General features: G+C 33.0%; 13 protein-coding genes and 1 pseudogene across 13 annotated transcripts; 8 read left to right on the top strand and 6 right to left on the bottom strand.

Annotated features, from left to right (window-relative positions):
* Positions 1–7,550: 7,550 nt before the first annotated feature.
* LOC129893940 (uncharacterized mitochondrial protein AtMg00810-like) lies at positions 7,551–8,655 on the top strand. The gene is made up of 3 exons (XM_055969383.1): positions 7,551–7,734; positions 7,877–7,993; positions 8,069–8,655. The coding sequence occupies exons 1-3, from the start codon at positions 7,551–7,553 to the stop codon at positions 8,653–8,655; spliced, it is 888 nt and encodes a 295-aa protein (XP_055825358.1).
* A 7,763-nt stretch (positions 8,656–16,418) lies between these two features.
* On the top strand, positions 16,419–17,284 carry LOC129896062 (ethylene-responsive transcription factor ERF003-like). The gene is made up of 2 exons (XM_055971879.1): positions 16,419–16,615; positions 16,798–17,284. Exons 1-2 carry the CDS (start codon positions 16,533–16,535, stop codon positions 17,198–17,200), a joined length of 486 nt encoding a protein of 161 aa, XP_055827854.1. The 5' UTR covers positions 16,419–16,532; the 3' UTR covers positions 17,201–17,284.
* A 5,350-nt stretch (positions 17,285–22,634) lies between these two features.
* LOC129894366 (plasma membrane ATPase 4) lies at positions 22,635–27,151 on the top strand. The gene is made up of 12 exons (XM_055970031.1): positions 22,635–22,808; positions 23,132–23,803; positions 23,919–24,245; positions 24,340–24,459; positions 24,570–24,692; positions 24,772–24,876; positions 24,970–25,279; positions 25,390–25,904; positions 25,988–26,161; positions 26,241–26,423; positions 26,513–26,691; positions 26,788–27,151. Exons 1-12 carry the CDS (start codon positions 22,749–22,751, stop codon positions 26,882–26,884), a joined length of 2,865 nt encoding a protein of 954 aa, XP_055826006.1. The 5' UTR covers positions 22,635–22,748; the 3' UTR covers positions 26,885–27,151.
* A 331-nt stretch (positions 27,152–27,482) lies between these two features.
* Positions 27,483–28,793, bottom strand: LOC129894368 (ribonuclease 3-like protein 1). Its single transcript, XM_055970033.1, has 3 exons — positions 28,100–28,793; positions 27,867–27,981; positions 27,483–27,729 (listed from the first exon to the last, which is right to left on the bottom strand). The coding sequence occupies exons 1-3, from the start codon at positions 28,209–28,211 to the stop codon at positions 27,573–27,575; spliced, it is 384 nt and encodes a 127-aa protein (XP_055826008.1). The 5' UTR covers positions 28,212–28,793; the 3' UTR covers positions 27,483–27,572.
* Positions 28,794–30,859: 2,066 nt separating this feature from the next.
* On the bottom strand, positions 30,860–34,853 carry LOC129894367 (probable receptor-like protein kinase At1g80640). The gene is made up of 10 exons (XM_055970032.1): positions 34,272–34,853; positions 33,770–33,940; positions 33,395–33,645; positions 33,181–33,313; positions 33,007–33,070; positions 32,808–32,904; positions 32,598–32,700; positions 31,580–31,698; positions 31,390–31,479; positions 30,860–31,306 (listed from the first exon to the last, which is right to left on the bottom strand). Exons 1-10 carry the CDS (start codon positions 34,432–34,434, stop codon positions 31,157–31,159), a joined length of 1,341 nt encoding a protein of 446 aa, XP_055826007.1. The 5' UTR covers positions 34,435–34,853; the 3' UTR covers positions 30,860–31,156.
* An 11,936-nt stretch (positions 34,854–46,789) lies between these two features.
* Positions 46,790–47,966, top strand: LOC129893937 (leucine-rich repeat extensin-like protein 3). The gene has a single exon (XM_055969380.1). The coding sequence runs from the start codon at positions 46,790–46,792 to the stop codon at positions 47,930–47,932; it is 1,143 nt and encodes a 380-aa protein (XP_055825355.1). The 3' UTR covers positions 47,933–47,966.
* A 1,763-nt stretch (positions 47,967–49,729) lies between these two features.
* Positions 49,730–51,868, top strand: LOC129896483 (uncharacterized). Its single transcript, XM_055972404.1, has one exon. It carries the CDS (start codon positions 49,937–49,939, stop codon positions 51,683–51,685), a length of 1,749 nt encoding a protein of 582 aa, XP_055828379.1. The 5' UTR covers positions 49,730–49,936; the 3' UTR covers positions 51,686–51,868.
* Positions 51,869–54,841: 2,973 nt separating this feature from the next.
* Positions 54,842–58,832, bottom strand: LOC129896147 (uncharacterized). Its single transcript, XM_055971980.1, has 5 exons — positions 58,325–58,832; positions 56,336–56,404; positions 56,027–56,089; positions 55,874–55,942; positions 54,842–55,501 (listed from the first exon to the last, which is right to left on the bottom strand). Exons 1-5 carry the CDS (start codon positions 58,670–58,672, stop codon positions 55,241–55,243), a joined length of 810 nt encoding a protein of 269 aa, XP_055827955.1. The 5' UTR covers positions 58,673–58,832; the 3' UTR covers positions 54,842–55,240.
* Positions 58,833–75,612: 16,780 nt separating this feature from the next.
* On the bottom strand, positions 75,613–76,635 carry LOC129896113 (ethylene-responsive transcription factor ERF084). Its single transcript, XM_055971939.1, has one exon. It carries the CDS (start codon positions 76,591–76,593, stop codon positions 75,805–75,807), a length of 789 nt encoding a protein of 262 aa, XP_055827914.1. The 5' UTR covers positions 76,594–76,635; the 3' UTR covers positions 75,613–75,804.
* Positions 76,636–83,270: 6,635 nt separating this feature from the next.
* LOC129893933 (flotillin-like protein 3) lies at positions 83,271–86,701 on the bottom strand (annotated as a pseudogene).
* A 3,491-nt stretch (positions 86,702–90,192) lies between these two features.
* LOC129896019 (flotillin-like protein 3) lies at positions 90,193–92,542 on the bottom strand. The gene is made up of 3 exons (XM_055971837.1): positions 91,862–92,542; positions 91,213–91,608; positions 90,193–90,905 (listed from the first exon to the last, which is right to left on the bottom strand). Exons 1-3 carry the CDS (start codon positions 92,411–92,413, stop codon positions 90,405–90,407), a joined length of 1,449 nt encoding a protein of 482 aa, XP_055827812.1. The 5' UTR covers positions 92,414–92,542; the 3' UTR covers positions 90,193–90,404.
* A 6,041-nt stretch (positions 92,543–98,583) lies between these two features.
* Positions 98,584–100,887, top strand: LOC129895496 (putative UPF0481 protein At3g02645). Its single transcript, XM_055971219.1, has 2 exons — positions 98,584–98,874; positions 99,096–100,887. The coding sequence occupies exons 1-2, from the start codon at positions 98,645–98,647 to the stop codon at positions 100,540–100,542; spliced, it is 1,677 nt and encodes a 558-aa protein (XP_055827194.1). The 5' UTR covers positions 98,584–98,644; the 3' UTR covers positions 100,543–100,887.
* A 3,394-nt stretch (positions 100,888–104,281) lies between these two features.
* Positions 104,282–105,942, top strand: LOC129895058 (F-box protein At5g07610-like). Its single transcript, XM_055970692.1, has one exon. It carries the CDS (start codon positions 104,545–104,547, stop codon positions 105,814–105,816), a length of 1,272 nt encoding a protein of 423 aa, XP_055826667.1. The 5' UTR covers positions 104,282–104,544; the 3' UTR covers positions 105,817–105,942.
* Positions 105,943–115,345: 9,403 nt separating this feature from the next.
* Positions 115,346–119,966, top strand: LOC129896172 (uncharacterized). Its single transcript, XM_055972010.1, has 9 exons — positions 115,346–115,710; positions 116,308–116,492; positions 117,142–117,323; positions 117,416–117,700; positions 117,782–117,840; positions 117,920–117,956; positions 118,047–118,118; positions 118,553–118,868; positions 119,186–119,966. Exons 1-9 carry the CDS (start codon positions 115,605–115,607, stop codon positions 119,564–119,566), a joined length of 1,623 nt encoding a protein of 540 aa, XP_055827985.1. The 5' UTR covers positions 115,346–115,604; the 3' UTR covers positions 119,567–119,966.
* Positions 119,967–124,110: the final 4,144 nt, after the last annotated feature.

Here is a 124,110-nt window from a genome sequence, read left to right as displayed (position 1 = left end):
AGTTCATCCTCGGAGTGTCTACAGATCGTGTCTAGTAGAGTCTTGTTTATCGGTGTGTTGTGCACCACATCTATAAACAGGAGGCTACAGGACATTTAGGACGTTGCCTTTCTTTCATATCTAAGATCGTGCAATAGAGCCCAGCCATAGGACATGAAATTCTTTTTTTCTATCTTTTGATTTCAGCTGAAGAACGACATCGATAGAAGAAAACGATTGATGTTATTGGAAGCTACACAATATACGGGTAAGTAATGATGCGAAAGAGGTATGGTGGATAAGGTAAGCATATTGAAGTATGATTGAAATGTAAAGTTGAAAATTGAAAGAAAAAGTAGACATGAAAGTGTAACAGGTGCAGTTCGAGTCGGACATAAGAGGTAAGTCCATCATTTTCATACTGTTATTGATATTGGGTGCCCTGTGTGGCTGCGATATGATATGAATATATATATGTTGAACCTGTGAGGCATTATTGGTATTTCTACGTGCAGATTTTGGGATAGTAAGAAATACAGAGGAAACTCTGCCCAATTTTTTATTTTTTTTCAGAAAAAAAAAATAGAAAAAAAAAGAAAGTGGGACATAAGTTCATAATATATTTTGAAGGTTGATACCCATGAGGTAAATTTATTGTGTTGTAGTAAAGAGTTAAGAAATACCCCCATGTCATCATTAAGGGACACCATTCTTATTTGGGGAAATTTTATTTCGGAAAAAGACTATTTAGAATTGATTTGAATGAACCAATATAACTTCCAATCGCATGTTTGCCTTAAAAGAAGCTTATGTTGAAGGAAAAAAAAACATCTCATAATTAAGTTTTACTTCCATTGAGAAGTACAAGGCACTCAACAATTAGTTTGTGAATTAAATAATTCATTCAAAATTTAAGAATAAGTGTAGAGGTAAACCAGGTGCATCAAGCACTAAGAGGTCCGGTGGTGCTCGTTGGATTCTAGCTTCCTTTTGGTGGTGGTTGAAGAATGCCTTATGATAACATTTTAGTAGTCCTTAACCAATTAATTGGAGATGGAACTGGTGAATGGAAAACATAAACTTATGGAATATTCAGGATCATGTATTTCATGTGTTGTTCATGAAATGCTAGGATGATTCGAAAGGGGTTGTGATACTAAGGGATAATTTACAAAAAGGTTAAGTACGCTTACTCCACCGAGTATAATTGACCCTTAGTAAGAATCGTGAATAAGGTTAAAAAGTGTTACACTATGGGATTGAGTAAGAACAGAATATAATGTGAGTATAATGAGAATCGTTATGAAAATAAGTAAAGTCTAGCGGAAAAGTGACTAAAGGATATGATTTTGAGTAAGATTAAAAGTTAGTAATGGGTACACGATAATGGTGAAAGCGTATAAGGCATAAAGGAGTATTGTGTATATGTGACTTCACCTCGAAAAATAATGAGATCCTTAGATGATAGGAAATATAGATTTGCAAAAAAAAACGAATGTATTGTGAGATTACTAGAGGAACATGTGATATCTATTGAGATAAAGATAGCGTTATAAGAAAGCTTGGAACACTGATCACTAGAATATAAGTGCTACCGAATAGAGAATTTGAAACGATTATAAACACTAGCTAATTACTGATTAGAATGAATGGAATATGGCTTTGAATGAATGGCTACATTAGTTATATCATTTGAGTACCATTTATCAGACGAGATTTTGTACTATATATCGGGAATTCTCATCACCTTCTGATTGTGTTGAGGTTTCGTACATGGGTAATCTAAGTTATTGATGATATAAAGAAAGACAGAGATAATGTATTGGAAAAGAATCGCATGAATTTGAAAATTTGAAATGGGGACATAGAGTAGAATATAAATAGATAATGATATGGGTACACCCTAAAGGGGGGAAGTGGATGAGAAAAATATAACTGTAAGATGAAATTAACTGACACTGCAACACGTTAAGGTGAACACCTAAACTTCATATGAGATCCCATGCTGGAACAAGTTAGAAAAATTTGAAAGTCAGCAATAAATGGAAAAATAAAACCAAGATGATATTTGAGATGGTGCTCAGAATTATTGGTAAAGATCTTGGATAGTGTGACATCAAAAGATGGATGCTTATAAAAAGGACGAATACAACATGAGAATAGTAACAAGTAGCTCGAAGATATTATAAATGATAGCAAGGTTATACTGGATTAGAGGTTGAGATGTTGGCAACGTAATTATCGGCTAATAAGATTGGGATATACAAGTAGCAAAGGAGAGAAATCTCTCATATGGTAGAATATGAGAAAACTTAATAGTAAGTAAAGGAAGGAATGCAAGTATGACAAAATAGACAGCAAGTGAGTGTTAGTACAATAAGAAATTTATAGCAGAATAAGCCAAGAGAAGGAAAGACTATGATTAGAATTGAATACACGTTGTACAAATTCTACAAGATTGGTTATGCAGCCTATGAATATTGGTATGCTAAGGGTGATATCAAGTGATTACTTGATAAGTAGAATAAGAATTTAGTAACCACAATGCGATTGCAATATTCCGAATACATCAAAGAAAAGTATAAGATGGTTTGAGGAAAAAACTATAGAGATATAATTAGTATTGGGGGCAAAAGCCATAGGTGAGTCCTGATATCAACTGAAAGAGGTAAGAGAAAATATAGGGACTGCATAAAGACTAACGTGGAGACATTTAGGTATTTTCTGGGCTGATTTAAGCACCTACACATATTCGTATAAAGATTGCAATAGTATGTGTGGTAAGAGAAGTAAGAGAAAATTAGAGTAAAGGGGCAATAGAAAAGTTTGAGTCAAAAATAGAGAAATGACTCAAGATATTATGCCTAAAATATTGCCAGTTAGGGTAAAGGAAATTATGAAATGACTTAACCGAGACAATCAGAATAGGCGGGTTACTGGTTACTGGATGACGGTAAGGTTATAAGATGAAGGAACCTTAACACTAATTGATAACCAACCCAAAAGATCAAGATCAAGAGGTAAAAACAAATGATAGTTAAAGACCTTCAAGTCAAAGTCAGAAAGTTACACATGATGCCGAGGATTCCAGAATACGGATTGTCATAGTAGGGTAAAGAAAGAATATTGGAGTACCAAAATATTACCCTGGTGAAATTTCGATTTACTAGTAGAACTTGGAGTGCGTTATAATGAACTAAAGCGAGTCGACAAACGGAGGAGGTCTATGAACGGCATAATTAACTAAGAGAACACTTGAGAAAATATTGGGAAGCAATTAATATGAATTTTTTTTTACAGGCTTACCTAGCACTCCACAGAAGTATGATTCCATATGGGTGATTGTAGATAGGCTGACAAAATCAACCCACTTTCTTTCAGTTAGAACTACATATTCAATAGAGGACTATGCGAGGTTATTTATCAAAGAGATAGTAAGACTTCATGGGATTCCCATATCTATTATCTTAGACAGAGGGGCTTAATTTATAGCTAGCTTCTGGAGATCATTTCAGAAGGGATTGGGAACACAAATAAATCTTAGTACAACATTTCACCCTCAGACTAATGGGCAAGCTGAACGCATTATTCAGACGCTAGAAAATATGTTACGGGCCTGTATTATTGACTTTAGAGGTACTTGGGATGACCATTTGCCACTTATTGAGTTTGCCTATAATAACAGCTACCATTCTAGCATTCAGATGGCACCGTATGAGGCTTTATATGGCAGGAAGTGTAGGTCACCTATTGGCTGGTTTGATGTTGGTGAGGCTAAGTTAATCGGACCCGATATGATTCAACAAGCTGTTGATAAAGTGAAGCTTATTCGGGAAAGGTTATTAGCAGCCCAGAGTCGACAGAAATCATATGCAGACAATCGACGTCGACCCTTAGAGTTTCAGGTTAGTGATTGGGTGTTTTTGAAGGTGTCACCCATGGAGGGGGTAATGAGATTCGGTAAGAAAGGAAAGCTTAGCCCGTGCTACATTGGCCCTTATCAGGTTACTCGTAGAATAGGCAAGGTTGCATATGAGTTGGACCTACCATCTGATTTGGAAGCAGTGCACCCTTTTTTTCATGTGTCGATGCTTCGCAAATGCATTGGTGATCCTTCTAAAGTATTCTCCATGGATGATATCCAGGTGACGGAGGAGCTTTCTTACGAGGAAAACCCTATAGCTATACTTGATCGCCAAGTCAGAAGGTTACGTACTAAGGATGTGGCTTCCGTCAAAGTATTGTGGCGAAATAACAATAGAGAAGAGATGACCTGGGAAGCCGAGGAAGAGATGAAGGATAAGTATCCTCACTTGTTTTCTACGCCTACAGGTAATCTAAACCTCTCGATTAATTATATTGATTGACATATGAAACTATTTGTTGTTGCAAAAAAAAGACTATTCCCCCAAATTTCTTATAAGACTTTATGAGGCGGGTTTAACATTCGAGGACGAATGTTCTAAAGGGGGGAAGAATGTTACATTCCGTATTTTTGCATTTTGGATTATTCGTACGCTAACGATTATAAATTCAAGGACTTTTAATTTTGAATTTTAAAAGGACATGATTTGTTGTAGATGCCAAGTTATATGAATAATTTATGTGTAGTAAAATACATCTCAAGAAGGACCCTTAAGCCAAATCAAAATAGAAGCCATCAAATATGTTTTTCTTAAAGTTACGTTTCGGGTAAGCTGACTTCGGGAGGCCATAACCTCTTTATAATTTGAGAATTTGGGAAAACTCTCAACATGAAAGTTGTAGATAATTGAAATATCTTTCCAACCATAGGTCGTGGGACGAAATGTGATATCGGAGTAATAAGATATAGACGTTTTAAGTCTGACAGGCCAAACTAAATAGTGAATTCGGCCCAACCCAATTTTAATTCGGGTCAGGCCCAATACCCACGAAATTAATCAAAATTCTATGTCTTCCTTCATAGTTTAGACCAAGAAATATCTGGAAATTTCCAGAGAGAGTAAGATAAGGGAAAGCTAGAGAGAAACACCAACATCCACCACAATTAAAGCCCCGAATCTCAAAGCTCTTGAAGAGAAAATTGTTGTACGTCGCGTTGGCTTCAATTTGAGCTAGAAATCAGCCAATAAGGAGAAGATTTTATGTGGTGCTGCAAATTTAAGGTAATATTAAAGTCTCCTTTTCATTGTTAATAAGTTTAGTTAGAGTTTTAACGGATTAGAACGGAGAAAATAGTGTTATAAACTAGTTTGGTGATTTGTTGAGAGTTATGGGTTAAAGGGTTGATTTAGGTAGATTAAATAGATGGAATTATCTTAGTGATGATGTATAATAATGTTTGATATTGTTTTGATGTTGTTGATGAGTTGTTGTTCTTGAATTTGGAGGAAAAAGGTGTATGAAGATTGTGAATGTTCAAACCCGTTTTTGGAATTGAGTAGCTGGTAGTAATTTTGGAATATCTAATTGTGTAGACCTTCGATTTTAGATATTAAACATGTTTTGGAAAGCTAATACACGTACCTACAACTCTTATGTTTATGTCTTAGTCTATATCTGCTGTTATGATGTCGAAAACTGAGCATGAATCTTAAGACAAATCCTGTCCAGATTCTGGATTGAAAATTCCTTCATGTATAGCTGTTCGTATTTTGATGATATCTCTTTGTATAAAATGAATTTTGAGTTGATTTCTTTTGCATTGGAAACTTAAGACATAGATCTAAATGTTTCATGAAGGTTATAAAGTCCAGTTTTGCCGTTTTCATTTTCAAATTTTAGATACAACGTGAGGTACTTGACTTTCCGAATTTACTGCTTTGGTAACATGAATAATAAATCTTATTTTGTGTCAATATTTTGGATTGTTGATGTTGGTTGATGATTATATGGCTGGTTTGAAAGTGGGAAAAGTGAGTGGTATAGGGGAGGTGCTGTCCAATTTTTTTTAGAAATAACCTACTAACGATAGACTACGTTTTATTCTTGTCCATAGCTTAATCATAGTGCTTAACGTTTTAATATAGGTTGAGACAATATTGGACAACATATACGTATAAACGCTAAAGGTATGTAAAGTTAACATCTTCTTCTTTTGGCATGATCCATATGAAACGAACGAATGACGTATGCTTAAATTCCAAAGAAACTCGTATTCGTAGATATACTCGGATGGCTACCGTTCTTGATTTTCAAAATTTATATTGTTATGTCTTGACTCATGTGTATGATTCCAGCCATCCTAGTTGGTATAACTCATGTTGTGGTATAATTCATATTTTAGTATAATCCATAATTGATGTGATTCATAATGACTATTGTCTTGGTTTTCAAATGATGGACTATTTTGCTTATTCTATTAAGTCTCCGATAATGATCAAATTTCGCAAGGTTGCTAATGATACCTTATTCGTGCATATTGTTATGGTATTATTCACCGAGTCCTACGATAGGCCGGGTATGTTATCATGTATGGATTCCACTACATTATTCACCGAGTCCCTTACTAGAGGGCCGGGTACGTGATATGATAATATGATATTATGATGATATGACGATATGATTATGGCACCGAGTCCCATAATGGGCCGGGTACGGTATCAGTGTACACTACTCTATTCACCGAGTCCCTTGCTAGAGGGCCGGGTATGGTATATATATACATATGACGATATATTGATATAATTGTGACACCGAGTCCCATAACGGGCTAGGTACGATATATGATGATATGCATGTCTTCATTTTATAAGACACAGGTACAGTGATTTATTGATTATGATACTTAACTCCTGAATCTTTATTTCAGATGTGATCTCCTTTACGGTATTTTATGCTTTATATACTCAGTACATAGTTCGTACTGACCCCCTTTTGTTCGGGGGGCTGCATTTCATGCCTGCAGGTACAAATACTCATTTTGGAGAGCCGCCAACTTAGGATTCTACTCAATGAGTTTGAAGTGCTCCATTGTCTCGGAGCCCAAACTTTGGGTACTAATCCTTATAATGTATATATTTGTGTATTTAGGGGTACGACGGGGCCCTGTCCCGTCATATGCTATTGTTAATTCTCTTAGAGGTCTGTAGACATATGAGTGGGTTGTATATAGATGTTGTCCGGTGTACTAGTATGACTTATGTTTTTGGACGTTTACATTCAGAATGGAAGCCTTGTCGGCTTACATATTATGTTATCTTATTTTTGACAATTAAGACTCCCCAAGAAATAGCTGATTTTGGTATATATATAAGTGACCGTTTGAGATAACGTGCTACCCATATAAATTCTATATCGTGTTTAATTGTCGATTGATAATAGATAATATGTGTGTATACGAGTGTCCAATTCGGACACTAGTCACGGCCTACGGGGCTAGGTCGTGACATAGATGCCTTGATGAACAACAAAATTTGGAGTCTAGTAGATCTTTCTCTTGGTAAAAAGCCTATTGGCTGCAGATGGATTTACAAAGTAAAATACAAATCTACAAGTGAAATGGAGAGGTACAAGGCCAGGCTAGTTACTAAGGGTTATAGCCAATAAGAGGGGCTCGATTATGGGGAAACTTTTAGCCCTATGACAAAATGGTTACTGTGAGATCCATCATAGCACTTGATGCTTCAAAGGGTTGGCTCATCCATCATATGAATGTTCACAATGCCTTCCTTAATGGTGATCTATTAGAGGATGTCTACATGACCATTCCTCTTGGGTTTGCTAGACAGGGGGAGAACACTAAAGTCTGCAAACTTCACAAGTCTCTATATGGTCTCAAGCAAGAACCAAGGCAGTGGAACTTCAAGCTAACACAATCTTTGCTTCAGTTGGGATTTCATCAAAAGTCACTATGACTACTCACTCTTCACTAGACATGATAAACATGATATACTCATTATGCTGGTATATGTAGATGATCTTTTGATCACTGGTAGTAACCAAGATATCATCAATGACACCAGAAAAGATTTACAGAAGGAGTTCAAGATGATGGATCTAGGAGATCTCAAATTCTTCCTAGGGATTGAATGTGCCAAATCAAGCAAAGGGATCCACATGTCTTAAAGGAAATATGCTCTTAAACTGATAGCTGAGTGTGGTCTAGGGGGAGCTAAACCTGAAGCAACTCCCCTAGAACAGAATCAGAAGCTCACATCTGCACAATATGATGAGTGTATTAGAGGTACAAGTAACGAGGGACATGAAGATCACAAACTGCAGGATCCCAGCAGATACCAAAGACTAGTAGGAAGACTTCTATATCTGACCATGACTAGACCTGACTTAGCCTTCTCAGTTCAAGTTCTGAATCAGTTCATGCACTGCCCCAAAGAGTCTCACATGGAAGCTGCATTGAGAGTAGTTAGGTACATAAAAGAAGCCTCTGGTCTTGGACTACTAATGCCAGCAGAAGACACCAACAAGCTTCTAGCCTACTGTGACTCAGATTGGGGAAGCTGCCTGGAAATAAGAAGGTCTGTAATTGGCTACTTGGTCAAGCTTGGTGAAGCCTTGATATCCTGGAAATCTAAGAAAGGTGAGACTATATCCAGAAGCTCAGCTGAAGCTGAGTTTAGGAGTATGGCTCATTGTGCTGCTGAAGTTACATGGCTTATAGGGCTGTTTGAAGAACTTGGCATACACATTGAGCTTCCTATAACCATGGTGTGTGACAGCAAAACAGCTATTTAGATTGCTGCTAATCCTATCTTCCATGAAAGAACCAAACACATAGACATCGATTGTCACTTTGTAAGAGAAAAGACCAACCAATGAATGCTGAAAACAGAATTCACACACACCAAGGATCAACTAGCTGACTTGCTCACAAAGAGTCTTGGCAAGGCACAACATCAGCTGCTGGTGAATGAGCTTGGAGTCATGAACTTGTTCAAACCATGAGCTTGAAGGGGAGTGTTAACCATAGGCAAGCTACCATGGTTAATAATTTGTTAGAGTTAGTTGAAGTTTGTTAGAATTAGTTGTAGGTTGATAGTGACTTGTAACTAACTACTCAAACTCTATAAATACAACTCACTCACACCACATGAATGATGAGTGTGTGTATGTACAATGTGACTTAGAGAGCAATGTAATCTTCTCTCCTTTTCTCCTTTTCTCTGCAACTTCTCCTGTGCTTCTTCATTTGCTGCACTGCAGCTTCTCATCTTCTTCTTCCATCTTTCTTCTCGACTAACTCGTCTTGATTCATATAGTCGTCTAACAAGACTCCATCAATGAAGTTATCAAGAATTAAGCAAGGGGAAGAATCTCAGTTTTCGTAACTATTTTACCAAAGTGAAACCACAATTTCTGAGGCATAAGAGCTTGTATTAATATCTAATGATAAATATTACTATATCTTGGGCAAAGCAATTAGCGAGATTTTTTAGCTATACATCATAAGTAAGATTTCATTATGCAGAAATCTCCTTCTACAACAATGAGAAGTAAACTTCCTAATGGCCCTCGATTGTTGATAATTTTCCTTTTCTCTGGAATGGAGTGAATATCAGTATTAATTTAAAAGATTTAAATCAAATTTGGTTGAACCATTTTGAATCTTTGTCGCGTCGTACATGTGAAACTCACTTCTAAATAGAAGTTAACCATAGTTGTGAGGGATTTGAAGATATATAAAAGAACTAAATCTCTTAATGAGTGTGAAACATTCGGTAAGACAATATTTTTGATACAAAAGTTAATGAGAATATTGAGCCTTACCAGCAGGAGCAACATAACGAACTTGAAATTGAAAATAAACAATAAAAATAACTAAGGAAGTGATGAAGAAAAGAATTTCTCATGCCTATAGAAACTCCAAAAGAGGACAAAGATTGAAAAATTAGGAGTATGTTACATATGAGTCACATTGATTTTGCTAACACAAAAGGTTAAGCTATGGTAAGGGATGTAGTTTAAAATTTTGAACCAAGAAAAATATGACAAATGAGGCAGAAAGCTCTTTATTTTTTTCTTTATATTTTAATGTCTTAGTGGCTTAGAAAATTATGTTTTATAGAGAAAGTGTATTTATTATCTACAAAGTTGAGTAGGTAAAACTCATCTTTCTTTTGTATCCCTCCCTGATCTTTTATCTGTTGTTGTTGTTGATTGTTACATTTTTATTTGCAAATATCATAATAGATGGTGGAGTACAAATACGAAATGAGGATGGTGTCATCTCTATCATATACTTCTTTTAACTTAAGATAAACACTCGATATATCAGATGATTCTGTCATTCAAATAATTATTACACTTTTAAACAATTTAGAAATATATTCGGAATACTTCACGAGGATGTGTAAGATGGTAAAATACTTTGAGTCCCTTTCTTATGTCTTATGAATACACTAGACAATTTGATGCTATGCATTGTACTATTGCCATCATAAGACACTCTTCCAGCACTCAGTTTGATAATCAAGTTAGTGTTAATTCTCTGCAACAACCAAGAAAATAAAGACATATTTGTTTTCAATGTCTTACAATGTTTCCTTTGAAAGCTTTCAAGAGTTGGTCGATGAAGCATATCCACAAGAAAGTCGAGAATTGGTGCGATTTGTTTTTGCATAAAAATATCGATTGGAGGTAGAACATTGCGCTTGTCTTTGTTGGTTATTGGTTAATTTCTCAAGGAATTGGTAGTGCCCTGTTTTGGACTTTAGTCAACTGCCAGGGACTTGAGGATTTGCATGCACCAATTGCTGATACCATAAATGAGTACACAAGAACTTTTTAAGTAAAATTTAGAGTGCTGAAATGTGAAGTTTAAAGTATTTAAATATGCTGAGTTGTGCAGATTTTTTGGTGAAGTTTATAGAGTCCTAAAATGTGCAGAATTTGTGCTAAAATATGATATTGCCAAGCAGAAATGTTCTGAAAATGTGCTTGTAAATTTTTAAACCAAATTAACACTAGCAAATTTCATTGAAACTTTGTAACGTTAGACATACATGATGGAAGTACTTTTCATAAAGTCTCAAGTTTGCTGGAATAATAAAAATACTTCAAGATCAATACAAATAGGTTAGGAAGAACATTATTAACTTCTTCACATATATATTCTATATTTGGTCTGGTAAGAGAGTTGGAGACATTAGGAGGTGTATTGATGTCAAGGCTACTGGAACCAATTTTTCCTTAGCAATTTTAATTATTTTGACATTACTTGATAGGATCATATTTTGTAAAATCAACTTAGAGTTGAGATACTCTAAGTTGATTGCAACTTTTTTACTTTCTTGCAAACCATAGTTACTTTTATTATGTAATGAATTTAGTTATTTTCATTATTAATAAAATTTGCCCCTAAGTTCGCTGCTTAGTTATATATATATTTGTTAAAACATAGTATAGGAGAATTGTTTTATCCAATTCAAAAAATATTCATTTAATAAGGGGGTTAGGTCTGCGTACACTCTACCCTCCCCAGACCCCACATTATGGGATTATACTGGGTTTGTTGTTGTTGTATTCATTTAATAAGGGGATGATATTGATTTACTTTGGTTGGTACTACATATGACATACATCACTAACAATAGTTTACTGACAAGCGATAGTATAATAACGTATAATTATCAATTGCGCAGAAAGTAATTAGATAATTACAATTTTATAGCCAAACTGATCACTTTAAACTCAATATTTTTGATGCATTTAAAGCACTTTAAAAGTTTGAACTATTAGCCTCCTTAATTCTAAATAGAATACTAATTTGTAAAGGTCTTGGGAGTATCTCAAACTAATAAATGAATGTATTTAGAATAACTTATAAAAACACGAATGACTCACCCTTTAATAGTAACTAGCATCAATAGAAAAACATTATTGTCTTGCCATTAAGTTAGCATTTAAAGGCAATAGTAAAGTGCCAAAGATCAGAATGGTTGTGAACATTAGATAAGGAAATTTCATGCGAAAATTCTGAAACAAATCGTAACATTTGTGACTATTCATGAAATAACAGGAGTTATTTTATTTTTAGAAAAATATTACAAGAAATTTATTTGGAAGGAAATTAATATAATTAAACTTTTTAATTAAAATATTTGTGATGATCTTTAATTTTTTCGATTTCACTGAGATTTGAACATGCTATGTGTCAACGGGCCGATCACTTTCAACAGGATGTGGTCTGAGCATGCAATAACATAGATATTGTATTATGGGATGTTGTTCCTCTTTCTTGTGGCCATCACAACAATTTTTGTGCAGATTAATGCATTTAATAGACCAGAAGCTAAATTAACTGGCAAATCTCTTACGTCTCTACATAGAGAAACAATGTTAAGACAAACTGATAGTTGTATAACTTTGTCTACATGTTCTTTTAATTTGTTTATGTTACAAGTTAAAATAAAGAATAAGTTATTCAATATATTCTCTTTTCAGAGCTGTCAAATCAAATAGATTAAGAATATGGATATATGTTGGCAATTTTTTTGTAAATTACAGATGTCTCAACCGGTGTGTATTGTAAAAATTTTAATTATGATATTCTCTTATGCGTATATTCTGAAACACCATTTAATGAAAATGATCATACGTTATTTCATCAAACTAAAAAAAATGTGCTTTTGTATTTTTATTAACTTAATCAACTACACAACAAATTCAATAAAATATAAGTTTATTGGGATAATTCACGCGAATACTTTACCTAATACTTTATCTAATTGAGAAAGAAAGCAGTGGCTGCAGTCCAATAATGAAATTTTGTGCATGAGTGTCATCATTTTGCCTACGTAAAACCTTCCTTCATCATTAACTACTTTTTTCTTCACACATCATGTTTTGTAAGTATTTATTACTTAGCCACAACATAAGAAAGGACCTACAATGAAGTAGTATTGCAGCATGCAGATTCGATTGAGAATAAATACATATTCTCGTGATTTGTATTCAAAAGTCACTTAAATATTGAAAAAAATTGAATATAATTATGAATCAATACTTCCCATTGAATATATATAATTATGAATCAAACTTCCAAATTGAATATAATTATGGAAAATTTATAGAAATTCCACTAGCTTAGGAGTTAATTTCTTAGATATACTTTAGTTTGCAATATTAAGAATCTTAATTACCAGATTTTGGTGTGTCCAGATACATGTATCTCAAGATACATGGGATCAAAATTATGCGTAATTTGTTATAAATACATTATATTCGAATGAATTCGCATGTAGTTGAGATACATAGACAAATCTCGCTCGCCTCCATCCAATCTCGCTCTCCACTCTTCTATGTATTTGGTATCTCAGATGTATGCGAATCACACCAAATACATACACATACATGTACCTAGTGTGATAATTAGCATGTATCTGAGATACATAACTATCTCGTTCGCCTCCATCTCCATCTCGCTTGCCTCTCTCCCTATTTTTAGTGTATCTGGTAGCAAAATACATATATCTAAGTGTATTTTTTTCAGTATATGATAGAAAACTCTTAATTAATTGTAAGATACGTAATTATTTGAAAGTATAGATAGAGTTAGTATTTATGATATGGATGTATGTATGTCTAATACGGTAGTTTCTCCTATAATTAAGTACTCCATCCGTCTCATATTAGTTGATAACTTTTTATTTTGCATGCTGCTTAAGAAATCATAAATAAGAAGATCTACATAATTTTACTAATTCACCCTTTCAAAAACTTTTTGGGAACTTTACAAACAAATGTGAACACTTTCAAAAAGAATTAATTGCAAGGGTAATATAAAAAAATTTAATTAATATTTTCTTGATTTAGTAAGATAGATAATTAATATGAAATAATTATTTTTAGTATAATAATCAATTAATATGAAACGCGGGAGTATAAATTAAAGATCCGAGAATAATAAGTTGCTATCTCTAGTAAACTGTCATTATTTAATAGCTATTTTGCATCATCCCTTTCTTCTTTTACAAATAAGCATGATTACAAGTGAAAAATTAACAGCCCCTTTTGTTGCATATGAAGTTGCTCATGATGGTCTAATCATAGGGGGAAATAATAGTAGTAAGTTCGTTAATAATGATATTATTGAGTGCTACTTCATTTTAAAATGAAACTAGTATTCATAATTATTGCATTTGGTAGTTTTTAAATTTTAGTTTTAATTAGCGAGACAAGAATCACTGAACCCAATATTTAATTTAAGCCCTTCAATTATTAATTGGAAAACATGCATTAAGCATTTAATTAGATGTCGTTTGGTACATGGGACAAGAATGATAGGATAAAATTTGAAATTAATTTTATTTCATATTTGATTTAAGAATTTAGCTAATTCTGGCATTTTTATGCCATTATTTGTACTAAAATAAAGAGATTAATATCCCATATAAAATATAAGATAAAATAATCTCATGAAATATAAAAAATCTTTGCTTATTTGATAAGTTAGATATAATTACAGTGAACAAAAAGTTATGAAATGAATTATAAAAAACAAACAAACAAATTAAACTTGATAAAAATTAGATGAATTGATCTATGATTATTATTTAACATGTTTTGATATCGCTCATCTTAATCCAAATAAATTCAAATTTTACAAAATTCATTTATTAATTTAATTTTTTTTGATCGATCCATCTAGTTGTTTGTCGCCCCTAAAGTTTTACTTGAGACAGCTTGCAGAAATTTGGCACTATTAACATCAAAATCACCCGTTGGCATCAATCTGCAATGAAACATGCATCAATCACAAATAAATGTCATCTCATACGTATGGTATGTCTAATTAGAGGTAAAAGTCAAATATTTCAGCTACAAAACTAAGGCACCATGCAGAGACGCGGGAGCTATTATTAGATGCTCCTTCGGCTTCAAACTTAATGGGGTTCTCATTTTTACGATGATGAGCCTCCTTTATGTAGTATTATTTTGATTTAAAATAAAAAAAATTGGCTCTCCGTCTCGTGGCATTATTGGGTTCGCTTGCAAACAGGAACAGAGAAAGAAATTTATGATCTATAGACATTTTTGTTGCTTTCGATCATCACATTAAGGATCAAATAAAAAAAAATATTTTTAGCTATAAAAAGTGTTTTTTTTAGAATAGAACTAAAAATAAATTAAGTGTATCAAATCAATTGAAAGAGAGAAAATATATCATACTTGTTAATTACCATTAGTATATAATATGGTCTAGTACAGGAAACTCGTGTCCTTATAACTACGAGGATAATGTCACATTTTCTCGTGTAATCTTGACCTCATCAGTCAAATATGTACAATGCATATACATGGTAGTAAGGTCCGTGTAGTTCCTCTCCTATTAGGAACCTACATTAAATCTTAAGAAAGGTAGATTCACGAATTCACCTATTCTTTGCAAATATGTATGAGACGAGTCCAAAATTTAAACGCTATAAATGTCGGATTGCTTTGAACAAAAAAGTATGCAACATTTTTGTAAAAATAGGAAAATCACAATTTTAGGCGAATTGTATAAATATTAATTGTGACACCCAATACTAGACAGATCAAAGATTTACGCAGGCTTTGTATGCTTGCTTTGTGCACCGACACAACAGAATTCGAAGTCAAAGGTGTAAGCGGTTAAAGTTCATGCTGTTCTCTCTGACTTGCGGAATGTCATATTGCGCGCCAATCATGCATTCACCACACAACCATGCACAATATTAGCCTTGAAAGGCTAAATTGATCGGGCCTGTTAAAGAGTAATAGGAGAATTCTCTATTTCTAATTAACTTCGCATTCTGATCTGTCCTCACTATAAAACAAGAACAGTACAAACAACTTTTACTTATCCATATTCTTGTACCCAAACAAACTTCACTTCTTTCCTGTTCTACTTTTCTTTTATAAAAAAAATAGAATAATTTGTATTTTTACTAATATTCTTTCATTCGTTCGGGCTTAAGTTACATTTTTTTTTCTTTTAGTTTGTTTAGAAAAAATGACAAAACTTCTATATCTGAAGACAATTAAATTTATACTATCGTTTTTACTTTTAATGAATTTTTTTTATATAATCACACAAATATTATAATATATTTAAAGCTAGAAATTTAAAGAACTCTATAACTACACAAATATCATATATTTTAACCCAAAACTTTGATTTCTTTTTACTTTTTTCTTAAATTACATGTAGATTCAAATTATATTGCATAAAGTAGTAGAAAGAAAATAAAGAAAGCTATATATAAAAAACATCACCTCTGAATATGATTCTATAAACGTGCTTAATCTTTCTTTAATCGGAGATTTTAATTTCGAATCGTAAGTATGAAAAAGTCTTTGATCGGGCTCCTTGGTCCTTCTTACTCAATCGTAAATACAAATTAATCGAACTCCAATTCACATTTTTAATATCCGATGAAAAATAAAATAAAAAAAGTGAAAGAAAAAAAAAAGAAAAGTTATAGAAATCCCTATGGGCCCAACCCCATATTAGAAATTTCGAGGTGACGGCCAAAAAGAATCGCTTACTAAACCCCTGAAAACCTTCAACCTCTTTCCCCTGCATCTCTCATGGTATAGGAGTATCATATAGAGTTGTTTTATCACTTTTATAGACTCTAATTTTCTCCATGTCACGACCACAACAAAGATATCGAGGAGTTCGCCAGCGGCATTGGGGATCTTGGGTTTCCGAAATTCGACATCCTTCCTTGTAATTCCTCTTCATATTTCTCTGTTAAATACAATTTGTTTGATCGGACCGGGGGCAGAGCTAGAGTTTTACTGGTTTAGTCGAATTTTGTAGCTTTAGTATCAACTTTATAATTGTTCTCTATGCTATTTTTGAATGAATTTAATTACTATAGTTGTTTGTTTTTTTTATAACAAAAACAGGAAGACAAGAATATGGCTAGGAACATTTGAGACAGCAGAGGATGCAGCCAGGGCATATGATGAAGCAGCAAGACTCATGTGTGGTCCAACAGCACGCACTAATTTCCCTTACAATGCCACAGATTCGACAAGGTTTCTGTCTTCTGCTTTGATAGCTAAACTTCAAAGATGCCACATGACATCTCTCACTGCTATGTCAAAAAGACCTGGAACGACAAAATTGGAAGATAAAAAAGAGAATAAGCCATCCCCAATTATTAGGAACAGGGGAGATGGAGAAGAAGACCAGAGTGAAAGTGCATCACAGCAATTCAAGGAACTGGAAGATGAACATATAGAACAGATGATTGAGGAATTGCTTGATTATGGATCTATTGAGATGTGTTCTGTTCTCAAAGAATAAGACATGAATGCAATAAATTAGCTTCAAATGGAAATCATTCCGTCTCTATAACTCACTTTGTCACTCACTACTAGTTGACTTCGTCTATTTTTACTTGTTCACTATATTAAAAATAATAGATATCTACTTTTTTTTGTTTAGTTTGAAAAATCATTTGCTTTCGACTAGAATTATTTAAATATAATGGGGGAAATTGTACATTCATTCTGATTAACATATTAACTCTAGATCCTTGGTCATTGTTCCCATGGTGATGGTCGTTGGTCTCTTCTTCAATTTGCCAGAAAGTTAAATCGCGCCAGTAAGGTAAGAACATATTACGTATATTTTTTTTAAATTCCTTTACTATAAGAGAAGTTCATATTCAACTCTTACACAAAAAGCATTTCGTTTTAATAGAGTTCGGAAAAAAAAAGGCAATAATTATTCTAAAATCCTTATTAGAATTTCTGATTCCGTAATGGCAAGGAAGTGTGAATTGGAAAGGGTTGAACAAATTTTTCAGGCTAGAGACGACATACACATAAAGTCTAACTTGACAGTGCGATAATTATAGGGATATGATCCTTTTTCTACAAAATTCTGAAACTTAGCAGACACGGATTCATTGGGAAAGCAGTAAACTTTTTGACTATTAATTTCACGCTCGTTTTAATCAACTCCAACGTTACTTCTTTCTTCTTGGACTAGATCTGGTGAATCCATAACCAAAGATTCCATTGTAGAAGCTTCTTACTTTTTTGGAAATTGCGAAATCTTGCATTCAAGGTCACAATTAGCAACCATATATTCAATTTAATTTTCTTACTACTTCCCCGATAAATTTGTCTCGATATTGGATAATTTTCATCTTTTAAATTAGGCGAGTTACTTATAAAGCTCATTTATTTAGCATCAACCCAAGTCTTGTTTCATCATATGTCATGTTGGGTCTAGAGGGTTGCCAAGATGTTTACCCGAAAACCCCTTGGGTGTCATAAGGTTATTGTTCAGTTTTTTCTTAACAAACTAGATTGAGTAATTGCTGATATTATTTTGAAAACAAAAAACATTGCTCTATTAGCGTATTATAAAGAAAAATCGAGACCATTAATAAATTTACACACATTGGAGTCATGTTAATTCTCTGTATAGTTTAATTTTATCGAATGTCCAGTGGAGAATGCACCCTATGCATTGTGCGATAGGCATACATATTACCAAAAGACAGAGGAAAATTGTAACTGCACTAAATTAAAAGAAGTTTAAAACGCAAAATCAAAATGACTTTAATCAAATAGGTCTTTTCTTTCACATCGATAACAGTACATTAAATAGGAAATGCCTAATTGAATTTGACAAATACTGCGATTAGAATTATGACATCTTAACCATTGAACAATGTATCAGTTGAAACAGTATCAAAATAGTTGGAATTTGAAATATAAAGGTGAATACACAACATTATTATGATCTAAAAGACAGAGACCTTTGTTTGGTGAGAAATTAAAATATGTAGCAAAAATGCAAATGGAAGGGAAATTTAGTAGTACAAGACAAGAGTGATAACTAATGAACAGTGCCTTTGGGGCAAATTTTGTTTGGCTCTCAAGTCTCATCCCGATACATGCACATCTATGACATGACATGATTCAAAAATATTTTAATTTATTTGACTCGATATAAAAAATTTAATAAATAAATAAATTTTATTATATTTTGTGCGAATATGAAAATTTTAAAATTCATGATTTTAAATATGTTATAAATTTATATATACTAACTAAATTTTCAACAGGGTCACTTGCACCTATCTCCGTATTTTGTGCCGGTCATTAGTTTATGTTCCTCGGGACATATTTTTTTTCAGATCATAAATTTATATTTTTATATGATCTTATCTTATAAATTATGTTCGGACATGACTTTATTTTCTAAACAATTTATGTACCACTAGGTATAAGTTTGATTGGTAAAGAAAAAAATAATTGAAAATCAACTCAAACAAAAATTAAAGACCAATTATTTGAAAGAGAAAACATGCAATTTTATGAATCAATTGTCATTTTTTATCAAAGAATTAATCTAAATAATAGCTCAAACAATTGCTTAAATTAAAGATAGCCGTCAGATATATAACATATGTATAATCCATGTATAATATAGATATAATTATTATGATTAATGTATAATTTGTGTATACCAACTAAAAATAAATAAATAGTAAATTCATCGAGCTATTTGTCCCCAATGCTAAAGTACCGGGCATTTTCGGGGACTAGCCCGCTTCCAAGTCATTTTTTTTCTTTCCAATTGATGAGCTTATGTCGGCCATAGTCCCTTCCCTGCTCTTAGTTTGCTTTAAAGGCACCATTTTCGAGAATAAAAAGAGCAAGTAGTTAACCGAATGGATCACAGGTTGCTGCTCTACAGTCTAAGTTTCTTGGTTCGCCCTTCCACGCTTGGCTCCAGTCTCTACGGACTTAGCAGTAACATCTTGGGCTGGACACCAGCTTGAGGCAGGGCAAAAAGCATGGCATATGCTTCTGCCCAGTCGTTGGTTCCAGCACCCAAGGGAATGGAGTAAGTTATAATAAGAGCACCCATACTATCTCTGACAATACCACCACTTTCACAAACTATTTGTTGCAATTGAAAGTTCTCTAGTTACTTCTGCACAAGCAACAACAATTATGGATTTGATTGAGGAGCGCTCGGAAGAATGGAATGGGGACATGCCCTTGAAGATCACTTACCCAGCTCTAAAAGGACATGAGTGGAGAATTGTCACCAGATTTGCTCCAAAAAACACAGGGTGGGAAATGTTTTATCTACCTAAAATCGTGTAAATCAGAAATGAATTAACAATTATGAAGCAAGACCTACTCCCTCCCACTGACATATCCTTTTTTGTATTTATTTGACACCAAGAATGGATTGGATCGAAACGACTTTCTTGTTGAAGCCCTTTGTATTAATTTCTGACCGCACGAGTAAGGTGGAGAACTGTTGTTCAATAGAGCATCGGAGTGCGTAGGTTTTTCCCATCATTGAAGTCAAGGCGTGGGACTGAACCTTTTGACTCCCGAAGGATCGACCACTATTCTAAATATAGTAAGGCGAAGAATTGTTATTCAGTGGAGCTCCGTAGTGCGGAGGTTGTTCCCATCATTGAAGTCAGGGTGTGGGACTAAAGGGGAAACAGTGAATGGAGATTCCCCTGCAGAGAGTCGAATGAGAGAAAACCCTCACGTCCGATTCGGAGGGCGGGTATACTGGGGGGTTTCAGGAAAAACCTGTGTGGGGCACATTTTCAGTCGATGTGCCTATGAATGAACGGATTTCATCTCTTTATGGGCTTTATACCCTGCTTGTCCTACATACCCCTTTTAGCAAAGGGTGTCGTGGTCTCCAAGAATCTTCTTCCGACATTGAACTAAGAGTGGTCGAAGTCCTGTCTCAGGAAATGGGCTTAAAGGCTAGTGGTCATATCAGTCGTCTAAGGGGAAATGTCTTTTCCGGGCCTATCCCAAAGGGCCTTCCAGAACCCCTAGCTCTCTTCATTGTATGAAATGTCGAGACTCGTGAAGATATGATTTTCTATTTTTGACAAGCTTTCAAAATGTAAAACTGACTTCTATTTAGGGAAATTTACATAAATGTACTACATTAAGAAAATATTTACCATTTATAACAATAATATTTTTTTTCACTGAACACTTGTAATACATTTATAATACAATTTTAATACATATTAGCGAGAATAATTATAATACATGTTTTATTCATGGATAATATATTTATCACATACTTTAATACACTTATAATACATTGTGTCAATTTCTTACCAAACAAGTATAATATATTTTAAAACACTTATAATACATTTATATTGGATGCATAATTCGCTTTTAATACATAGTAGATATATCATAATATTGCTATATATTGCTATAAATGATAATAAATAAAAAGTATCGCTAAAATCAGTAATTATTTATTAAAAAGTGTTTTTCCTAGTAATTTTTCCTTCTATTTATTTCTCAACCTTTTAATTTCTTGTTGGACCTTATATATCCTAAGATGCTGGGCTGACTATTACTCCAACCTTGGGCCAAATTACATTCAGCCCATATTTTCCGCAATCTCCGATAGTTATCATTACTTATCTAGTCCAATTAAAAAAAGGAAATTCATTCCGTTCAATTTTACTTATTCATTATTAAAAAATAATGAAGGAATACCGTGGGGAAAAGTAAATGATCTGCGTCAGCCAATTATGAATATTCTATCGAAACATGCAAAGTCAAGATTGTAAATACTTACATATCTAACCTAGAAAGGTTCTATTAATTAATATTCCACTAATTAGGTAGAATTGAAGTTGCAGTCACTACGTAGTTGTGCAAGTCCACCCTACACAATCAATAATACATTCTTGTTAGGATGATAACTTTTTAATACTATATATTATCTGCCAGAATATTCAGTCAGATACTATCATATATAAAAAAAACTAAAATAGAACATACAAATGCTAGAATAAGAATCCTAAGTTGTTAGGATTTGATATTTGATTTTCATTAACTTCATGTCTAGTTAGGATTTGTTTGTGTTCATATTGAAATAAATTTTCTAATCCTAGTTTAATTTAGTTTCTTAATATTATAAATAGGGATGCTCTTGTCACATATTTTCTTGAGATTCAATAGTTTTTGACTTATTAAGTCTCTTACCTCTTCTCCCTATCCTAATACATTTTTCTATATATCCATTGTTTGGTTTTTCATTTGTGCATATATTAGGTACTTTTATTTCTTTCAAACACTCGTATAACATGTTTATGTAACTTATCCAAAACAAATCGGCAAAAAAAGTTATCATTTAGAACTCATAAACTAAAAGTCCCGCTCAACCTCTATTTATAAATAATATCATTTTTTTTCTTCAAATTATGAATAAAGTAGATGATGTAGATATAGAGAAGGTTAGTATATATATGTTCTAATTCTAACATACTTTCACAAAAAAAAAAAGAAAAAAAGAAGTAATAGGCGATAACTTAAAAAAATAATAAGAAAAGATATACTCCCTCTGTCTCAATTTTAATGACCTACTTTTTCTTTTTAATCTATCTAAAAAGAATAATACATTTTTATATTTAGTAACAACTTAACTTTAAAATATCAATTTTAATATTTACGACTTATTTTAAACTACAAGTCTCAATTTTTTTTCCGAGAGAAACCAAAAGGGATAGACATTAGTAATTACCGCTAGTTTTAGTTGGTTTAGAATACTTGGCTGGGAGTAAGTAACTCTCACTCAATCCGTAACCTAGTATAACTTAATTAGTTGCATTATGGGAGTCCTCGTACTATAATAATACTACCTATTTACTTCAATCTAATATACAAATCAGACCTAGTCAAATTGTGTTTCATATATTGTCATAATATGTTTCATATATTGTCTCAACAATGTTCATGAACAATAATTTCTGATTAATTTCTTGTGTGTGTGTGTGTGTTATATTAGTTGTAGCTGACAGAAAGAGAGTAAATTAAACATGGCGGATCAGAAGGGAACCGTCAGCTTGGATGATATCAAGAAGGAGAACGTCGATCTCGTACGTTTTTTTCTTCTAATTTTATTTGAACATATATGGTTAATTTCGATTTTTATACGATAGCATGATCTTCATTTGCAATAGAAAATGTGATTTCTTTTATCTCTTTCATAATGTATGATGCAATCCTAGTAGATTTTGTATCTCGATTGGCATCACTTAGTGAAAATCCTAACTCTAGTCCGCTATATATATGTTTTATGTTGGTGTATGTACTAATTAAGAATGGATCTTGTTGTCCGGGAAAAAATTCTAACATTACGTATCGATGAAATCTAGAGCTTTTTAAGCACTTAAAATTTTTGTGTGTGTGTGTTATACAGGAAACAATACCAGTGGATGATGTATTTAGGATATTGGTAAGTTCTAAGGAGGGATTGGCATCTCAGGATGCAGATAAAAGGCTTGAAGTCTTTGGGCCAAACAAACTTGAGGAGAAAAAGGAGAACAAGATCTTAAAGTTCTTGGGTTTCATGTGGAACCCCTTGTCATGGGTCATGGAAATTGCTGCTATCATTGCCATTGTATTGGCAAATGGACAGAATAGGCCACCAGATTGGCAAGATTTCCTTGGAATTGTCATCTTGCTTGTCATCAACTCTACGGTCAGTTTCATCGAAGAAAACAATGCAGGCAATGCTGCAGCAGCCCTGATGGCTGGCCTTGCTCCCAAGACTAAGGTATTAAGAGATGGTAGCTGGAAGGAAATGGATGCAGCACTGTTAGTACCAGGGGATGTGATAAGTATCAAGTTAGGGGATATCATACCGGCTGATGCTCGTCTCCTTGATGGAGATCCCCTCAAGATTGATCAATCTGCTCTTACGGGTGAGTCATTACCCGTGACAAAGAACCCAGGCGAGGGAGTTTTCTCCGGTTCCACATGTAAACAAGGTGAAATTGAGGCTGTCGTCATTGCAACTGGAATCAGCACCTTTTTTGGGAAAGCTGCTCATCTTGTTGATAGTACCAATAATGTTGGCCACTTCCAAAAGGTAAAAACTGACATTTTCTCTACTCTGAATCCTGATTGAAAAGTTGGAATAAAGCTGTATAAGATTTTAAATTTTGTTTCTTTCATCATCCCGCTGACTTAGATGATTTTGACAGGTGTTGACAGCAATCGGAAACTTCTGCATATGCTCCATTCTAGTTGGAATCATCATAGAAATATTGGTGATGTACCCAATTCAGCACAGAAAGTACAGAGATGGAATTGATAATCTGCTTGTTCTTCTCATTGGAGGAATTCCAATAGCAATGCCAACTGTATTATCAGTCACTATGGCAATTGGATCCCACAAATTGTCGGAACAAGGTGCCATTACCAAGAGGATGACTGCTATAGAAGAGATGGCGGGAATGGATGTCCTTTGTAGTGACAAGACAGGAACTCTTACATTAAACAAGCTTGAAGTAGACAAAAACTTAGTCGAGGTTTGTGAATTAACACGACGTTTCTAGTATTTGAAGCGATAAGCCAAAGTGTAAGCTAACTAGATTGTCTTCTTCTTTGGGAGTGGTGATACAGGTCTTTGCGAAGGACATGGATCAAGATACCGTTATTCTTCTTGGGGCCAGAGCATCAAGGGTTGAAAACCAGGATGCTATTGATGCTTGCATCGTGGGAATGCTAGCAGATGCCAAGGAGGTAGAAAATTTATCCCTTCATTTATGATAGGCATCGTTAGCAACTTTCATAGATAGGAAATGCATCAACTTACTTGTACCTGAATTTTTTTATTTATGTTTGCTCTCTAGGCTAGAGCTGGGATTCAAGAAGTGCACTTCCTGCCTTTTAACCCTGTCGACAAGCGCACAGCCATTACTTACATAGACTCCGATGGCAACTGGCATAGGATTAGCAAAGGTGCACCTGAACAGGTAAGCAATTACACTTGATACTTGTTTCTCTCTATAACTGAGTTGATTACATACTTAATCATTTGAATTCTTTTACCAGATTGTTGATCTTTGTGGCCTTAGTGAGGGTGTAAAGAAGAAAGTTCACTCCATCATAGACAAGTTCGCTGATCGTGGCCTTCGCTCTCTTGCAGTGGCTCAACAGGTGAAAATTTTAATAAAGCAAAGTCTGTAGTATTGTTTTTTCTTTTTTTCTGCATCAAACTGAAGCCAGTGGATGTATTCTTTGTGAATACAGACAGTACCAGAGAAGACAAAGGAAAGTCCAGGAGCGCCTTGGGTCTTTGTAGGGCTCTTGCCTCTTTTTGACCCTCCAAGGCATGATAGTGCAGAGACAATTAGGCGTGCCCTTGTCCTTGGTGTCAATGTAAAAATGATAACTGGTGATCAACTTTCCATAGCCAAGGAGACTGGTCGTAGGCTTGGAATGGGAACAAACATGTATCCTTCTTCCTCCCTCCTGGGGCAGCACAAGGATGAAAATACTGCTAACCTCCCTGTGGATGAACTCATTGAGATGGCTGATGGCTTTGCCGGAGTTTTTCCAGGTAACTATCTCCCATATATTTTTTACTGTTAGTAAGCCATCCTCCTGAATTTTATTATTAACAATCTTTATACTTATTTGTATTTGCGCGATACTTTTGCAACTGTGTAGAGCACAAATATGAGATCGTGAAGAGGCTCCAAGAAAGAAACCACATTTGTGGTATGACAGGAGATGGTGTGAATGACGCCCCTGCTTTGAAGAAAGCAGATATAGGCATAGCTGTGGCTGATGCAACTGATGCTGCCCGTAGTGCATCAGACATAGTTCTCACGGAGCCAGGATTAAGTGTGATAGTGAGTGCTGTTTTGACCAGCCGAGCCATATTCCAGAGGATGAAGAATTATACCATTTATGCTGTTTCTATAACCATCCGAATCGTGCTAGGCTTCATGCTCATTGCACTAATCTGGAAGTTTGATTTCTCACCTTTCATGGTTCTTATCATCGCCATTCTCAATGATGGAACCATCATGACCATATCTAAAGACAAGGTGAAGCCGTCACCCATGCCTGACTCGTGGAAACTGAGAGAAATATTTGCCACTGGCATAGTTCTTGGCACTTACCTAGCCGTGATGACTGTTATCTTCTTTTGGCTTGCTCACCAATCAAATTTCTTCACTGTAAGTAAATTGTGCACTACTAAATTAACAAACAATATAATTGAACTGTTGCTTATCGATCCAACTTGGCACTGTATTTGCAGGACAAGTTTGGCGTAAGATCAATTAGAGACAATGTACACGAGCTCAATGCTGCACTGTATCTTCAAGTGAGCATCGTTAGTCAGGCACTCATTTTCGTAACTAGGTCAAGGAGCTGGTCTTACGTAGAACGACCTGGTCTCCTTCTGCTAGCTGCTTTTTTTGTAGCACAGCTGGTAAGTTGGTTAGATTCCAGTACCAGATTAGCCGTTAGCACCATAGAACCTTACCTCTAATGATTTGTTTATCTTTCAGGTTGCCACCATAATTGCAGTATATGCAAACTGGGGTTTTGCTAGGATACATGGTATTGGTTGGGGTTGGGCTGGCATTATTTGGCTTTACAGTATTATTTTCTATATACCTTTGGATTTTCTAAAATTCGCAATCAGATACATTTTGAGTGGCAGAGCCTGGAATAATATGATTCAAAACAAGGTACTTGACAGCAACATATTCATATCAACAAAAAATTCACTAACGTGTTATGACTATATGACACTCTCCTCCTTTTTCACACCATGCAGGTTGCTTTTACAAACAAGAAGGATTATGGTAGGGGAGAAAGAGAGGCACAATGGGCATTGGCTCAACGCACATTGCACGGACTTCACCGTCCTGATTCTTCACAGATGTATGACAACAAAAGCTATAATGAATTGTCTGAAATAGCTGAGCAGGCCAAACGTCGTGCTGAAGTTGCCAGGTACTTCTGATTGATATTTTCATATTGCAGCCTGCAGGGGTCGTTTTTCAATTGCTTAACGATTTTCTAATTCGATTCTTTTGCATTTGTTAATAGGCTAAGAGAGCTTCATACACTCAAGGGGCATGTGGAATCAGTGGTGAAGCTCAAGGGACTTGACATTGAGACAATTCAGCAACATTACACGGTTTAGTACAGCCACCATAGTACAAAAGTCAGTTGGCAATTTCCACTAGTTCAAATAATGAGTTAGAAATAAGAAATAGAAAACGGTTTCTAGGTTCCCTCTTTCCTTTCCTTTCGTAGTTGATTAGTAGATGATACATGCTCTGGGAATAATGTAGCAACGAAAGTCGGAAAGCAGAGGTCTCATAAGAGAACTAGACAGTTTCCTTTTTAGCTTGTACTAGTATTCTACCAGTTCTTAAGTACTTTAATGGTATTTAGCGAGATTTACAAATTGCTGCTTTTCAGTTTTATGCAAATGAGATTCACTTTGCTGAAACTTGTTCTCCTTATGACAAACATGTGGAGACTCGTGAGATTTGAACCAAATTTTAACAAGGATTTCAGTTGTACCTCACTGGTTGCAACTCAATCCTGCATTACTTCAAGTTCAAAAATATCATTTCCCGCACTCCAAAAAGAAAAAAAGACAATGACGAAATCAAGATAGTTCCTTATCTTATCTAAGATGGCTCATAACTGATCAATAGAACGACAATGAAAGAGATTATCACAACGCAACAAGCCAACAAGCAGTGTAAGCTCATATATAATGGACATCTTAATTGAAAAAAACACCTTCATAAACTTAAGTCACATAGTATTAAGATTATATTCTTTCTGTTTCTGTTAATAAAATTAAGTAACAAGTTAATTCAGTGCTTTAATTTATAACCAGCTTGGTTTAGAAACCACAATGCTCCTTCAGCTGCATTCTCTGCTGCAGCTTTCTTCTTTGAATGTGGATTGCCCATACACTCTATAATTACTTTTCGAGATCCTCTTATTTCCACAATTACCTTGAAGGTGAACCTGCATTTTACCTTCTCGATCATTCTCACTATTCATTATACGTTAAAAATCTATTCGTAGCTGAGTCCTAATATACTTTGAACTAGTGTTTTAAAAGGCAAGGGCGTACTTTTAAATTGGAAAAGGAATGAACTTACAACTTATGGTGATCTGGACCTTCCTCATTGCAACATTCAAATAATGGTGCTTTCCAATGATTGACTGCACAAATCTCGTACAATTGTGATTTGGTGGAGCCCTGATTTGGAGTACCTTAAATAGTTAACCAGCAAAAACATAGTCCCTATTAGAAAAATCATACTTTTTCCACTTGAAATATGTGGCCAAACACCTACTTAAAAGTTCGTGTATTTGGCAGCTTTAAATTTACCTTTGACTTTGGAGTTTCCATCATTGACCGTGCAAAGCGGCTGAAACGTATTCGGGTCGGGTACTGTTTCACTTCTATATTCTCCTCGAAGCCGCTGAAGAACTCTTTCCATATTCCATTATGTTCCAGAAACATCCAAATTAATCTTGTGATTAACTCCAATTATTCATCAAATTACAAAAATAGAGAGATGCTATAATTGTGTTCGAGTGCCGCTGACGAATTAGTATTAGTAGAGAGAGATATTGGTGAAGATCTTTTTTATTCTTATTTTTGGATTTGTTTCGGAATACAAGTAAAATCCCACAAGTGAGGTATGAGGAGGGTAAAATGTATGCAGATTTTATCACCACCTCATGTAGATAGAGTGGTTGTTTCCGAACCCTCGGCTTCTCACCAAGCCTCTTGCTCCAAATTTTTCAGTCAATTTGAAATAGACTCATTTCTAGGCTTCGCATTTTCCTGAGGAAGACCCATGCCTCCTGGCATCACCACAGTAAAATTTAACCACCAAGTTTGACGGATCACTTGACTCAGGTTCTTCTTGTTGATGACTCAAAATCTTCTTGGTTGGGTCATGAAAATCGAGTTGATGTTCCAGAATAATCGTAACTATTAGGATCTTATTAATTTTGTACATAATCATAGTGTTAGGTAAACTGAATGGAAGATAGAAACTTGATCAAGTACTCCAATTAATTAAAGTTAGGCCACTGCTGAACTTATGACAGCACATTAATTTATAGCCGCAGCTTTGTTGATGAGTGCGTGTACGAAAGTAGTTTTTTGAGGATTCGACAGACACGAGTGCAATAATTTATTTATTTTTGATGAATCTGAGTAACATTGCATCCACACCACACATGTGCAGACACAATAGCAACATTTAAAAAAAAATCACGCTTGATAATTTTTTGCATTTGCAGAAAACTTGTCATTCTTCTGAGATGCTTTCTAGACTGGGATGCCATTGATCGAAAGACGAAAGCCTTGTGGGAGAAACTCCTGTTGATGTGTCATTGAGATCTACAGTTGTCTGTTTTTTATTGAGAAAATTTGTTTCTGTGGATCCCAAGCTGTTGCTTGATGATCTTGTTTCAGTACTCATAACATTATTTCTACTAGCTGATTTATTAATTTTGATGCCTGTTAAAAAGCACGTAAAGCAATTTTCATTCTGCAATTGCGAATCTCTGTTTTCTTGTCTTAGAGAAGAATAAGGAACCTCAGAATTTTTGGTTGAATTTCTATGGAACAGCCAGCAGTTAGAGAAACTGCCTTCCTGAGTTTCTGCTGTGTTCTCTTTAAGACTTGATTGTTTCTGAAGTTTATGAAGGAGAGCAGGAGAGGATTTCAAGGCGAGGGATTGAAGTCTTTCGATGGTACTTATAGGCACAATATAGAATTTTTGTCCAGGCATGAGAGTGGTTTCCGGTGGCAGAATGACCCATGGCTGCTGGAAAACGGTCGGATGACAAACCCAACTTTTCGGGTTTCTGTTGATTATCTCTGATGCAAGAACAGGCCTGTCGTGAAGTTCAACATGTCCTCCTGGATGAACAATTTTTACAAACATGTTTTTGGTATTACGACTACGTATCCAGTTCGAAAAGGCCATGATTTGTTACGTTTTCTGGGTGCCAAGGGTAGAGCAGATGTGCTGAATTAATAGTTATGAGCTGGGATGGTTAATGAAAAAGAGAGCATATTTTTTTAATACTAGTGTTTGATGTAAACATACTTAGATATTGCCGTGAGGTTACTAAGAACGGAATCTTACATGTAAACAATAAATTCCTTGGTGTGTCATCCAGCAATCAGGATTTTGTTTTAATCGTTCTTTGAAAGAAAATTGTATTTGGAGGTATAGATATTGACGGAAATAATTGCAGCTGGGTAGTCCATATAATGGAGTACAAAGGAAATTTGTCCGTATAGTATAACAGAGAGTAAATGTAGATATTATCCGGAAGTAAAGAGGTAAATTTGACCCCTCCCCCCTTCTTTTTTTCATGTTTGTGAATGAAAAACATCTGATATACGGAAGATCGATGGTAGCCAAGTTGCTGTGACTGAAAACTTCAGGGAAACCAGATATTGACACTGGATTTCCAGAGGGACAATCTTCAAACTAGCAAGAAACAACACTCTCCTTTTATCTTAATGTGAATGCTGTTTCATCACTAAAAGATACGTTCAAATTGTACCATGTGACTAAGACAATGAACTTGATATTCTTTTTCCCCTCTATGGATAAAGAGTTATAAACTCTTAATAAATATGGCTCCAGTTGTTATTCAAGTTCAAATTCAACCGGAGCAAGTGGGAACAATATTGATCCTCTCAGGCGATAGGGTGGGAAAAATGAAAAATCAATCCAGCCAGCGGCTGATGAGTAAGGACCCTTCCTTAAAAGAGGATGGCATTTATCATTTTTTTATGGTCCCAGATCCACAAAAAATGTAGGCCATGCTACACATGGTTGACATTCATGACAACCATGTATCTTCTTTATTGAAGATGTAGAAAAAGGCCAAAAAAAGGTGCTTGAACGAGAGAACATTTTTATCCTATCAGCCAAGGTATATATAAAAATCAGCACGTGAAGCTCAATTAGGTGGGGGGAAAGGCGGTCTATAATCGTTTGCCAGCAATAGGTAGTAGAAGTTGGGAGTCTGGCCAAGCTAATCACAATAGCTATTGATGGACACGAAATAACGAGAACAGATTATTTTTTTTGTATGCACAAAAATACTGGAATATTTCGTAAGTCATTCTTTACAGTAGAAGCATATTAATTCCTCTAATACATAAAACAACCATAAAAGGCCAAAAACTTGAAGTGAAATCAGAGCTTTTGCTACCTCAAATTTACAATTATATATACACACAGCATAAATTTTCTTTCGGTGAGTGGTCCTACTCTAAATTCGTAGCAAAAATTGCATTCAACAAATACAAACCAAAGATGCAAAAAAAGAAGAGGAAAGGTCAAGTTGCTCATTCAAGTACCAGCTTTAGTGTCCATGGTAAACTTTGAACGAAGCAACTCATCTGTTATGCGCTAATAGATAGTGCAGAATCCACAATTCTCAGGGACCCACCAAGATCAATTGGTACAAGGGGAATGAAGGAGTGCAGGACATCTGTTATCAGTGGTCGGTAACTTGGTTCTGGTTGTACACATAGCACGGCTACAGCAGCAACCTATCAAATCATCCGTTTTGATTCAGTAAGTTAAAATAGTAAAATAAAAGTAATAATTTGACAAAAGAGCCGGGTGCTCTCACTTGATACAAGTGCTTGAGGTCCATTCCGTTTCTGATGACAGGATCAACAATATTTGGGAGCTTTGACCTATCAGTAAGTTGTGGCATCGCCTGTTTGTCATGGAATTACTTAAATATCAGCATCCCATGAGCTCAGAGAGATTTAGAGCAAACATTCAAGAATGATTAGACTATCTCTTGCATAACATACCCATGTGACTATAGATTGGCATTGAGCTCCCTCTAGTCTCTCCACTGGCCTTCTCCCCAGCAAAAGCTCCAGAAGTATAATGCCGAAAGCATAGACGTCACTCTTCTCAGTTAATTTCCCTGAAGCGCAGCAAAAATATGGGGAAGAATATTTCAATTTCAGATTTCTGGTTAGGATGTTATTTCATTTGAGGAGAGTGTGAGAAACAAGATTTAACATTTACATTTTAATTTGAGAAAAAGAAAAAAGAAATATAGCATTCAATTCTTTTTCTTTAGCATACAAAGTACTGTGGACTAGGTAAAAGCTTTTGCAACTTCATTGGAGTATCCTTAATCTGTATCTGCAATTTCCTCCCACTTCACTGGGCTATTTTGCAACCTAAATGGAGAACGACCAATAATAGTACAGAACTGAACTCTGCCTTTTGAAATAAACTAATCAGGGAATATATTTTTGGACATTAACATTTAAATATCGATCTCAAGATATTAGTTAGCATTTTTCCTTTCCCATTTTGTTCATCATGACAAAGAAACAACATTGAAGATAAAATGATCATCACAAGGGAGTCAAACATTAACGCGAAGTTCAGACATATCTTGGAGAATCAAAGTCATCATACTAGAGAAGAAATGACAATCTCATAAGCAAAAGAAGAGAAGTCTATCCTCTTCATATAATCTAATTGTTGATAAATCAAATATGTAGCGATAGCAATTACATCAGGAGCTCAGTGATGATGGTGCTTCTTTGTATGTGCTATTGCAGATGAGTATATATATTCTAGGAGGGACCAGTCTTTTCTAGTCTTAGAGGAACAAAGTGAGGATAATTGGACTGTCTACTAGATGAGGCACCTTCAACCAAATTTCTAATCTTGGGAGACTTCTATGACACGAAACAGAAGACAAGATAAGTAAATTGGACTGTCTACTTGATGAGGCACCTACAACCAAATAAGTATCAACATCATCTTCAGTTAGCAAATTATGATAAAATGGGGAGTCTCACATACCATCTAAGAGGTACTCTGGAGCCACATAACCCAGAGTTCCTGAAAGCTTTACGTTGCTCTTGCTCAAGTTCCATCCAGCTATAGCAAGGCCAAAATCAGAAAGCTGATCACAGTAAAAGCTGACCGACTCAGACAAGACAAACAATACCATAATGTTTACAAAGGAGAAGCAATTGAGTGAGATCTATGTTGTTTATTTTTCCAGTTTACCTTTGCAGTGAAGTTGGAATCCAGTAGAACATTGGATGACTTGAGATCTCTATGGATTACAGGGGGGTTACAGCGCTCATGGAGGTATTCTAGTCCCCTGGTCAATTCCAACAGCATAACTATACCATTAACTTCGAAAAACACAGAACTAAGGGAGAAAAAGAAAGAGTTAGCACTAATAAATCATAACATTACATACCTAGCCACATCCAATGCAATTTTCATGCGAAGATGCCAACTCAAAGCTGATCCACGAGGAGCTCCTGATCAAGCAGGTCAACTCAATTATGGAAAACGGAGAATAATTTAGATAGCATATATACACTTGTTCTCTTTTGAACTTTATATCAGGATGTAGTGATATGGCTATTACCATGCAATTGGAATTCCAAAGATCCATTCTGCATCATTTCATACACCAGGAATTGTGCATTGCTATGAATGCAGTACCCAAGAAGCGAAATAATATTTTGGTGTTGAAATTTACTCAACAAGTCCAGCTCATTCTGAAATTCAATCATATATCTATTTTAGCACAAAACAATTACCATTATGGGTACATTTTGGGTCAAAATCTATCAAACTACCTCAAATTCTTTCTCAGCATCCTGTTCCTCGCCATGAGTTCTTTTAACAGCTGCTTGGATGCCGTCGCTGAATTGAGCTTTATAAACACATCCTAATCTACCTTCTCCTATAGCATTCTTTTCATTGAAATTATCAGTTGCAGCTGCTAACGACTGGTACTCGATCACAGCAACTAGTCCTTTCTTACCGACAGCTTTTAAAGAAGGGAACTTGGCCATTATAGGACCCCATGAAAGCCCTTTCACAGGCTCTACATCATAAAATTGGAAACAATAAACAATGTGCAAACTTGATACAGAAAATGAACAATTTAAACAAGTAACAGAAACTCCAACAATCCTTTAAACAATGACTTCTTATGATAACTAAGTTACCTCCTTTCTGGTGGCCTTGTTCCGCGGATTTCTTCCGCGTTTTCAGTCTATATATCCAAAAGCAAGATGAAAACAGCAAAATTCCAGCAAGGAGGGTTGAAGCAACAATAAGTGAAATCAAAATTTTCTTATTTAGATCCTGATGGTGAACCACTTTGAACTCTGCAACCCCTGATTTGAAAATAAAAGGAGATTCAATGAGATTGAGCTTTGATTGGAAACTAAAACTACAAAAAGAGAAATGCCCCTTTTCCAATTTTTAGAATTTTCTTGAGAGCATCATTATGTCTGCCATCAAAGGGGTAATGAAAATTTCAAAAAGCAAAAGTACTCTGCAAATCAGTTCAAAAAAGTGAAGAGGGAAGAAACAAATCTAAGTATCAAATTGCAATTTCCTTCTAACTTCAGCATAATTTAACACATTTAATGTATACCCATCAAGAAGGAGAAGAAGATCCATAAAAAAAAAAGATGGGTTTTTTTTTTTTGCATTGTTAATTACCAGGAGAAGGAGCATCCTTATCAGAAGAAATTTGAAAAATGGGTCCTTTCTCAGTAGGAAGAACTGGATCGGCACTAGGAGGCTGTGGATTTACATCAACAGGAGCCGACAACAAAGGAGTCACAAAAACCCAAATGGGTATAAGCAAGATGAATAGCTTCATCTCTTTTCTTGCTTCAAAATGACGTACAAAACTAACAATCTGCGATATTTCTTCAGAAAGACTCAATTTTTTTGAAAATTGAAATGTGGATATCAGATGTGGTTTAATGGGGGTATCTCAGTTATGCTTTTTACCAGAAAAAATGGAAAGAAAGGACAAATGAGTGTGGCAGATAGTAGTCAGGAAAAAGGAAAAGCAAGTTTGTTTTTGTAACCTGAAAAAGCTAAAAGGGGAAGAGAGACACAACAATCTCGTGGCAGTTGTCAAAAGTTGTAAAATCCTTTCATCAGAGAGTTAAGAAATTCACGTATTCTATATAGTGTATGGCCTGCTGTGGCTGGCTGGTTGGCTGTATTGGAGATTGTGCTGGTGGGGTTTTGACACTATTTTGTCAAGTATTGGGGATTTGGGAAAAGAGAGTTGAGTGTGAAATTAGTACTCACTCTATCTTAATTTATGTTAGTTAATGATTTTTCAGAGTCAAATGTTTTCCACTCTTGAGCAGAGTATTTTTCGAAAATAGTGTTCTATCTTTTAAGATAAAGGTTAGGTTTGTGTATATTCTATCTTCTTCAAACTCCACATAGTGTGATTATACTAGGTTTTTTGTTGTTGTATCTTTGTCCAATTTATATAGTATATTGTCTTTCTTTTTTTTAGTTCATCTTAATAAGAATACCATATTTCTATAATTAAAAAGAATTAATTTTTAAAATTCCTTTTTTAGTGAGTATTTGAATTTTACTTATTTTAGGTGGTTTTTGATTTTAAGCTTCTTTTTTATTTTGAACGTGTTTGGATAACATTTAGGTTGAAAAAGTGGAATAAAAGAAGTTAAAATATAACTTTTAATTTATAAGTCATTTTTAAAAAAGTTTATCCAAACACTACACTTGATGAAGTAATTTATAGTCATATAACTGATTAATGAGTGTTTTAGAGTACACATTTTAAAAATCTTTATTCTTAAAATTTTTTAAGTAAAACAATTTTACATAAATTTTGACTAAATCATACTCTCTCGATCAAAAGTTTTATTTTTATATAAATAAATTTTGTATTTAATTAAATTATGACACATAAAATAAAATATAGGAAGCTTTGAGGTTACCATGCATGTGGCCCTTGTGATTAATGACTTTAATGTACACCGACTCCTAGCTTGGAATAACAATGAAAAAGAAAAATCAAACCCCTTCTAGACTTATACATATAATAATAAGATAAAAAACAATCCTATTTGACAATGATAGTTCATAATTGAGTACCATTCAAGATCTAAAATGCTTAATCTCCTCCTTTTTTGGATGGATCCCACTAATTATATTAATACTAAGCTCCTCCTTTTTTGGATGGATCCCACTAATTATATTAATACTAAGCTATAACGCACTATATAGCGTAAATCTACTTTTAGTCCCTTTTCGTTCATTACATTATTTTAACCCCCCCCCCCCCCCAAAAAAAAGGAGATTCTCTAATGAAAAATCATTTATACACAAATTATGCCAGTATGAATTAGGTGGACTACCTTTTGAGTTTTGAGTGTTTTATAACTTATGTTATCACTATATATAATTGTTACAATTATTCATAATAAAATAAGTAGATGTCCATTAGTCTCTAACAATTATTCCTTTATTATGATATAATATAATAAATAGATATTCATTAGTCTCTTTTTTCTTTTTTTGTTATAAAATGTCATATTTTGGCAATGAAAAATATATATGAATTCTGATCTTTCTTTCTCATCTGCTTCTTTCTATTTTCTCTTACTCTCTCATTTTTATTTTGCTAAGTTAGTTTATTTTATAACACGTTATCAGCACGAGCCTACATCACTTTGAGCAATTTTAACAAGGTAACAAAAGGGTAAGAATTTTATTTTCTTAAAATGTCGAATATCTCTAAACTTGGATTTGTTGCTCTTGATATATCTGGAAAAAGGCTACTCATCATGGGCACTAGATGCCGAAATACACCTAGAATCAATCGGTCTGGCAGACCATCAAAGATGATAGTACCGCATCTAGTCAAGATCGTGCCAAAGCCATGATATTTCTCCGCCATGATTTTAACGAGAGGCTAAAATTATAATACCTCACTCCCTAAAGTGAATCAGGCAAACTATAATCAACGAGAAAGAGGTCATGGCCAGAGTCGTGATCGTGGATAAGGTCAAAGAATAAATTATAATCATGATGTTCGGGTGGCACCGAGAAATGATCATCAATATAAAATAAGAGTGAAAAGCAAGAACCTATACCAAAGGAAAATTCAGAAAGTATATGTCATAAATGTGGAGGTATGGGGCACTGGTCACGGACCTGCCGGTCATCAAAACGTCTGGTTCAACTATATCAGGCATCATTGAAGAGGGCGAAAAATAATTCAGAGATAAACTTTATCTCTGAAGATAATATTGAGCCTATGCACCTGGATGTAGCTGATTTCTTTAATATTTCAGAAGAAAATATGAATATTGATAAGCCTAATAATATTTAAATAATTTCCTTTTTATTTGTCTGTACTAAATGATATGTTTATATTTTTCTAATCCAGGTAAATAAATAAAATTTGTATAATGAGTCATGTTTTAATTATAATATTTACTTTATTTCTTTTTGAAGAAAAATATGGATATGCCTTAAATTTTGTTTGGATCAATGATCAATTATGAGAATATCTGTGTAATTGATAGTGGAACAACTCATGTCATTTTAAAGACGAGAAATATTTTTTCAACTTGCTTAGAAGAAAAGCAAATGTTACTATAATTTTTGCTAATTCGTAAATAATTGAAGACACCGAAAGAGCTACTATATTTCTGCCTAAGGGAACAAAGATTGTTACAGAAGATGCATTATTCTCTTCTAAATCCCTAAGAAACTTATTAAGTTTTAAAGATATCCGCACAAATAGATATCATGTTGAGACACTAAATGAAATGAATATCGAATACCTTGGTATAATCAAGAGTGTCTCAGGCCAGAAATATATTTTGAAAAAATTACCAACTTTGTCGTCTGCCTATATTATGCAAAAATTAGTGCAATTGAAGCACGTTTGATCGTAAATCAGAAGTTTACTGATCTAAATACATTTGCGCTATAGCATGATCGAATAGGTCATCCTGTATCAATAATGATGAGACGAATTCTTGAAAATTCAATTGGACATCCGTTAAAGAACCTGAAGATTCTTACAAATGATGAATTTTCATGTGTTGCTTGTTATCAAAGCAAATTAATTGTCAGACCATCAATCCTGAAAGATGGCATCAAATCTCTTATTTTTTAGAGCGTATACATGGAGATATATGTTGACTTATTCATTCACCTAGTGAATTGTTTAGATATTTTATAGTCCTAATAGATGCATCATCAAGATGGTCTCATGTGTGCCTGTTATCATCTCACAACCTGGAGTTTACAAAGTTGTTGGCACAAATAATAAGATTAAGGGAGCAATTCTCAAATTATCCAATTAAGACTATTCGCCTTGATAATGCTAGAGAATTTACATCCTAAGCTTTTGATAATTATTGCTTATCAATTGGAATAAAAATTGAACATCTTGTTGCTTCATACTCAAAATGGCTTTGCAGAGTCATTTATTAAGAGCCTACAATTGATAGCAAGACCTCTCCTAATGAAAAAAAAATTGTCGATTAATGTTTGGGGTCATACTATCTTACATGCAGCAGCACTTGTACGTCTTAGACCAAAAAATTATAATAATTACTTTCTGTCACAATTAGTATTTAGTCATGAGCCAAATATAGCCTATCTTTGAATTTTTTGTTATACGGTATACGTGCTTGTAGCACCATCACAACGTACAAAAATGGGTCCTCAATGAAGGTTGGGCATATATGTTAGGTTTGATTCACCCTCCAAAATACGCTACCTTGAACCGCTGACAGGAGACTTATTTACTGCTTAATTTATAAATTGTCAGTTTGATGAAATAATTTTTTCGCAATTAAGGGGAGAGAAAAAGGAACCCGAAAGAGAAATTGTATGAAAAGTTTCATCACTATCTCATTTTGATCCATGTACCCGCACATATGAGCAGGAGGTCCAGAAGATCATCCACTTGCAGAAAATAGCAAATCAAATGCCAGATGTATTTACTGATTTGCAACAGATAACTAAGTCACATATCCCTGCAGTGAATATGTCTGTCCGAATTGATGTCCCAAAAAGGCCATCTACTAGTATCATAGCTTCTGAATCCCAAACACGTCTGAAGCGTGGTAGACCATTGGGTTCAAAGGATAAAAATACTAGAAAGAGAACGTGAGGAATAACAAAAATGATACTATAAAAGATCCTTCCGAAAAGGTCAAGATTTGAGTAATCCTATTATTCCTGAAGAAATTAATGAACACGAGACTCAAGTGAATGAAGAACTTTCAATAAATTCTACCGGTGAAGAGATAAATTTAGATCGATCGAAAATTACGGTGGAAATATTTTTGCATATAATGTTGCAATTAACCTTATGCAAGATAGTGAAAGTGTTGATCCTAAATTCGTCAAAAATATCGACGTAGATTTGATTGGCCAGAATGGCAAAAGGCAATTCAAACAGAATTAGACTTACTTTCTAAACGTGAGGTTTTTGGACCTGTAGTCCAAACCCCTGAAGGTGTAAAATCAGTTGGCTATAAATGGATTTTTGTACGAAAATGAAATAAGAGAAATGAAATTGTAAGATACAAGGCATGCCTTATTGCACAAGGATTCTCTCAAAAACCCGGGGTCAACTATGAAGAAACATATTCACTTGTTATGGATGTAATAACTTTTCGATATCTCGTCAGTTTAGTTGTACATGAAAATCTTGAAATATATCTAATGGATGTAGTTGCAGCTTACTTTTATGGTTCACTTGATAATGAAATTTACATGAAAATCCAAAATGATTAAAATTGCCTGAAGTATGTACTAAGTCTTAGGAGATGTACTTAATGAAACTACAAAGATCATTATATGACCTAAAACAATCAGGGTGTATGTGGTATAATCGCCTTAGTGAGTATTTGATAAATGAAGGTTATATAAATGATATCATTTGTCCATGTGTTTTTATTAAGAAAACGAAATCATAGTTTGTTATACTCGCCGTTTATGTTGATGACATAAATCTCATTAGAACCCCAAAAGGTGAATGAATATCTAAAGAAAGAATTTGAGATGAAAGAATTTGGAAAGATAAAACTTTGTCTAGGTCTGTAAATTGAACATTTAGCAGACAGGGTCTTTGTCCACCAATCTACCTACACTAAGAAAATCTTAAAACTATTTTACATGGACAAAGCACATCAATTAAGTACTTCAATGGTTGTTCATTCACTTGAAGTGGATAAAGATCCATTTTAACCTCCAGAAGAGAATGAAGAACTTCTTGGTCCTGAAGTACCATATCTCAATGTTATTGGTGCACTTATGTAACTTGCTAACGTAACCAGACCTAATATAATATTTTTTATTAATTTGCTGACAAGTTATAGTTCATCCCCAACGCGAAGGCATTGGAATGGTATCAAACATATTGTGATACCTAAAGGGTACTATTGATATGGGTTTGTTCTATACTAACAAAGATTGTGCAGACCTTATTGGTTATGTAGATGCAGATTATTTATTAGACACACATAAAGTTCGATCGCAAACATGCTATCTATTTACACACGGAGGAACTGCTATATCAAGGCTGTCACGACCTAACCCCGTAGGCCGCAACTAGGGTCCGACCTGGACCCTATTATGCGTATTTATCAACTACACTTAAGTTGAACCGTGTGTGATGTGATACTATATACAGAACCCCCAATAGTTTAAAACTTTTTCATGTAAATGTAGCCTCTTTCATTTGTATCATATCATGAAAGGGCACGCGAGCCGACAAGGCTGCTATAACAAAAACATTCACAACATATCGAATAGGCAACATCGAAACTAACTCACAAACAACCCACATATACATATGTATACAGACCTCTAAGAATAGTAACAGCAACATATGGCAGGACAAGGCTCCCGTCGTGCCCCTGACTGTATAAATATATACATTAAGTGACCAGCATCAAAATTTAGGCTCCAGAACAGTGAAGCACTTCCGACACAGCTGAGAGGAACTCCTATGCTGATGGATCTCCAGAATAAACATCTGTACCTACGGGCATGAAACGCAGCCCCCCAATAAAATGGGGGTCAGTATGATATATGTACTGAGTATGTAAAGCATAACACATCGTAACTGAGATCATAACTGAAATAGGGATACAGGGGGAAAGTATAACAATTAACAAATAACTGTACCTGCACTTTAGGACACGTAATCCTATACATCATCATATACTATGCTCGGCCCTCTAGTGAACTCGGTGTCATAATCATTACTTCATAATCACATATCATCATGTCATAATGCATTTCATTTCATCATATCATCGTATACGGTATCATACCATCGTATACAGTATCATCTTATCATGTATATCATCGTATCACACCCGGTTCACTGCGGGGCTCAGGGTCACAATGTATTGCTTTAATCTCATATGCATGCCTACATAAAGTATCCGGCCCTTTAGTGAGGGACTCGGTGAATGAAGTGGTGTACGTCTATAGCATACCATCATAATATACATATGTACCCGGCCCTCTAAGGGGGGACTCGGTGTTCCTTCCTTATTTCCCCACACATACAATCATATTACAGCCGGCCCAAGACTCAGTGAATAATCGTATCGTCATAACATATAACATATATCACACCTCACGTACGGCATCGTCTCCTCGTGCGTGGAACTATACACATCCGGTCCGCGATGGTGAAAGAAGTAGTAACACTGTGCACGATAACATATCCCGGCCCATCGTGGGACTCGAGGAAGGATGGGTTACAGTATGTACGAGTAGAGTAGTGAGAAACCATATGCAACTAAGTCATTATATAAGACTCGATGAAACAGTCAAGTGAACCGTCACCTGAAGACTAGGGGAGTAATTATCCGAGGTATCCCTTTAGATGTCATTAGGGCTTACATCAGTTGGGGCCTCAAGAATCACAGACATGCATCCAGACAATGCCATATAGCTTATGCAATCAGAAACATGGTTTATGCAATCAAAGGCACGATTATGCAATCAGAGACACAGTTATGCAATCAGAGACACAGTTATCTAGCCAAAGACTCAACATATGCAATCAGACGCATTTACCATTTTAGAGCCTTTTAAAAAGAGAGGAGCTGGTACCTCCACTTACTATTCGTTATATAGAAGGCTCGAGAATAGTAGTTTGACTACTTTCAGACTCTTAATGTTCAGGAGTGACTACAAGTCACGAGTTACAATCAGAGCTCATAAATGGAATTACCTCTAATCCTATATCATATACCATTTCACTTAAAGTTAAGCCATTCCAAAGGAAAGAAGAAATAGGCTTTACATGTACTAGTTTTCATCACATAGAAGACTAAAAGGCAATGACTCAACTATTACAGAAGTTCTAATATCAAGAAGTAAACAAGAGTCTCGACTCATACTCAGGGCTTTACGAATGGATTAAATCCCAAATATCGTATACATATCATTCATAACTTATATCTAAGACATGCCAAAAGAAAAGAAGAATAGTTCTACATATCTATTCCAAAAACACGCCAAAGGAAAGCTTCACATACCTTGTATGGACTTCTCTTAATCACGTCCACATCGTTGTCCTCGAAACCTATTTAACATGGAATTAATGTAAGTATTAACAACCTTGGACTTTTCAGCAACTTAGACTACCCACGAGTATTCATAACATTCATCCCTTCGCTCGCCTTCTCGGCTAGTTCCTTAACTAGTTAGGATGTTAACGAAAATCGGACAGCACCTCCCCTATAAGGTGCCCTATCCGAATTCCCAACCATGTCCTTAGCACCTGCAGCCAACCAACAATGTAACCAGCAGCCCATACATATACATATTATGACCAAAATTACACAATATAAACCCCCAACAATTCACTCGAAACTAAGATACAAAAACTAGAGTTTTTAATCTTTCTTTCGCGAATTCTTTAATTGCAAAGCGGAGGGTCATGTGGCTGCAAACAGCAGCTCCCACACCTCATTTAGAGAACTTTTAGACCCTGCAACACGCCACAACACAACCAGCATCAGCCCCTACGCGTACAACACCTTATTTCGACAACAACTTAACTATAGCGATTCTAAATTCGTTTATTTCGAACGCCGAACTTTTGAAACCTTTTTCCCAAATTCCAGCAGGTCCTAAGGTGTGTAATACACCATAATTTAACATTATAAACTTCAACTTAGAGGGTAAGAACTTACCTTTCCCAAAATTGGCTAGAACTCGCCAAAATCGCGCCTCGGAAATATTTTCAGCATGTTGTAACGTCGTGGCAGCTTGCTGTCCGTTTTTTGCTGCACCAAATCCTAATTTTATACTACTAATACTTCCATATCATCGTAGTATACGCTATATAATTAATTTACGGAACGAAATCGGGACTTACCTTATTTTTCTCCCAAGCCGTCGCAATTTTCTCTCCTTAGCTTTAAGGTTTTGTTTGTTCACGTTGCTGCTGGAAATGTTGGTGAACAAGCTGAAGTTTCAGATATATATCATTTATATGGGTGGTACCAAGGGGTGACACGTGTCAGCCCCTAAGGATGACACGTGTCAAGCCATGATTGGCCACCGTGTCATGCTGCCAATTAGGGGCTGCCACGTGGCAGCGGGGTCCACCTCCCCCAAGCAGCTGCATCACCTACTTAACCCTAAGTAGGTGCATCACCTGCTTGCTTGAGGTCCTGCCACGTTTCGCTTCTCCATTGGCTGCCACGCGTTGTCTTTTTCCCTTCCTCGCTGGTTCGTAAATTCGTCTCACTTTAAGAGCCTATGTAATCCGTACTACGTAAGCTTGATATATCCTTAAGCAACTTAAGTGTATAAGAATCTTAAATTAGTGTCTTACGTAAGTAAATCGAGTCCTATGACTCATTTCTTAGCCTCCAACTCTTTCCGAATTCTTATGACTCTATCTCCAACCTTCCTTCTCACGAGGTATCACAATCTTCTTTCCTTAGAGTTGTTTGATAGTGTCGTAGCTTATCCGGCTCACATGATAGGGTCTAAGGAACTTAAGAAGACGTTCTGAGCTCAAGAGTGCGGGGTGTAACAAAGGCGATCTACAAAACAGTCTATTGTTGATATTTTTTCAAATCATGCTGAAATAATAGCAATTCATAAGGCAAGTAGAGAATGTGTGTGGTTGATATCGATGATACAGTTCATCAAAGAAAGATGCGGCCTGGAAAATAATGTCAAAGTACCCACAGTTCTATTCGAAGACAATACCGCGTGCATAGCTCAATTAAAATGTGGATTCATAAAAAGAGTCAGAACGAAACATATTTCACAAAAATTATTCTTCACACATGATCTGCAGAAGAATGGTGATATTGATGTACAACAAGTTCGTTCAAGTGATAATAGTGCAGATTTATTCACAAAGGCATTACCAACATCAACTTTTGAGAAGCTAAGATATAAGTTTGGAATGCGTCGTTTCCAAAATATCAAATAAAGTTTTCATTAGGAGAGTAAAATACGCGTTGTACTCTTTTTCCCTTAACCAAGGTTTTGTCTCACTGAATTTTCCTGGTAAGGTTTTTAATTAGGAAACACTCAAGACGTATTACCAGATATGTGTACTCTTTTTTCTTCACTAGGCTTTTTTTCATTGAATTTTTCCTAGTATGATTTTAACGAGGGACAACATCTATAGATATTGAAAATAACTATATATAATTTATTCTTTCACTAGATTTTTCTTTTATATGAACATCTAAAGGGGATGTCATTTTTACGTGGGGCCCACTCAAAGTGGGCAAGTTGCCCACTAGTCTTTCTCTTCTTTTTTTTGGCAATAAAATGTCATACTTTGGCAATGAAAAATATATATGAATTCTGATTTCCCTTTTTCATCTCCTTCTTTCTATTTTCTCTTACTCTCTCTTTATTTTGCTAAGTTAATTTATTTTATAATATTCTTATTTTTTTTTCTATTCAAATTGTAACCCTCATATTTTTATACTATTTCCTCATTTTTTATTGGATTAATTTATATTCCCAACGTCAAACAAATTCATTTTAATTCTTTTTTAAGTCTGGACTTGGGAAAATGTTTCAAATGAATATTTTCTCCATGAACGAAAGGGAGAAAAAAAAATCCTGACCCCAAAATTAGGAAGATAAAATTGAATTTCAAAAGGTGTAGAATTTAGTTCACACATACTAATCTACTCCATATATTACTACAACTATGTATTTATTGTTTACTATACTAGTATTAAGTAAGTTTAATTCGAAGAAAGACGACAAGCAGCCCCTACATAATCCCCACGAGAGTAACAAGCTAACAGCTGCTCACTGCTGGCAACTGAAATTTGCGCTGTGTTAATACTTAACCAAACTAAATAAAAAAACTCTCCACTTTCATGTTTGGTTTGGCACATTCTAATAAACAAAATATTAAATGTTTTATATTATCCTTGATTATTATAAGTCATCTTAGTCATTGAAAATAATTAGAACTTAATATTAAGAATAAGATAGGTTTATTTTTAATATAATAGACAAGTAAAGTAAAAGGAGGAAGTAAATACTCATTGTGAAATTATCACAGGACAAAAATGCAATAGTAATAACTGACGATGGAGTAATCAAGATTGACAACAGGAAACCTAGACCTTCTTTTGAGACGAGAATAAGAAAGTTCAATAGTATAAAACAAAACAAAAACAAACAGGGTACGCATGCTCGTCCTGTATGGTGCGCGTATCAGTTATTTTGTCAGCTTACTACATTGGTTTTGTGAAATTTTGCATAATGCTTTAGTAAGTCAATGCATTTCTTATTATTTTAAGCTTCGATTCTAGAAATTTCATAGATAAACTAAAGAAGAAAAAGAAATTCAGACCCACTCACATGCATTTCTGAACTACAAATATCTGTTCCAATTTTTGCTTGGTCACCAACACCCATGGGCCATGAATATGGGTGTGTTGGGCTTCTTTTGTGCATTTGGCCTGTCTAATGTCTCCTACAATAGTAGTACCCATAAAGATTTTCCTTACAATGCTTGCTAGCTCAAGTGTTTGTATAGACAAGTTTTTATCACAAACAGTAGTGTGTATAAATCCTGTTCATACGATATTTGACAATGTGCATGTGCGTTTTCTTTTAGCAATTGGTAATAGCATTTGATAGTTGACTAGTTCAATTAAGCCATTAATTAATGTCTTGTTAGACAACAAAGACCCACTATATTTTATCTTGTTTTCTGCTGCACATTAATGTTTATAATTTAATCCTAGCAAAATATTAACGTGAAAGTACCTACACATCACTTAACAATGGGTGTATGAAAGAGACATATCTTGCATTGATTGATTTGGTAGACGCGAGTAAGTTTTTACGGATATTGTTATGAACATTCTAAAAGAAAGCAAAGGCAAATAAAAAGGCTAAGATCTTATGAGCTACATGAGTTAGAAGCTTCTCTTGATGACAAGCAGCCCATCAAGGAGTTTGAAGTTGCCATTTTTTGGTTTTTGGTAATCCAATTGATTGGGCCTAACACGAGCACATGCCTGGGCCTCTCAACACAGAATAGAGAAAACAACCCAGACCAACAATAACACTTGTATGATTCCTTATCGAATTGTAGTAAGGCATGCTTTAATTATCCTTCTACTCTGCACATCGTCTGCATGAGAATTAAATGCTAAACGTTTCTAGTAAGTTATCTCTTTAACATTCAATCTTGTTTTTGGTTAGCTCTTTGCTCAAAGGATGGCACATACAACAAGGCATTTCTAACATTCAATTGCCGCCTTTTCTGCCAACTCTTTTACAGCAAACTGTTTGCATGATCATTGAGCAATCATCCCTCCAACTTATCCCACATTTGCAGTACGTTCAACAACTAAATGACACTAAACTCTACTCAATCATCCTGCAAAATACACAAGCTTAACCTTAATTAATATGCCAACCTTATAAGCAGATAAGACTCCGGCCAAGTTCACATTCCATCGATATTTGTGATGCATTAATTTTACTGTTGCCCAGTTGTTGCATGGGGCGCATTTAACGTATGATCAGTCCATGTGGGACTAAACAGATTTCATTTTCCTCAATAAGTCTATAAATCTGTGTATATATACATATATACGAACATGCATGATATGAATATGGAAACATTGTACAGAAAATGAAGGACACGTATTGAATAATTTGAGCTAAAATTGGTCGATATGAAAATTAACCTTGTTATTCTGAGTTTGATAGTCCTGCTCTTGATTTCTTCAACGTTATTAGTGGAAGGTAGAAGTAGGAATAATGAAGAAGAGAAGAGAAGAAGGCAAAGGAGAATCGTAGGAAGAAGTAGAAGCAGCAGTGGGGGGAGAAGATCAAGAGGAAGGTCAAATTGTGATCCTTTATTTTCATACCTCTTTGGAAGTTGTGGTCAATGGCCTTTCCCTCGTAATTCACCAAACAATCCATTTATGCAACCAATTTCCCCTTCTCCCCGCCCGGCTCCGCCGTTCCGTCCTCCGATAGTGCCGTCTCCTCCGCCAGCGGTTATACCTCCACCAATTATTCCGTCTCCACCACCGCTCGTTCCTTCCCCTCCAATAGTAACCCCATCACCTCCACCGGTTGTATCATCTCCTCCGCCGGTCGTAACGCCATCACCACCACCCGTAGTCCCTTCTCCACCACCGGTCTTCCCACCTCCTCCGTTAGTTCCATCACCGCCGCCGCCATCTTCTCCACCACCACCTATAGTTCCTTCTCCACCTCCACCATTCTTTGTCTTCCCACCACCAGAATCTCCTCCATTCTTTGTCTTCCCACCACCACTAGTTGCTTCACCACCTCCACCGGCGGTACCTGTCTTCCCTTGGTTGTCCCCTCCTGACCCAGACAACACTCCCAATTTTCCGCTATTTTCTCCTCCGCCGTTAGTACCCGATTTTCCCCTCCCAACTCCTCAACCACCAGATTTTCCACCGGAAACTCCACTTGTGCCCATATTTTCTCCACCACAACAAGACTTTCCTCCAGCTGAACCAATTGTCCCTATATTTTCTCCACCTCCAATTTTCACTCTTCCACCACCGGAACAAAATTCCCCACCAGCTACACCACTTGTCCCTATTTTTCCGCCAGCAGATGACCAACCAGTGATTCCCGATCAACCACCAAACAGTTTTCAGCCGTCTCCACTGATTCCTGATCAACCACCAATCAACTTTCTGCCGTCACCGATGGTTCCTGATCAACCTCCAGTCAATTATCTCCCTTCACCGGTAATTCTTGATCAATCGCCGCCAGTTGCAGTAATTCCGCCATTTGAGCTTCCGCCTCAGCCGGACTCGCCACCATTCACCTAATAGTTAATGGCTCATGATCTCCATTTCAATGGTGATAGAGCTGCTCCACAATTGAAACCGCATGTTTTAATTTTCTGTTATTGCATATCTTTTTACTTTTTCTCAAATGTAGTTAAGACCCCAAATGCTACTCTAAACGAATGTTTTTCTTTTTATTATTACTACTATATAATTAGCATGATCTTTTAAGTTATCAGCTGCACTTTATCTTAAGATCAATTTACATTAGCTCGTTTCACTTTGCAAATTCTCATATAATTTAGACAATTAATTTAATTTTATTGAACTTATAACAGCCTTCATTGAACTCATCTTTTTATCCTTAGCTTGCTACTTGGAAGGAGTCCCTCTTTCGTTAATTAAAAAAGGGAAAAGCTCAAATATAAAAATTCATCTATGCCTCTCTTATTTTATAAAATTATTTTTACGTGTGGTCAATTATAATTTGATCATGTTATTATTATTATTATTTAAAAAAAATAATTGGCCAATTAATGACTTAGCCAAATTATAATTGGACACGTAAAAAAAATGATTTTATAAAGTCGGAATTAAAAAGTAATGACATGACCTTTTTCTCAAAAAACAATGATATAAATAAGTCAAACTTTTTTAACGGATGTCATTTTATCAAAACTTATTATATTTAAGTTTTTTCCCATTAAAAAACTTGCAGATGGAAAAAATACATTTGAATAGAATAAAAATCTGAGCTCACTAGAGATCTAATATGTGGAGGAATCGAAAATCATCGAGTGAACTTACAATTAGAGGCATAGTTTGTGGTAGCTTTTTTGAAATTCAATCAATGATTGAGAATCTCATTATCTGTTAAACAGATCAACTAATCGGTTGAGTTGCATTGGACATCAATGTAACAAAACTTTTCATTAGTTAGGAATCTCATTATTGATGAAATCAGAGTCCAATCTAATTTATATTAGCAAATGAAAATTACATGGCAAAAGTTTAAAGATTGATTGAGAAATACAATTTAACTCATCGACAAAGAGCACATGCAAGACTTGTTTGCGGCCTGATATGGAATGTTATGATAATAATAACTTCAATTTGGTAATTTCAATTTTTTGTTTTTTCAAAATATTATATTTTTATCATAAATACTAAATTAAATTAATATAATTTGATATTTTAAAATTTGATTTTGATGATTTTGGTACAGTAAATTATAATTGTAGTTTGTTTGACTTCAATAGACATATCCGTATATAATGAATAAGCTTCGAATTTTTTAAAAAACGTTTCAATTATATATATATCATACTAACATTGTACACATATATAAATATCCAAAAGAAATGCAATAGTCTGACCGCCTAAGAAACCCTTATACTTAGTTTGGATCTCGCGACTTTGTCAATTGAACACTTTTTAAATTTAATATTTTAAACATATTTTTCACCATTGATCAAACTTCTATGACATTTATTTGTTGATTGTGTAGTATAACCATTTTAAAGTGAGTGAATGCAATAAATTTGATTGAAAAATATCAAATTCAAACAAATTAAATAAAAAAATTCAACCCTCTTCTTCTACTGCATCTCCGCTTCTTCTTCATCCCTCCTACCACTTTCTTAGGACTTTTCATTACATTATTAAAGGATCATATGAGAATTGGAGAAGTTTGAATAGTATTTATAAATTGTAAATTTTTCATGTTTATAAGAAAAAATATAAATTAAAAAAAAACACACAAATTACGTACCCAACTAAAATTCAATATGAAAACAGGCCTTTAAGATAAGAAGGGAGCTATTTCTTCCCGAATCTCAAATTTAAATTTTGAAATGGACTAAATTAAACACAATCTGATAGTTCGTGGCTGGTCCATCAAAAACGAAAAATGGTAGACCCACTTCAACAATTTGTTAAAAGTAGTCTCAATCCGAGATTTTTCACTTAACACTGAATTCCAAAATTCGCAAGAACAGAATTCGTAACTGAAGTATTTTTTTTTTTAGCCCTAATTATCTGAAATCAATGGCGAATCGGTGCAAGGATTTGCCTGTAGAATGCTGGGAACTGATATTCAATCGTCTACATCACAAATCCGACTTTGAATCGTTTTCTCTGGTGTCCAAACAATTTCTTGCTCTCACTAATCGTCTAAGAATAGGTTTGTCGGTGATCGATTCCACTCTGCTCATGCACGGTACCATATCTAAACTCATTCACCGATTTCCGAATCTTAATTCCATTGATCTTAGTAAGTTCAGCGGTGATCTTGATCCCGTTCTGGTTGATCTTGCCAATTCCGTATCATATACATCCAATCTTGAACAACTTGATATCTCCAATCATAAGAAATTACCCTTTAAAGGGTTGCAGGAATTGGGGCGGAAATTAAAGGGTTTGAGGGTTTTGACGTGTAGCAATCTAACTCTTTTGCGTGACTCTGATTTGTATGTTATTGCTCAGTTGTTTCCGTTTCTGGAAGAGTTAGATATTAGCTATCCGAGTACGGATTATGTGTTGGATTCTGTATATATTGCTTCAGAGGCTAGTAATTTGGGTGTGACTGATTCTGGGATTGAGGTTTTGTCGGTGAATTTGAGTAGCTTGCGTAAGATCAATGTTTCTGGGAATCATTTGATTACTGATAGGTCTCTTGTTGCACTTTCTATAAATTGTTTGAATTTAGAAGGCGTTGAGATTGACGATTGCCCTTTTATTACTCTAAAAGGGATCCTTTCTGTACTGCGTACTTGTGCTGCTTTGAGTTGGATTTCAGTGTCTGAGATTCACATTGCTCAATCGAGCTCCGGTTTTGAATGTTTGTCTACTTCTAGACGAACTTTACAGAAACTCGAGGTTTCCAACTCGATTATCACAGATGAATTCCTCATCATGGTGGCCAATGCTTCTCTCCCTCTATATACGCTTTCACTTTGTTGGTGTACAGGTTTCACATTTTCTGGCATCTCTAAGCTGTTGTGTGCATACCAGTCTTTGAAGTTCTTATCTTTGGTTCAAGTAGATTTTTTGATTGATGAGTGTATGAATGATTTATCCCAATATCTACAATGTATTGTTACCATTGATCTCAGCGGTTGTGGGAGATTGACCAATTTGACGTTCTACACACTTGCAAGAAACTGTCCTTCACTACAGGAAGTTTTCATGGAAAATACTGGTTTTGGGACAAAGGATTGTTTTCATAATGGTGTAAGGAACCCGAGAATCAGGGCTGTTAATTTGGCAAGTAACCGGTACCTAGATGATGACTCTCTCATGAACGTTGCTTTGATGTGCCCCAACATGGAGTTTCTTGATGTGATATCGTGTACTAGCCTTACAGAGGCAGGGATTATTGCTGCTCTTGAGGTGTGCAATCAGATAAGGGATTTGCAACTTGATAACTGTGCAGGGATTAAACATATTGGAAAAGGCACGGAATTGCCTAATCTTGAGGTCATTAGTGCAGCTGGTTCAGCATTAAATGATGAAGGCCTGGCCATGATCGGAAATAGATGTTCTCGCCTGCTGAAACTAAACTTGGAGAACTGCAAAGGAGTGACAGCAGAGGGCTTACATACAATGATGAAAAATTGTAGATCATTGAGAGAGATAAACTTGAAGAAGTGTCCTCAAGTTAGTATCAATTCTCTAAATAGTTTGGTGTTTTCGTCTTCATCACTAAGGAGAGTAATTCCGCCCTGTTGCTCTGCTTTTACTGATAGCTTGAGGGGACTTTACTTGCACCATGGATGTCGAGTATACTCAGGCTAGTTTCTTCTTGGTATATAGCACATATGATACATTGTGTCCCTTTGATCTTAAACATTTTCCATTTTCTTCATTCTTGTGTCAATCATGTCATAGAAGTAATCCATTTTTTTTTCTGTTGTAAATTTTGATGAAAATTGACATAGACTGTGCAGTCTGCCAGTATCTTTTTTCACATTTGTTTTACAGCTGCACGTTGCAATCAAACCCCCTCCCCTCCTCAGCTCTGTGTACCAATGGTTAAAGATGAAAGTCATAAGAAAAAGGAAGGAAAATTGTAAAATTCGCATCCAATTCATCCTGCATTTACCAGTTTTTCTCTGTTCTTGTTAACCAGATGTTGAGTTCTGCTGTATTAGTTGAAAGTGGAACCACTGTAAGTGGAAATAGAGGAGCAACCTGCTATCATGTTGGATGTTCTTTTTTATAGATTACGATTTTATGATTAAGTTTTGATTCTTCAGAATATTTCTGGGATTAGATATGGTTTTGAAATATTCTTGTATATACTTAGATTAGATATGATTTGATACAAGCATTTATAAATAGGTGCTTTATAATTGCAAATAACACTAACCATTCAAATCATTTCCTCTAGATCAATCTTTCACGTGGTATAACGAGGTTTTGGGTTCGAGTCTCATTGTCACCTACCCATGTACTTAGCTCATGAAATAGAATTAGGCCTGCAAGTGAGCAGCATGTGAAAGACATAAGCAAAAATGTGTACTCTCTTTAGAAACTAGCTTAAAATTAGATGTTGACATACCATCCAATTCTTTCTAAACTCTAGCTCTCTTCCTCATTTCCAATTGACTTCGCCATTTTACAGTAAACTGACTACAAACCATAACCTTATCCATTCTGCCAAGTTTTTCCTTTCTCTTCAAAAATCCAATGTTTCTAGCTTCTGCCATTTTTGATTCGTTGGTGGTGTAGTTCTTTTTCTTTGCGATATTACTTACACCAAAGAAATCCATCTTGATCAATTCAATTCTTTCTCCATCTTCTTCTTCCTCCCAACTCCTTACCTCTACCAGTGTTTGTACTAATATTAAACATCAGACCCAATCCGCTAGTTCTTGGCTTGCCACTGATGTGGAACATATGCATCATTTTAATCACCAGATAAGTACATCAAAATAGTCACTACTCTTTTCTTATTTTCCTTATTCTTTCTTCTTCTTTGATGGCCTGAATTGGAACCATAATATTGAACTTCAGACATAAGCATGGAGTTTTGTCTGAGACAGTTGGCTTATTGTTATAAAGGCCTGCAAGTTGTTGTTGTTTGAGATCTTGGGGTTGTTACAATGTTTCCTGTAATGATTTCCCAAAATGAAGTTTTAAGCGTTTGAAATAGACCAGTGTTAACAATAGTTCTGTATAACTTTATTCCAAGGGGAAAATGTCTAAAAATTTCCTTCTACTATATGAAAGATCATAATGTTACCTCCCGTTATACTTTGAATCACTTATATCTTTATGGTTAGTAAGATCGTTTTGGATTTGCCCTCGACTTTAAGGGACGTGGATAAGGAAGTATTCCAATTTCCCCGTGTCAAAATGTTTCAGGAAAAAGTTCCTAATTTATTCAACTACTTTTGGTTGTGGTTTAACATTACCATCTGTTACACTTCAGGTTGGAATTCGATTAAGGTTAAGGACAAATAAATGACGATTTGCTAACGATACGAGTATAAATGCTACCAATATAACATAGTATAAAATTAAGATATTCCGTATAGTAAAGGAACATTTTTGACCCTATTCCCTATTCTATACTTCCTCGTTCCACCTTGTTTGACTCTTTACATAATTTAAGAAAGAAATAAAGACTTTTAAAACTTTTTATCTTAAACATGTTATAGCATTTGTGTTCTATAAAAGCTTCTCATTAAGGAAATATTGAAATGTGAGATTGTTTTTTCTACGAACTAATAAGGAAATAGTGTCAAAGAAGGTGGAAGGTGGAAAAATAATGTATTTTAAGTTTGAAACTTACTTTGTGAAAAAGAGAAAAACAGTGACAGAGAACCAAAGCAGCTGGTTCAGCTTTAAGTGATGAAGCCTTGGCCATGATTGGGAGCCGATGTCCTCGCTTATTGAAGTTGAACTTGGACTAGTGTGACAGCAGAGAGAATACAGGCAATGGTAAAAAATTGTACACCATTAAGAGAGATAAACTTGAAGTCAGTGCCTTCTCTAAATCGTATAGTGTTTTCGTCTTCATCACTAAGGGGAGTTTTTCTACCCAGTTGTAATGACTCTTATAACGGCTTAAGGGGATTTTCCTTGCACAATGGATGTCTAGTTTCATCAAGCTAGTTTTGCACATTCTTTCTTTGTTCCTTTGATTTCAACCATTTTCCATCTTCTTTTTTGTCTGTCATGTAATTTAAGAAATCAACATTTATTTTTGTAATATTTGCTCAAGATTGAAATTCCAATACAATTACATAGAGTATGTAGTACACATTTTTTAGACATGACCTTATGCAATTTCAACTTACTAAGGACATGATATTAGATAATAGGTTATGGAGGACACTGACCAGTGTAAGAAGTCTAACAAGATGGTTATGTATTGTCTCACTTATCCTTATATGCTATGAGCCGTACTATTAGTCATAATGTTATTCTTGTAGTTTCTTGTTATTCTTTGGTCTATTAGGGGTAAAGTCGGTGACACTTTACACTCCCTAAAAATCCTACATTTTCAGATTACATAGGGTATATTATTATTTTTGAAGCATACTACGATCAACCCCTCCAATCTTCATCTGGGCGATGTGTGTCCGTATGTGAGTAGTTGTGTAGCTATTACAAAACAGAATATGGAGATAAAGTCGCTACCATTTTTGAAAAAGTTCCACCAAGCTTTAAGACCACACTTGGAGAGACTCGATTTAACAAGCCTAATACATGGAACGCAAAGAGTATAAACAATGAGCTTCCCTAGCTACAATACTAATGAATTGCACAAATTTTAGGACATTGCGTTGGGGAGCTGCTATACATATCATATTCACCTTCATGCTATGACATCATTTCAAAAGTAAGCCTCAGTTGGCGTGATATAAAGATGTCTGCATGGTCTGAAAATATATGTAGTCAAAAAATGTAATGCAACTGTATGCATCAATAGAGAAAAGAAAGTTATGGTATCAAGTAATATGATAGACTAATATATAAAATAGTTACATTTTATCTGTATATATTTCCAGAGAGAAACTAAGAAGGAATGAGGGCTGGCCCCAAAGAATCGGACACTGAAGAAACCTGTCAGAGAAAGAATGTTTACTGCAACTAGTCAGTTAGGATCTCTAACCTATGGTTCACATCTTCTCAAAGAAAAATCACAGATCCTAACTACCCTCAGTACCTTCATAACTAAAAATCCACTTGGGCAAGTTCTGTGTGTCAAGTGGTGAAGGGAAGTCCTTACTTACTACTGACTCCATAATTCATCCTATAACAGGGTTAGCCCTTACTAGTATCTCATTATACTTGTCTTTCTTTGTTGGAGGATGCCCTGTTATGCAGAAGTATTTCAGTTCACCCCACAAAGAATTTCAGTGCTGAATCCTCGCCAAATGGAAGATTGAGGTCTGGGAGTACAAATTTAGACTCCAGAGCTGAGACATCTTTCTGCTCCTCCAGAGATGATGGCAATACTGCAACCTTGTTAGCAACTTTTTCCAGTAAGATGGGAATGACTGGATAACTTGGTAGGACCTCTTGCTGATACTGACCCGAACTCCCATCATATACAACAGTTGCTGCTCTTTCATTTGCCTGCTGAGGGTGCAAATCAAGCTGGAGAAAAGGACATCAAGTTAGTATACAGTTTCTATACCTCCATTCTTTCTGGATCAGTAGCGGAGAAAAAGTAGGCAATGTTTTGCTTATTCTCAGTCTCAAGTGGCAAACTTATGTTCTTTTATTTCTGAAAAAGGGTGAGGTTTGAAAAACTACTTAGGGAATTCATCAAGAAAATCCATCCACATGTTAATAATTCGTACTAACTATTAAGTGCCCTAGATTCACTAGCAAGGATAAAATCAATCTATAAGACAGTTGTGCAGGAAATTTATGGTTGCCTAAGATTATTTTTTAAAAAAAAAAAAAAAAAAGCAACAGGTATACGGTATAAAATAGACCAGCCAGCCAAATAGATTATCATATTACCTTCATTCTTTTCAGGTTTTGATTTGTTTTCCTCTCATTCTCCAAATTGGAGTGTGCTAAAGTCAATTCCTGCATAGAGAGTGGTGTTAATTCAGGAACTAAAAACACAATTCAACAATAAGTATAACTAATCACAATAGTCAGGAAGAATACCTTCTTCAATTGATTTCTTTCCCTAATTAGCAACATCTCCTCCATTTTTAGCTCAGTCAATGTCTACTCATCACAGAAGGGATAAAAAGAAAAATGAATAAGTTATTTAGTAGTCCTGGAATGATGGAAATAGAACATTCTACGTCCCAGGCTCATGCACTAAATAAAAATCAAAGTAAAAGTGATGAAACAATGGGTCTTCCTTCAAACGACAAACTTTTTTGCACTCACACTTGTGATGCACTATTCTATCTCAATACCTTAAAGTAAAATGTCCTATATATAACTTAGTGGAGGGAAAAAACTAACCTTTTTCTTTCTTGACCTCTTGCTGGTGGTAGCATCACTAGTACCATTAACCTGAGAGTCCAGCAAAATCTGCAGATAAATGATATGTCCAATTAAAAGCACGCTCGCTTTCAATAAAAGTGTATAATAATTTGTTAAAAACAGAGAATATATATGAAAGAGCATGTCGAGTGGTTTTACATGGGAGAGGAACAAATATATCTGCATACATATTTAACACACTATATAATGCGTTCAACACATTAATCACAATGTAAGCCAAAAACTGTTTTGGGACCATCTGCGACCATCATGTCCTCCAACTATACACCTATTTTTACATAGATAATAACCCCCTAGGACGACTTTCTACACATGCAAATTCTGATGAACCTCTGCATTAAAAAAACCCTTCTTTGACTATCACTTACACTTATACAGCTGCCACTTCTTGATTCGCTCGCCCCAGGAGTATTAACAACAAGAAGCTGCCAAGCAATAGGTATTACACTCTTTAATCTTTTAATTAGATAAAAAGTTTGGTAGTCCCAACTTTTTTGACAGAAATTTTGTTACTCGAGTACAAAAAAGAAAAAGGTTGTGTGTGGAAGCTGCACATATTCTAAATTTCTAACAATCACTGATATTTGTTTAAACAATTGACTACGTACGGTTGTGGGGTGCCCCAAAATATTCCTTCCCATTTGCTGTCAACCAAATGTCGTTTAGATTGTGGGTGTGAATAAAACGACAAAGCTATTATACAGTTTAAGCTATCTCTACATCCTATCGCACTCTGTCGTTACCCTTCAAATTTCCACGTTTACAAAAAAGGAAAAAAAAAAAATTACTCCACCAAACTCCTAACCACTAACAAACACTACCACCAAACTGAGCGCAGACCTATTTGCCACGAACACACGCCATCCACTTTAATCTTTACTCATCAATATAAATTTCAAACCAAATCTTCAAATTGACGTAAATGCCCCCACTAATTACAATTAGGACACAAAAAAGTAAGTAGGGATAATGAAAAGTGAGGACAAAAAGGGGTTTGACTAATGGAAGAGGTGGCTTATAGTGGGGCTAATGCTTCTTTAGCAATTCAGTACCAAATCCAATGGTTTAAAAGTGAACCGACCCCGACAAAGACTGGAGACATTTTATTAGTCACTTCATTAGGTCGGCCAAATTGACTCAATTGCCCTTGAGATAGGGTTAGACCATAACCTTCCAATTAGATTTTAAAAATTTATCTATCAGTTCAAAAGAAGATTGGCACGGGACTAATTTTGGAGAAATTTCACTTCGGAATAAAAGGGTGTTTCGGTCATTTTAGCAGTAGAAAGTGTGACACGAAGACGCTACACAATAATGGGGGGATTCGGCTGGTGAGAGAAAAACGTGAAGAGTCATTCAATCTTGTGCGTCTGACAACATACATTTGAAAGTAAAGCTCACCACTTTTCTCCTCATGGTAAATATTCATTTAATAGTAACTTTAATAAAGATAAGTTAACAGTAATTGGAATATCAGGAAATTGGAAAGTCCGGAGATTTATTCATGGCAGGGTACTTTGGTCAACACGCGAAGAATTGAACGGAGCCACCAACGACGACCACCGCCGTCTACTCACCGGAGACCTTCGAAACTGAAGCTAATCCGATTGTGAGTTTGTTTTATTTATTAACTGAAAAACAGCGACAGGTGATGAAACCAATGAAAACCACTGCTATAACTATTTGCTTCCAATGGACGCTTTGAAACTTTAAAAAAAAAAATATCCTAATATTTGGAAGAGTCACGAGGAACGAATCGAATGACACACACGACTCAAATGAAGACGCTCACGTCAACGAATTAACAACTCGCCATAACCACAACACACCAGATAATTAACACAGAATCTGCCGTTCACCGTAAACTATACACACGATGGAGAAACTAGTAACCGTACACGAAAAGCACGCAAATCGAGTGAGAGAGAGAATAACAAACATCCAAACCTTAGATCTCGTGCTGCTGGGAGTTTTGGATGGAGGAGATCCGCTAGACTCTTCACAGCCACCATCAACGGCACCTCCACTACCTCCGCCACCTCCACAACTAACAGATGTAGCACCACTCCAGGACAAGGGAGTAGTCGGACTAGCACGTGGAGCCGACTTCTTAGCATTCACAGAAACTGGTTTAGACCGGCGTTGACGCACAGTCCACTCAAGCGGTGAACCAGTCTTCTTTGACTTGGACGGAAACGGAGACGGAGACAGATTGCCCTGGTTGAGACCCAACAGTAATTCTGCAACCAGAGAGTCATCCATGATTGCCGCTTTAACCCACTCTTCTTCTGCCATGACGGCGATTTTTCTTCAATAGAAAGGGTAGGAAGAGGTTGAAAAAGGAAAAAGTGTAAGGAAGATGAGAGAGGAATGAAATGAGATTGTGGGGATAGTGGTGGCAAAGGCAAATAAAAATCGGAAAGGAGAGGTATAGCTACATTAATTAAATAAAATAAATGGCTAGGATGACATGAAGTGGCTATATATATACACACATTATCGAAGTGCGTGGATGTGTCCTTTATACTAATGTGTGTAAAAAAGATTTTTAAGCCAGGTATATACATACATCTAGACGAAATTAGAATTTTAACTTTGTAAATTTTAAATTTTAGAATAGTGATATACCAAGTTAATAGCTTGGTTTGAAATTATTAAATGTATTTGTATAATAAAAATATAAGGTTTGAACTTAAAATATTGAGTTCAATTAAATTTGTATATTGACTTTTAGCTCAACTACTGCAAAAGTAGAGTGAAGATTTGAAATTTTATCGATTTGAGATTTCAATCTTATTGAGATGGTAAGATCTCCCTAATCATTTATTGAATTGAAACAAATATAAAGTTTCAGCTGACCCTATTCAATTTATTCAAATTAATCTGTGTAAAAAAGGCCTGAGGACTTGTTAAGGATGAAAGTAAGTACTAAGGAAGGGTGAAAAATGTATGGCACGCAAGAGGGACTCGTGCAGTAACAACAGAATTTTGAAAATGAAACTAATTGTAAAGTTAAACACGCTTTTTCCCGCCTCGTCTTGAGCCATTACACAAAATACTCTAACCAATTATTTTTTTCCTGCATTAACTTAGAACCACGTGCAAAATTAGTTTTAACATGATATGAAAAAAGATATCTCAATCTTATTAGTATTTTTTTGAAGTTTAGCAATCATTAATTCCTTTAAAATTAGTTATAGGTATTTTTAAGTGATCTTATAATGTAAAATTATGTTTATCATTAGTAACTATGCTTTTCGTTTCAAAATAGATATTATTTTAATTTATTTTGCGTTCGTTAATTTACTAAGTTGTCATTATTCTTACTCCCTTCGGTTTGTTTTACTTCTCATCTTTGTCAAAAATAGATGGTCAAAAATAACTATCATTATTTGTTTGTTTTCATCTTTATCCTCCTTAATTATAAATATAGAAAAATATTAATGACATAAAGGAGAAAAATATTAAATAAAAAATAGTAATAAATAAGGATATTAGTCAAATTATTCTTTAATTAATATTTTTCTTAAAAAGTATATAAAACAAAATATGACAAATTCAGTGAATCGAAGAGTGTAAATATTTCCTTAAAATTGACCACTTTAGAAAATTAACTATTAACATAATGGAAAATATGTAATTCCAAATATTACTTTATATATTTTTTTAATTTTAAAATGATACATATTCTGAATCTAATTGGTAAAGTTGTTGCTATGTGATCATGAGGTCACAGATTCAAGCCTTGATAACATACTCTGACAGAAATACAAGTTAAGATTGTCTTCCCCAAATCCTACGCATAGCAAAAATTTAAATACATCGAGCTGCTCTTTTTACTTATTCTGGATCTAAATATGGAATTAATGTAAATGTCGAGATGCCAAATTGACACACACTTTTGTGTTGGTGTTGAATGGAAGGCAACAATTAGAAATGGGATTACATTTCTTTTTTCTTTCTCTTTTCTTTACAGGACCGTATGATGGGACCCACAAATTGAAACGTGGCACTGAGCGGCTGCTTTCGTTTGATGATGTAGATTTTGTGACTTTGTGGGAACACGCGCTAAGGAGATGAGAGTGGTTTAAATAATTAAGAGGAGGAGATGGGAGAATGGTGATGTTGTCTGTTTGAGAGTTGTGTGTGGGGACCTAATTGGCTGGTTTTATGCTTACATGATGCCGCATATGACACTCTTCTTATGGATTCAATCTTCCATCCAATCAAAACTTATATTATCATGAATTTTAACTTATTTTAAACTATTATCAATGTGACAAATTTCACCTTCAAGCTTTAGAGAGATTACAAGCGTTCCCTTCAATGTGATTTGAAATTATATTAATTCATTTTTTTATTATATATATAATATAATTTTTAAATACAACTTAACATAAATTGTGAGGGACAAAGTCAAAACTCAATATTCTTTGCCCTAATAATCTTACAACCACATGGAAAAAGCATTCAACAGAGTTATTTTTCTTTCTCATTGAGAGATAAACTCAATTCAATTCAGTAGCTTCGTCTATATTCACATCTCAGAGTTCCTAAGAAACTAGGAAAATGCTTACTAATAGCTAAAAGTTACATCTCTCCGCGCGTCCTTATTAACAATAGTGAATATTAGGTAATTTTATGTTGTAAAATGACATATTGGTAATGAAAGAAAATTTGCTAAGAAAGTGCAATTATATTATAGCTTTGATTTTTTTTTTTTGGATGTGCAATTAGATTTCATAGACATAACAAGGCCATCTTAACCCCTAGACCACTAAAGTGATTGCTTGGGTCCCATTTTAAAAAATAAAGTATTTATATATATATATATATATATATATATTTTTAAAATCATATGTACTTCTAATTATTATTATTTTTTAAAAAAAAATATGAAGTAAAAAAACTTAACATTTAAAGTGCCTATTAATTTCCACTTTTCTAGGAAAATATAACAATTTTTCTAAACAATTTCCTTAAGTGGAAATTGTACTTCCTTATTTATTTCCTAATAATTTGAGTCTATATTATTATTTATTTTATATTCATCTTTTTTATTAACTATTTTATTATTTTTATTTTTAATATTTAACTTTCTCCTACAAAAGTTATTGAATTACTGTTGCTTACAAGTTACAAAAGAATAAAATTTACTTTTTGTTATCTTTTAAAAAATTCAAGGGTGCAACAAGCCAACAAATAATCATTATATTGAAGAAGTGCAACACTATTTTGATATTTTTATATCAACTTATCAAAATTTTGAGTCAGGTAATTATTCTAACTTTATTTTATAGTTTTTCTTGAAAAATTATTATTGTTGATATTCTTCTTGTTTTAGTTATTATTAAAAATTTATTTAACTTAAATATATCAATTAGAAAGTATGATCCGATTTTACAAAAAGAGAGAAAACTTGAAGAATTAAATAAATCCCAAAAGGAGCCCTTGAATTGAAATATATGGAAGGATAATATTCAAATGAACAAGTCAGCAATAAAGTTGAGTTAGATGTTAATAACATCCAAGAAGAGTATCTAGAAGAAGTCGGTGAAACATGTGACATAGTCACGATAGTCAAAAACCCCTAAATAATTTAAATAGTTGCATCCCTAAAAATAAATGTGACAATCTTTCTTTTTTTAAAAAAAATAATTAACTAAATAAATAAATATTAGGGCCCCTCTTTAAAGTTTGGCTTTAGGCCACAATCTTGTTGAGTCGACCCTGACACATAAAAGTCCCATAATTTGTGAAGAATATCAAAATTCCAATATGTTAAACAATCTTGTCAAATAAAAAAATCATATTTCATAATTAAGTTATAAGTATATTCTAAGATACTGCATTAATAAATTTCATATTCCTATACGTTTCTTTTTATATATAAATATTTGTTATTACAAAATTTTAAATACAAATATTCACAAAAATTTATTAGTCAACAATAATAATAACTATTTATTTTTTAATATAATCCTTTCACATGTTATTAGGTCCAAATCTTGTGCCCAAACTCCTGCTGAATATTAGTGTTAGTTACTATGATCAACAATTGGTTTCAATTTTCAAATTCCGAGGAATATGTTGAAATAGAAAGGCAGATATGGGTTTCAAAGTGTAATCTGAAGATAAAAAGAAATGTAAGGGGTGACGCGCGAGGGAGAAGCATGGTACCTACTTTTTTGTGTGCGCTTATTCGATGTCTGTTATTCAGGTTAGAATCTGATTAAATTTAAATTTACTTTGAAAAGATTCATATTAAAAATAAAAGCGTTCCGAAATAATGCTGACTCAGTATTTAGAGAGATTCAAATTTAAAGCCTTTAATTAAAAATAAATAAATACTTACCACTCTATCATAACCTGATATCAACTTTACTTGTTTACTCTACTTTTAAATATAGCAGTAGTATACTTTGGAGTTAATTGTCACCCAAAGCATCATGTCCTTTCACGTGATAGCTTGTCTTTTTTAAACTAGTAATAGGGACTAGCATAGTCCCCTCACAATACAACAAAACTTTTAAGCCAAAAGAATTGTAAGAGCGCTCCAATAATGTTTTACTCTCTTACCATAAGACTTTGATGTCACGATTCCAACCTTTTAACTCTCGAATCATTCTGTTATCGAAAATCAAAATTAAGAATTATTCCATTTGTTCACTTTTATTGGTTATTTAAAATAATTTTTATTTTAACTTATTCATTTTAACATACTAAATGAAAACAATTTTTTATTTACTATCATATTTTAACATTAATAGCTCACTTGATTATTTTTCAAATGTATTTATATTTTACATAAATTAATCTATTCATAAAAAATCCTGCTAGTGAGTAGTTAGTGGTTGGAAATGAATATGATTTGAAGTGTGCTACTCACAGACTTTTGATGCCTCTCCACATTTTTTTTTTCTATTTTTTTTCCGATTATTAATTTTAGTACTTGCTATATTTCCCAAAGATATTATTAGTCAATATGGTTTCCTCTTCATGAACTACCGCGTGAATCATTGTCTTCCTCCGCCGCCGTGTTTCCTTCGGTCTAAATTTATTTTTGCTAGTTACTAATCCAACTAATAAATACTATGTGTCTTTTATTTATATACTTATGATATGATTATAATTAAATAATATATGACTTTACTTTTACAATGATAAATTGGATATAATATTAGATGCTTCTTCCTAATACTAGATATGGAGTCCGTTAATACAGGCCTTACTCATTTTGTTTTAATTTATGAGACGTGGGGAATTTGAAGTCAATTAAAATTTTAATATATTTTAAAAATATTTTAAGTTGTTAATTATTATTAATTATACTATTATTTTTTTATATAATTTTTACATAATATATGTTACTTCTTGTTGTTCCAATTTATGTGGCACAAATGATATTTCGAGAGTCAATCAATTTTTTAATTTTTTTAAAAAGATATTTTAAGTTGTTGATTATTGTGTTTATAGTATTTTTTCAAACTTAATTTTCACATGATATGTGTTTCTCCCATTGTCTAAATTTTGAGAGTCAACCAAAATTGTTATAAGGTTTTTAAATATTTAAGTTGTTAATTATTATGATTTATAATTTTTTTATGTAATTTTCAAATAGTATATGTTACTTTCTTTGTCCCAACTTATCTGGCTGATAATTTTTTTTGAAAATCAACCAATCTTTTTTATATGTTTTTTTATATCTAAAGTTATAAATTATTGTGATTTATAATACTTTATGTGTAAACCAATCTTTTTTATATATTTTTTTATATCTGAAGTTATAAATTATTGTGATTTATATAATTTTATGTGTAATTTTTAGATATATAATAAACTAAACTGAAAAAAGAAGACATAATCAAGTAGAGATGAAGGTGGGGTGAATCTATTAGGAAGAATAAAATAGAGATGTAGTACCCTTTCTGTCCATAAAGAAAAAGGTATACACAATGTAACATTGAGTACAAGATAATTGAAGCATTCAATTGATAGAATGAAAAGGCTAAAATAACAAAATTACCCTTTAATTTAACGTTAATTTCAAAAAACACACACGTTATCCAACAACACGTGTGTGCTTCTAGCCTCTTATTCTAAGTAGAGTTTTCTCCTTTTAGTGAAAGTAATGTGAAACTTTAGTTAAGAGGACACAGCATTGGGCCAGTGGCCGCCGTATGTACGTAGAGATGGAGTTTGAATTTTTTTCAGTTTACCTGTCAAAATGGAACAATGTGAATGTTACTATCAAAATAATGGAATCAGAAATTTTATTAAGACGATGTTATAAAATCAAAAAAACAGACACATAAAAATAGCATAAAATTAAAATTTTGACCTAGTTAAAAAAAAAACTATTAGTATTTTTCAGCAAGGAAATTATTGTCCATGTATTCAACATAATAAAATAAAAATACATTTAAGATGAAAAGAAAAGATAGTATTTGAGTCTATAGAATTTGCTGAATATTATTAAGAAATTTAATCCCTTTACTGTATCTGAGGTTATGAATTATTACCTCTCAAGATAAAACAGATTAATTAAAACTTCAATGATTTTAGCAAACTCAAAAACCAACGACGAAATATAGTGCCACTTTTAGATTTTTTTTTTTTTTTTGAATTGGAATATGCTACTCTTTAAATTTTTATTTTCTAGTCAATGATTACTCGTGACTATCGTGGACTCAATCGTAACTACTGTTTTCTCAATTTGGCAAATTAACTCAGCACGTTCTAATTTCTAAAAATTTCTACTTTCTACTTTATTTCACCTTCTAGATATTTTCGACTCATATAACGTATATTTTGAGCCATTATTGGCACAACATATCCATTTCCACGTCATTTTGATGGATCTATATTAAGCATGGACACCCTTAATTAAAATTTTATGATACTATCACTATATCATAAATGATCTTTCGATAATTAATTAACGATAATAATTTAATTGTTATTAAATATATTTTTTTAAAGACAATTAACATTTTTTATAAATGTCCTTAAAATTTATAACGATATTGTATCCAATGACAATTAACTAATGTCAATAAAGACTTTGCCGCAAATAACTATTTTTGTTATAGGATATTTAAGTTCTTTATTATAATCATTAATTGGTAATCAGTGAAATGATAACTTATTACAAGTAAAAATTCACTAATTGTAAAAATAAAATCTTTCAATTGTTAATATATTTAACTTGTAATATACTTGTTTTATTTAAGTTTGGAGTTTAAATAATACTACTTGAGAATATAATGCAATACCAATTTGAGAGGAGGTGATATAACAATGTAATAATTAATGGTTGAGTTTTTTTTAATTATATAAGCGGCAAGTGGATTTTGTTCTTTCCAGCTAATTAAACCATTTATAAATTGTACTTTGCAGCCATAAAAACCTTAATTTGGAGACGATCTTCAAGAAAGAATACCATGAGAAAAATGTCAACAGGGGGTAATTTTTTTTAACTGCCGGCCACGACTTTTCCATGCAAAATTGTAAAACGTATAGTAAAAAAGTGCACTATAAATGAAGATTACGTCTATATTTACACACCATCGAGGGGTATGATAAGACGAAAAAGGTTCTTAATTTGAACTCTGAAATTAAAAAAATTTCTCAATTGAAAATACTTCTTCTTTAATACTAAGACAAATACCGTGCAATTTAAAAATCAGATTAGTAAATTTCGAATATCATGTAACTATAAAATAAAATAGCAAAGTAAGGTCCATTACATCTTAGGGTTGGTAGGTGATAAGGCAATTGCGCAGAAAATATATTTTTTTAATTAACGACGTATTTGTCAACTGCTCCACATACCATAGTCAAGGGGGGAAAATGTCAATGGCATTACGAGTAATATGGCAATAGCCTTATTGCATTTTTGTGTTGCAATAGCAAAGATTAGGGCTAAATCCACGAATACGTTGACTAGCATTCTTTATATTTCACAAACCTTAAATTACTATTATAGTAAGCATATAAATGCGAGCCGAGGGAATCACGGCTTAGTTGAGAGAGTTTAATTAACACAATGCTTGATGCGATCCTTCTTTAAAATCGAACCGTAATCGATAAGTCAACTGTAAAATTGACTTATTAATTTATTGATATTGCATTATTGAACAAACGATTGGGGAATGGATTAAAATTTTATAATTAACGATTTATTGGTGTGAGAGCGGATTATTAAATTTTCTTATCGGATAAACCGTTAATCCGTTAAGAATTATCATATATTATACATTTTTTTCAGTCTTTAGCCAATTGACACGAGTCTTTACTCTGGTTGTGTGCAATTCTGTAAAAATATGAGTCACCAAGTTGAAGCCAGTATATCCTTGACTTTTTCTTGTATGGTGTATCATCTCTTCAATCAGCTCCACCCTTTCAATGTCAACTTAAGTTCTTTCTCGTTGTCAAATAATCTACGAACTTCGTATAGGATATTCGATACATCGCTCAATAACCGTTCGATAATTGGTTATCCGATACACCGTCCAATAACCGTCCGATAATTGGTAATCTGTTACCGAACCAACCGATATCTTATAGATTGGCTAGCGGATTAATAAATTTAAAAATTGATATCCGATAGGCCAAATCGTTAAGTAAAATTATCCACTCGATAAGCAGTGTTGCTTCCCTGTCCAATGAACAGATCAGCACTACCACACTTGAATTTCCTGTTTGTTACAAAAAAAAAAGTATGTAAGGGTGGAAATTAAACAGTAATTATACGTAATACATGACGAAGTCTGAATTTTTTTTGGTTATTCTAGAGTTATTAGTAGCGTGTATTAGGCGATGGATTTGACAAAGATAATATTTTGTAAATAAATGAATTTCGAGCCTAATTCTAGCCTCAAAAGCTAACTCATAAATAGAGATTTGTTCAAGTCCATATAAGGAGTTCAAATTTATTATGGGGGGCCTAACAACGATAAATTATAAATTGGGATAGGGTTAACAATGATACAATGTAAAATGCTGATTCACACATAAATTTTTTACTAATGTTTATTATTATAATTGAACATTTTTTTACAAATGTAATTTCGTACTTCAATTTCTCACAACTAATATGTAATTTAGGAAATAAAAACTAGCAAAATAATTGAATATTAATTAAGTAAAGGGATTTTCATAAGGTGGATTTTCGTATATATCCAAAAAAAATTATTGGGCCAATTTTTTTTGTCAAATATGAATGTGTTAGATGAGCTTGGGCTTATTAAACATGTAACTAAATGCCATTTACTAGAGAGTAATTCAATGCTATGGATTGGGGTATTGTGACCGATATACTATCCTTGGAATTTATTGGCATATTTTAGCCAATTATTAGGTTTAGCAAATATAAGCACAAAAAGATTGGCATCCTATAGCAAATTCCTTGTATTTACTAACACATATAAAAATTCCCTTACTTATTTCATGTTTCATAAATATCTTTCCGTTAATAACATTCCTATTTCCTAACAAAAATACAACACAAAACAACAACTAAACAACGAATTAAAGACTTTCATTACTATCCTTGTGACATTTTTGTTTGTCCATTATACTAAAAATATTTTTTTTTTTTATTCAGTGAAAAATCAAGACAAAATTTATCAGATAGCTCATAAATTAACCCTTATTATTAACTATAATTATTTTCAAATTTATTTTTCAATGTATTGAATTTATTATACACAAAGAATGATATAAATTCTATTTAAATCTTCTTAAAGAATGTGCCACATTAATACTTGATAAGCAAAAAGGACGGAGGGAGTAATTTATTGGGCTTGTTCGTAAGATTTGAGTTTAGGATTTTAACCCGATATTTGTAAAAAGTAAAACTATGCCCATGTCCCATAAAAAAAATAATTAAGACAAATATTCATTTACAATTTATACCCCCAAAGCATGCTATTCGCGACTTTCTTTCCTTCCCCTCAAAGTAGGAGACCTTCATGATACCATCGCAGTATCAATATACAGACAAAGTATCATTAAAGTTTGTTTTAGTCCGTAATGATACCACCACAGTATATCTACATACTGTCATGGTATCATTGATGTCTATTTCAATTCTTCAACGACATCTCAATGATACCATCATATACTGACATGATATCATTAAGGATTGTATCATATAATTAGTAACACTCCTCAAATCATATATGATACCGTCAAAGTATGTGAATATACTGTTCTGGTAGCACTAAGGTTTCCTTTATTCATTCATTCATAAAACTACTTATTCATTAATGATACCATAACAATATACTCATATACTGCTATGGTATTATTAAGAATTCCTACATTCATTCATGTACAACTAAGTCAATCCTCAATAATACCAACACATTATATATATAATAGCATGGTATCATCGACTAATGAGCAATTTTTCAAGTGAGGAATTCATAGTTTCTCAATGATGCCATCACATAATAGCATGGTATCATTTACCAATGAGCAGTCCTTCTAGTATATATCATATACTGACATAATACCATCACAAGTGTTGAATGATATATACTATAATGGTATCATAAATGTTTTCCTAAGTCATTCGATATTAAATGAATGATACCACCGCAATATATTCGTGTATTGTCATAATATTGAAAATCCTTAATGAGACACTTTTAAAATCCTCAATGATTCTGTAACAATATATTGCATATGTTATGATATCATTAAGAAATCAAACATTTAGGAAAAATTGCACAAATATTGAATGATACTATTATTATATATTTGGAACAAAAGGATTATTTCCTAAAATTACTTTAAAATAAGACAATTTCAGATAATTACTTTCAGTTTGGGTCTATTTTAAAAGTGGAAGTGAGCTGGCCCAGTTGTTTGATCGATTTACAGTAGCCAGCGTTTTAAATGGTAGGAAAAACAACCAGTTCTCAATGGAAAGATATTTTTATTTGTTATTAGTGTTTACTGTATATATGCATTTTAATATTAAAATATTATAAAAGCAAGATATAATATTGGATAATAAAATGGGGGTAAGTGGTGTTATTATTATTTGTAACTCATGTAATCACTATCGCATGTTCAGAAGATTAGGGCTGTACAGGACAAACCGATAAACCGCACCAAACCGACAAACCGAACCAAACCGGAAAAAAAACCCGACTAGTGGTTTGGTTTGACTTGGTTTGGTGTTTGAAAAAAAAACCCGACCATTATAGGGTTGGTTTGGTTTTAACTAAAAAAAGTCAAACCGAACCCAAACCGACCCGATTATAGATATACTACTTTTAAATTATGTTATACATAAAAATATTTATTAAAATATAATTTATAAATATTTTTTAAAATTTTTTCATAATTTTTTTTCTTTCTTACATTTAGATTTGGACTTGAGTAGCCCATCTAAATAATATACAAAAAAACTTATCTTATAAAGTTATATTATAAAGTTAAAACTTTAAACAGTGTTGTGCCTCCATCTTATATGTTGATATTTTGTACTAGAACTCTTTTTAAGAAGCACTACTCTGTGCTTTTTATTAGATACTATGAGAAACCCAAAAAAATCCGAAAAAACCCAAAAAACCCGAGAAACCCGAAAAATCCGAAAAAACCCGAAAAACCCGAGAAAAATTGATATCGAAAAACCCGACTTTTATTGGTTTGATTTGGTTTATAGATTTAATAACCCGACACAAATGGTTTGGTTTGGTTTGTAAAAAATCCGAACCAACCCGGTCCATATACACCCCTACAGAAGATGATGATTTGTGTTATTATTATTTGTAACTCATGTAATCACTATCGCATGTTCAGAAGATGATGATTTTCACATTATACTCTATTAATTACCCTACTACATCTTACATTTGATATCCATTTTCTTGACATTTATTTATTGAAGAAATCATATTAGGCACCACAGTAATAAATTACATGTCTCAATATTTTTTATTAAATAAATATTTATGATTACATGTTATTATAATTAAATATACATAATTCACAAAAATTTACTAGTCAATAATAATAACAACTAACAATTGTTTAATATAATCCTTTCACATAAAAGAACAATCTCTTCACGTCAAGCATGAATATTTTTTTTTTGATAAAATTTAAAATAATAATATTTTTTTTTTACAAAATATAAACTAATTTATTAAGTTTTACATTAAATAAAATCAAATCCCATATATAAACGCCTACTTAAACTTCAAATTTTACGCCTAAGTGATCTAAAAACGACATACAAGAAATCTTTGAATGATCCCTTCCCAACTCCCAATTGTAAATGGCTGTTTTCACCATTTTCCTTAGGAAAATACTCAAATAATCATTGCTGGGAACAAATTTAAAGTGATGAAACACTAACGGCAATCACAAATAAAATATGCTAAAATAAAAATTTATTGATAAATTTGTGAGTACAACTCTATTTGTTCCTTAATCTTCTCTCCTACACATTTTATGGGATTCGAGGATCGTTATTTAGTAGCTTATCTGTCAAACGTAGAATATGGATCTTTTTGTGATATATTTGATTGATATGGACATCAGATAACACATTCTGCTTTCTATATTTGATGCTTTCATTTCTTTTTGAATATCTAATATTTTATGGAATATTCGTGATACCACTTCAAGGGAATATGTGACCCTTTTTATAAGTGTGCGCTACTGTTTAGGGTAAAGTAACCTCCAAAAATCCTTAGAATTTAAAAATGAATTGGAGTCATCTTGTAGAATCGTTTTCCAAATCCTATAAAATTTGGATCTATCGATTGTATACCAAACAATTTTTGTTAAAGAAAAAACACTTGTTGTTTCAGAATTACAAAACTTTTGTATGCAAAAATAGATTTTTGTGAAGAAGAATAGAAAGGAAGGTGTATATACATGTATATATCAATCAATTGTGAAGCATGCATATATCAGAAAATACCTCAATCAGTATATTATGATGATCGAATCCATCCGGGATATCATGCTTGGATTCTGCTGCCTCTTCTGTTTATCACTGTTTACTGATAACTATTGCCTAAGAAAACTATTTTAAGTCATTTCATCATATATATATATATATATATGCTAATAAAAAAATCTTTAGATTCTTTACACATTAAATTTTGATGTGGTGAGATCAACAAAAGTCATTTTGGGTAGAAAGAACCCTTGAAAAATTGATAGTTAAAAGTGATTTGATAATTAATGTCACTTTTTCTTTAAGGGGTTGTTTATTTCATAGATAAGTTAATACAAGAACTAATAATTCTTTATAGTGTGAATATGCATTTCTTGGTGGAGTTTAGGTTATTAGTATTAAAAAATGCAAAGTGTTTTGATAGATGGAACATCAAACCTCTAACATATGTTTTGTTTTAAATTTGGATAAAGAAATATTGTTATTCAATTATATAACCTTTAATTAGAAACACCAACGGTATATGGAAAAGGATTTGGTAAGGGAGCAATTTTGTCATTTGGATCGTTTTGTTTCGTTTATCTTAGTATAGCTAATCATTTATATTGCTATCTCACATAGAATAGATATTAGTTAACTAACAAACTGATCTTGGTATACAAGATAACTAGTGGAAAAAACCTTTTGCTTTGCATGAGCCAAATATTTATTTACGAAGTTATTTTTTAAACCATATTGATTAAATAAATTTAAATTTATCTAAAATAAGTTTTGTATGATAGTAAATCATCACATTAAGCACAAAATGAATACTTACAACTTTTAATAATATGATTTTGTGCTTATTAAAATATCATTGCATGTTTAATATTTCATCCGTCTCAATTGATGCGACAATAACTAAAGTTAAGTAAGAAAGCAAGATCTTTGAAATTTATGATTAAAAAATAAAACATAAATCTTTGAATGCTATAAATTATTTAATTAAAAGGTTTAAAAAAAGAAGTTAAAATTACATTATTTTTTAAATAAGAAAAATATAACATTCAATCTGAAGATAGTAAAAAGAAAAATACGTTACTTTCATGTTTCAATTTATTTTTTTCTTAGTCCATTTAAAAATGAATGGTTCTTCTGTTTTATTTAACTTTTTCATTATAATTTTCCACATTAAAAAGTATATTGATACATTTTAAATTTAAAACCACAAAAAATTATAAATCTTCTTCATTTTAATTTTTTTTATGTCAAGTTAAAAACAACTAAACAAAGAAAATAGCATAAATAAGAAAAGTTTGTAGTCAAGCAAAGTAAGGTCATCTCCAATCCATGTCAAATGTTACGCCAAATGATATATTTGGTGTAAAATTTGGTGCAAAGTTACTTTAACCAATGCCAAATTTTGTACCAAATTTGGTGTGTGAATAGTGCAACACTATTCATCACACCAATTGTCTTTTTTTATTTTTTTTATTATATAATACTTTTAATTAAACATTATATAAATTGTATGTTTTAATTAAAACATTTTTTAGTTTTACGTAATATTTTTATAATATTAATTTTAGATTAAAATTTTAATTTTTTTTATAAATTATCTTCCTTTACTTGAATTTTTTTGAAGTTAATTTTATGTTAATTCTACTTTAAGTTTGAATTGGATATAAGTACAATTAACCTTCACAAAAATTAAATATACAAAAATACAAATTGGTGGACAAATAATACAATGTAATTTAAAATTATCGAAAATAAAAAGCATTCAACAAACTAGCAATTGACATACATCAAAATTGAAATATAAAATATATAAAAAATTATCGATTTCAATAATTTCTTGCTCGACATAAATAAATTAAGGACAAAGAAGCTCATTTTGAACAACGTAATGCATTAATAGAGCATTTATGAGAGTACTGTAGTGATCTTGAAAGTTGAATATTCATGTAGAATTTAAAATTTTATATTAAACGACTATAGTTTGAAACAATATGAAAATTATATATAGTGAATATTTTTTAAAAAGAATTTTGTTTTATGAAATAATAAAATATAAAATAAAAAACGAAATAAAAAATAATAATATAATAATAATAATAAAATTTGGTACAATAGTAAAACTAAATTGAATGTAAAATTTAGTGTTAGAATTAGAGAGATGCCCTAAATTAGAGGTTGGACAAATTTTGAATGAAATCGAAAAGGTGGTATTAGCATGACAGACTGAACTTACAGTTGTCTACTGTTATAAATGTACTTTGCCCCATTTGTTCAGTCTCTGAATAGAGAGTATCTAACCATCGGATCAACCAGAATTTCCTGACTCCTAAAGGACACTAAACAGGGCTCCACCACATAACACAATGTCTCACTTGGGTTTGGCTACATAATGGGCATTTTTCTCCCACTTACCATTAAAATATGTCAGTGTTTGCTTTTGAACAAGGTGTAATTTTTATCAACTCACGTGGATGATTGTTTTAGTTTTTCATCTTATTTTTAAGTGATTTTTTAATGTTAAATCCTAATGGTTAAACTGATAACCGAAACGTAATGATCAATAACTGATAAATCGATATCAATAAGTCAATATTTTAATAGTTTTATAATTATTTAGCATGTTTACAAATTAAAAATTGATAAATCAAACTGATAAATTTCAAAACTTAATTGAGACGATGAATACACAACCCTACTTCCTATATGTGAAAATATACACAAATAATAAGCAGCCAAATACATTTTACTAGAAAAGAAACCTCACACAATGAAACTGTACAATTTGGTTGGAGGGTTGTTACATGTAATTTCATAATCAAACTTGGTGCATTACGAAAGAATAAATGAAAGAAAAAAAATGATATGATTTGAAACCCAAATTTCATTTATAATTGTGCACCCAATAAATAAGGTAAATATCACAAAATTCTTAAACTTGGGTGTGCAATATAGATATATATAAGATGAGTTCAAATGAACCCATCTCCCAACCTATAGATACACCTTTTGTTCGTAACATATCGTATTATATTGAACTTTATTATTTTAATAAATATAAAATTCGTATAAATTGCCTTAATATTATATAAAAAAGGTAAGTTATCTGGTTAATATATTTTCAAAAGTATAGAATAAATAATAAGCAAAAATAAAAGTTAAGTAAAAACCCAATAACAACGTATCAATAGTTAAACAATGTTTTTTCCATAACATAATACTGAATGTAACAACACAAGGTAGTAAAATATATGTAACAAATAAAACGATTCTTAAGGTAACAATAGGATACAATAGGTACGCACGTAGTTAAATTGATTCTCCACGTTTAATTCTTTTCCCCGTTTGTCTTTTCCCTCTCCCCTATAAATAATATACTTAATGAAATATAATTTAGAAAAAACTTCACAAAGGTCATACTCATACAGGTAACAATCGTCCTCAACTTACAGTGGATCAGAAACCCCGTCTTTCGTGGGAGCCTTTTTAGGCGTTACAGGTTACAACGTCATTATTATCACAGCAAAAATTAAAGTCACTCTCCCTACATCGATTTGCACCTGTTATTCTTTTCATCTCAATTTATACGATATATTTTTTATTTTAATTCGTTTAAAAAAAAATTATATTTAATAAATATTTGTTGATACTCTCAATAATTCACTTTCACTTATTTGTAAAAATTTCACGAAAGTTGTAATTTTCTCGTGTGATTCATTCCATTCATCAGAGAATATAAGATAGAATAGAAGAAGAAAAAATTGCAAACCATCGTCCCAGCCGGACAAGAAACAAGCTAAGTTCTTACATGCATGCTTGATCAGAAAATGTAATATCTCGTATTAGATAAAAACTTCCAACTTTATAAATTGATTAAAACATCATTAATATATTAAAAGACTTAATCATTTTACCCTTTATTTATATTAATACAATATACTAATTGTAGCGGTAAAATAATAAAAAAATAATTAATTTTATCTTGATTTAATAAGTAATCAAATAAATATGAGATGAGATAAATATTTTGAATAAGATACCCATCTACACAAACGTTTTTAGTAAAATAGCAGTAACACTATCAGCCATTAGATACGCATAACATACACATTAATTGATGATTAGAAAGTCCAAAGAACGGGCCATTATTAGTGACACATATAATCATCAGAATGAATGCCTTATTAAAACTAGAATATAGTAACCGAAGTAAACAAAATGATAACAAGTCATTCAACAAGTGATCGATCGAACCTAGAATACAAAAAGATTAACCACATTTTAGCATAACATTTTCTTGTTTTTTTCTTCCTAATTAAACCCTACAACAAAATCATAACATACAGTACCTCTTCTCCCAGAAACACATAGTAGTTTCATTTACATACTAATAGTTAAACACTAGGGTAGTTTTACGCTTAAGACACATTCGATTCCAAACAAGCACCAAAAGGAACAGGTTCTTTTGTTGTAACAGTTAAAGACTCGTAGAATATTCGTACTACTACTTCCTCCCAAATCCAAGCTTGAGATCAAGCTCCACAGTAACACTAACCCCTTTATTTAATTCATTTGAGCTGAACAGATGTGCAGCTGAAGTTACCACTGAACACTTCCTTTGATTATTAGCAAAAACACTACCATTTTTCTTCTTCTTTTTCTTTTTCATTTCAGCAGATGAATTTGAAGATGATGACGTGGATGTTTGTACATTACCCTCTAAAGGCAGAGGAACAACTGGAGGAATTTGAAAGTTCGTTCGCGCTTTTGACCCTCTCAACCACCTCGCCGCCGCGTCGTATGCACGCGCTGCCTCCTCCGGCGTGTCGAATGTACCCAGCCAGTGTCTGCACCGCCCTATACGGTCGCGAATCTCCGCTGACCACCTCCCCCATGGCCTCTTCCTCACTCCTCTGTAACTCCTCTCCACTGATGAACCATTATTATTATTATTATTCCTCGTTTCTGCAGAGCACGTGCGCTTCAGAATCGAAACTGCAGAATTTGGATCATCATCATTCTTGTTTTCGTTGTTATTGTTATTGTTATTACCGAAAAGGACATGTTCTCCAACAACAGCAGCAATTCCTTCAAGAACGGGGGATTTTTCATTTTCTTTTGAAGAATAAAAGTAATTATCCCAAAATGGGTCGTCGAGGGAATTAGTGTTGTCAATGTAGAAATTATGGGGAAATTGGTGGATGAGATGATGATCATTTGGTTCATCTGGGTAAAGGGGTTTTTGTGTAGAGAAGAAGAAAGGGTCAGCTTTTTGAGTATGGGAATTATACATTGTATTGTACTAAAGATGGAAGGTGCAGAAGAGAAAGACAAAAAGATTTTTCATGGATTGTGATGATGAGAACTCAGAGTTCAACTATTTATAATCTCAACGGAAATTGGTTTTTTATTTGGAAGTCTAAGAATTATTATCTCCATTTTAATTTATGTGACGTTATTTAGTTTATTAATATTATTTTAAAAATGGCTTTTAAAATTTATGGCTTATCAAAAATCATAAATATTTATGTGGTTAATAAAATTGAATCATTAATAATTATATTATTATGTTCATATTTTATAAATATTTTATCACTCTTTTGATACTTTTGAAAATAATATATATATATAAATATATAAATAATGGTTTTCATATTTATATAAAATTAAAAATTGCAAACAAATCACATAAATTAAAATTATTAGGGGGGGGTCTAGGATTTTATAGATATGGCTGTCAAATACGATAAGACAAGAATCCGTCATGTTTATTAATTACCACTGTTATAACCCTGCCCTTACTTGCAAGGGAGGGATATACCTCTATGTTAAAAGACAAAACTACCCACTAAACCTCTCCTCGGGTGACTCCTTAAATTCTCATCTTTAGCATTCCTAAATCCTTTTTAATGAAATTTTACCGGATACGAATAAAACAGCCTTTTAAAAATTAAATTCGAACAAAGTAAATAATTTTTCTCATTAAAATTTTTAAAATAGAATTATTTTTAAATACAAATCTGATTCTTTCTTGAACAGATTAAACCAAAAATGCCATATAACATGTGACTTGAGTCAGTAGGAAATCTGATGCAGGGACTAAAATGTCATTGTGAAAAAAGTGACTGGTACGAAATAATCAAATACAGAAAAAATAACAAAATTGGGTGAATATTACTCTCTCTCCGTTGTGATGACATCATTTTACTTGATATAATATTAAAACAAAAAAATAATTAAAAGTATTAATTTAAAAAAATCTTAAACAACCCTTTAAGGTGGTCCAGTAATTTGAACTTTCGATTTTTATATTGAAGGTTTCAAGTTCAAAATACTTTTATCAGTAAATGCAAGAAGTTTGCCATTTAGATCTAGCTCATCGTACCGGACTTATCTAATACGGATTAATTTTCCTGTGTGATTTACAAACTTTTGAATAAAAACAATAGTTTTTTCTTTTGCACACCAAAAAAATAATACTCCGTAATTAATAGAATAAAGGCAAAAGGGTCAAAAGTGCCTATTTGAAATGAACAAAAATGTCTTTCATTTATAGTTTGGTTCAAAAATGTTCATTTCGTCAATATTTTGATTTTAAAATGTATTTATTGTTATTTAATGAGTCAAAAATATCCTTTTTCGAATAAATATATATAACTTTTTTAAAAATAAATAAATCTTGTTCCTTATAAAAATATTAATTTTAAGGAATTCTATTCTTATTTTCTTTCTTTTAAAACCACTTTAACTAATAAAAATGTAGAATTTTTTATTCTTCGTAATCTCATTTTATCAATTAAAAAATAATAATTTTATGTACTTTAAGTTTTAACGAATAACATATGTTATATATATAAGATCATATTATACTCATCATTAATTTTTATTCAAAAAAAAATTAAAAAATAATTGTAATATTTATTTACAAAAATAAAATAAATTATATATTTATTTAAAAAAGAATATTTTTGACTAATTAAATAATAATAATAATAAGGACTTTTCTATATAAAAATATTTTTAAATCGAACTCATTTGACATTTTTGATCCTTTTTCTGGCAATAAATGATGTGAAGAATATAAGGGTAAGAGGGAGCGTAATATAAGGGTAAGAGGGAGCGTAATAAGAGGCGTACGATTACTGTAATATAAGGCGTCAGAATTGCGTCTATGAGAAAAGATAGTTTGACTGCATGTGCATGGGTTTGGCATGATTGCACCTTTTTAACCAGAGGAAGATTTGGGTGTATTACTGCTGCATTATTGTAACCGTGTGGTGACTATAAATAAACCATCATATACAAACATGTACAGTATATATAAAAACAAGTTTTGGGTTAATCAGATATTATAAAGATTTGATCATGGATAGATGAGTAAGTTACGTGCATGTGATCATCATCACAATTCACATCAATCAACAGAGTTGTGGGGGGGTACTATCTTAGATAAATTCTACGACAAAGTGGGAAACCATTAAAGTTTTGGAAGTGTATCAAATGACAATATATAGCGTTATATTTTTGGACGTGTATCAATTGACAATATATAATACTTCCGTCGTTTTAATTTATGTAATATTATTTGAAAGTTGTGGATTAAAAACTTTTCTCATCATTTATGTTATTAAAAATTATTTTATTAAGAACATGAATAAGGTGATTAATTCTTATGACTGGATATTAATCTACGTGATTATGTTCAACTTATGAAATAAGAGAAGTATTAATTAGGATAAAAAACGTGCCAAAAGCTGTAATTGATAGAGTAAGAGACGTTAATTTTAGCTTTTGTAACAAAGTTCATCAAACAAGCGTTATATTCAATCATGATTTTGATCAAATTATCCTGATTCATCACATGGATCTAGCCATAGATAGGATCTCAAGATGTATCCTTAATTTTTTTTATGACATACTTTTTGTTACGTACCTAGAAGCATTGACAATGATATAATCATTTTACTTTTGAAGTTTAACCATAATCATGTAGTAAAATATTTTATCAAGTAGCTCTCAATATTTTCTCGGATCAGTTAAAAGGATTTTAGCGTTGACGATGATGTTATCTTATTTCTTTGGACATAATCACCATATATTTAAGAAGTAATTTTTGTTTATTAAGTAAACTCTCACTCGAATCGTTTTAAAGGAATAGATTTAAGTTATCATATAAATTAAAAAAATTCTTATATGATGCACAAAATTTACGAAAGAAATGAACATTTTAATATTTTATGATGTAAAACTAATCTTAGACATTTATTTTGATATAACGGTAATAGTAGATTTTTAAATTTAAATTGTATCTTATTATGAAAATATGACATGTCTATGTCGGATTGACTAAAAAATTAATATGTGCCACATAAATTGATACGGATGTATTCATAATAATGTTTTTAAGGAAGTTATATGTGACTACTAATCCCTGGTTGCTATCAGAGGTGGAGCTAAGATTAAGTGTTTGAGAGTTTTAAAGAAGAGAAAAATATTGCAAGCGAAACTTTGATTATAGCAGTGTTTGAATCCTCAACTCTAGTGTAAGAAAGCGTTTTCACAAAACCTTCCTTACTATAAAGCCGTGATCTTGTTAGGGGTTCACAAGTTAATAAATACATATATTTATTTAATTTTTTTAATAAAAATATAGAGTATACGAAAAAACTATTGAATTTATTCGAACCCCTACTTAATTTCGCCCTTGGCCACTATAACCTTTGTAATAACTTATGTTCTTTAAATAAGCACTCTGTATTGAGCATCTTTTATATACACACTAAATAAAATTCATATAATTGTATAATAACTTACATATCATACATAAAATATAAACTGCATTGAACAAATCCTTGACTCAACTCAAGAAAGTGAATGGAATATGGCCAATTTGGGACATACTTCGAGGAAGTGGTGGGTAGAGTTTGCTTGTTACGTGATAATTTAGGATATATTGGACAGGAACAAAAGAGAATGTCGGTCTATAACTCTCTAAACAATATAAAAGTTTAGACATACATCATATGTATAGACTTTTTGTTTCTTTATCTTTTAGAAATTAAATAACCAAATAAATGTATTGATTCCCAAGGAATTGAATTGGATATGAGTCAACATGGTGTTTCTTGTAATTGAAGTACAATCACTCTTTTTACCAAGAGACACAGTGTTGTTTTATCTTTTGGAAAACACAAGGTAAAAACAGTAAAGGAAATCCCCAAAAGAAAGAGGACAAACACTATAAAAGCATGCTATTAATATTGTAATCGCTTTCGTCTCAAAATACTTGTTATATTATAGAGAAAAATTAATTATTTTCTTTAATTTATATTAAGTAAATTTTCAATAATTATTTATTCTAAATTTTAATATATATTTTTCAATAATTCACATAATAAGATTAAAAAAATATATTTTTTAATCATATAAAAATATGATAAATATTTTGAGATGAAAAAAAGTAATTTATTACTCATATTACTATGATCGATGTCTCTGTGAATTCTGCTTGTATCGATGTGTCAGTACTCCACTATTGATTCACTCTTATTTCGCAAGTTTGATGCATTGGAAAAGTAAAATTGCCCTATCTTGTAATGCACTCTCTTTTTGTATCTTCATTTATTTTTGTCTCTTTTGAATATCCTTAAGTTGGGTTCGTTCCTCTTCTACAATCTACCATTTTTTATCCTACATTGGTTTGCGTATTTTAAACTACTATACTTTTACTAGTCAAACCAATAGATGAAATAACATAATTTGTACAAAAAGGATTGTGATCGAATGAATTTAGTACACACACCATAACGAGAGTCACATAAAAAAAATATATTTTTCAAACTAATAAGTAATAGTTTTGATATGAGAAACACATTTCTTTTTTTATGTGACTCTCATTATGGTGTGTGTACTACATTCTCTCTTTCATTTAAATTTTTTTGTCACATTACATTTTACGTGGACAAAATATTTCACCTTGAAAAAAATTAAATAAATTATTAAAAGCAAAAATTAAAGATTAAAGTACAATCCCCCCAAACCCTCAAAAAAAAAAATTATAAAATATTTTCCTATCTTACTCCACCACTTTCTCTCACCATACCCCCTCCCCCCAATTTTTTAATTTAAATTTTAACTTTTAACTTTTTCTATAAAAGTTTTTAAAAAGAATTCTTATTTAATCCCCCCTCAAATAATAATTTAGATATTAGTTTAATTTTTAAAAAAAGAAAATTCCATCCGCCCCACCTAATTCTCCGCTTCCAGTTTTTTTTCCTTCATTTTATGTTAGATATATACATATGATTTTAGGAAAGTATTTTTTACTTCTCGCAAGAATTTTATTACAATATAATTTTTATTTTTTATTATATTTGGTACGCAAGAAGAAAAAAATATTTTCTTAAAAATATATGTACATATCTAATACAAAACAAGAAAAATATATAAAAAATAATTAAGAGCAGAGAATTCGATGGGTGAGTATAATTTTATATATTTTTAAAAATAAATAAAAATAATAAGAACTTTTTAGGAAGGAGTGGTGGAGGAGGAAAGTATGAATTTTTTTTAAAAATATTTTTGTTATATTTGGTACGTAAGTAGAAAAAATATTTTCTTAAAAATATATGTACATATCTAATACAAAATGAGAAAAATATATAAAAAAAATCAAGAGAAAAGGATTAGATGGGTAGGTATAATTTTATATATTTTTTAAAATAAATAAAAATAATAACATCTTTTTAGGAAGCAGAGGTGGAGGGAGTGAAGTATGAATTTTTTTAAAAAATATTTTATATAAGAATTTTTTAAAAATAAAAGTATGGGGATTGTTTGAGGTGTGGGCGTGGAGGGGGGGGGGGAGGGGTTGGAATTTTTTTTTAAAATTTTATTTTATTTTATTTTTCTTAAATTTTTTTTTTGGGGGATAAATATACTTTAGTCTTTAACTTTTAATTAATATTTATAGTTTATTTAATTTTTGTTAATGTGAAATATTTTATCCATGTGACAACGTTTTTGCAAAAAATAGAGAGAGTGTATTATATACACCAGTAGGGTGTGTTTCTCAAATTTATAAGTGATAGTTTAGGTATGAAACTCACGTTTTCAATAATTTAGGTATGAAACTAAAAAAAGAGCTAATTTACATGTGTTTTTGGCACTATCTCTAAAAGTTTGATACAAATTCAAATTTAATTAAATCAAATGCTGATATCATACTTTCGAATCAAAATATAAAAAATAGTAAAAAATAAACCCATTAAAACTAAATATTAGTGACGAATTATAAATTAGCTAAATTATAACTATTTAATTAATATGTGTTTGCTTATTCGTCTAATTTTTAGAGTTAATTATAAAAGGGTTACACTTTAATCTACCATAACGTTGAACTTATTTTGTTCGATTTGATTTAAGTTTAAATTTTCCATGAGGGTCTCCTAGTGCATTAACTTTAGAGATATATTTTGGACTCCTTGTATCTTTGACTAAACATAAATAACTACTACTTTCATAAATTATTTATCGTAATTTTTTAGAGTTTGAAACATAAAAGAACAATAAATACTAAGTATAAAGTAGAAAAAAATAATTAATTTTATTTTAAATTTTTAAAATGATAATATTTGGGGAAAACTAATATTTATAAAAATCAATTACGTGAGATGGAGGGGAATGAGAGTAGCAAGTAGAGTTGCAAATTCGCAAAAATGCGTATTGGTAAACACAGAACAGTCCATCCTTATAATGAAGTGAACTGTTGGCTCTCTCTTTCTTGAATACAAGTTTTAAATGCTAAAGCAATTCAAAAGGCAAATATTATTTTGATGCACTGAGACAACAATTCCTCAATAAAAGACATTAATTCCAACATTCAAACAACTTCAATCCAAGCAGAACAATAGTAATGTAGCACATTGCAAAAGACTAGAAACTTAAAGCATAAAGCAATTCATATGCACTTCATGTAGATTCATCAGGTAAGGTCGCAAGCCAAGCAGTAGGTTGCATCCCAGTTTGGTCGTGCACAGTTTGAAGCAGAGGAGGCAGCATTTGGTACAAACCCGCAACATCCTTCAATCCAGTCCCACCTTCACCGCCATTGCTTTCACCTCCATTAGCGCCTGACCAAATGCTAATCTTTGGTTGCATACAGTTCACTGCTTGAACGTTGAGTTGGGCTATTTCCGTATAGATACCGTTGTTGATCATCAAGTAGTCTCGGAGGGCAGAGTAATTGTGATTCAATTCCTTGAGAATGGATCCTAAGTACATGGCTTCTGCTTTCCCAATCTCTGCTATTCCTTCCGCTTCCTTCTGCTTTGCGTTCAGCTCACTGTTTGCAGCCTGCTGGCGAGCATAGAATTCAGTATCTGCGATTGCTCTTTGTGCCTCTGCTTTCTTCTGGCTCTCGAATAGTGTGGCTTCCGCTTCTTTCTGTTGCTTGTATAATTGTGAGTTTGCCTCTTGCACCTGTTTGAATTAAGAGAGTAGGCAGTTTAATTACAACAAATATTAAAAGATCATTGAGATTTAAGGGGTTATATATCTATATGAACTAGAATACTACTACTCATCTGAACTATCGTAACACCCAATCTCAAATCTTTCAGCTACCAAAACAATGTTACGTACTATACTACATAAGGTACAATAATTAGTATTGCAGGCATTCTCTGCAAAAAAAGATGTACATAATGTACTACAAAATAAATAAGGTACAATAATATACTCCTATATAGTATTTTCTTCCTTAATGCAGCTAAACAACAAGTAGACATAAATTGAGATAGAGGAAATAGTAAGGAAATACCTTAATATCGTATTCAACATTAGACTTGCTGAGAAGATCAGCCTTGAGCTTAGCAGTCTGAGCAAGAACCTTTCTTCTTCTCCACTTCCATTTGCAGCTCTGCCTCTCTTATTGCCACTGCCTTCTCGGCTTCCACCTCCGCCAGCCTGGCAGTCTGAGACCACCCTGCTTTCTTCCTTGCCAGCTCAGCACTCGCCTCAACAACCTCTGCTTCTCTTTGGTTTTCAAATACTCTTAACTTCAATCTTGACTCTAACTTCTTCTTTTTTGCCTTCTCCTTGCCTTCTGGTCGATATGATCATTGTCTCAGCATCAATCTGAGCAGCATTCTGCTTTGTCTCTCCATCTCTTTGCTTTGAACCTATCTCTCCTTTCATCCTCGCCTCCGCTACATCTATCTATACTCACATCGAGATAACGAAAAGAAAGCAGAAACAATTAAGAGTCGTTGAGTTAATGTACTACCTAGTTATGCATAAATTTACAAGAGTGAATAGGTTAAAACCCTCATAAACTATCACAATTTTGCGAGTTTCACACCTAAAGTACTATTGGGTCTACTAAGACAAAATGTTGGGATAACTTGATGAAAGACAAGTTGAAGCTGAGAAAAGTTTATAAAACGAGTCTACATGGAAGTTCATGGTAGTACTTTAGACGTGAAACTTGCGAGTAACTTGATTGTTACGTAGAAATTACTTACTTTAAAGACTTTTTTCTTGTCTCTATAGTAACTATATTGTACATGTATGAGTAATATATATATATATGTATTATTTTTCCACCATTCAATATTTATTATGAAAGTATATACAAGACAATGTAGAGTTTTTTTTAATAAGATTAACTTGTTATAGCAGGTAATTTATTTTATTTTTAAATTACCAAATTAGATTTACTGATAATATATAAAGCAGTTTTACATACCTTGGCTTGGATGGCAGCTTCCATTTGAGTCTTCTGGCCAAGGTAAGAGAAGTACTCATGGCCAGGGACATCTACAAGTTGTTTAACATTAGCATTATAGATATAAATCCCAAATTGATTCAATTCAAGTTGCACTTTCTCAAATACTTCTTTCTTGAACTCTTTGGTTCCCTTGAAGATTTGTTCCATAGTTATTGAAGCAGCAAGAACACGAGTTTCTCCCTCGATAATTCCCTTTACCAGTTCTTTAACATGATTTGAATTCTTGTCATGATTAGATACATGCTGCGCATACTTAATCAGGCTCTCATAGTTTTCGTCCAATTGTGAAAACTGCAGGGAGAACAAAAGGGAGTTTTTCGGCACTCATAGCTTGGACTTCGAACGAATAGTTTACTGGGGATATGTCTAGCCTGGTGCATTTTTGAAGGGGCCATAAAAAGTGCTTCTTCTTCAGTCTAATTTCTTTTATGCCACTTCCGGTGATGGCAAGGATCTCCGATGGACCAGCTACTATATATATAAGAGCGATCGATAAATTATTGATTTTTGATAGTTTGTAGAGCAGTCCTAACCAAAATCGAATTATATATATAAGAGATTCCCAGTCCTAAACCTTGTGGAATAATAATAATTAGTATGACGAAAGAAGTGGGAAATATGGTTCTAGTAATCCTTGTGGTGCGCTGATTACAGAGGCAGAAGGCCGTTACGTATGTACGGAAAAGGCGGACGAAATGAAAACCACTTTGTTAGTCCTACTCAATTTTGAAGTAGTATAGGTAGGTTTCATGAGATTCTATATTATCTTCTTCTTTTTTTCCGATTAAATTTTGGTATTTTATTGATGAAGTAATGAGTATAAAACACCACCTTATACCACCTCGGACAAAGCTCATTCCCTACATGGCTCAATCGACTAGGAAAGAAAACAAACAATCAAAAACAAACACCTAACACTTTGAACCTCCATGTCCCCTCTATCCCTTTGCTGGAGTTACTCTCAAATATGGACATTTTAGTTTATCATTTACATGCTTCTAGAATCGCTTTTGCCTCTGCTACAGAGTTAGTGGTGTTTTCAATAACAGTTCCCTCTACATACAGTAAATCCCCTATTTCATTCCTCAAACAAAAGGCATAGTAGTTTATACCTGGATTTCCCCTAGAAGCCCCATCTGTATTGTATTTTAGCCAATCTACTGGTGGGAAATCCCACAATACTCTTGTTACCTTCATCTTGGGACTGTAACCTTCCAATTCTTTAATCATATCTGGCAAATTACTAGGACATTTCCTATTAGGCTTCCTCATTTGTAGCATCATGAAAATGTTCCTAGTAATATTATGAATGACTCTTTGAATTGATGTCTTTTTTCCCTCATGCTTCATTCTATTCTTCCTTCTCCAATGTTCCCATATTATAAAGCTATGAATCGCTCGATAGTATGGTCTCATTGCTTTTTTAACATCTCTCTCCCACCATAACATTATCACTTCCCTCAGGTGCAGTCCTTCAATGTTAAAACCTGTAAAAGAACAAAAATAAGACCAAGTTCTGTTAGCTAAAAAAGATCCTAGGAAGACATGCGCACGTGTCTCCTGAGTAGGTCTTTCACAACACCAACACCTAGATGGACCTACCAATCCCCATCTTCTCAATCTGTCATCTACAGGTAATTTGAATTTTCATAATCTCCACATTGTAGATGCCACTTTAAAAGGGATGCCTTTCGTCCAGATCCACTTGTAAATTTTATGTTCTCCTTTTTTATGCCTTATATACTGCCAAGCTGATTTCACAGAAAAGGTTTTTTTATTGTCCATCATCCATACTGACTTATCTAACTCAATCATTTGTCTGGGAGATTGAATATTATAACTGATATGCTCTACTAGCTCCTGTGGCAGTATATCATTCAAAACTTCTACCCATTTCCCTCTCTTTACTAATTTATCAACTCTTTTGTAGTTGTCTTCCCATTGATAGTCTTCTCCTGTAATGGTGTACAAGTTTCCTATTCCCATCCAGTTATCATGCCACACTGATGCTGATCCCTTTCTTAGTAGCCAAAAGATTTGATGCTCAATAAGGTCTCTTGTCTGTAACATTTTCTTCCACACCTGTGATCCTCCATTTCCTATTCTCCACACCACTTCATTTGCATGCTCTTTTTGACAGTACTTATTCCTCATATACTCACTCCATAGTGATGGCTTTGTTCGAAAATTTTACCATAATTTGTAAAATAGGGCCATTGATACATCTTCTATTAGTCCGAATCCTAGTTCCCCCTCCTTCTCCGACAAGCATAAATTGTTCCAATTTCTCCAATGTCTTACTCTCCCTCCAACATAACTGCTCCAAAAAAATTGTGGCATCATTTTTTGAGCTTGATTAAGTACATTCATGGGAGGATTCATGAATGATAGGCAATGAATTAGACTGTTTTGGAGCACATGTGTTATTAGACTAGTTCTTCCTCCATAAGATAGCAATTTCCTTTCCATGCCTGAATTTTTGAATCAATCCTTTGTAAAATCTGCTGATAATATGCTTTTTGATTTCTTTTATAGAATATAGGACATCCCAAGTAAATGAAATGAAATTTCTTTCTTAGGATTCCTGTTCCTACCTCAGCTATCACTGTTTTTCCTTCTACAGAATGATGCATATAAATAATACTCTTTTCCTTGTTTATTTTCTATCCAGAAGCATCTTCATATCTCTTCAAAGTATCTGTAATCATATGCATTGTTCTCACTTCTGCCTTGCATATTATAATCATATCATCTGCAAATGCCAAATGATTAACATTTAGACTACCTCTTGGCATTCCAAACCTCTTAAAATCTTTCTTCTCCATAAGAGCGTTTAGGGATCTAGACATAACTTCAGCTGCCAATATAAATGGGGTAGGTAAGAGAGGATCACCCTGTTTTAAGTCCTCTAGAAGATTTAAAGAATCCCCTTGGTTGTCCATTTAGTATAATCGAGTACCAGTTGTTACTGATTAGTCTGAACACCATATGAATAATCCTTTTCCCCAAAATCTATTCTTCTTAATACCTTAGTCATGAATATCCATTCTACCCTGTCATATAAGCTTTCATCATATCCAATTTTATAACTAGATTTGGTAGCTTTCCTCGCTTTCTAATTTCAATAATGATTTCTTGCACTAATAGCACATTATCTACTATACTCCTTCCTTGCACAAATCCTGCTTGTTCCAGAGAAATAATCTTAGGTAACACTGCCTTAAGTCGTTAATGAATAATTTCTGAAAAGATTTTTTATTCACGAAATTACTTAAAGAGATAGATCTAAGATTGGAGAAAATATTTACATTAACTTTCTTAGGAATGAGCACTAAATTCGTATGGATTATAAACCTCGACAGCTCTGCCCCTCCAAATAAAGGCCTGATCATACTGTAAATGTCCTCTCCAGTGATGTTCCATGTTTGATGATAGAAAGCTTCTGTCATTCCATCCGATCCTCCTGCACTATCCTTATTTCTTCTCATGACTACTTCTTTGACTTCATCTACTGAAGACATTCCCTGAAGTTGCTCTTTTTATTCCTCACTAATCACGGCTGGTAGTTCATTTAACATTTCAAATTCATTCCTATGTACTTGTTTTGTAAACTGCTTTATGTACAACTCTTCAGCTGCCTTTGCAATGTCTTCTTGATCCTCTAACCATTCCCCATCATCATTTTGGATTTTGTTCACTCTAAGTCTGTTCCTTCTCCCCTTGATTATTGTATGGAAGAACTTTGTGTTTCTCTCCCCATCCTTGAACCATTCCATCCCTGCTTTCTATTTTCAGAATTCCTCCTCTCTAGAAAGTTGGTTTTTAAGCTCCGCTTCAGTTTTATGAAGCTATTCCTTGTTGGCTTCTGATGGATCTATCTCAAATTGAGTTTTCTGAACTTTAATGAATTCCTTCAAAGTGGTTATCTCCTGAAATATATTCCCAAAAGTATCTTTACTCTATTTGGCCAAAGCTTTCTTTAATCCTTTTAGCTTATGATGGAATAAGATAAAAGGATCCCCTTCAAAATCTGCTTTCCAGTGTTGCTTTGCCACGTCCTTAAAATAACTTTCTCTTAACCCAAAATTAAGAAATTTAAACGGTTTCACAATTATCTCCTTAGTGGTTTTGAATATTATTAGAAGAGGTTTATGATCAGATCTGCTGCTCACTAAATGCTCCACCTCCAGTACAGGGAAGAGATCTTGTAATTTATCATTGTCCATCACCCTATCTAGCCTTTTAAAAATGCTCTCTACATCTGTTCTATCATTCCACCAAGTGTATTTACCTCATTTCAATCCTTTATACTCCAGATTACACACATTAATATAATGATTTAAGTCCCTGACTTTCCTTTCGAATACTGGTAGACCCCCTACCTTCTCTTCTTCATTGCTTATTACATTGGAATCTCTCCCTATTAGCCAAGGGGCATTGATACTATCTGCCAACTCCTCCATGGATTTCCATAGCCTTTGTCTTTCACCTTGCGTACATTTAACATATACAATTGATACCACCACTTCTGTTCCCAACCCTTGGTTCTGAAGTTTGAGAGTTAGCAGCTGCTATTCATCTCTTTCTATAGAGCATTCCAGTGTTTCATCAATAAATGCCCAAATTTTGCCATTCACATTTGCCAATGTATGTTTCATCTCTAGCTTACTTCTGAAAACCACTAGTTCTTGCTTTTCCTCAAACGATTTTGAAAGACCCACAAAGTAAAATTGGTTTCTTTTATGAAGATTAATAAGTCTAGTAAACGTCTTTTGAGTGTTTACTGATCTAATATTTCAGATTAAATGGAACTTTTTATTACCAAATAGCTAAAGCTGTACAATGTCAAAACAGTGCTGCGATTTAACAGCCAAGCAGTGATAAAAAAACAACCACTACTGCATCGAAAACAACTTATAATCTATGATTTAGAAGTAGGGGATTAAGGGTAGAAATTCACAGGAAAGTTTAAAGTTCTCATCATTTGTTCCACAAATATCCATTCAAGGGAATCATATGGTTTTTTCATGTCCTCCTCTAATATGCACCTAGGTGAAATCCCTTTTCTACCATAGCCGTTTGCTAATTCATGACACAGTTAAATATTATAACTAATTATTCACTGAATAAAAGTAACCTAATAGTGTGTGGACATGCCAAAAATTTATTCGCACGTCTTCATATACATTATTTCAAAATCCATGAAAAACATCTTCAATCCAAGCAGCACTAGTAATGTAGCACATTGCAAAATAGTACTCATATATAGTTCAAGACCAGAAAATTAAAGCATAAATAAGTAACTAATGTGGAGTTCATTTAGATTCAGGTAATGTCCCAAGCCAAGCAGGAGGCTGCATCCCAGTTTGTTCGTGCACAGTTTGAAGCAGAGGAGGCAGCATGCGGTACAAACCTGCAACATCCTTCAATCCACTTCCACCTTCGCCATTGTCACCGCTATTAGAGCCTGACCAAATGCTAATCTTTGGCTGCATACCGCTCACTGCTTGAGCGTTGGTACTTGCAATTTCCTGATAGATACGGTTGTTGATCATCAAGTAGTCTCGTAGGGCAGGGTAATTGTGATTCAATTCCTTAAGAATGGATCCTAAGTACGTGGCTTCTGCTTTCCCAGTCATTTCTACTCCTTCCGCCTCCCTCTGCTTTGCATAAAGCTCACTGTTTGCAGCCTGCTGACGAGTATAGAGTTCAGCATCTGCGCTTGCTTTTTGTGCCTCTGCTTTCTTCTGGCTCTCGAATAGTGCGGCTTCTGCTTCTTTCTGTCTCTTGTATAATTCCGAGTTCGCCTCTTGTACCTGTTCAAAAGTTAAGATGTATATATATTTAATTAGAACCTAAAGGTTGAAATGTAGTTCTGAAATACTAATGTTTATTTCTATATACCTGTCTATATGAACTAGATTAATAATCTTGATATTGAAAAAGCTAATTGGTTATTGAAATACTAATGGAATGTAATATACCAAAAGAACAGAGAAAGTAACATCACTTGATATTAGAGAGAGTTTTACCCCATTATTGGAATTTGTTGTAAAGAAATGAATTTTGGGAGTAACAAGCATGCGGTGTACAATAATTGGAAGAAAAAAAAGTACTAGTTACCTTAACATCGTATTCAACAGTAGCCTTGCTGAGAAGCTCAGCCTTGAGCTTAGCAGTCTCAGCAAAAGCTTTCTTCTTCTCCACTTCCATTTGCAGCTCTGCTTCTCTTATAGCCACCGCCTTTTCGGCTTCCACCTCCGCCAGCCTGGCAGTCTGTGACCACCCTGCTTTCTTCTTTGCCAGCTCAGCAGTTGCCTGTACAACCTCTGCTTCTCTTTGGTTCTCAAAGATTTTGATTTCAGTCTTTACTCTAATTTCTTCTTTTTTGCCTTCTCCTTGCCTTATGGTTGATATAATAAATGTCTCGGCATCAATCTTAGCAGCATTTTGCTTTGTTTCTCCATCTCTTAGCTTTGAACCTATCTCTCCTTTCATCCTTGCCTCCGCTACATCAATCTATCACATCATAAACCAAAAGAAAAAATTGAAAAAAGGAAAGCCGAAACAACATAGAAGATTCGGCCAAACTCAATAGTTTTTGCTCACACTTGTTATTTAACTAAGAATGACTTATTTAAAGGTGGTAATATTAATCACTGAAACATTGGGAGAGTTCGATGGGTCATGTTTTCATGAATTAACTGACTCACTCATTTATTAACTCAATACATTTTGACCATTTAATTAATTAGTAAGTAATGCTACGAACCTTGGCTTGATTAGCGGCCTCCATCTGAGTCTTTTGGCCAAGATAAGAGAAATACTCATGGCCAGGGACATCTACAAGTTGTTTAACATTAGCATTATAAATATAAAGCCCAAATTGATTCAATTCAAGTTGGACTTTATCAAATACTTGTTGCTTGAATTCCTTTGTTCCCTTGAAAATCTGCTCCATTGTCATGCAAGCCGCAAGTACACGAGTTTCCCCTTCGATAACCCCCTTCACAAGATCTTTTATATGAGTTGATTCCTTTTCACTATTGGACATAAGTTTTGCATACTTAATCAAGCTCTCGTAATTGGTCTCGTCCAACACTTTTGGCCCAATTGTGAAAACCGCAGGGAGGTAGAAAGGGAGTTTTTCCGCGCTCATAGCTTGTACCTGGAACGAGTAGTTCACCGGGGATATGTCGAGCCTAGTGCATTTTTGGAGGGGCCATAAAAAATGCTTCTTCTTCAGTAGTATTTCAGGTATGCCTTTTCCCGTGATAGCGAGCATTTCCGATGGGCCAGCGACTATATACTTTGGAATCCCCATGTCGAACTATAGATGATGATCGTTATAGAGAGCAACAAATTAAGACTATTGATATGATGATCATGCAATTAATGTTACGGTATAATATATATAGAGTGGGGAAATACCGTAGGAAGGTGCTAGCTAGTAGTGATTATTAGGGCTGAGGCAGTTATGTGAGTACGAAAATAGTGGAAATGAGAGTACTTCTGTTAAAGAGTTTCAAGGCCAAGGAATTGTCCTTCACTGGAAATTTCATCATGTTCCCTTTAATTAGACCCCTGCATCTATAGTGCAACTTAATTTCAATTATATGTAGTTAGCTGCGCCAATCATTAAAAAAGAGAGGATAAAATATAAGTCATAAAAAAACGTATAGACTAGGGTCTAAGGACTCAATTATGAAAATTTATTTGACAAAGTCATTGAACTTTTTTTTATATTAATAAAATCACGCAAGTCTATCCTCCAAAATCACACAACTAAATAAAATTTAAAAGAAAAAACTCATTACGCTTCTTCTCTTTCTTTCCGTTGAGGTAGAAGATATGTGTAACAAGTAATTTCTGGCTTATGCCTATTGAATAGGAGTATTTGTTTTCATTCAAAAAATTAATATTTATTTCATTCAGTTCCACAAAAACCTATCCATTGAAGAGAAGAAAAAAAAGGTGGAGATTTTGTGCAACAACGCAACTAACTTTTTAAAAAATAAAAAAAATAAGTCAATTTTTTTGAATTAAAAAGAGGAAGAAGAGGTATAGTAGTTGATAGTCATTTTCTGTGCAACAATAAACTAGCTTAAGTTAGTGAATTTATTAATACAAAATAAAATTCAGTAACCTTTTTTTCGATAAAATTTTATAGTTGAGTGATATTAATTCAAAAGAAAGAGTCCAACTATATATTTTTTCTATTTGACTTGAAATATTAAAATGGAGAGGCGCTAAGTGATAAAACATATTTTTAGGAGCAGACTATCAAGCAATTATATCCAGTCCAATGAATGATCCTTCCTTTGTAAGAGAGAAGAAATTCTTTGATTATAAATTTACAGTATAGTTACATTAAGGAACCTTCCGGCGTCATAAAAATTATTTGGATATTGTATCAACTGTTTTTGTATTCCCAAAATATTTGGATTTTTGGTCACAAGCACATAATTTTCTGCTTAAAGAATGTGTGACCTTTCATTATAAAAGTACCAAGATGGGTTATTGAGAATTGACACTCAGAAGATGAGCTTTTAGAGGGCATTTGGGAGATTTTAATTTCTCAATTAAAAAATGGTCATGTCTTAAGTTTTCAGTTTCAAAAAATCACCCACCACTTACCAGTAAGCAGTATACAGTATACACCACTCAGGAAATTATTAGAGAAATTTAAAATAAGTGATTCAGCTAGGGGCCAGGGTTGGGAGGGCTAAGGGGGCTGAGGGAGCTTCTAGATTGAGAGTAGGGTCTTGGAATATTGGGACCTTATCGGGAAAGTCCATACAGTTAGTTAAGATTCTTAAGAAGAGGAAGATTAATATAGCTTGCGTCCAAGAGACTAAATGGGTAAGACCTAAAGCTAAGGAGGTGGATGGGTACAAATTTTGGTTTTCGGGCAAGTCGAGGTTTAAGAATGGAATAGGGATCTTAGTAGATAGCGAGCTTAGAGATCAGGTGGTAGAGGTTAGGAGGACCAATGATAGGATGATGACGATTAAGTTAGTCGTTGGAGGGCTCACCCTGAACATTATTAGTGTCTATGCGCCGCAAGTGGGGTTGGACGAGGAGACAAAAAGATGCTTTTGGGAGGACTTGGACGAAGTGGTGGTCAGTATACCGCCTACTGAGAAGCTATTCATAGGAGGAGATTTCAATGGGCACATTGGGTCTGTTTCGACGGGCTATGACGAGGTGCATGGAGGATTTGGCTTCGGGTACAGGAATAGTGAATGAGCCTCACTCTTGGATTTCGCAAAAGCTTTTGGTTTAAGGGTGGCCAACTTGAGTTTCCCAAAGAAGGAGGAGCACTTGGTAACCTTTCGTAGCTCGAGGGCGGCGACACAAATAGACTTCTGGCTCCTTAGAAAAGATGATAAAAGCCTCTGTAAGGACTGCAAGGTCATACCAAGTGAGAATCTTACGACCCAACATAAACTATTGGTCATAGACTTGGAGATAAGAAGGAAGAAGAAGAAGAGGGTCGTGGATGACCGACCGAGGATTAGGTGGGGTCGTTTGACTCCGTCTAGTGCCCTAGAGATGGGGGAGAAGCTGATGGCTATGGGGGCGTGGAATAGTAGGGGGAGGCGAGCAGTATGTGGGATAGGACGACCAGCTGCATTAGGGAAACAGCTAGAGAGGTGCTGCGGGTCTCACGAGGCCGCCATGGTGGGCACCGAGGGGATTGGTGGTGGGATAGAGAAGTCCAGAGAAAGGTAGAAGCAAAGAAGCAGGCATATGTAAAGTTGGTAGATAGCAAGGATAATGAAGAGAAGCGAACGTACAGGAAAAAGTATAAGTTGGCGAATAAAGAGGCGAAGATGGCAGTTTCGGCAGCTAAAACGGCAGCCTTTGAACGCCTTTATGCAGAATTAGAGGAAAAAGGTGGGGATAAGAAGCTATTTAAGCTTGCCAAGGCGAGAGATAGGAAGGCACGCGACTTGAATCAAGTGAAGTACATCAAGAACGAGGATGGTCAAGTACTGGTACAGGAATCCTGCATTAGACAGAGATGGCAGTCATACTTTCACGAACTCTTGAACGAAGGAGGAGACAGAGACTTTGTGTTGGGAGACTTAGAGCACTTGGATAGGCGTCGCAACTTTGGGTATTATAGGAGAATAAAGGTTGAGGAGTTTAAGGGAGCTGCTCGTAGGATAAGCAGGGGAAAAACGACCGGACCTGACGAGATCCCTGGGGAATTTTGGAAGAATGCAGGTAGGGTAGGATTGGAGTGGTTGACTGTGCTGTTTAATGTCATTTTCAGGACATCGAAGATTCCGGAAGAATGGAGGTGGAGTACAATCATTCCCGTGTACAAGAACAAGGGAGACATTCAAAGCTGCAACAACTATAGAGGTATCAAGCTACTAAGTCACACTATAAAAGTGTGGGAAAGGGTGATAGAAATGAGGGTGAGGAGTAGTGTGTCTATTTCAGAGAACCAGTTTGGATTCATGCCGGGGCGCTCGACTACAGAAGCCATTCATATCTTAAGGAGATTGGTGGAGCAGTATAAGGAGCGAAAAAGGGACTTACACATGATATTCATTGACCTAGAAAAGGCCTATGATAAAGTTCCAAGGGAGGTCCTATGGAGATGCTTGGAGGCGAAATGTTTACCTGTGTCATACATTAGAGCGATTAAAGACATGTATGATGGAGCTAAGACCAGGGTAAGGACAGCAGAGGGGGACTCAGAGCACTTTCCTGTTACGATGGGGTTGCACCAGGGATCGATTCTTAGCCTGTTTCTATTCGCCCTGGTAATGGATCAATTGACAAGAAAAATACAAGGTGAGGTGACTTGGTGTATGTTGTTCGCGGATGACATAGTCCTGATTGACGAGACTCACAACGGAGTTAACTACAAGCTGGAGGGCTGGAGACAGACGTTGGAGTTTAAAGGATTTAAATTGAGTAGGACCAAGACGGAATACTTGGAGTGTAGTTTCAGTGGCCTGCCGCGTAAGGCTGACGGAGAAGTGAGGCTTGGTACCCAGGCCATTTTAAAGAGAAGAAGCTTCAAGTACCTTGGGTCTATTATACAGAAAGATAGGGATATCAATGAAGATGTTTCACACCGCATCGGTGCAGGGTGGATGGAATGGAGGCTCACCTCCGGAGTGCTGTGTGACAAGAAAGTGGCACCAAAACTCAAAGGCAAGTTCTACAAAGTGGTGGTTAGACCGACCCTATTGTACGGGGTGGAGTGTTGGCCAATCAAGAAACTTCATGTTTAGAAGATGAGAGTCGCGGAAATGCGAATGATGCGGTGGATGTGTGGGCACACTCGGATAGATAAAATTAGGAATGAAGATATCCGAGACAAGGTGGGAGTGGCATCGGTGGAAGACAAGATGCAGGAAGCGAGACTTAGATGGTTTGGACATGTGAAGAGGAGAGACACAGATGCTCCAGTGCGAGAGGTTGGCTATGGACGATTTCAAGAGGGGCAAAGGGAGGCCGAAGAAATATTGGGAATAGGTGATTAGACATGATATGGCATAGTTGCAGCTCACCGAGGACATGACCTTAGATAGGAGGCTATGGAGGATAGGGGTGGGCGTTCGGTATTCGGTTCGGTATTTTCAAAGTTCGGGTTCGGTAATTCGGTAATCGGTAATTCAAAGTATATACCAAATACCGAACTTTCAAACTTTGGTTCGGTAATCGGTAAATAAAACTTCAGTTCGCTACGGTATTCGGTAATACCATATTTTTTTAATAGTTAATATACAATAAAAATTTATCCGCATTTAATATTTACATTAACCTAAAGAATACATATCTTAACTTACATTTTTATTACTACACCATAATTAAGTAATATATGCATTTTAACTTGCCGAATATCGAAATCGAAATTGCTCGTAAGCCACATTCTACGGAGGAGAAATGATACATCGTAAACAAAGAGAAAATAATTTATGAATCGATACAGAATAAAAAAAATATTACCATGTAATAAAAATAATGAAAAAGAGTGAAAACAAAAATCTCTAATATATCATACATAATTTTTATACATATATTTTTCTTTGAATTATCCAAAAACTCTACATCACTGCACTAATTATTAATTAGTTCCTGCAAAGATATGAAAGAGTTGGAATCTTTCGTTTTCAATGTAACTACCAAACAATTTATGTAGATAACTAACGTGGGAATCATGCAAAGTGAAATTAGAATTCTTAATCAATTGCATAAATTTGAAATTAGAATTTATAATTTTTACATGTATATGAATTAAATTTTAGCAGTTATCCATAATGTACGTGTAAGTGTGCATATAATGATATAATATACGGTAAACGTGGGAAAGTTGAAATGAAAATGGTAAGGAAAATGAAAAAATGAGATAGTTTCCTCTTACTATACTCTTATTTTTTGGTAATTTTTTTTCCAGTTTTTTTGTAAAAAAAAAAAAAAAAAAAGTTCGGTATTCGGGAAATCCCGAATCCCGAAACCGAAATCCTGATTACCGAAACCAAAATACCGAAATATCAATTTAGGTACCGAATACCGAACCGAAATACCGAAATACCGAATTACCGAATACCAAAATACCGAAATAGCTGGTTCGGTTCGGTAATTCGGTTTTCGGTATTTTATGCCCACCCCTAATGGAGGACTCAGACTAAGATAGTGGGCTAGGTGGCCTATCTGTTCTCCATAGTAGTCGTAGTCGCGCTCATTTGTTTTAACATATGATTTTGCATGGGATTAATGCTTATATTAGTTGACCCAGTTTTACTTTGGGTATCCTATTTTATCTATAGTAGTTAATGCTCCTTTATCCCCGATCTTTCCTACCCTAACTCTATCGCTTTATCGCTCTCATTATTCACATCTTTATATTGTTTGCTATATGTCTAGCTTTACTGACATATGTCTTGTTTTCCTTGTTTCTCCTCCCTTGTTCTTCTCTCTTAAGCCGAGGGTCTTTCGGAAACAGTCGCCCTACCTTTAAGGTGGGGGTTAGGTCTGCGTACACTCTACCCTCCCCAGACCCACATGGGGGGACTACACTGGATTTGTTGGTGATGGTGGTGGTCTTGTTGTTGTTGATTCAGCTAGTTCTCTTTTAATTTTGGAGAAATTAGTCGATTCATTTGAATATGAGTTGATATTTTAAATGCAAATAAATTAAAGTGTTAGGGTCAATTTACACGAACCTAAACTAATTTCAAATATAGCCTTCTAATACCGAGTTACATTACAATACTCAAGAGAGAACTTACGTGGCTTTTGGGTTAAGACAAAAGAAGTACTTATTTATTATTGTATATTATCTTTTGGGTTTTGCATTGTTGTTATTATCTCAAGGCTGCTAAGTGCTATATATTTTTATAACAAGTTAACACTATAAACATGGGGAAAACGAGCTTAACTCATTCCATCTCACGTTTTTGAAGTTTGGTGAAATTGCACTTTCTATAAATTAAAGCTTCTTTTGTCTTAACTCCACCATTCATTTCATTCAATAAACCAAAATTAAACTGTTGTTTCTTTGATCAGAAAATAGAGAAATTAAACCATGTCCTCTTTTCCACCCCGCGGTATGGCCCCAAACTTCGATGAGAGTCAATGGATTATTCAAATCCGTCGAACACTTGATGAAGAACTTGATGAATTCAGTGAAGTTCCAGTGTGCATTTTTAACGTCCCCAAGTCCCTAATGATTACAGACCCTGATTCTTACGTGCCCCAAGAAGTCGCTTTGGGGCCTTACCATTATTGGCGTCCAGAACTCTACGAAATGGACAGGTAACGTTGAAATGTATTATGACAGTTTCATTTAAAAGTTTAAATTGTTAGACAACATATTTTTGTTTAAAGGAAATTTCCTTTTTGATTATTGGGTTTTGGTTTGGGTTGGAAGGGGGGGGGGCATGAATTGATAACTTATGTCAGTTATGATATCATGTTGAATGTGTGACACTTATTAAGTGAGCACGTGTTTATTAACTTAATTATGTGTTTAACAGGTATAAACTTGCCGCGGCAAAGAGAACTCAGAAACAACACCAAAACATCAAATTCCAGCACCTTGTTGAGCATCTAATAAAATTGGAGTCTAGAATTCGCTCCTGTTACCATAAGTTCTTGAATTTCAATGGGGAAACTTTAGCCTGGATGATGGCTGTCGATGCCTCTTTTTTGCTTGAGTTCTTTCAAATTTATGCCGTTAAAGAAGGTACGGTTCTAACAGGAGCAATTTCTTCGTTGACTATGTCACATTTAGTTGATGTTTCTGGGAGAAAATCAGCACATAATGCTATTCTTAGAGATCTGGCAATGTTAGAAAATCAAATCCCACTATTTGTTTTGAGGAAAATTTTGGAACTCCAGTTCTCATCTTTAGATTTGGCAGACAATATGCTAATGTCTATGCTAGTGGGAATTTGTAAGGAACTATCCCCTTTCAAAATGGAGGAAAAAATCAGAGAAATTCAAGTCACAGAATGTGCTCATTTGTTGGACTTTTTGTACCAAATGACCGTGCCCAAATTGGAATTAGGAACTTCCGAAATAACAGAAGATCGCGATCAGGACCAAATTGATCTGGATCAATGTGAAAAGAATTCCTTTGGAAAATCAAGTAATGTTAAACAATTTGTGCACGAAGTTTGGAACATACTTGTTAAAGTAAACAGAGGCCCGGTACGTCTTCTTAAACAATTAATACTTTCGAAACCTGTGAAAGTCTTGTTCAAGTTACCTTGGACACTTCTCTCTAATATTCCAGGGTTAAAACTATTAACTTTGCCCATGAAATACCTATGTTTCTCACAAGAAAAAGCAAAAGAGAATCCTGAAAATGAAAATGAAAATAAAAATAGCCCACCTTTAGTGGAGGAAATAGCCATCCCTTCAGTAAGTGAACTTTCTAAAGCAGGGGTAAATTTTGTAGCCACAAATGGAGGAATCACAAGCATAAGTTACGACGGTAAAAACATGACATTTTATTTACCAACTATCAACCTAGACGTCAACACGGAGGTAATTTTAAGAAATTTAGTTGCATATGAAGCGTGTAACGCGTCAGGACCACTGGTTTTTACTCGTTACACCGAATTAATGAATGGGATTATTGACACAAAAGAAGATGTAGCATTGCTTAGAGAAAGAGGGATTGTGTTGAATCGTTTGAAGAGCGACGATGAAGTTGCGAAATTGTGGAATTCGATGAGTAAATCGGTGAAGTTAACAAAAGTCCAGTTGTTGGATAAAGTGATTGAGGATGTTAACAAATTTTACAATGGAAGATGGAGGGTGAAAATTGGGAAACACATGAAGAACTATGTGTTTGAATCATGGCAGTTTCTCACATTCTTGGCGGCGATTATGCTGTTGATGTTGATGACTTTGCAAGCATTTTGTTCAGTGTATAGTTGTGCTCGTGTATTCCGTATTCAAGGCTCTAGCCAGTAACAACAAAAATAACATAGCCAGTGTAATACACAAATAGGGTAAAATGTACGGATCCTCGAACTTTGATGTATGAAGATTGAAGAAATGATGAATTGAAGGATGATTTGTTGTTTAGTATTATACGATTTAGGATTCTTCTATTGATGATTATACTTTGAATTGTGGGAGCATGTTGAGTATTTTATTATCTTGTAATATCGGGTTGTGCTTGTAACTTTGTTCTTATTCATTTTCAAAGTGTTCCCATAACAAAATTTTCAAGCAAACAAGTGTACATCTAAAGTTCGTCATCACACAAATACAGAAGGAAATACGTGATGCTTTTGAAATTATGTAATTAGATGTTGGTTTCTTGAGATCTAGTGAATCGAGGTACCCTTCCTAGAAGGTGGCCGAGAACACCAGAGGCTCTTTAGGTTGTAAATATTTGCTTTGGTATATTAATATTTCACATTTTATTACCTAAAAATAAAGGTTCCATAGGAGTCAACGCCGTGCCATTTTTGTTCAGCAGAGGAATTCTCCATGGTTTCCGACAAGGAAAATACTCTACATCCAATGATTCCTCGTACGTCGATCATCAAAGTTACCCTCATCCACAGCCGGAGTTTTGAAAGATATGCAAAATAATACATGTCATTGTCTAGTGAAATCTCGATTGAAATTGAAGCACCTCCATCAAAATCTGCCAACACATGGCCAGCAATGAAGATCTCTTAACTAAAATATTACGAGATGTCTACTTCGTTTCCAGACAGTTTTAAAACAGTGTCTTTCAGTTATTAGTAGTCCCCTGTTTCGTCGTCTCCACACTCATAAGAACGCTACGTCCTCTGCCTTCACCATCGGTATCTTCTTGTGCTGGAAGCTCACTTTCAGTTATCTTTCTCTCAGCGAGGAAGATTTTTCCACAATGAGTATGATGAACGAAAGATTCTCTAGTATATGCGATGGTAAAATAATTTGTCATATGAATTCATGTAATGGACTATTTTGTCTTGATTTTAATTTTGATTGATGGGAAGAGGGCAATCTCACCACTTCTAAATGTAGGCTTATTCCACTACCAGACACAATCGATGAACCTAACTTTATGAAAACAATGAATTTAGCTTTTGATCCTGAAAAAGCCAGAGGATTACAATGTTGTATGAATTTGGTTGTCTGTGTCTGCGAATCACAGTGTATTCTTTAGGTGATGTGGTATGGAGTCATTCTTTATTTAATTCGTTAGGTTCGGTTATAAACAGTTAAATATGCTTGTTAAAGAAAGTAAATTAGCAAGCTAGTAAGGTCGTATGGAGCAGTATATCTCCAATGACGTTAGACTGATACCAGTCTCTGATCCGAGATCGTTCTCCATAAACAGATGTTATAAAGTAAAAACCTAATGAAATATAATGTATCGGACCTTTTTACCAGGTCATGGAAATACGAGTCCTTTCCCAACGATGACCTTTCTGTGACCTCGGAGACTAGTTGAACTCTAATTACATGAGTTGAAAGCAAACAGATTGTATTCTCACAAACAGAAGTACAAACAGTGATTAAAGATATCCATAATCATAGAGTTTTAGTCTACTTTTTGCGCAGATAATATTAAATTAATCAACTTATATCAAGTTGGGTTAGGCTCGACAAAAACATTCAGTCACAGGTAACTCAACCACATAACTTAATACTAATTATACATATCTCAAGTTAATACTTTTCCGAAAATAACCATTTTAGGAAGGAAAAAAAAAGAATAAAAAACAGCAGGCAGAAACAGATAACTATGGACATGTCAAAGCTAGTGTGCTGTCTTCAATTTCCAATAAAAAAAGAACCTTTTAAATGAGAATCATGCTCTTCCATTAGTTAAATCGTAAAATTAGTACGAAGCTTTTAACTGTAGTTATGTATATTTTCAAACATAATTCGAAACTATAATATACAACAATATATTGGTCAGTTCACAGATACCTAACATATATTTTATCCTTAATCTTAATATTTAATCAATTTCAAGGATCGTCATACTTAATCCTTTGAAGGCTTAAATTATAATATCAAGTCTGTATAGTTTGAGGCTTAGCCCTGTGCCACGACACGAGGTTATCAAGACAGGATAGAAGAATCTTTGTGAAAATTTACTAAAGATCAGCAAATCATGTGATATTTATGATACAATAATTTTTTTTTTATAGCAGGGAAAATGAGATAAGAATTTTCAAGGTGTGAAATAAAATTCACATTAATATGATATCAACCAACTGAGCTACTAGGATTTTTCGATACCATAATAATTACAGAGTTAATACTAGTAATTTATTCCTATGGTCAAAAATAAAGTTGGCCCATTGCATTAATTAAATATTACTAACTCTATCGTCGGAAAGTCCCATACTAATTTCACTATAAATTGTATTGTGTTGAGAATTTAAGATATTATATTTTCTCCGTTTAGATGAAAAATCGATATCTTTGCTCATGAATATATTATATATGTTACTGGTATTTAAAAATAATCTTCTTTCAGTGGATTAAACTGCACCTACCAAGTACACTTTTGGATAATTTACTTATGGTACATCAAACATATCTTTAAGTAATAACTCAAATAAATAGACCACTCGTTATTAAGTTTTATTTATTGATCATAACACTCAATCCATAATATCATTTCACATGTACAAGGATATTAAGAATTTTCAATGAACTTATTAATCATAAAGTTGTTAATTTATACAATAGTATATACATCTAAGGAGATAATAATAATCACGAAAGTAATAAGCTGTCCATATGCTTCTGAGTTGGACCAGACAAAACAAAGATTCAGGCAAAGTGTTCAACTATACTCCCAATGGTAAAAAGGGTAAACAATATATAGTAGCACTTCATCCCTCTTTTGCTAATTATACTAATGCTCAACCAAGTCGAAACAAATGCGTAACAAAAATTTTATCTACAGCGGTATAAGCAATTTTGGGTCAAACTTTGAACCCAACAAACACAACATCTTACGTTATCCCTCCAACGTCTGCAAACTTCAGAGACCACCACTCTTTCAACAATTTCGGACCAGTCATCAAAGGAAATACTTCATGACAATTTTTTTGTCTTCGATTGTGGCGGCAGATAGAAAAATATACCACAAGCTTTTTGATTTTGTTGTATATCATCTAGTTCTAGAGTGAGTGTGGCTTTTCATGACGATTGTTGAAAAATATGTACATTTTCAAACGTAATTCTAAATTAGAATATACAATGATGTCTTGGTCTAAACATTTGACCCTAATCTTTGATCAACTTCAAGGATCGTCATGCTAAAGACTTGTAATGCTTAAATTATACTAGTATTCATTGGACATGTTGTTTCTACAGTTTGAGATTTAGCCCTTGTAGTAGTTAATCAACATTTTGGTGGACAAATGTCATTATTTGGAGAAGAGTGGCAACTGAAATGAATGGCTGGTAATGTTCATGAGAAATATTTGACTCAAACAAGCCACTTGTCATTGTTTGAACACTCTATATTTATAGCCTATAAATAGGCATTTCGTTCCATGGGAATACAACAGAAAACATTTCCTTTTTATTCCATAATCCTCTTCTTCTTTTTTTACTTCTCTTTCACACTTTTTAATTGCCCTTTGTCTTATAATTTCATTTTCCTACTTGCAAGTATTATTTAATTTTGAGGAATTATAGACACTTGTAAAATAATTTTTTAAAACAGTGTGTAACACGACTCAATTCAATTAATAGCATAGCTTTATGATTGTTTCCCAGCAGTCCTATACCGTACGCGAGCGGCGAGGCGATCAAGACAGGATAGACAAAAATTAGCGAAAACATGTTACTCTTGTGGTCATAAATAAAGCTGGCCCATTGCAATAATTAAATGTATGCCAAGGTTGTAGGGACGAAGACTTAACTGGCTGGTCTTAGCTCTTAATATAGAGTGCCCAATTTCCACTTCAATATTAATTCATTTGAGTTGTCAAATCAAACACCATGGATTCCGGCGACTGTACATCTTTCGGCAGTGCTATTACTCCGATTAAATTGACCCTTACCCACTCCCGGAGTTCCATCAAACAGCTGAAGCAGCACTTGCCGGTTTCCTCCGAAATTTCCCCTTCATCGGAGCAAATCGCTGGCAGTGAAGATCTTTTAACTGAAATATTCCTCCGGTTACCCCCAAAATCTCTACTTGGTTTCCAGTGCGTTTCAAAACACTGGCTTTCTCTTATTTCCAGTACCCATTTCCGTCGCCTCCACACTCGTCGGAATGCTACCTCCTCTGCTTCCACTGTCGGCGTTTTCTTGTGCCGACACCCAAATTATGATTTCCTTGCTCTTAATGAAGAACGATTATCTGAAATGGGTCGGATTTACGACCGTTTATCCGATTCACGTGGTAGCAAAGTTGTGTGTAATGTCAATTCTTGTAATGGGCTTTTATGTTTGGGTTTTAAATCGGACGATGCAAAGAACGAATTTTACATTTATAATCTCACTACAGGTCATCAGAGATTTATTCCGGTGCCGGAGACAATGGTGGTGAAAAGTATGAACTTAGCATTTGATCCCAACATATCTGACGATTACTATGTTGTTTGTGTTTGGTTCTCTGTTTCTGAAAATCGACTCCGGTTCTCTGTGTATTCATCTGGATCTGGGATTTGGAAGCATTCAAATGAGCACCGTAATGAAGTGGATTTATGCTGTTATGGTGGGGTTTTCTGGAAAGGGGCTGTTCATTGGTTTAGCCAAAGAAACCCCTTTTTGTGCTTGCAAGTCGATAGCTGCGTCTTTAAATCAATGCCTAGTACCGATATTCCTGAAGGCCAGTGGTACAGGAACATCGAGTATTTTGGGGAATCGGGTGGTCATTTGCATCTTATTGAGATTCATAAACCTCAAGATATAGAGTTTGATGTTTTGGAATTGAAGAGTGATTATTCTTCTTGGTTTGTGAAGTATCGTGTGAATCTTGAATTTTTAACCAATTTGTATCCAGTTATGGTGAAACAAGAACTGTATCCACCTGAAGATTATAACTTTCCGTATGCATTCAGTACCCTCTGTTTTTTAACAGATGAGGAAAACAGAGCAAGGTTATTAATATCAATTCCAGGGAAAATTATTGTGTTTGATATGCATAATGGGATAGTGAAAGAGCTAGCTGATGTAAAGCCTGATTCTTTCAGAAAATTCATTGGTGGTGCACGGTATGATTGTTTTGATGCTTATAAACATGTTGAGACACTCGCTTTTGTTTGAGTTTCTTGTAGTATCTTTTTATTTTTGTAGTTTTAATTACCGTTTTGTAAGGTGCAATATCAGATTTTCAATTGTGTTTGAGAATGAAAAGTGTTGGGCTAGCAAATAAGAATTCACATCTTGCAATTACTGTATGCCTTGTTTCTGATGTTCAAATTAATGGAGTTTAGTGCTCTAATTAGTCAGCGGTTTTTGGGTTTTTGGGTTTGGTTCGGAATTAAAAATTTACTTTTTTGATTTTTTGGTTTGATTTCGAATTTAGAAAAATAAAATTCAAAATAACAAAAAAAAAAAGAATTATTTTATCCCAGGGGAGTAAAGCGCTTCCTTCCCAAGATAAAATGACCTTCTCTTTAATATATCTTTAATTAAATAATTTTTTTAAACATGTAGCGGTCATTTATGGATTATAATTTAATTATTTAAAATTAATTAGAAATTAAAATTTCTTTAATAGAATTTTAATTAAATAATTTGAATAATTTTTTTAAACACGTGGTTGTCATTTATTGGTTGCAATTTAATTATTTAAAAAATTATAGATGAAAATTTATTTAACAGAATTTTTATCACGAAAAATGATCTAAAATGTCCTTGAACTATTGAAAATGATACAAAAATGCTCTCGAACATAATCAAATGAAAATAGTAGTTAACTCAAACTTTTTAAACATCATTAGACCATTAAATTTGATTTTTTTTCTATCACAACTCAAATTTTGAAATAATTGATTTTGTAGGTTATTTGAAATTATTTTTTAAATTTTTATTTTATTTTTACCCCTAATTTTTTTAAAAAAAATCATTTTATTTTATTTTACATTAATAAGTGATCAAATATTTCATTTTCCTCTCAAATTTCCTTCTAGAATGAATTTTCTTTTAAAGTGGTGAAAGTGAAACATGGAGCTATGTGCCCATGTGGACACCAATTACACTTTTTTTCTTTTCCGCACTCCACAAGTGTAGCGGCGTTTCAAAAAAAGGACCACAATCTTGATATGGATTGGCACAAACAGTGTGGTAATTAAAAAATATTAATGATGTGACTTATTGTCCACATTTAATTTGTAGCTAATTTGCACCAGCTGTTAATCATTTCACTTATTTCATGGATGAATGGGTCTTCTGACTCGACGTTCGTACGGTTTTTAACCTAAAACTGCAACTTATATATATACAAAAGAAAAATTAAACTCATTAACAACTCCCAAATTAAGTTAACTACTCTATCTGTTTGATTTATTTGTTATTAATTTTTATTTGATACGAAGATATAAAGTAAAATAAATTTTTAAATTTTGTTATTCTAAATTAAAAATATAGAATATTAAAGTGCGTGATTTTAAAAAGTTAAAATTAAAAAATTTTGATAAATAAATATATCATATTAAAAAAATTAAAACGAAGAGGGTATAAATTATTCTTGTCACATCACTCGTGGGCCCCCCCGAACTATCTCGTTTCAAATGATTTGGGTTTCTTTAATATTGTTTATAATGGTATCCTGATGCACTACTGTTTAAATAAGACAAATTATGACTTTGGTAGTATGTAAAATCACGGGTATACATGGATTATCAGGTAGACTACTTAAAAAATAGAAATTACCAACGCACTAATTCTGTAATTAAATAGATCAATAAAGTTTATCGCTAATTTTATCTACCAATGAAATAGCTACAAGTTAATTATTATAAAATACTATTTATGAACAATTAGGCGATAAGTTCGCAGCTAGTTTCAATTATTTTTAATGATACAGAATGCGTGAATTTTGTAACATATATAGTACTGTTCTGAGTGCCTTCACTCATCTCATGTCAGATAATGTGAAAGGAAAATATATAATATGTCACGTTTTATATTTGTATCTAACAAATAGTTTCGCTATCATGAAGTTTTGATGATTAAATAAATTACGAAAATTGATAAGAAATTTGATCCTATGCGAGAATTATGGTAACGTGAAAAGAACAGTCCACAAAAGTACACTGCACACTTTGTCAAAATTATAAGTTGTTGGTGTGCGTTGTTTTGCAAAGTGACAGGCTCTTAATCAGTGATATTGCTTCAAGGATTGTGTAAAACACACACACACACATCTCTTCTTTATTGACACAATTAGTTTTTGCATGCAATATTCACAAACATAGCAAAAGTCTCTCTCAAGAAATATCTCCTCGAAGAACAGTTGGGACCAGATAGAGTTATCATTGTTCTTAGTTGTTTTTAGGATTTATATTTCAGTACTTATCATTGTAGATATGTTTCTAAACTATAAAGGAATTAGATCAGATTAAATCTTTCTTAATCTTTCTGAGTATAGCTAGAGTTAACTATGATGGTGTCTTGAAGTCTAAGTCGACTAGAATTAGTTGATTCAGTAGGTAATACGGTTATTGCTTTGAACATGTATGTAACAAATGTGTTACAGTGAGGGAGTAGGAATTGAAAGTTCAATTTCTAAATTGCAAGAGCTTGTAACTGAACCCTGATTCATTGTTTAGTGGAGTTGTTTGGTAAAATCATGTGTGATAGATCGTGATTTTTTCCTAATCTCTTAAACAAAAAGATTTTCATGTAAAATCTAGTGTTGATTTTACTTTTTATTATTTACTTTTTAGCATTGTTATTTTATCAATGAACCCCTAGTCCTTGACGCATACAATTTATCAAGTACTATGATATAATTTGCATAGAAAAGCAGATCATGATGAGTTTTATAACAGGATATTTAATTTCTTGTGAGTAAAACGTGTTTTTCTGTTGATGTTATCCATCTTTGAAAATATACTTGGATTCTCAAGTAGAGTTTTATGCAAATTTTATATTTTTATTAATAAAAGTTATTAAATTTCTATAAATATGTTATTGTACATCCAATTATCATTATATTCCCTCAGTTTTAAATTTTAACTTGGCACACTTATTAAGAAATTATTAATTATTGGTATAATAAGTTTATTATTTTACCCTTATTAATTGATAGAGTTTTAAACATATTTACTCACTACATTTTTTAAAGGTATTAACTCAATGTTAATAAATTGAAGGTCTAATAAGAAGAAAAAAAATTGTTCTTTTTTAATTTGTTAATATTGACAAGTAAAAATGAAAATGAAATTAAAAAAATTTTGATAAATAATTAGAAACAAAGGGAATAAGTAATAAACTTGAAGCTATCTTATGAACCCATAAATGTTATTCCTGAATTCGGCGAGTTACTTGGAAAGGTCCTTTAGAGTTTTAGAACCACTAAATATTGGGAGTACAATTTGAACATTATATTCTCAGTGTATGATTTGTTTTTTTATTTTGTAATCCCTTCCTTTATTTCTTTTTTTTTCTTACCTCAATTTTGAATTTAAAAATAAAAAGAAGAAGCGATTGTATATTTTTTATTGGCTAATAATATGACCACATTCATGAATATACACACGTGAAAACGACAACATTAAACTATATAATTTTTTCCATCGCTTAAATACACATAATAAAAGTGAACAAGCTATTTTCAAACTACTGTTTTTTAAACAAAAATATAGGAAAATGCAAAAAACAATAAGAATGTGATAGATCATTAGCGTATTTATAGACGGCATAATAAAATAATATATATGCTTAAGATAGCACTTAAAACCTGATCTTATAGGTGTCAAAATGATAAAAGCAAGTCTAATCTCATCAATCTCCAATAAATAATAAACATATACTTGAGTACCCCTAGTAACTAAATAAAAAATAAGCAAACATCATCAGAACACGTGAAAGATGAGTTATTTCCTTTTTAAAATAAGACCATCTCCATCTGTGATAAATAATTAAGGGTAAGCTATTGTGCACAAGGGATGAATTATAAAACTCAGAAAAAATATTTTAACATCGAATACATTGCTAACCGGTGGCGGAGTGGATTTTCAATAAGGCGGTTTGAAATCTGAATAAGTAGACATATATATTAATCAAAGGAGGATTGATATTTATTTTATATACATAAAAAATTATTTTAATTATATATAAATAATATAATTTTCTGCCGAATAAGGTTTAAATGAACTCTATAGCCACAAGGTGGCTCCGCGAGTTCTAACTACTAAGTCTGTCAAATTTAAATTGTGCAAATATAATTCATTCAGACTTAGATGAATCGCGCTTTCTATATAAGAGTACAAGTCATTTTAAGAATGACCCGAAGTTTATCAATTTAAGAGCATATTTGACATTGCTGTTAAAAATACTTATTTCTAGAATTACTTTATTTATTACGATTATTTTATTGAGAGAAATTATTTTAAATAACTATTATAAACTTTTTTTTTATTAAATTAAAATGTACATATTCAAATTTTGGATCAATATTATACATCTATAAATAAATAAATAAATTGAATTAATATAAACATGATGATTTAAATATAAATAAAAATATAAGCAAAATAAATTTAAAAATCACTCCATAAATTAAATCACTAATAAGAAAAATTCACCACAGAAATAAATAAGTATAAGAGATATATTCATAAATATGTATATATGGTAGGGATATTTTGATTTTGAAAAAAAAAAATCTTCTTCTGTATTTTTTAAGAATCAAAATTTTTTAGCTTCTTACCAAGAACAGAAAAACTGCTTCTTACATTTATAAGCAGTTTCACTAATTAGCCAAACACTTGATTTTTTCAAAAAAAAAATAATTTTTTTTCGCAAAATAAGTGTTTTTTAAAAAATGAACTACTCCATCTGTTTTTTTTTTATTTGTCAATTTTTGACTTGACACACCTATTAAGAAAATAATGATTGATATAGTGAATTTACCATTTTTTTCCTATTAATTGATAGAGTTTTAAACATATTTACTGACTACATTTTTCAAATATATTAACTCAATGTTAATAAATTACGGATATAATAGAAAGAAAAAAAATTACTCTTTTTTGATTTGTCAAAAATTAACAAGTAAAGATGAAAATCAAATTAGGAAATATTTTACGAGTGAATAGAGATTTGAGGGAGTAATATTTATAAATATGAGCCATTTATGACCTCATAAATAGCCGAAATTGACATATATTCTACGGATCTCGTTTGTTTGATGTAGGCATGACAAATAAAAGTTTGTTGCTTTTATTAGTTCATTCTTTCATTTAAACAAATTATGAAGGATAAACAACAAATCAAAAAAGAACATTACTTGAGTGAATTGAATTATGATTAATTATTTCGATTTAATTAGCCCGTTCATTTTGACCAAAGACAAGCATCGGGTGGATTATGACTCAACTTGTTTTATTGATTTGAATCATTTAATTTATTTAAGAAAAAATTATTGAAATACACAACTTATTTTACCATATTTTTTAAACTTTTCTACTATTTGAAAAAATTACAAAAATTCTTACTCTCTCCTATTCTCTGATACATCACTGTACGTAGTGTATCGAAAAGTCGGATATAGTGATACATCACTTTACGCAATGTTACATCACTTACTCGATGTATGAGGACGTCGGATACATCACTTTATGTGATGTATTAGGACATACGTAATGTATCCGAAAGTGACCAAAAAGAAGGAATTTCAGGTAATTTTTAAAAGAATAGAAATAAAATGTAATTAAAAAGAATCACTATGAAGTTTAGGTAAAATTTACTTCATTTAAATATAATTCACCTACCTATTTGACACCCGTCCAAAAAACTCTTGTTGGGCTTTCATGGTTGATGCGGATAATTCTGCTCTAAACTGAACAGAACACTTTGCCAGTGGCCTAATGGGTCTCTCAGTTCTTTCAAGCCCGTTAGTAAATATCTTTTAAAAAATAATTGGATCTAAATCAAGTTAATAATTGGATTACTCAAAGTAAGTTTTCTTGCCATACTCTTTACTTCTTTTCATTATGCATATGATTCATAATAATCATATTTACTTTTGATCACCAAATGTCTAAAATTTAAATTAATTGAGTTTTGTTTATCTTTGGAAAGGGATTTTTGACGCAACAATAAAAGTTAACTATTGAAGAATGACAAAAAGTCTCACATTGAAGGTTAATGAGATGCGTTGACTCCTTATAAGACTTGGACAATCCTTCTGCCTTTGAGCTAGTTTTTGTGGTATGAATTAGGCCTAAGACTTAATTTTAACATTAACGTTGTATGATCATAAACACATATTCAAATCATAAAACACAATCTCTTACAAAAATATAAGATAAAATTGTGCACAATAGACTCATTATTGTCCTGCCCCCACACTTGGTGAGTTACAAAAGCTGGTTGCACTGGCTCGTTCTTTTAGTTTTTCAGAAATTAAAACATTACGTTCCTGAAAATCAGTTTTCATTTACTATATTCCAAAACTGAGTATTTAATAGGTGCTCTTCCATTTGATTTGAGAGTAGTAACAGTTTAGTCGATGGCCTATTTGGTATGTTGAAAGTTGCTTCCACCCAAAAATTTAAATTTTCTTTTCCAGCATGTCATATGGACCATTTGTTATGTCTGAACAAAAAATATGTGATTTTTAGTGGCTGAAATTGCAAATGCACTTTAGATTAAAAGTTGAGATTTTTACACTATACACAACAATTAACTTATAATATATAGAATATTGTTGATGAATTTATTCTGAATTTTGGACAAAACGACATATAGTTACTTAAGCAAAGCTTTTGATTCGAACATTCGGCTTATATTATTGGAGAATTTTCGCATATAGCCACTCAAAAATACCTTAATTATGTTTCATAGCTATAGTTTCTTAATTACAATTCGTAGCTATAGTTATAGTAGCGTTTGTATAATTCACGCAACATTTGTATACGTTTTTATAATTCGCTATACAATTCACAGTTTTTGTATAACGTTTCTATGTTTCACTATATAATTCATGCACAACGTTTGTATAATTCGCTATACAATTTGTAGTGTTTGTATATTTCGCTATACAATTTGATTTGCACACAAGGTTTGTATAAATCACGCAAATTATACAAAACTCAACTGTATGATCGCATAAATTATACAAAACTCAAATTGTAATTACAGCTAGATATTTGTCGCAAGCCATAATTAATTCAAATTATAGTTATATTAGCTAATTAACTAACATATGTTTGCTTATTCACATAGTTTTTCCAATATTATTTTAGTAAAAGACAAAGAGGGAATAATTAAACATTACTTACAATATTGTTAGTCACTTCGAGAAACAGCCATTTGTAAATGGTGGGACTAAAATACGTGTTTGCTTTGGCATTTATTTGTGTAGAATTTTTATTGATTCAAATTTAAGCTAATGAACAAGTCAATTTCAATTTAATATACGAAACACTCATATTGAGTGTTTTACGCTAATCAATTAGTATTAAATATGCACATGTAAAAGAAAGATTAGGACAAGTCAAAATGGATTAAGATTTGTCATTTTTTTTTTTCGCTATGCTTTGTCCTTATTATCCCTAATAATTTTTTTATATGAGCTACACATTAAGCTTAAATTACCACAATTTTTTAGATGAATTGAATTTGAAAAAGTTAAAATGAAGCTGAGTTAATAAATATATAGACAGATCACAAATCAGTTAAAATTTAGATGAATTGAACGTGTAGTATTTAATGTTTATTTTGATGAATTTTTAATGATTCGAACTTAAGCTAATGAACAAGTCAAATTCAATTTAATATAGGAAACATTATCATATTGGTTTTTTTACGCTAAATCGATTAGTATAAAATATGTATCCCTTCTTATACATGTAAAAGAAAGATCAGGACAAGTCAAAATCTTAATCCATTAAGATTTGTCCTTTTTTGCTGCTCTGCTTTGTCTTTATTATCCCCTTGTTAATAGTATTTTTCATGAGCTAATTTGAGCTATACATTAATTCAAATCACGATAACTTTTTAGATGAATTAAATTCGAAAAAGTTAAAATGAAATTGAGTTAATAAATAGACAAACCACAAATTCATTCAAATTTAGATGGACGTGTAGTATTTTAATGTTTTTTTTTTTCACCCCTACTACCAATATGATTTTATTTTTCAACTCTTGTTGAGCAGAATGACCTAAGATATACAAGTGGGTAATATTGTATTGGTGGTGGACTTCCAAGTTCGAAGAACCTGTTCATATTTCTTTCCAATTGGTAAAACAATGAAAACTATCCAATTCTAGCCGAATAAAAATAATTTATTTGAATACGAACCATGCTCTATAATTTATTATCAATAAATATAAATACAGAAGCAAATAATTAATCATTAATAAGATTAAAATGAAGGTCATTAATAATATGAATACATTGAAGTTAACCCAAAAATGACAACACAACATTATTAAGTTTGAAATTTGTGTAGGCCAAGTAGCCGTTATCTGTACAATGAACACTCAATAGAGTAAGGGCCCGTTTGTCCAAAATGATGGAATTTGTAAAAATAATTTTTATTTTTAAAGTGAAAAATAATATTTAAAAAATAAAATTGTGTTTAATTATAAATACAAATTGGAGTTATCTTTTCATTACCGTGAGTGATTTGGAGTGAAAAACTGAAAACAACTTTTGGTGAAGTTGAAAATCTAGAATTTTTCTAAATTTTATGACTAAACATAATTTCAAAATTCAACTCTTTAAAAAAATTTAAAAAATGTTCATAACAAAAAGGGTCACTTAGAGTAAAAGACATTCAGAATGAAACGACCACTAATTTCGTAACCACTCAGAAACTACAACTTAAGTGAAATATATTTTGATACATATATGTCTTGAGTTTTATAGATCAATAAATTTTTAAAAAATGACTTTATCTTACTTAAACATATTTTCCATTATTTATTGATTTCACTATACAGTTAATTGTAACCTATTATAATTAAAGTACTCAATTAATTGATCAAAATTCTTCATGCCAACAACATTTGGTTCATAACTAGGAGTTGCATTAGTAAAGTAGATTTTCAACACGGAAACAAATCATATGTATAATATAGAGTTTTTGTAGTTTAGTGGTCAATGAATAAATGGAAATGGAAAGAAAAATTATAAGATCTCATATTTACGTTTCATTAGCTAAAACACATTTCAATAGGTATATCAAAATTTTGGTGAACCAAATTAATCAAAAGAATTGTGGAGTTATGTGCTTGTAAAAATAAATACTTCTGTTTATTGTAATTTATATGACATTTTTGATTTAATTCATTTCACAAAAAAATACTATCATTTTATATAAGATTAATTTAACTTTAGATTTCATTTTATATTTAATAAAATAATTTATAACCATACAAATATTTAATTTTTGTTAAATCACATATTTTAAAAGTTATTTTTTTTGAAGTTACTTCATTTCCAATTAATTATTTTCTGTTAGACTTTCTACATTGTGTTCAATATCCTATAGCATTATTTTAAACTAAATTTGAACTTGCGTGTTAACGCATCATATTGAAATAGAGGAGGTATAATATGGAGTTTTATAGTATGGAGTATTTATAAATCCATAGACAACTGTCATGAAAACCAACCAAAACATGGAATCGAACAAGTCCACCACCTGTTTATCTTGTCACACGTCTTTGCAGTTTGTACTCTGTTTTGTCTTATTTTCGGTATAAAACATAAATGTTTCACTATCCTGTAAAGCCAAGAAGACAAGGTAAATGATTACCGTTTCAGCTTCCTTCCCCAATAACAACTTTCTTGTAGATATTTGTTTGGTGGATAGCCACATATAAACTCAAAACCCCAACAAGAATTCTCGAAAGTTGAAAACTTGACAGTCATGTCCTACACAAAACCAAACCCAATTCCTCTTACTGTTGCATTGTCTTTGCTCTTAGTATCTGCAGTCTCGTTTTCTTTCGTTAATGGGGCTTCTCTTGTTGATGGTAAGCCATTGTTTTTTTAATTATTTTTCCTTAAAGTTGTTATCTTTTTACTAAATTGGGTGCCTAATTGCCTAGGATTGTTCTTGTTTTTGCCTTTAAGTTGTAATCTCTTGCTAAATGAGGTTGCTAATTACCTAAGATTATTCTTGTTTTTCCTTAAAGTTGTTATATTTTACTAATGGGGTTGCTGATACCTAGGATTATTCTTGTTTATCCTTAAAGTTGTTATCTTTTACTAAATTGGGTCGCTAATACCTAGGATTAGTCTTGTTTTACCCTTAAAGAATGTTTAACTAAATGGGGTTGCTAATTGCCTAGGATTATTCATGTTTCTCCTTGTCATCTTTTTGCTAAATTGGAGTTGCTAATTACCTAGGGCTGTTCTTGTTTTTCCCTTAAAGTTGTAATCTTTCACTCGCTAATTACCTATGCTTAATTCTTGTTTTGCCTTGAATTTGTTCCTATCTTTTTACTAAATGGGGTCGCTAATTACCTAGGATTATTCTGGTTTTCTCCTTAAAGTTGTAATCTTTTACTAAATGGGGTGCTAATTACCTAGGATTATTCTTTGTTTTCCCCACTGTTTCTTGTGAGTAGGTGTTGTGAGTGAGCCAACTTATGGCGTGGTTTCATCAGTAAGTAAAAGGTTTCTGGCGGAGAACAATGCTACTGGAAATTCATCTCTAGTACTGGCTGCTGAAAGAACCCATAGAAAAGATCCACTTGAGGATCGGAGTTACTATACTGGTGGATGGAACATCAGTAACAGTCATTATTGGGCTGTAAGATTTCTTTTCAGCCCTTAATCCGTACTCTGTTTAGAATTTGGTTCTTTTCTAAAATTGGTAACTTTCACTGAAGGCTGGTTCAAAATCTTCTCATTTGATTTTTCTTATGGTTCTTTTTAGCATTGGTTTTGAGTGTTTTAGTGATTGTTCTTATGCGTTAGCAATTGAGAAACATGATTGTGCATTTTTGTAAGGAAGAAGACTTCTAATTCTGATAAGAAATAAATGAGAGAGTGAGAGAGAGAATATCACCCCAATAATTCTTGTAGTTATAACATCCTTGTACCTTGTCATGCTGTTTTACTCTTAAACTTTTTAGAGACTGGCATATGACGGATTCTTGACTTTACAAATTACACTCACAGCTGGCTTTTTAGCTTTTAGAAATGGATTTCACTTGAAGAAGAATTTCTCAATCTAAGGCCATTAGGAATTCTACTTAGATTTGTTGCCAGCCTCTATTTGCTTGTTAACTTCACTTCAAACAAAATTTGTAGAATTTCTCAGGATGATCTTTAATGTGTTTTCTGGTTTTGTTATCATAGATGCCAATATGCCATGTTTTCAGTCATCTCTTCATTATTTTTAGCTTATATACCTGACGACCTAGACACTACCTGATAAAAAACTTTTCTTGAAACAGTCAGTTGCTTATACTGGTGCCCCTCTTTTCATCATTGCTCTATTCTGGTTTGTGGCATGTGGCATTTCCATAATCCTAGTTTGTATCTGTTGTTGTTGCTGCCGGAGACGACATTATGGTTACTCTCGAACTGCTTATGCACTTTCTCTTATTTTTCTCTCCGCATTCACCATTGCCGCAATGTAATCATTCTCTCTCTCTCCATCATCTCTTTTTTCATTACAAATCGTTTCATTCTATGGGTTTATCACTTATGTCTGCATTGGTATATCAGAATTGGTTCTGTTTTCCTGTATACTGGACAAGGGAAATTTCATGACGGTACAAAACATACGTTGGATTATGTTGTGCAACAAGCAGGATCAACGGTAGCCAATTTAAGGAATGTGTCAAACATTCTGGCTGTTGCCAAGCACACTGGAGTAAGTCAATTTTTTCTACCTCAAGATGTTCAAAACAACATTGACAAGGTTGACACCAAGATTAGCTTGGCTGCTGAAACTCTTGAAAGGGAAACTGAGAAGAACAAGAAGGATATCATGGTTGTCTTGGACATGGTGTAAGCATTTCTTGGCTAATTCATGTGAACTATAATAAACTTGTGATGTCTTACCAATTGCCATGCTGGTATTCCCTGTAGGAGGCTAATTCTCATCATTGTTGCTGCTGTAATGCTTGGTTTGGCCGCTCTTGGTTTCTGTAAGTTTTGTTCCCTTTCAAAGTTAATACTCCGTAGTACATATTGACTGACAATTATCTTGTTGACAATCTGCTGCAGTGTTCTCTATACTAGGTCTGCAGTTTCTTGTATACATGTAAGTGTTATTACTAGAACAGATACTTGTCATGATAACAAGGAACCGATTATAATTTTTGAAGTCTAAAGCACTATCATTATTTTGCAGTCTAGTCATTTTAGGCTGGATCCTTGTTGCAGTCACATTTATCTTATGTGGTGCATTTCTTGTTCTCCACAAGTAAGTTTTATCAAGTTGTACTATTATCTGTCTTATCATATTTCTCCATTTCTGATGTTTGAACACCTCCACGCCAACCTTCCAGAACAAAACAAAAAGATAGAAAAGACTAGTAAAATGAGGAAAGTTATCCCCCTTTTGCACATCAAATCAATACGTCTGTTACACTGCCTCTACTAGATAATAACTTTATATTTTGAAACCTCCTTATGTAGTATTGTCTTCATCATTTACAAACTTATATGAACACATCTTTTCTTTTAATATTGCAACATAGATCTTTTATTTTCTATCACAACAATGCATTCTTACTTGTGTTCTTTCTGGTTCACAATTCTTCAAAGTACAAACTTAATTTTTAGTACTGTAGTTTCTTTTTTGTTTGTTCAGTTGTGTACTTTCAAAATTTCTAACAATAGTTTTGTCTATCTAAGTGCAACGGGAGACACATGTGTGGCCATGGATGATTGGGTAAAAAACCCATCAGCTCATACAGCACTTGATGATATAATCCCTTGTGTGGACACTGCTACTGCCCAAGATACATTGTCTCAGAGCAAAGAGGTCACCTACCAATTGGTTGGAGTCACTAACAGGATCATCACCAATGTTTCAAACATCAATCCGCCTTCAGGTGTTGGTTACAACCAATCTGGTCCACTGGTCCCTAACCTCTGTAATCCATTTAATTCAGACAAGACAGACCGGAAATGTGCAAGTGGTGAAGTGGAACTTAGCAATGCCACACAGGTATATATGAACTATTTTAATTCCGAAAACAAACAGTGAAGATAAAATGCTGAAAAAGAACGTCTAGGGAAATTTCTCTTTTGTTAGGTGGCGCTTATGATGGCTTAAAAATGACATAAAATAAGCTCTAGACACCATGTCCATGTTTCGCAAATCTAATATCACAGTTCGTATTGAGGAAACGACCTTAATTGGGATTCCATTTCAGATGGATTATATGCTTCAAATTCTGTTGCTTGCGCGGAATGTAGAAGAAACATGTCTGAGATATTTGATACAAACAGGTGTATTCTGTAACTTCCATTGTATTAATGCAGGTTTGGAAGAATTACATCTGCCAGGTTTCAACAAGTAATGTGTGCTCCACTGTGGGCCGTCTAACCCCTTCTATGTATGACCAAATGACTGCTGTAGTCAATGTTAGCAACGGTCTATATCATTCTGGGCCTTTCCTTAAGGAACTACTTGACTGCACTTTCCTTCGAGATACCTTCACTGTCATTCATGACGAACACTGTCCTTATTTGAGCCGATACAGTAAGTGGATCTACATTGGTTTAGCTCTGGTCTCAGCTTCAGTAATGCTCTCGCTCATTTGTTGGGTACTATATGCAAGAGAGAGGCGTCACCGGAAGTATACCAAACTTGTTGATGCGACAACTGGTCAAGAATCTTTTGCAGGAAAAAGCCACGGGTGATTTTCTTATGTATATATAGTGCGTGGCTAATACCAATTATATGTCCATGCAGGATTCCGTGTTTTAAATTTAACATATGAAGACGTGAACTTTCTAATACGTTTGTTTATGACAATATGAGTCGATTAGGAAGTTGTAGGGGATTGTTAGAAGATGCAGATTGTGTTGTGTATACAGGACATGGACATGTGTTTATATAACGCCCCTCGTGTTTATTTCAATCACGTGACTAAAGAGTATTGTTAGCCTTTAGGTTATGGAGCAGATGCAATTTGTTTAGCCTTACAACTGTTCCTGGGCTCAATTACTGATACAGTGGCGGATTATTTTGAAACTGTAGGAAATTGGAGAGTTTGTTCCCAGTTAAATAGTATATCAAGGTCAAGATTCTGTTTTTTCCTATATGATCTGAAAGACTTTCTGCCTGGCGTGAATTCAAATTAATCGCGCTCGAGGATGAGAATAACAACAACAACATACTCTGTGAAATTTCACAAGTGGAGTCTGGGAGAGTAAGATATACGCAAATCTTACCACTACCTCATGGAGATAAAAATGTTGTTTTCGAAAAACTCTCGGCTCAAAAGTCAGAGTCCCAAGTAATAGAGAAAAATAATATATATAGCATAATGGCAAAAAAAAAAGCGATGCAAATTTTACATGACAAGAATAATAACAAGAGCAAAGTAATGAGATAATCAAAGGTAATAACAACACAACTATAAAGGCACGTCTAAACCTACGACCCCCTTAAATCGACACTCGGCAAGACATCATTCTATCCCAACTAGCCTTCTACCCTAATCTGCGACCTCCACTCATTTCTATCTAAGGCCATATCATCAGTGATGTCGAGGATGAGAAACCAATTAAAAAAACATGTACAGGTGAAGAGATTAGGTATCATGAAATTGGTTGTGTTTTTTTTTGTTTTTTTTTTGTTTTTTTTTTTTTTGGGGGGGGGGGGGGGTTGACATTGATTATGTGTGCTATCTATCTCTCCCTTGTCACTAGGGGTGTTTATGCTTTGGTTTGGATCGGTTATTGGTTGAAATCAAAATCAAATTAATTTAATTGATTTTCAAGTTTCTAAAAAATCAAATTAATTTAATTGGTTTTCAAATTTCTAAAAAATCAAATTAATTTAATTGGTTTTCAAATTTCTAATATCAAATCAAATCTAATCAAACCAAAGAAAAAATAACCGTCGGTTTGGTTGAACTTTTTTTTATTGTTTTTGGTTTGAAAGTAATAAGTTTGTTGAAGGTATACGCATTTCGATGGACACAAACACCTAGTACATGAATAATTGACATGAAAGCTACTATGGATTCATTTAAGCAAATACTTGAGTTATTATTACATGAAAAAAGTGATTTAGTTAAACTAATACTAAAATCATTATACATCAAAGATCAAAAGATCAAATCTTTATAGCAAAAAAAATAAATTGAAACTCAACAATTGAGGAACTACCTGAGGGAGGGGTACAAGAAAATTATATACCAAAATTTTGAAGTGTTGGACTTGAGAAAATGGTAAAGTTAAAGACTTAAGTTTATTGAAATTTAATAAAACATTTATATTTTATTTATGAATAATATATAAATAATAATGAAATTTATATATATAATTTATCGATTTGATTTGGTTATTTTTGTAGTTCATTTTTAGGAAAATCAAAACCAAATCAAATAGAATCGATTTTCAAAATTTAAAACCAAACCAAATATCGATTATATTAATCGGTTGGTTCGAATTGTGGTTCGATTTGGTTTTTTAACAATAACCATGAACAATCCTACATGTCACGGCATGATTAATTTTCAAGACGAGGTTCAGTAAAACACATGTTGGATCTACGTGCTCCTCTTTTTCGTATAATTTTTTAATATTTAATTTTAAATTTTTTAATATTTAATTTTAAATTTTAAAATATTTAATTGATCTAATCCAATTTAACTTTAAAAATTAGTCAAATTGAATCTCGAAAAAAATAAATATAGAATAAACATCTGGGGTCCATTCTTTGAATGGAGCTAGGAGGGAAGAAGCTAATTAAGTAAATGGCCTAGATCAATAATTGCCTGTAATTTTTGTTATTAGGACAATATTTTGGATTAGACAGCAAATTATTAAGGGAATATCGGATTTGGAGCGTTATAATGATTAATGTCCTGCCATAATTTAGGCATTTGCTCTTGAGTATTTGTACAGGGAAAGTTGTTGGTGCCAATTAGAATAGTTATTTTGCTTGCGTATGTTTAAGTGTAGCTCATGCCTAATTTTTACACCATTTTATTAACTTGCAAAAAACGAAAGCAACACCACAAGGGACCTACTAAATCGAAATTAAAAGAATTAATTAATACTTTGTTAGTACAACATATTTGGTAGCATTCATTTCAAATTGGCTCGTGAAGAGGACGCCAAACTATCTTTATTTGCTGGGAAATTATTCAACTTTGTTATTTAGAGTTGATATACTATTCGTCATAAAAATGATTTATATATATTTTTACTGTTACACAAATAGCTCATATATATCCTAATCATTATAAAAGTGGCTCACATATACCTTTTCATCTTAAGAAAGTTTTTTTAAAGAAAATTTTAATTAAAAAAATTATGTAGGGGTATACATTTTTTGAGAAAGTAAAAAAATAAAATTAAAAAAAATACATATTGATTTTTTTCTAACAAAGTTTAGGGGTATATTTAATATTTTTCACACATGAATTATCTTTTGACTTCTTTAATTATCATTATTTGAGTTTTTTTATCCTTATTTCATTTGTTTCTTTCATTTTTTGGTGTAAAATAAGAGAAATAAAAAGAAAGATGTGTGAAAGGAAAAAGGGGGGAAAGTAAGAACAAAATTAAAAACTATTTTTTACGAATATATTGTAATTTAAAATTAATTTTTTCTGCTATATTATAATGTTGTTTTTGTATCTGTAAAAAACAATTAGGGGAATGTATAATAAATTTCACAAGAAAAGTATTGAGAAAAATAAATTTGACCATCAAAATAAAAATTGAGGATATGTATAATAAATTTCACAATTTATTCCTTTAGGATCTTGAGTAGTTTTAATTAGACGTCATAATTTTAATATTTCTCATCATTATTGACTAAGAGCCCGTTTGAATTGGCTTTAAGTTGGTCAAAACCAACTTAAAGCCCCTTTTCAGCTTTTGAACGTGTTTGCCTAATGCTAACTTTAAGCCAGAAAGTTCTTAAAGTCAGTCAAAAATGAAAAATTAGGATTCCTAACTTTTTTTTTCTAAGTGCTTAAAGTCATTTTCTTTGACCATGGAAATTACTTTTATATCCCTTATATTTTAACTAAATTCCCAAACTACCCTTTTTATTCTTTTAACTCTAAAATTCACATAATTTTCCTCATTTAAGCACTTTTATCCAAACACTCAACTGCTTATTTATAAAAATAATTTTCAGCACTTTAAAGTTCTAAAAACACTTCATACATAAAAATTACTTTTTTAAGCCCATCCAAACGGACTCTAAATCCGCTTTTAGCTTTTACCATTTCTTTTTCTGTAACGATCCTAAAACTAATATGCGAAAAGTGTTAAATTAAGTTCTGAGTGCACTGACAATATCAAAAAAAAATTACTCCATCAGATTAATTTGATTTAAAACATGTAATCAGTGGGGTGGATCCAATGTATCTGTATTGCATCTAAACGTAGTAATTTTGATGCAAAAGACAAATTTATATGTAAGAAAATATGAAAATTGCAATAAATATATATATGAGTTCTTAATTTTAAAAATATAATGAGTTTAATTTTTAAGATATTTTACGAATCTTAAAAGTAAAACCCATAAATTAAAATTATGAATCTGCCGAATCCACTTCAGGATGTAATGCCTTATAATAAGTATATATTGTAACATAATTTTTTTAAAAAAAAAATTCATAGTAATTGGTTATTGAAATGAATCTTTTATACTACAAATGCATATTATTTTAAACATATCATAACATTTATGTAATTATAATAGTTTTTCGATATATAAAAAGTTTAAATTTGACTATTTTCATATTTAGTAAAAGATCATTATTTTTAAAATAAACTAGGTTAGTTTGAACATGGTAGGGCAAATTTGGACATCCAAAATGCACAAAATAAATACATAAACCCACGGTTGTTCTTGTTAAGATTTTTTCTTGATTTTCTTATTATATTTGAATTTTACTTTTCTTTTCAAGGAAAGTCAAATCATTATCATAATTATTTTTACTTTTTTCAAAAAAGAAATATAATTCTCTTTTATATTTAGGCTATTCCTTCACGGGAGAAAAAGTTTGAAATTTATAGAAGACCCCTCTTATACTAAAAATACAATAGCATCCAAATGTAGTCATTTAGAGAGTTTTGCTTAGGGAGAGATTTTTACCCAATATATTTATGCTTTTTCAATATTAGTTTTATAATATGTGGGTCGCTTGACCAAATCATATTAATAATATATTTTTCGTATGCTTTTATTTGTTGTTTGATTTATCGCCAAC

This window comes from Solanum dulcamara, chromosome 7, assembly GCF_947179165.1.
Source record: "Solanum dulcamara chromosome 7, daSolDulc1.2, whole genome shotgun sequence".
Lineage (NCBI taxonomy): Eukaryota > Viridiplantae > Streptophyta > Magnoliopsida > Solanales > Solanaceae > Solanum > Solanum dulcamara.
The sequence above is the reverse complement of the archived record's forward strand: the minus strand, read 5'-3'. Positions and strand labels throughout refer to the sequence as shown.

Excerpts from the sequence above, each read along its gene's own strand:
- LOC129893940 (XM_055969383.1), top strand. The coding sequence starts at position 7,551 with ATGGTTACTGTGAGATCCATCATAGCACTTGATGCTTCAAAGGGTTGG. Across the intron at positions 7,735-7,876 it reads ACTTCACAAGTCTCTATATG|ATGATCTTTTGATCACTGGT; the intron begins GTCTCAAGCAAG and ends TGGTATATGTAG. Across the intron at positions 7,994-8,068 it reads ATTCTTCCTAGGGATTGAAT|GGGGAGCTAAACCTGAAGCA; the intron begins GTGCCAAATCAA and ends AGTGTGGTCTAG.
- LOC129896062 (XM_055971879.1), top strand. The coding sequence starts at position 16,533 with ATGTCACGACCACAACAAAGATATCGAGGAGTTCGCCAGCGGCATTGG. Across the intron at positions 16,616-16,797 it reads GAAATTCGACATCCTTCCTT|GAAGACAAGAATATGGCTAG; the intron begins GTAATTCCTCTT and ends TAACAAAAACAG.
- LOC129894366 (XM_055970031.1), top strand. The coding sequence starts at position 22,749 with ATGGCGGATCAGAAGGGAACCGTCAGCTTGGATGATATCAAGAAGGAG. Across the intron at positions 23,804-23,918 it reads ATGTTGGCCACTTCCAAAAG|GTGTTGACAGCAATCGGAAA; the intron begins GTAAAAACTGAC and ends TGATTTTGACAG. Across the intron at positions 24,877-24,969 it reads CTCTTGCAGTGGCTCAACAG|ACAGTACCAGAGAAGACAAA; the intron begins GTGAAAATTTTA and ends TTGTGAATACAG.
- LOC129894368 (XM_055970033.1), bottom strand. The coding sequence starts at position 28,211 with ATGGAAAGAGTTCTTCAGCGGCTTCGAGGAGAATATAGAAGTGAAACA. Across the intron at positions 27,982-28,099 it reads TGGAAACTCCAAAGTCAAAG|GTACTCCAAATCAGGGCTCC; the intron begins GTAAATTTAAAG and ends TAACTATTTAAG. Across the intron at positions 27,730-27,866 it reads GGTCCAGATCACCATAAGTT|GTTCACCTTCAAGGTAATTG; the intron begins GTAAGTTCATTC and ends GGTAAAATGCAG.
- LOC129894367 (XM_055970032.1), bottom strand. The coding sequence starts at position 34,434 with ATGAAGCTATTCATCTTGCTTATACCCATTTGGGTTTTTGTGACTCCT. Across the intron at positions 32,905-33,006 it reads ATTGCATTGGATGTGGCTAG|GGGACTAGAATACCTCCATG; the intron begins GTATGTAATGTT and ends GGAATTGACCAG. Across the intron at positions 31,480-31,579 it reads GCCAATCTATAGTCACATGG|GCGATGCCACAACTTACTGA; the intron begins GTATGTTATGCA and ends CATGACAAACAG.
- LOC129893937 (XM_055969380.1), top strand. The coding sequence starts at position 46,790 with ATGAAAATTAACCTTGTTATTCTGAGTTTGATAGTCCTGCTCTTGATT.
- LOC129896483 (XM_055972404.1), top strand. The coding sequence starts at position 49,937 with ATGGCGAATCGGTGCAAGGATTTGCCTGTAGAATGCTGGGAACTGATA.
- LOC129896147 (XM_055971980.1), bottom strand. The coding sequence starts at position 58,672 with ATGGCAGAAGAAGAGTGGGTTAAAGCGGCAATCATGGATGACTCTCTG. Across the intron at positions 56,090-56,335 it reads AGAGGTCAAGAAAGAAAAAG|ACATTGACTGAGCTAAAAAT; the intron begins GTTAGTTTTTTC and ends TGTGATGAGTAG. Across the intron at positions 55,502-55,873 it reads AAAACCTGAAAAGAATGAAG|CTTGATTTGCACCCTCAGCA; the intron begins GTAATATGATAA and ends CCTTTTCTCCAG.
- LOC129896113 (XM_055971939.1), bottom strand. The coding sequence starts at position 76,593 with ATGTATAATTCCCATACTCAAAAAGCTGACCCTTTCTTCTTCTCTACA.
- LOC129896019 (XM_055971837.1), bottom strand. The coding sequence starts at position 92,413 with ATGGGGATTCCAAAGTATATAGTCGCTGGCCCATCGGAAATGCTCGCT. Across the intron at positions 91,609-91,861 it reads AGGCCGCTAATCAAGCCAAG|ATTGATGTAGCGGAGGCAAG; the intron begins GTTCGTAGCATT and ends ATGATGTGATAG. Across the intron at positions 90,906-91,212 it reads CTGTTGAATACGATGTTAAG|GTACAAGAGGCGAACTCGGA; the intron begins GTAACTAGTACT and ends ACTTTTGAACAG.
- LOC129895496 (XM_055971219.1), top strand. The coding sequence starts at position 98,645 with ATGTCCTCTTTTCCACCCCGCGGTATGGCCCCAAACTTCGATGAGAGT. Across the intron at positions 98,875-99,095 it reads GAACTCTACGAAATGGACAG|GTATAAACTTGCCGCGGCAA; the intron begins GTAACGTTGAAA and ends TGTGTTTAACAG.
- LOC129895058 (XM_055970692.1), top strand. The coding sequence starts at position 104,545 with ATGGATTCCGGCGACTGTACATCTTTCGGCAGTGCTATTACTCCGATT.
- LOC129896172 (XM_055972010.1), top strand. The coding sequence starts at position 115,605 with ATGTCCTACACAAAACCAAACCCAATTCCTCTTACTGTTGCATTGTCT. Across the intron at positions 117,841-117,919 it reads TTTGGCCGCTCTTGGTTTCT|TGTTCTCTATACTAGGTCTG; the intron begins GTAAGTTTTGTT and ends AATCTGCTGCAG. Across the intron at positions 118,119-118,552 it reads GCATTTCTTGTTCTCCACAA|TGCAACGGGAGACACATGTG; the intron begins GTAAGTTTTATC and ends TGTCTATCTAAG.